Source organism: Pleurodeles waltl, chromosome 10 (assembly GCF_031143425.1).
Source record: "Pleurodeles waltl isolate 20211129_DDA chromosome 10, aPleWal1.hap1.20221129, whole genome shotgun sequence".
Classification (NCBI taxonomy): Eukaryota; Metazoa; Chordata; class Amphibia; order Caudata; family Salamandridae; genus Pleurodeles; species Pleurodeles waltl.
Genome location: NC_090449.1, coordinates 516,349,494 through 516,493,672, shown reverse-complemented (window position 1 = coordinate 516,493,672; position 144,179 = coordinate 516,349,494). Strand labels below are relative to the sequence as shown.

The following is a 144,179-nucleotide window of genomic DNA, read 5'->3' as shown; positions in this document are numbered from 1 at the left end:
AGCTGAAATTGGCACAGTGCTTACAGTGCAGCTGGGTGATCAACGCCCACGGCTGGAGAAAAGATGTCCTGCATTGCTGACGGATGCTGGTATCATCGCAACCCACACAGTGCAGTTTTACTATCACTGTGCAGCAGGATTTTTTATGCAAACCTTGCTGGGTGCGCAACAACTGCCCGGACCCCGTACTGCCCAGATTGATGCATTGCTCCCCTGTGGGGAAGAAAAACGATGCACGCCGGTCCAACTGGGGAAGGAGAAACGACCTACAGTCTCGCTTGCGGGTGAGAAATCGACGCACCGCTTACCTTTTTCGACACACACTCGCCTGTGAGTGTTATTTTAATGCAACCCAGGTACTTTTCAATGCTAACAGTGTTTTATCTGTTTACCAAAGAATTTAAGACTCTTTTTGCTTTTTAATTAATAACTTGACTTGTGTATGGTGGATTTTTGTCATTTTGGTCTTGTTTTGTTTAGATAAATATTCTCTATTTTTGCTAAACCTGTGTTGTGTCATTTTGTAGTGTTTTCAAGTTACTGTGTTTGTTGGTAAAAATACTTTGTACCTAGCACTCTGAAGTTAAGCCTGTCTGCTCATGGCAAGCTACCAAGAGGGTGAGCGTGGGTTAGCTGAGGGTGATTCTCTTTTACCCTGACTAGAGTGAGGGTCCTTCCTCACTTGGATAGGGGGTAACCTGAATGCCAACCAAAGACCCCATTTCTAACACTCAGCATTTCATATTAACCCCTTCTGTGCCTTGGACGAGATGATCTCGTCCAAGGCTACAGTTCCCCTGTGCCTTGGACGAGATCATCTCGTCCTAGGCACAGGGGAACTTGGGGGCGCGCTACCGCGCCCCCCGTGCACCCCCCTCCCCCCCAAGTCGGGGATGGAAGGGGAAGACCTTCCCCTTACACCCCCGACCCCCCCCCCCACCCCCCCCCACCCCCCCCCTGTGACGTCAGCGCGCGCGCGCGCGCTGATGTGTCACAGGGGCCTCCCTAGTCGCGCTGGAAGCTCTGCTTCCAGCGCGATTGAAAAAGAAATGCAAAAGCATTTCTTTTTCAATCACTGGGAGGCCCGGAAGTATTTCCTTCCCTTTGAAGTCCCTCCGAGGGTTTCAAAAGCCGGATTGCTTGCAATCCGGCTTTTGAAACCCCACTAGACACCAGGGATTTTTTTTTTTTTTATTGAAAGTGACAAAAGGGAGCGACCCCTTGGGCAAGGGTCGCTCCCAGGGGGGGCATTTTTTTGAGAAGGCCTTTTCTGCCCCCCCTGGGGGACAGATCGGCCTATTATTAGGCCGAACTGCCCCCAGGGGGGGGCAGAACCCTCTAGGCGCCAGGGCAATTTTTTTTTTTGTTTTTTTTTTTTTGTTGTTTCTTTTTTTAGAGATGGGGAGCGACCCATCAGGCAAGGGTCGCTCCCCTGGGGGGGCAAATTGTATTTAGACCATTTCTGCCCCCCTGGGGGCAGATTGGTCAATTTTAGGTCAATCTGCCCCCAAGGGGGCAGAAACCACTAGGCACCGGGGATTTGTTTTTTGGCGCCAATGTCACGCAGGGGGAGCGACCCCGTAGGCAAGGGTCGCTCCGGGGGGGGGTGGGTGTTGGGGGGACAAATTTATTTTAGGCCATTTCTGCCCCCCCGGGGGGCAGATCGGCCTATTATAAGGCCGATCTGCCCCCGGGGGGGGGGCAGAAACCTCTAGGCGCCAGGGGAATTTTTTTTTTTATTTTTTTTTTTCTTGGTTTTTTTCTTAGAGATGGGGAGCGACCCATCAGGCAAAAGTCGCTCCCCTGGGGGACAAATTGTATTTAGGCCATTTCTGCCCCCCTTGGGGGCAGATTGGCTGAGTTTAGGTCAACCTGCCCCCAAGGGGGCAGAAACCACTAGGCACCGGGGATTTGTTTTTTGGCGCCAATGTCACGCAGGGGGAGCGACCCCGTAGGCAAGGGTCGCTCCCGGGGGAGGGTGGAGGTTGGGGGGAGAGAAATTTATTTTAGGCCATTTCTGCCCCCCCTGGGGCCGGCTGAGCTACAGGCCAAACACCACAGGTAGGCACCTTGCAAAAAACACCTCTGTTTTCTGTGAAAAAATATGTTGTGTCCACGTTGTGTTTTGGGCCATTTCCTTTTGTGGGCGCTAGGCCTACCCACAGAAGTGAGGTACCATTTTTATCGAGAGACTTAGGGGAACGCTGGGTCGAAGGAAATTTGTGGCTCCTCTCAGATTCCACAACTTTCTGTCACCGAAATGAGAGGAAAAAGTGTTTTTTGGGCCAAATTTTGATGTTTGCAAAGGATTCTGGGTAACATAACCTGGTCAGAGCCCCGCAAGTCACCCCATCTTGGATTCCCCTGGGTTTCTAGTTTTCAAAAATGCACTGGTTTGCTAAGTTTCCTCAGGTGTCGGCTGAGCTACAGGCCAAAATCCACAGGTAAGCACTGCTTTTTATAAAAAAATGTGATGTGTCCACGTTGTGTTTTGTGCCCTTTCCTTTCGTGGGCGCTAGTCCTACCCACACAAGTGAGGTATAATTTTTATCGGGAGACTTGGGGGAACGCTGGGTAGAAGGAAATTTGTGGCTCCTCTCAGATTCCAGAACTTTCTGCCACAGAAATGTGAGTAACATGTGTATTTTTAGCCAAATTTTGAGGTTTGCAAAGGATTCTGGGTAACAGAACCTGGTCCGAGCCCCGCAAGTCACCCCTCCTTGGATTCCCCTAGGTCTCTAGTTTTCAGAAATGCACAGGTTTGGTAGGTTTCCCTAGGTGCCGGCTGAGCTAGAGGCCAAAATCTACAGGTAGGCACTTCGCAAAAAACACCTCTGTTTTTTTCCAAAATTTAGGATGTGTCCACGATGCGCTTTGGGGTGTTTCCTGTCGCCGGCGCTAGGCCTACCCACGCAAGTGAGGTATCATTTTTATCGGGAGACTTGGGGGAACGCTGGGTGGAAGGAAATTTGTAGCTCCTCTCAGATTCCAGAACTTTCTGCCACAGAAATGTGAAGACATGTGTTTTTTTAGCCAAATTTTGAGGTTTGCAAAGGATTCTGGGTAACAGAACCTGGTCCGAGCCCCGCAAGTCACCCCCCTTGGATTCCCCCCGTGCACCCCCCTCCCCCCCCAAGTCGGGGATGGAAGGGGAAGACCTTCCCCTTACACCCCCGACCCCCCACACCCCCCCCCACCCCCCCCTGTGACGTCAGCGCGCGCGCGCGCGCTGATGTGTCACAGGGGCCTCCCTAGTCGCGCTGGAAGCTCTGCTTCCAGCGCGATTGAAAAAGAAATGCAAAAGCATTTCTTTTTCAATCACTGGGAGGCCCGGAAGTATTTCCTTCCCTTTGAAGTCCCTCCGAGGGTTTCAAAAGCCGGATTGCTTGCAATCCGGCTTTTGAAACCCCACTAGACACCAGGGATTTTTTTTTTTTTATTGAAAGTGACAAAAGGGAGCGACCCCTTGGGCAAGGGTCGCTCCCAGGGGGGGCATTTTTTTGAGAAGGCCTTTTCTGCCCCCCCTGGGGGACAGATCGGCCTATTATTAGGCCGAACTGCCCCCAGGGGGGGGCAGAACCCTCTAGGCGCCAGGGCAATTTTTTTTTTTGTGTTTTTTTTTTTGTTGTTTCTTTTTTTAGAGATGGGGAGCGACCCATCAGGCAAGGGTCGCTCCCCTGGGGGGGCAAATTGTATTTAGACCATTTCTGCCCCCCTGGGGGCAGATTGGTCAATTTTAGGTCAATCTGCCCCCAAGGGGGCAGAAACCACTAGGCACCGGGGATTTGTTTTTTGGCGCCAATGTCACGCAGGGGGAGCGACCCCGTAGGCAAAGGTCGCTCCGGGGGGGGGTGGGTGTTGGGGGGACAAATTTATTTTAGGCCATTTCTGCCCCCCCGGGGGGCAGATCGGCCTATTATTAGGCCGATCTGCCCCCGGGGGGGGGCAGAAACCTCTAGGCGCCAGGGGAATTTTTTTTTTTCTTTTTTTTTTTCTTGGTTTTTTTCTTAGAGATGGGGAGCGACCCATCAGGCAAAAGTCGCTCCCCTGGGGGACAAATTGTATTTAGGCCATTTCTGCCCCCCTTGGGGGCAGATTGGCTGAGTTTAGGTCAACCTGCCCCCAAGGGGGCAGAAACCACTAGGCACCGGGGATTTGTTTTTTGGCGCCAATGTCACGCAGGGGGAGCGACCCCGTAGGCAAGGGTCGCTCCGGGGGGAGGGTGGAGGTTGGGGGGAGAGAAATTTATTTTAGGCCATTTCTGCCCCCCCTGGGGCCGGCTGAGCTACAGGCCAAACACCACAGGTAGGCACCTTGCAAAAAACACCTCTGTTTTCTGTGAAAAAATATGTTGTGTCCACGTTGTGTTTTGGGCCATTTCCTTTTGTGGGCGCTAGGCCTACCCACAGAAGTGAGGTACCATTTTTATCGAGAGACTTAGGGGAACGCTGGGTCGAAGGAAATTTGTGGCTCCTCTCAGATTCCACAACTTTCTGTCACCGAAATGAGAGGAAAAAGTGTTTTTTGGGCCAAATTTTGATGTTTGCAAAGGATTCTGGGTAACATAACCTGGTCAGAGCCCCGCAAGTCACCCCATCTTGGATTCCCCTGGGTTTCTAGTTTTCAAAAATGCACTGGTTTGCTAAGTTTCCTCAGGTGTCGGCTGAGCTACAGGCCAAAATCCACAGGTAGGCACTGCTTTTTATAAAAAAATGTGATGTGTCCACGTTGTGTTTTGTGCCCTTTCCTTTCGTGGGCGCTAGTCCTACCCACACAAGTGAGGTATAATTTTTATCGGGAGACTTGGGGGAACGCTGGGTAGAAGGAAATTTGTGGCTCCTCTCAGATTCCAGAACTTTCTGCCACAGAAATGTGAGTAACATGTGTATTTTTAGCCAAATTTTGAGGTTTGCAAAGGATTCTGGGTAACAGAACCTGGTCCGAGCCCCGCAAGTCACCCCTCCTTGGATTCCCCTAGGTCTCTAGTTTTCAGAAATGCACAGGTTTGGTAGGTTTCCCTAGGTGCCGGCTGAGCTAGAGGCCAAAATCTACATGTAGGCACTTCGCAAGAAACACCTCTGTTTTTTTCCAAAATTTAGGATGTGTCCACGATGCGCTTTGGGGTGTTTCCTGTCGCCGGCGCTAGGCCTACCCACGCAAGTGAGGTATCATTTTTATCGGGAGACTTGGGGGAACGCTGGGTGGAAGGAAATTTGTAGCTCCTCTCAGATTCCAGAACTTTCTGCCACAGAAATGTGAGGGACATGTGTTTTTTTAGCCAAATTTTGAGGTTTGCAAAGGATTCTGGGTAACAGAACCTGGTCCGAGCCCCGCAAGTCACCCCTCCTTGGATTCCCCTAGGTCTCTAGTTTTCAGAAATGCACAGGTTTGGTAGGTTTCCCTAGGTGCCGGCTGAGCTAGAGGCCAAAATCTACAGGTAGGCACTTCGCAAAAAACACCTCTGTTTTCTCCCAAAATTTTGGATGTGTCCACGTTGCGCTTTGGGGCGTTTCCTGTCGCGGGCGCTAGGCCTACCCACGCAAGTGAGCTATCATTTTTATCGGGAGACTTGGGGGAACATAGATTAGCAAAACAAGTGCTATTGCCCCTTGTCTTTCTCTACATTTTTGCCTTCCAAATATAGGAGAGTGTGTAAAAAAGACATCTATTTGAGAAATTCCCTATAATTCACATGCTTGTATGGTCACCCCGGAATTCAGAGATGTGCAAATAACCACTGCTCCTCAGCACCTTATCTTGTGCCCTTTTTGGAAATGCAAAGGTTTTCTTGATAGCAATTTTTTACTCTTTATATTTCAGCAAATGAATTGCTGTATACCCGGTATAGAATGAAAACGCACTGCAGGGTGCAGCTCATTTATTGGCTCTGGGTTCCTCGGGTTCTTGATGAACCTACAACCCCTATATATCCCCGCAACCAGAGGAGTCCAGCAGACGTAACAGTGTATTGCTTTCCATAATCTGACATTGCAGGGAAAAGTTACAGAGTAAAACGTAGAGAAAAATTTATGTTTTTTTCACCTCAATTTCAATATTTTTCTTTTTCAGCTGTTATTTTCTGTAGGAAACCCTTGTAGGATCTACACAAATGACCCCTTGCTGAATTCAGAATTTTGTCTACTTTTCAGAAATGGTTAGGTTTCTGGGATCCAGCATTGGTTTCATGCCCATTCCTGTCACTGACTGGAAGGAGGCTGAAAGCACAAAAAATTGCAAAAATGGGGTATGCCCAAGTAAAATGCCAAAATTGTGTTGAAAAATTGGGTTTTCTGATTCAAGTCTGCCTGTTCCTGAAAGCTAGGAAGCTGCTGAGTTTAGCACTACAAACCCTTTGTTGATGCCATTTTCAGGGGGAAATCCACAAGCCTTCTTCTGCAGCCACTTTTTCCATTTTTCTTTAAAAAAACGAAATTTTCACTGTATTTTGGCCAATTTCTTGGCCTCCTTCAAGGGAACCCACAAAGTCTGGGTACCTCTAGAATCCCTAGGATGTTGGAAAAAAAGGACACAAATTTGGCTTGGTTAGCTTATGTGGACAAAAAGTTATGAGGGCCTAAGCGCGAACTGCCCCAAATAGGCAAAAAAAGGCCTGGCACAGGAGGGGGAAAAGGCCTGGCAGCGAAGGGGTTAATATGCAATTAGTAAACACATTTTGTGAACATTAGTGGCCACTTCTCATGATCACCCTTTCAACTGCGAGTCACTAACGTATGAAGCATTTTGTAAATAGCTAATTGCCATAAAAATGAGAACGAGCCCTCGCAGAATACCAGGAATTCAAAGCAGGTGGTAATGATGTACAAAATTAATAACTCTAGCATAATGCCTTTAAGCCATCACATTACATTACCACTGTGACTTGTGAGATGCGATAATTTTTGTACATTTCATAGAAAAACAATAAAAAAAGAAGGGGCATTAATAAGGTAACACAGACTTTTCTAGTCTCATTAACCATGCAAACAGACAGGATGGTGACCCTGATTTCCTAACTGCCGAAGGTGCTCTCTCCCCTCGCGGCTCCAGTTTGATGTCTGCGCTCCCACCCCCCCACGAGACACGGACAAAGCAGGAGGCGAGTGATGTCCTAACAGCGGGGATTTTTGCTGCGTTATTCGCGGCCCCACTTCTCCTATGCAGCGTGCCAGCGGTGTCGGCTGCGTGAGTTGTTACGGCTATAACGGCGGCTTCTGGAATTTCTTTTTTTACTGCCGAATTCCACCAAGCCAGCAGGAGTCAATGGCCCCAAAAACTGTGTGTGGCAGCTGGTTGCTGCCCGGGCTGCTGGAGCGCCGACCTTTTTAACATCTGCCTCGGGGGCTGCCCCTAGGAGTGGAAGTGCCGGCAAAGCTAGGAGGCAAGCAGCTATAAAAGCCCAGGGCGCTCTGGAGGACAAACAGCCAGCACCAGGATCATTACCGGTACCGGATTGGAGCTGTAAGTCAGAAATAGATGCTAACTCTGTTGGAGAACAAAGGGGTCGGCTGACTATACCGATAATATTTAAAACCCCTCAAACTATAGCTTTTCCATCAGGTGGTGCACCGACAGAGCCTACTAATTTTAAATGCCCCCGGGACCTGGTGGCCTTGGTGGCTGAGGTGGGTGACTGTAGCTCTGAACCAGTGCCTTCTGCACCCCTTACATGTCATAGAATGCTGTTCCAGGCTGATGCTGATGGTAACAGGCCCTCGGATATGAGCAATCCTGCTTGGGATCTTTCCCTGGCACCCCTACATCTGTTAGCTCCTAGTTCTGGCGGCGAGGGCCAATTAATAATGTCTGAGGGAAGAAGCTGCCAGACTTTACAGGGCTCATCCCCCCGGGCAATGTTATGCTCGCCCGAGACCCTCAGAAAGGGCACCCTTGTGATCGGTCAGTGGTAGCACATTCTATGACAGGCGCAGACCTGCGGGCCCCTGTTTGTGTCCTTGGGGCCACCTGTAACATCCAGAAGGGAAAGGAGGATTGTCTTGGTCTAGGCGAAACTGGAGAAAATTTCTATTCCCTTTCGGACCAATCCAGGGATTCGGATGACACCAGTACTAGCTCCTCAACAGACTTAGGGCCAGATGCAGGAAACGGATAGCGACTCGCAAACGGCAAAAATTGCCGTTTGCGACTCGCTAATCGCGTTTCCCTATGCAGAAATGCATATTGCGGGTCGGTACCGACTCGCAATATGCATTTCAGAATCGCAAATAAGAAGGGGTGTTCCCTTCCTATTTGCGATTCGGAGTGGTATGCAATACCATTTGCGACCGCATATGCGGTCGCAAATGGTGTCGCAGTTACCATCCACTTCAAGTGGATGGTAACCCACTCGCAAATTGGAAGGGGTCCCCATGGGACCCCTTCCACTTTGTGAATGGACCCACAAATATTTTTTCAGGGCAGGTAGTGGTCCAAGGGACCACTACCTGCCCTGAAAAAAAACCGAAACTAAAGGTTTCGGATTTTTTTTTAAGTGCAGCTCGTTTTCCTTTAAGGAAAACGGGCTACACTTAAAAAAAAAAAATGCTTTATTTAAAAGCAGTCACGAACATGGAGGTCTGCTGACTACAGCAGGCCTCCATGTTTGCGAGTGCCTAGACTCGCTATGGGGCCGCAATTTGCGACCCACCTCATGAATATTGATGAGGTGGGTCATTGCGACCCCATAGCGAGTCGCAGACGGTGTCTGAGACACCGTTCTGCATTGGAAATTGCGACTTGCAATTTGCGAGTCGCTCCAACTCGCAAACTGCAAGTCGCAATTCCCAACTTTGCCACATCTGGCCCTTAGAGACTTACAATAGTTCCACTGGCCCCTTGACTCCTACCTCCATGCTGAGGCGTACTGCGATCAAATGTCATGAAGGGCGAGGCAGGCTGGCTAGCTCAGACAAGCTTATGGAGTCCAATGAAAAAAGGAAAAAAAAGAAAACTGCAGGTGGGGCGAGAGCAATGTCGTGGGACTTTACAGGCACTCAGCACTGCAGCATAGCCTGGATGACATCTCTGTGAGTCCGGTGGGCTCTGGGATCGATGTTGCAAGTGCATGGGCTCCTCTTCCTTCTCTGCACCTCATTTCTCAAACCATCATGGCACAGCATAAACAGACTCAAGGCGATAACAAGAAGGCCAGGATAGCCACGAAGCAGCTACAAGTAGCAGTTAGCAAGATTGCAAAGACTTGCTTAGAAATTGGGGAGCAGATCGCTATGATTGAGTCTCAGGCCAATGTGCTAGAAACAGAATTGGGGCAGTGGTATAACAAGCTGCCATGCATGACACTAAACTCTCTGATATTCAGTGGAAAAAAGAGGATTTTGAAAATCGGCAACGCCGTAACAATTTGGGCATTCTGGCGATACAAGAAGGAGAAGAATGGCAGGACCCAAGGGCCTTCATAGTTAGGCTATTTAATGCAGAATTCCCAGATCAGATTGGATGGGATTGGGAGAAAGAGATACAAAGAGCCCATTGGTTCCCATTGTATTTGAAGAAGCAACGATTGGCAGGAGAAACCGGGGCAAATCAACAGCAGCCGAGTCCTTTTATTGTTTACTTTGGTAACTAACTGCTGCGCCAAACAATTTTTGAGAAAGCTCGTCCCGATTCTAAGATTAGCTGTGAGGGTTGCACTTTTTATGCTCACCCAGACTTCTGCAACACTACAGTAGAGAGACGCTGGCCGCTGAGACAATTGATTAGCCCCTTTCAGGAGAAGGGGGCTGAAGCTTATCTACTGACTTCTGCCCACCTTAAAACAATAAATAAAGGTACGATTTGTATTTTTTCTTCCGAGATCAAGGCCAAGGAGTACTTGCAATCCCTGACTTAACTGACTTGAAGGGGTTAAATAAAAAGGAAGGGGGGGAATAAAAAAAATATATATATATGCTCTAGATGATATTGGCCTTGTAGCTTAACAGCCAGGTGTTTCTTTTTTTCGATGATTGTTTTCTATTTTTTTTTATGTTTTTGCTGTTTTCTTTTTTGGGGGGCTATTTTGGGATGTTTTTCTTTTTTTAGGGGGCCCTGGTGTTGTCTAGTTTTACCTTGGTCTTCAGACCAAGGTGTTGCTGCTTGGAGCCCCCGAGGATAGGGGCCTTTTCCATCTTACAGACCTTCAGTCTGTCTGTCTCATCTGGTAGGGTTTGGGGGAGAGTGGGGGAGGGGTAGTTCTGGTTTTGGGGGGCTGGCTGTTGGGGGTGTTGAGGTTGGGTAGGGTGGGGTAGTGTTAAAGTGAGCAAGATGTACAGAAAGATGCACAGTAAGGTATTGATGGTATTCTTTGCATGCACGATTAGGTCTGCTTTTATCTTGGTTGTTAACAATAGAGATTTAAATGGGTCACTGTAACAATCTTCGTATAGCTATGTTAAATAAATGAGGGTTAAACGATATTATGAAAAGGCATCTCGCCACCCATGGTTTAAAAACATTAAGGGCAGATGTAATCTGTCTACAAGAGATGCATGTTATCCCAACTAAAAAATACTTGTTGGACTTTCCTGGCCTCCAATTATTGGCTTATACCACTCAAGGAACCACAACAAAAGGAGTTGCAGTACTCGCACAATGCGATTTGCTTACAGTGATTAAGAAATGGGTTGATAATTTGGGCCGTTGGGTGATTTTGGAGTGTATTATGGGGCAATCCAGTTTTGCTCTCTGTTCAATATATGGCTCTAACCTCGACAAACTGGATTTTAGCAATACCTGAAATTTGGAGCTTGCTGCTTGGCCCTTACCGCTTATTGTGTGTGGAGATCTGAATATACATATTGAGGCTAGTATTCCCTTGCAGAACCAGGATTTGTATTTGGGAAGAATACCAAAGGTGTTTGGAGCCCTACAAACTCTAGTGGCCTTGTGGACGCCTGGCAGCATTGTATGGCCACTGATCCTGGTTATACCTTTTTGTCCCACAGGCATAAGAAGTCTGTCCGGTTAGATTATTTTTTCTTATCAGCCCCGTTGTGTGAAGGGCTTTTTGTCAAAATGTTTCCCAGAGTCATGTCTGACCATAACCATTTGGTAGCACAATTTCCTGTCCTACGCAAACAGCGACATCTTAAATGATGGTCTTTTGATCGGGGATTATTGCTGTACTCGGCCTATGTGTCACGGATGAAAAAATGGATACCTGTGTTTATGAGCTTTAATAGGGGCACGGCTCCCCCCAGGGTGCTCTGGGATGCCTTAAAAGCAGCTGTTCATGGGGAAACCTTAAATTACGCCCTTAATCGGGAAAAGCAACGCACTTCTGCTACACGTGCAGCACAGACTGACTTGGCTCTCTGGAACTGCAGATTGTGGGGCTGACAAGGAATAATCTCCCTATACAGGATACTTTAGATCAAATTGCTGCTATGAAAGCTAGGATCACTCAGATGTTTAAAGATCAAGATATTATTGAAGCTCATACTCATAGACAGGAATGTTACGAGTTTAGCGAGAAGGTGGACAAGCTATTAGCATATAATACTAGACAGAAGGTAACTCAAGATGCCATTGTCTCTATCAAGGATAACCAAGGGCTGATTGTATGGGGGATTTGGCAGTATTAAAGGTTTTTAAGGATTACTACCCTGCACTGTATCAGCAAGAAACCCAACCCCCACGTCATTTTGAAGAAAGTATGTCAGTATTTGATTAAAACTCCAGGTCCAAGGTTGTCGGCAGATGAGAGCCGCCAATTGGGCACAGTGGGGTGTTCGGTGTATTGGCGATTTATACTGGGATAGCCATCTTAAATCATTTGATGAATTAAAAATCGACTTTAAGCTTGACAGCAAAGATTTTTTTAATTTTTTACAAATCAGGGACTTCTTGTTGGAACCCTCCTCTTCCATACGGGGGCCATTGGGGGAAAGAAACCCAGTTTTGGAGGTCTTATATAATTCTACTAGTTGGCAGGTTCGGTCGTTATGCCAATTTTTCCTTGATTTATTGTCAGACAATTTGGGTAATCATGTGGAGAGGTGGAGACGGAGTATTGGGGCTTCTGAAGCTTTATTTCTGGCTTCCCTAGACATGGCCCATTGTTTTCAGCTTGCTGCTGAGCCTCAGGCTCAACATTATAAAACAGTATTTCACCTATATTATACCCCTGCCGGGCTATCTAAATGGGGCAGCTCGAGGGGGGTGACATGTCCCCACTGTAAGAGCATAGCAGCCGATTTAGTACATATTTTTTTTAGCTGCAGCAGACTACACACGTTTTTTACTGATATGGCCAAGTTTCTGTCTAGGATTATTCACCTGGACGTTGTGATTACTCAACTTTTATTGTTAGGAATTGATGGAGCGGGGTATGCACAGCAGTCACAGAGGTTTTTGTTTTTAGCTATGTCAGTGGCCCACTGCTGTATTGCGTCTAATTGGTTGGAACCAATGCCACCGACTTTTAACCAATGGTTGGCTGTTTGTGTTAAATGTACTATTTTGCGATGGGCTCTTATGCACTTAAGGGTCGATCCAGCAGACAGATTGGTAAATTAATTTGGGCCCCCGCTCACACGGTGGTTAGGTAACAGTTAATTGCTATTTGTATGCAATATGTATTTAGTGCAATTATATCACTGCACTCTTACTGCACTTTACTTCTCTTCAAGATGGTTTTAAAGAATCTGTTTAGTGACCATGATTCGCTGTATATAAATGAGATAATTCATATGTATTTATATGTCTCTTATTTATATTGTTTTTTTCTTCTGCTGTGCATCTTTACATAAAAATTAATAAAAAAATAAAATAAGGTAACACATATTGCTTAAAACAACAGCAGAAGTTGTGAAGGCTGAATAGAAAGTGCAGTACATACAGGATGTCTGGAAGGTTTCTGAACTATGCTCTGTGTAATCATGTCCCTTTGGTTTAAATGTGACTACACATCACTGTTGAGAGGCACACAATGGCAAATGTTTTTTTAATAAATCACGAAGGGCACAATACAAAGCAACCTCCACAGACCGTGAACCACCCCGCGTTGTATCTCTAGTTGAGATTTAGGACTGGCATGGTGACGCAATTAGCACACTTCCAATCCATTTATATTTCCAAAAAACCCCGTACTCTCTTTTGTGACTTACACATAGAAGTCTACATTTTAGTAATTACTCTCAGTGGGACACATGGGAGTGGCTTTTTAAAGGGGCAGTCTTACTCCAAAATGGAGCACGATTAGGGAGGGGTAAAAGGGATTTAGAGAGAGTCATGGGGACGCAGCTTTAGGGATGCATGTCACCCACCCTCACAAGAGTGAACCAATTGCTAAACTCCAGGGATGGAGACATCGACTTACACTTTTATAGTAAATTCAAACTCAGAGTTTGTGAACACTGAAAAGTAGTAAACTTACTCCAAAGTGTAAACTACTCAAAATGTGTGAATCAGTCATACAATGTTTGTTTTATTAAAACAGCAGCACGTCTGCAGATATGAGTTGCAGATTTATGTTCACCCTCAAAATGCTTCTCATTGCAATGCCAAATAACTATCACTTGTGTGTATAATACAGTATATATGGACAAATCTTCAAATATAAAACATATTAATGATTGAATGTATATTAATAACAGTTGCCGATTTTTGTTCCTAACTTGAAAGTGCAAATTACTTCTAATGATAAAATCAAAATGCACCTGTTGCATCATTCGACCCTCCAGTGTGCAGGAGCATTCAGCTTGTGCTTGATGTTTGTTTAACTACATTAGAACTTACTTTGGAAAACATGCTTAAGCTTCCTGCAAGAATAACCACACTCTAAATTTGTTGTGTCTGCAGCTTTATGGCTGCCTAGCCACCAGAAATGCACAGCTATCTGTAGCATCCTGCTGTTTCTGTGTTTCAAAAGTTGCATGCTACTGTGTGCTAGGAGAGTCTCTCAACTTGGCCAATTTCCCCTCATGCTCCTGTGCTTTCGGCTGCTACTCTTTCTTTCTTCAACTCTAAAATAGCAACCACTTGTTTGAGGGTTTTCAGCTGTCTTTTACTGTGACACCACAGCTAGTCCACTTAAGGTTTCGTTCCTTACCTTTTCTTTTTCCTTTCTATTATGGCTGTTCATCCCTTGGTCTCTTCTTGACTTTCCCATCCATTTATGTTTCCTGTTATGTTGTGTTTGATATCATTTCCTTTTCCTATTCTTTTACTTTTTAATGGCCTGAGTTTTGGTGGAGTTTGTGTTGCAATAAAGCTGTGTTCCTTCACTTGTTTCTTTACACCCTCCACTTGCTGATACTGACTCATTGCTCCTAAAGAATTCCACTATTGGTTTCTGGATTCCTGTTTTTCTTCAATCCTTTGAAGTCTTTGTCCAGGTGGTGTTTTACACCTTTGGCTTTTTCCTCCTGAGAAGGTGTCAGTCTCTTGAGAGCACTTGTCTACTACATTTACCAGTGTGTGGTGACATCATGGCTTCCAGAAAGATTCACTCGCACACCGGAAGCCCTGGACTGGATTCTGATAAATATCCAGATCTGAGCAATAATCACCTGTGGACATTTCTATTTGTGCTTGTGTGCAATGTAACTTAGCTTAGTATTGCTGTCACATTTGTAAGCTCCCCTCCTGCTTGACTAATGGAGGGATCAATACTACTGGGTCTCATTCTTTAAGGAACTTCAAGGTCCCCTTGAGGATGTGACTGCACTCTCTCAGCTACAATACCTACACTGTTATTATGTCGCCCAAGCATGGCCTTCGTAAATCTTAAGATAGAGGCCACACTGTGGTTCATTGTGTTTAGTGGCATATAACAGTCTCTGTTGAACACACAGCTGTGAATCCAAGTTCCAGCATTCTTGGACAGCATGTGTTGATGTATCGGTCAAGGGATAGGAAATGCAGCTTTAGCATTCACGTAGCCTCCTTGGTCCTTTCCGAACTGTGCATTGACATGTAAGTGTGTCACATTGGTCTCCTCTCTTTCTTTTTCTGCAGGTGTCATTTCATCATTATTCTTATTGACTGTCTCTTCGTCATCTGTAGTGGATGGAAAGTCTATTTCACATGTAAACAAATAAATAGCTTTATATAGTCATGGTAATATACTAAGACGCGTTACAAAATGTGTGCAAGAATACTTTCAAAGAATATTTATGCCACCAATGAAAGGCACGACTTCAATTAGTTTTGGATAGACAAATGACTGCTCCCAAGCTGCAGTATTATCTGGGTATCTTTGGCATATGAATAAAATGGAAGGTCAGTGGAGGAAATTGGGTTGCCCAATGGCATCATGTAAATATTAAACATGTTCAGGCTCATAGAAAAGTACTGAGGAAAACCACAACATAGCTGTCTAAAGCAGACGGAAAAGGACAAAGATGGTCAGTTTGGGTTCTCCTCAACCAGACAGATTCAAACCAGCTCAATGTCGTTCCCTGTAAGCCTATTCTGGTTGGTCTATGGAGAAGGATCTTAAGTGAGGCCATTTTGAAGGTTGTCAAAAAGACAAGGAGAATGAGGGGGTACGTAGATTCCCCATTTACCAAAATTATGCAAATATCATTAAAGGCAGCCATCAACATAGTCTCAGTGATGTAATAAGGGTGAAAGCCAGACTGGAACTTATTGAGCACAGACCATTCTCTATATAGTGTGATAATGTATGATTAACATGGCTTTCAATTAATGTGGCCATTGCAGGCAAGAGGTACATCTGGCAATAGTTGGCCAGGATTTGTGAATCTAAGGATGATGGGCCTGATTACAAGTTTGGAGGAGGTGTTAATCCGTCCCAAATGTGACGGATATACCACCAGCCGTATTACGAGTTCCATAGGATATAGGGGGTCATTACAACCCTGGCGGACGGTGTTAAAGGTGCGGTAATACTGCAAACAGCCCGGCGGACAAAAAAAGGGAATCATGACCCTGGTGGAAACCGCCAACAAAGACAGCCACTTTAACACACCGCCCGCCACGGCGGTACAGACAAGCAGCGCGGCGGTCACCGCCAACAGACAGGCGGAAGACAATGTAACGCCCATAGTATCACAACCCACCAATCCGCCACCTTTTCCGGGGTGGATTCACCGTGGATAAAAACGTGGCGGAAACAGTTTCTGCAATGTGAAAACGCTCACCTGAACACAGTTCACGAGGAAGGAGGACACCATGGAGCCGGAATTACAAATCCTACCGGCCCTTGTATTCCTACTCATCTACAAAGACCAACGCCAGCGCCGGCGAAGACAACAGTGAGTATTGCACCTGCGACATAGGGGAGGGGAGAGGCAAAAGTCAGGGGGACACACACGCAACACCCCCACCCCCACCCTCGCATAGTACAACACACACACTAATGCATTTAGAAACATCACAGTAACAACCCACAACACCCCCGGAAGAATGCAAAGACAAAACGAAATCAGTTCAAACATTGTAATGTATCAATATACATGTCTCAAATATATACAGATATATTATAAAATCATTCAAAAGTATATACATTACGAGAAGTAGTGCAGATAAGCACATATCAATGTCCGTGCACCACTAGTCCAAAAATGCATGGGCGAGGCCCACACAAGATACCTGTCCACAAACGGAGAGAACACTGCCGGGGCATCGGAGAGAAATACAACAGGCACCTCAGGGGGAAGGGAAGGGGGGGCACCTCAGCCGGATGAGTGCAAAGCCAGATCCACGACGGGGCTCCATGCCCATTGATGTATCCTGGGGAGTGCAAAGCCACAGTCTCTCAAGTCTCTACAGTGGATGGGTTGCCCACTGTACCATCCTGGGGAGTGCAAAGCCACAGTCTCTCAAGTCTCTACAGTGGGTGGTTTGCCCACTGTTCCATCCTGGGGAGTGCAAAGCCACAGTCTCTCAAGTCTCTACAGTGGGTGGGTTGCCCACTGTTACATCCTAGGGAGTGCAAAGCCACAGTCTCTCAAGTCTCTACAGTGGATGGGTTGCCCACTGTTACATCCTGGGGAGTGCAAAGCCACAGTCTCTCAAGTCTCTACAGTGAGTGGGTTGCCCACTTGACCATCCTGGGGAGTGCAAAGCCACAGTCTCTCAAGTTTCTACAGTGGGTGGGTTGCCCACTGGACCATCCTGGGGAGTGCAAAGCCACAGTCTCTCAAGTAGATAACAGCCTCCACTGCTTCTGGAGGGGGACTGGTGCCCAGAGTGCTTCATCCTGTGAAGGACAGACAGAGTGGATGGATCTCTCCACTGGTTCTGGAGGGGGACTGGTGCCCAGACTGGATTAGTCTACCCGTGACAGTTCCTGTCCCATCACTGTCCCAGCTGCACATGGGATAACGATGCTTGATGTGGCGGTCTTTTCCTTCTTCAGCAGTGCATGCCCTGTTCAGCGGTGCTTTGCCATGGCGGTTCTGGACTGTTCAGCGGTGCATTGCCATGGCGATCTCTGGACTGTTCAGCGGTGCTTTGCCATGGCGGTTCTGGACTGTTCAGCGGTGCTTTGCCATGGCGGTCTCTAGACTGTTCAACGGTGCTGTGCCATGGCGGTTGTGGACTGTTCAGCGGTGCTTTGCCATGGCGGTTCTGGACTGTTCAGCGGTGCTTTGCCATGGCGGTTCTGGACTGTTCAGAGGTGCTTTGCCATGGCGGTCTCTGGACTGTTCAGCGGTGCTTTGCCATGGCGGTCTCTGGACTGATCAGCGGTGCTTTACCATGGTGGTTCTGGACTGTTCAGCGGTGCTTTGCCATGGCGGTCTCTGGACTGTTCAGTGGTGCTTTGCCATGGCGGTTCTGGACTGTTCAGCGGTGCTTTGCCATGGCGGTCTCTGGACTGTTCAGCGGTGCTTTACCATGGCGGTTCTGGACTGTTCAGCAGTGCTTTGCCATGGCGGTCTCTGGACTGTTCAGCGGTGCTTTGCCATGGCGGTCTCTGGACTGGGCATTGGTGTGTGGCATGACGGTCCCTCATTGCCCACCGGGGCTGTGGCTGCCGGGGCCCTCCTGGGCAATGACTCTGGTGGTGGTCTCCTGACCAGTCATGATACTTGGGCCCTCCTGGGCACTGACTCCGGCGGTGGCGGTGGTCTCCTGACCAGTGACTATACTTGGGCCCTCCTGGGCACTGACTTTGGCGGTGGCGGTGGTCTCCTGACCAGTGATGATACTTGGGCCCTCCTGGGCACTGACTCCGGCGTTGGTCTCCTGACCAGTGACGACGGTGCTGGCAGTGGCGTCCCAGCCGCCGGGAAGGATGCCGCCCTTCTCCGCCGTGATGCTCACACCAGGCTGTGCAGACTTCTTCTGGCCCTTCCCCACCTTTGGAGGAGTCACAGCTGACTCTGCAATCCCCCTGGGACCTCTGTGAGTTGTTTTGCCTCCAGGAGTCTTCACACGGTCCCGTCGGCCACTTTCCAACTTCAGAGCCTTTACAGGGGGTGGACTAGCAGCGCCTTGGCTCCGTGTCACACCGCCTGCCCTGGTGGCCGGTGCACTCCACACACCTTGAACACGCACCAATGGTACTGGAGGCTTTTTGGCTGAGGCGCTATGACGGGACTGATGAAATGGAGGGGTGGGGGTGGGGGCAAAAAGGTCAACTTTGCAGAGGGACAGTTTCTGACGAACACTGGGATGGGTAGCTGGAGGGGGTCTGGGAGTGGAGGAAGAGGAGGTGGTTGTAGGAGGTGTCACTTTAGGTGTTTTGGGTGCAGGTGCAGGTACTGGAGGCTGTCGTGATGTGGATGGATGTTGGGTGTGTGGGTGCCCGGGTTTGTGTACTTTGGGAGGGGGCATCACAGACACACTGGGAGAGGACACAGGGGACGTGTAAATGGGAGTGGAGGTGGTGATTGCAGGTGAGCGGGGTGTGGTGCTGGGTGTTCTGGTGCGAGTCGTGGTGCCTGTAGATGTAGTGCATGCAGGTGAGAGTGTAGAAGACACTGGGAGGGAGGAGGGAGACGATGAGGAGGGGGACACAGTGGAGGCAGTGGATGTTGCTGTGTCTGTATGTGGGTGATGCTTGTGTGAGTGCCTGTGGAATGTGTGGTGTCTATGCTTGCCTGAGCTACTTTTGTGTGTTGAGGTGTGTGCATGCTGGTCTGATGGTGTGCTTGGGATGGGCTGGGGTACAGGGGATAGGGTCTGGGTGGAGGAGGTTGGAGGGGGGAGGCTAGACACAGGGACAAATGCTGCCATCAGTGCTGAGGCCAGAGATTGCAGGGTTCGCTGAAGGACAGCCTGAAGAAATAATGCTGTCCAGGAATGCATTACCGTATTGCAACTCCCTTTCTACACCCTGGATTGCATTCACAATGGTAGACTGCCCAACAGTGAGTGACCTGAGGAGGTCAATGGCCTCCTCACTGAGGGCAGCAGGGGTGCCTCGGGCAGGGCCTGAGGTGCCTGGGGCGAAGGTGATGCCCACCCTCCTGGGTGAGCAGACACGGGCGAACGCTGAGGGGCTGCTTGGAGGGCGGTGCTGGTAGGGGAGGTGGTGTCTGTACCTGTAGAAGTGGGGCGCACAGATGGTGCCGCCACCACAAGGGAGCTCCCATCGGCGGACGAGTCTGTGCCGCTGGTTGGTGATCCGGTGGCTGACGTGAAGCTCCCCTCGCCCTCCGTCCCACTGGTGCATTCTGAGTCCGTGGTGTGGCCCTCCATGGCCATGTGGGATGCAGCTCCCTCGTGCTCTGGTGCCACTGTACCTCCGCCTGATGATGCTGTTGCACAAAAGAACAGGGAGAGCAAAAAAAGGGGGGGAGGAGACAGAAGAAAGACAGGTTGAGTGCATGGCATACCGCTACCGTTGGCGGACAATACAGACACAGCAGCCCCCTGCACTACGCCGTGCTCCTGGCCTCTACAGATGCAATTTCTGGGATCTGGCCTACATGGCTATGGTGGACATCTGCACACATTGATGCCACAGGGGCATGTATACCTGTACTTGGCACTCTACTGCGGTGGGGTAGAGTGCCACATGGCCTGCATTATGGAGGGGCCTAGCCTACGTATTGCTGCCTGCCCTAGGTACACCCACAGCCCTCCTCCCTCAGCCAGCCCCTCCACTGCGTGCCAAGTACCCAGAATGAGGTTGTACTCACCCCCTTGTGTCTGCTGTGATGCCCTCAAGCTCCCATCCAACTCCGGGTAGGCCACTGCCAGGATCCTGAACATCAGGGGGGTTATGGTGCGACGGGCACCCCTCCCACGTTGGGAGGCCATCCCCAGCTGAGCCTCCGCCGTGTTCTTGCTCCAGCGGTGAATGTCCTCCCATCTTTTCCGGCAGTGGGTGCCCCGTCTCTGGTGGACCCCCAGGGTCCGGACGTCCTTGGCGATGGCACGCCAAATGTCCTTCTTCTGGTGGGCGCTGACCTACATGACATGCACAAGGGAAGAAGAGAAGTCATTACCAACTGCACCGTCGATGTGAGTGTCCCCCCTCCCTACCCTAGCCATGTGGCACATTCATTCACATGCATTAATGTTCCCTGAACTCTGCTCCCTTCCCTCTTACAACCAGCATTCTCCACCCAGGCCTAGCCCACACAACGTGTTACCTGTGTACTAACCTGTTGGTCTGGAGGACCGTAGAGTAGCGCGTACTGGGGCAGGACCCCATCTACTAGTTTGTCCAACTCCTGAGCAGTAAAGGCAGGGGCCCTTTCCCCAGACGCAGCAGCCATCGTCGCTTCCAGACCGAGGTCACAGCAGCACTTGCAGTGTAGGTCCTCTCCTGTCGAAGATCAGGTATCTAGTGATTGAACAGATAGAAAATGGCGGTGACGTCCGCGGAAGTGACGTCCGCGGCAGTGCGTATCATCACCGGCGGCGCACTTGTTCATTGGCTCCTGGGACTCATAGGGTCCAATGTTAACCAATGCAGCATTGCGCCGCGGTCTACGACTGCCTACCGCGACGGTGTGCAACGGCAACGCAGTTACCCCACAATCCCATTGTCCCAGTTTAGAGGTCAGGCAGCCGCCATTTCAGCGGCCCACATGGCTTCATTTAATTCTGCATCATGCATAGCTAGGCCTACACTCAACACACATACAGGAAGGGTTTTGTGTTTGGTGTCGTGTTCTGTGCAACTGTGGGTACATACCTGGAAAAAAGTTGACTCTGTGGTCGCTGTTGTCTTTCCTAGGCACCGTCATTTGGGACAATTGAAAAGATGGTGGAATCCTCCGGTGTACCGACCGCTGGTGGACCTGTTGACAATGGAGGAGCGACATTTAATCACCACCTACAGGTTTGACCGTGCCACTATCCAGGAACTATGTAGCCAGTTGGAGCCAGACCTGATGTCACCAATCCGCCATCCCACTGGAATCCCCCCTGACGTGCAGGTGCTGTCAGTGCTCCGTTTCCTTGCAAATTACTCTTTTCAGACAACAGTGGCCATGGCATCAGGGATGTCCCAGCCTATGTTTTCCAACGTGTTGTCTGCCCTGCTGAAACACGTAAGGAGATACATCATTTTCCCTGAGGTGGAAGATTTGGCTACAGTGAAAGGTGACTTCTATGCCCTTGGACATATCCCCAACATCATAGGTGCTATTGATGGGACCCATGTAGCTCTGGTCGCCCCCCACAGGAGTGAACAGGTGTACAGGAACCAGAAGAGTTATCATTCCATGAATGTACAGATGGTATGTTTGGCAGACCAGTACATCTCTCAGGTAAATGCTATGTTTCCTGGCTCAGTGCATGACGCCTACATCCTGTGGAATAGCATCATCCCTGATATGATGGGTCAACTCCAGAGGCACCATGTGTGGCTATAAGGAGACTCTGGTTACCCCAACCTGTCATGGCTATTGACCCCAGTGAGGAATCCCAGGACCAGGGCAGAGGAACGCTACAATGAGGCCCATCGGCGGACTAGGAGGGTGATCGAACGCACCTTCGGCCTCCTGAAGGCCAGGTTCAGTTGCCTCCATATGACAGGTGGTTCCCTATTCTACTCACCGAAGAAGGTGTGCCAGATCATCATCGCCTGCTCTATGCTTCACAATCTTGCATTGCTACGCCAGGTGCCTTTTCTGCAGGAGGATGGTCCAGATGACGGTGTTGTGGCAGCTGTGGAGCCTGTGGAGCCTGTGGACAGTGATGAGGAGGAAGCTGAGGAAGAATACAACGACAACAGGGAGTCAGTCATACAGCAATATTTCCAGTGACACACAGGTGAGAACATTTTCATTTTTACCATTACATTCACTGTCACACGTCATCCTCTATCCTGTGTGTAATTTCATAGGATTATTTGGTAACTGAGTTGTTCCTTTCCATTACGGTTTCACAGGTGTGCTTACCAACGTCTGTCATCTGCATGCATCCTTCAAGGACTTGTGATGTGTGACATAGGTATGTTGCCTTTACAACTAGAAACACATTTTTACACTGTCATTGATAATACATTTTACCAAATCATAGACTGACTCAACATTGTTTTGTGGTTCAAGGGTGTTTATTTAAGTGCTCAAAAATGGAGGGGGGTTGTAAAATGGTGAGGGGTGATGGTGGAGGAATGTCCATGGCAGAGTCCAGTCTATTAGTCTCACAGGTGCACTGCCCATATGGGCATAGGAAGTGGAGCTGGGGCAGTTTAAGTATGGACAGGGTAACAAAGTGGGACAGTGGGAGGACAATCAGGGTGGTCTAATTTCCTGACGGGGGTCTTGCCATCTTGCTCTGTCCTGTTCCTGGATCTCAGGGACCACTTGCGTGGTGGTTGTCCGTCTGCAGGGGGTGGGGTGCTGGTTTGGTGGTCCTGTGGCGGGGCATCCTTTCCACTAGCGCCGGCGGAGGTGGTGGGCAGTTCATCGTCCATGCTAGTGTCAGGGGCCCCTTGGAGTGCCACGGTGTCCCTCAAGGTCTGCTGTATGTCCTTCAGCACCCCTACGATGGGGCCCAAGGCGGAGCTGATGGTCCTGAGCTCCTCCCTGAACCCCAAATACTGGTCTTCCTGCAGGCGCTGGGACTCCTGAAACTTGACCAGGACCGTCGCCATCGTCTCCTGGGAGTGGTGGTATGCTCCCATGATGGAGGAGGGGGCTCGTGGAGAGTGGGTTCCCTTGGCCTGTTGTTCCTGTGCCTCTGTCCCCTGGACCGTGTGCCCACTACCACTGCCCCCAGGTCCCTGTTGTTGTTGGGGTGGTGGGTTATCCTGGGCTCCCTGTAGTGGTGGACACACAGCTGATTGACCTGTCCTGGGTATGGAGGTTTGGGCCCGCTGGGTGGGTGCTGTGCTGGTATTACCAGAGGGTGGCAGTCAGTGTTGGGCTGTGCCTGTGCAAGGGGAATCGACTGTCCCGAGGCCCACGATGGTCCGGGCTGCTCATCAGGATCCAGTAGGGCAGAGCTGCTATTGTCACTGTGGGCCTCTTCTGTGGGTGGAGTGGTGTTGTCTGGACCCTCCGGTGTGGTGACTGTCCTTCGTGATCCTGCAGGGGCATAAGAGCAAGATTATTGCATGTGTGTGTGTCATGGTGTGCAATAAGTGGGTGTTTGTGTACTCCAGTGCAAGCATTCCTGTGTGGGGGCTTGTGTGATGATGGTTGGGGGGGGTGTTCTGGGTATGTGCAGTGAGCATGCTTTAGTGAGGGGTGACCATGCTTTGGTGTTGCATGCAGGGCTTGGTGTTGGGATGTGTGGTTTGTATTATTAGTACATTAGTGAGGAGTTGTAGTGATAGGGGAGGGTGTGACGGTGGGTGTGTGTGATAGCATGCAGGTAGGGTGGGGGATCTGATAGTTAAGATTTGACTTACCAGTGTCCATTCCTCCACCGACTCCTCCAAGGCCCTCTGGATGCATGATGGTCAAGACTTGCTCCTCCCATGTTGTTAGTTGTGGGGGAGGAAGTGGGGGTCAGCCGCCAGTCCGCTGAACCGCGATGTTGTGCCTGGAGACCGCTGAACGCACCTTCCCCCGTAGGTCGTTCCACCTCTTCCTGGCTCCTCCTCAGAAAAGCGGGGGTGTCTTTGGCGTGACATGGGGTGGTGTGTGTGATGTGTGGGGCGTGTCAGTGTTGATGTGTGTGGTGATGTGTAGTGGTGTGTGGTGTTTTGTGCGTGGATGTTGTGTGGGTGATGGTGTTGTGTGCCTCTGTGTGGTGGGATTGTCTATTCTGTGTTGTCTCTCTGGCCTTCGTGACAAATTGTTTGTCGTAGGTGTTTGTGGGTGATGTGGGTGTGTGTTTTATATTGTGTTCGGTGTGTGGGAGTGGTGTTTGTATGTGTATCAGGTGTGTGTATTTGGAATTGTCCAATGTGGCGGTGTTTTGGAGATGTGTGTGTATATTGAGTGCGGCGGTGTGTACCGCCAATGGAATACCGCGGATGAAAGTCCGCCGCGTGGATTCGTGGGTCGTAATAGCATGGGCGTGTTTCTGTTGGCGTGGAGGTGGAGGTTTTGTTTTCGCCAGTTTAACACTGACCTTTGGTGTGGCGGACTTGTGTGGGTTTCTGGATTTCGGTGGATTCCGGGATGTGTGTCATAATAGCTGTGGTGGAATTCCGCGGCCGCGGTGGTGTATTGGCGGTCTTCTGCAGGGCGGTAAGAGGCTTTTACCACCAATGTTGTAATGACCCCCATAATGCACTCGTAATACGGCTGGTGGTATATCTGTCACTTTACCGTCACTTTTGGGACAGATTAACACCTCCTCCAAAGTTGTAATCAGGCCTGATGTCTTTTCTAAAGGAACAGTAGCAGCAATTTTGGTAGCGGACCAAAGGCTTATGACTTTACCAAGATGAAATGAGGTCAGCACATTGCATATTTTCCCATATGGCTCATTTTGCTTCAGTAGATGGGCGTAGGCCTGTAACGCAGTTCTGTCTCTCAATTAATTTGCTGTTTGTCGTCTCCAAGAGATTTGGTTGCCAAAGCCTAACCACTTTTGTGGTGCTGTAACCATTTAATTCTTTCATTTTCCTCCTCAAAGGACAACCTGAAAATGAGATTGCAACCCTAATAAATACTTACTTAAAAATGTTGTGCCCTCATCCCTTTACAAATGTTTCACATTGGCCATTCATATTCATACAAGTATTGCTGAACTTCCTGAATTTATAACTGTAAATGCCTACCTAAAACCCAGCAGAAATGTTTCCTCTTTAACAAATGGGTTTCTATTACCGGAAAAGGCATTGGATCTGTTCACTTAAATTCCTTAATACTGGAATCCTCTTCAGAGAACACTGAATGTATGAACCGTTGATAATTCAGCGGTGGATAAGAATGAGTTGATATGTAAAGAAATATTTTGTATGACATACACTTAGGCGGTCATTACAACATTGGCGGTAAAAGCCGCATACCGCCGTGCAGAAGACCGCCAACACACCGCTGCGGCCGCGGAAATATGCCACAGCTATTATGACCCACAACACAGAATCCGCCAATATTCAGACACCCACACAAGTCCGCCACACCAAAGGTCAGTGATAAACTGGCGAAAACAAAACCTCCACAGTCACGGCAACAGAAATACGCCCACACCATCACGACCCACGAATCCATGTCTATCCAGTCTATCAACCGCAGTATTCCATTTGCGGTACACACCGCCGCGCTCAGAATACACATACACTTGCAAAACACAGCCACATTGCACAAATCGAAATACACACACCTGATACACATACACACACCACTCCCACACACCCAATACAATATAAAACACACACCCACATCACCCACAAACCCCTACGACCACAATTACTGAGAGAAGGCCAGAGAGAGACACCACCATCAACAATACTAGCATCCACAGGCACACAACACCATCACCCACATAACTTATACGCACCTCACACTACACACCACTACATATCATCACACTTATCACCCCACACACCACCCCATACATCACCTACACCATCCCATGGCACGGCAAAGACACCCCAGGTTCTCAGAGGAGGAACTCAGGGTCATGGTGGAGGAAATCGTCCAGGTAGAGCCACAGCTATTCAGAGCACAGGTGCAGCACACCTCCATAGCTAAGAAGATGGAGCTATGGCGAAGAATAGTGGACAGGTTCAACGTAGTGGGACAGCATCCAAGAGATCGGGAGGACATCAGGAAGAGGTGGAATTACCTATAGGGGAAGGTGAGTTCCGTGGTCTCAAGACACCACCTTGCGGTTCAGCGGACTGGCGGCGGACCCCCACCTCCTCCCCCACAACTAACAACATGGGAGGAGCAGATGTCGTCTATAGCCTAGTAGGCCATTTCCTTGGAATTGAACAGTGGAGCCCAAGAGCACGGCGTAGTGCAGGGGGCTTCTCTGTCTGTTGTGTCCGCCAACGGTAGCAGTAATGGATGCACTCAACATGTCTTTCTTCTGTCGTCCCCCCCGTTTTTGTGGTCTCCCTGTTCTTGTGTGCATTAGCATCATCAGGCGGAGGAGCAGTGGCACCGGAGCATGAGGGAGCTACATCACACATGGCCCTGGAGGGCGGAACTACGGACTCGGAGTTCACCAGTAGGACAGAGGGTGAGGGGAGCTCCACGTCGGGGACAGGAGCTGCACCAGCGACACAGACTCGTCCTCTGATGGGAGCTCCCTTGTGGTGGCGGCAACATCTGTGCCCCCTGCATCTACCGGTACAGCTGCCACCCCCCTACCAGCACCACCCTCCCAGCATTCCCTCAGCCTTTGCCCCGTGCCCGCTCACCCAGGAGGGTGGGCATCACCTTCGCCCCAGGCACCTCAGGCCCTGCCCCAGTCACCCCTGCTGCCCTCAGTGAGAAGGCCATTGACCTCCTCAGGTCACTCACTGTTGGGCAGTCTACCATTTTGAATGCCATCCAGGGTGTAGAAAGGCAGTTGCGACAAACAAATGCATTCCTGGAGGGCATTCATTCTGGTCAGGCAGCCCTTCTGTTAGCTTTTCAGACTCTGGCCACAGCACTGATGGCAGCCATTGTCCCTGTCTCTAGCCTCCCCCCTCCAATGTCCTCCACCCAGACCCAATCCCCTGTACCCCAGCCTATCCCAAGCACACCTTCAGACCAGCATGCACACACGTCAACACACAAGGGAAGCTCAGGCAGACATAAGCACCACACATCCCACAGGCACTCATGGAAGCATCACACACATGCAGACACACCAACATCCACTGCCTCCACTGTGTCCCCCTCCGCCTCGTCTCCCTCCCAGTCTCGTCTCCACTTACACCTTCATGCACTACATCAACAGCTACTACTGCCATCACCAGCACACACACCACCACACCCCGCTCAAGTGCAGTCACCACCCCACTACCATACACACGTCCCCTGTGTCCTCTCCCAGTGTGTCTGTGACACCCCCTCCCAAGATACACAAACGCAGACACACACCCACCCAAGAGTCATCCACCTCACAACAGCCTTCAACGCATACACCTTTTCCCAAAGTCAGCAAACGAACACCTCCTACAACCATAACCTCTTCCTCCACTCCCAAACCCCCTCCAGCTACCCGTCCCAGTGTCTCCAAAAAACTTTTCCTGTCCAACCTTGACCTCTTTCCCACACCTCCCCCATCCCGTCCATCTCCTAGGTCCCGAACTAGCACCTCAGCCACAACATCTCCGGGACCAGTGGTGCCTGTAGTCACCGGAATCTGGAGTGCACCGGTCACCAGGGCCGCCGGTGTGGCACGGAGCCACAGCATAGACAGTCCCCCACCTGTGAAGCATCAAAGGTTGGCCAGTGCCGGTGGGAGAGGGAGAAGACTCCAGCCACCAAAGCCGCTCCCAGGGGTCCCGGTGGGAGTGGGGAGTCAGCTGCGACACCTTCCAAGGTGGGGAAGGGACACAAGAACCCAGGAAAGTCTGGGAAGAGCAGCACGGCGGAGGAGACCGCCATCATCCCCGCTGCCCAGGAGTCCACAGCCGTCATCCCCGCTGGCCAGGATGCCACAGCCATCATCCCCGCTGCCCAGGAGGCCACAGCCATCATCCCCGCTGCCCAGGAGGCCACCGCCATCATCCCCGCAGGGCCAGAGAGGATCGCCAGCACAAGCCCAGCCGGGCTAGACAGGACCGCCAGCAGAAGCCCCGCTGGGCTAGAGAGGACCGCCAGCACAAGCCCAGCTGGGCTAGAGAGGACCACCAGCACAAGCCCCACTGGGACAGAGAGGACCGCCAGCAGCTGAGTCACTGCAAAGGAGCCCACCACTCCAAGCACCGCTGAACAGGGCACCGCCGCTCCAAGCACCGCTGAACAGGGCGCTGCCGCCTCAAGCACCGCTGAACAGGGCACCGCCACTCCAAGCACCGCTGAACAGGGCACCGCCGCTCCAAGCACTGCTGAACAGGGCACCGCTGCCTCAAGCACCGTTGAACAGGGTACCGCTGCCTCAAGCACTGCTGAACAGGGCACCGCCGCTCCAAGCACCACTGAACAGGGCACTGCCGCCTATAGCACCACTGAACAGGGCACCGCCGCCTCAAACACCGCTGAACAGAGCACTGCCGCTCCAAGCAGCGCTGAACAGGGCACCGCCGCCTCAACACCGCTGAACAGGGCACCGCTGCCTCAAGCACCGCTGGCCCATGAGCGCCAAGGGCACTGACGCTACTGAGTTCGTCACGGGCAGGATGAAGCACTCTGGGCACAAAGCTCCCTACAGAACCACTGGAGAGATACATCCACTATCTCTGTCCTTAGCAGGATGAAGCACTCTGGGCACAAAGCCCCCTTCAGAACAAGTGGAGAGATACATTCACTACCTCTGTTCTTAGCAGGAGGAAGAACTCTGGGCACAATTCCTCCTCCAGAACCAGTGGAGACTGTTATCCACTTGAGAGACTGTGGCTTTGCACTCCCCAGGATTGAACAGTGGGCAACCCACCCACTGTAGAGACTTGAGCGACTGTGGCTTCGTACTCCCCAGGATGGAACAGTGGGCAACCCACCCACTGTAGAGACTTGAGAGACTGTGTCTTTGCACTCCCCAGGATGGAACAGTGGGCAACCAACCCACTGTAGCGACTTGAGAGACTGTGGCTCTGCACTCCCCAGGATTGAACAGTGGGCAACCCACCCACTGTAGAGACTTGAGAGACTGTGGCTTTGCACTCCGCAGGATGGAACAGTGGGCAACCCACCCACTGTAGAGACTTGAGAGACTGTGGCTTTGCACTCCCCAGGATTGAACAGTGGGCATGTGTCCCTCTCGTGGATTTTGCATTGTGCACTCAACCGGCTGAGGTGCCCCACTTTCCCTCCCCCTGAGGTGCCTGTTTTCTTGCTCTCTATTGCCCCTGCAGTGTTCTCTCCATCATGGTCGGGGATCTTGTGTGGGCCTCGCCCATACCGTGTGGGCCCAGTGTTCCACAGACTTAATTGGAGCACTACCTGGACTACTATGCTTGGTGTATATTTTGTTTATGGTGTATATATAGATTTTTACCTGCTTGATTTTAATATATTACAATGGTTCCACTAATTTCCTTTTGTCTTTGCATTCTTCCGGGGGGTTTGGGGGTTATGACTATCATGTATTAATATGTATCACTGTGTGTGTTGTAGTGGGTGAGGGTGGGGGTGGGGGTGTTGAGTGTGTGTGTCCCTGTTTTTTCCCTCCCCCCTCACCTGTGTCGTAGGTGCAGTACTCACTGTGGTCTTCGCCGCCAGTGTTCGTGCTCCTGGTAGAGGAGCAGGAAGACTATCGCAGGGAGAATTTGGAGTTCTGGCTCCATGGTGTCCTAATTCCTCGTGGGGCTTGTAGAGGTGAGCGTTTTCCCTTTGGAATCCTGTTTCCGCCATGCTTTTATCCACAGTGAATCCACCCCGGAAAAGGTGGCCGATTGGCCTGTTGTGATACTGTGGGCGGTACTTTGTCTTCCACCTGTCTGTTGGTGATGAACGCCAAGCTGTTTGTTTGTACCGCCGTGGCGGTCGGAGTGTTAAAGTGGCTGTCTTTGTTGGCGGTTTCTGCCACGGTCGTAATTGCACATTTTTTACCGCCGGCCTGTTGGCGGTCTTACCGCCGCTTTAACACCGACCGCCAGGGTTGTGATGACCACCTTATTTTCCAATCCATACTCTGGTGGTAAAGGACTTTTCTAGGGTGAGGTATGAAAGGTTTCTGTGGTGGACAGGAGTGAACAGGAGTTCTGTTGTGATGCATTAGAGCTATTCTTGTGCAGCAGTGCAACAGCATAAAAAGGAACAAAAAAGTATATCATGATGATTGAGGCTCTGTCCCTATGTTCTACTATTTATGTGTTTTAACTTACCTTTTGAATGGATTGGACAGTTAGCAACTTTAGTTCAGCTTGGTAACCTTGTGTTACTCGTTTGATATAAAATTACTGAAAATATGCAATTATACTGTCTGCATAATTAGGAGAAAAATCCTACCACAGGAGCACAGGAACTTTGACCATAGCTAGTGTAAGCGGCTGATAGAGGTGGGTGTAACTTGCAAATTCACTGTAGAGTAATTTATCAAAAATACAGCAAAAGTATGTAAAATTACATGAGAAGTATAAATCAACATTGAATTTTATTTTCCTACTACACAGTGTACCCTCATGCTCCAAATTGACCTGAGCATCCATTTTGTGCCAAGAAAATAGTGCTAAATGCAACAGAACATGAACAGAAGCAGCTAGCAGCCACTCACAGTCACTAAGTTTGTTGTTCCTGTGCTCCTGCTGTAGGATTTTTGGGTTTATTTTGTGTTAAATTGTATAGCTATTTTAAATTGTGTTCCCATATAGGAAGGCCTCCCTGCACAATAGAACGCATTAGGAGACAATAGGCCTAGGGGCAACACAAATCATATACTCTGAAAGTGGAATGCGTACCACGAATGGTCCCCAGGCCTAGTGTAGTATGTAGAGGGTCGCTGGGAGTGCAAGAAAACCCTAATGGTGTCACCCCAAGACCCTGAAAAGTAGGAGTAAAGTTACCCTACTACCCCAAAAGGCGTTAAAGTTGAGTTAGTGGATTCTGAAAAGGCAACAACTGACTGCAAAGCACTGAAGATGGATTCCTGGACCTGAGGAACTGCAAAGGAAGGGGACCAAGTCCAAGAGTCACGCAAGTTTCCAGGGGGGGCAGGAGCCAACTAAACCGCGGCTGAAGGGGCAAAAAGGCTGCCTCTGGGTGGAAGAAGCAAAAGATTCTGCAACAACAGAAGGTGCAAGGAACTTCTGCCTGGGTCAGAAGATGTCCCACAGCATGCTGGAGGATGCAGAGTGGTTTCCACGCAGAAAAACCACAAACAAGCCTTGCTAGCTGCAAGAGTCACAATTGAGGATTTTGGGTGCTGCCAAGGCGCAGGAAGGACCAGGAGGCCGTCCCTTGGAAGAAGAGACAAAGGGGGCACTCAGCAACAGAGAGAGCCCACGCAGAAACAGGCAGCACCCACAGAAGCACCTGAACAGGTGTTTAGAAGATCTGAGCATGGTGGTCATCTCAGCACAACAAAAGAGGGTCCCACGAAGTCAGAGTCAAACCCAGCGAGTTGGCCAATGCAGGACAGAGTGCTGGGGACCTGGGCTAGGCTTTTCAAAAAGGAAGACTTGCAAAAGTGCACAGAAGCCCATACAGCTGCAGTTCACGCAGTACACAGGTTTACTGTCTGGCGTGGGGAGGACTTGCCTCCACCAAATTTGGACAGAAGGGCCACTGGACTGTCAGGGACACTTGGACCCAGCTCCTGTGTTCCAGGGACCAGGCTCGTCAAGATGAGAGGGGATGCAGTGGACCGGCGATGCAGAAGTTTGGTGCCTGCGTTGGCAGGGGGAAGATTCCGTCGACCCACTGGAGATTTCTTCTTGGCTTCCAGTGCAAGGTGAAGGCAGACAGCCCTCAGAGCATGCACCACCAGGAAACAGTCATGAAAGCCGGCAGGATGAGGTGCTACAATGTTGCAAGTAGTCTTCTTGCTACTTTGTTGTGGTTTTGCAAGCGTCCTGGAGCAGTCAGCGGTCGATCCTTGGCAGAAGTCGAAGAGAGAAGTGCAGAGGAACTCTGGTGAGCTCTTGCATTCGTTATCTGGTGAGAAACCCACAGGAGAGACTCTAAATAGCTCTCAGAGGAGGATTGGCTACAGAGAGAGGTAAGCACCTATCAGGAGGGGTCTCTGACGTCACCTGCTGGCACTGGCCACTAAGAGGTCTCCATTGTGCCCCAACACCTCTGCATCCAAGATGGCAGAGGCCTGGGACACACTGGAGGAGCTCTGGGCACCTCCCCCTGGGCTTCCCAGGCTCCAGGGGGGTAGAAACCTGTCTGAGGGTTGGCAACAGCGGTAGCTGCAGAGAAAACTCCAGAGAGTTAGGGGGTCATTACGACCCTGGTGGTCGGTGGTAAAGCGGCGGTAAGACCGCAAACCGGCTGGCGAAAAAAAAATGGAATTATGACCGCGACGGTTACTTCTGCGATCATCCACCACTTCCCCATTCCGACCGCTATGACGGTGAAGACTACTGGGCTGGAGATTGCGGTCTTCAGCCTGGCGGTCGTCACTAGACTGCCGACGGTATCAGGACCCTGCATACTGCCATGGATCTCGGGTGATTGGGAACCGCCATGAGATCCATGGCGGTAGGCACTATCAGTGCCAGGGAATTAATTCCCTGGCACTGATAGGGGTCTCCCCCACCCCCGCTACCCCCACAAATCCTCCGCCCACACCCCCTGCCACTCCCCAAATGTGGCACAACCCGCCTCCCCACCCCGACACCGAACATGCACATATACACACCCCTACACGCACAGACCCCCAACATGCACATATACACACCCCTACACGCACACATATACCCCGACAACACACACCCGCATACATATAAACAGACATGCACACCGTCCGACCCGCACACATTTCACATACACACAGCACCCCCCGCACACATACACTCACTCACCCCCTCTACACTCTCACACGTACACCACCATGCACGCACACAACACACAGCACCCCACCACCCCCTTCCCTAACGGAAAATCAACTTACCTTGTGCGTTGATCCTCCGGGAGGGGACGGGATCCATGGGGGCAGCTCCGCCACCAGAACACCGTCACCAGCACACCTCCACACCGAATCATGGGACGTGATTCAGTGGGCGGTGTTCTGTTGATGTGGAGGTGGAGGTTGAGCAACCTCCACTTTCCCCCCGTTCGCACGAAAAAGGACGGCGGCCTGCCTACGGTCATAATACGCGGCGCGGAAGACCACCATGACTGGCGGTCTTCAGCACGGTGGTACCTCAGCAGTCTTGCGAAAAGACCGCTGAGGTCGTAATGACCCCCTTAGTTTGGCAGTACCCGGGCTCTATGCTGGAACCCCGGAGATTCATGGAATTGTCCCCCCAATACCAGAATAGTATTAGGGTGACAATTCCATGATCCTAGACATGTTACGTGGCCATGTTCAGAGTTACCATTGTGACGCTACATATAGGTATTGACCTATATGTAGTGCACACGTGCAATGGTGTCCCCGCACTCACAAATCCTGGGAATTTGCCCTGAACAATGTGGGGTCACCTTGGCTAGTGCCAGGGTGCCCTCACACTAAGTAACTTTGCACCTAACCTTCACTAAGTGAGGGTTAGACATACAGGTGTCTTACAAGTTACTTAAGTGCAGTGTAAAATGGCTGTGAAATAACGTGGACGTTATTTCACTCAGGCTGCAGTGGCAGTCGTGTGTAAGAATTGTCTGAGCTCCCTATGGGTGGCAAAAGAAATGCTGCAGCCCATAGGGATCTCCTGGAACCCCAATACCCTGGGTACCTAAGTATCAAATACCAGGAAATTATAGGGGTGTTCCAGTGTGCCAATCAGAATTGGTAAAATGAGTCACTAGCCCGCAGTGACAATTTAAAAAGTCGAGAGAGCATAAACATTGAGGTTCTGGTTAGCAGAGCCTCACTGATGCAGTTAGGCACCACACAGGGAACACATATAGGCCATAAACGTATGAGCACTGGGGTACTGGCTGGGGTCCTGGCTAGTAGGATCCCAGTGACACATATCAAACATACTGACAACATAGGGTTTTCACTATGAGCACTGGGCCCTGACTAGCAGGATCCCAGTGAGACAGTAAAAACACCCTGACATATTCTCACAAACAGACCAAAAGTGGAGGTAACAAGGCTAGAAAGAGGCTACCTTCCTACAAACAGTGACAATCTCGCCAATTTAACTTCCAACTGTCCTCTTTAGGGATGGTGCTGAGCAAATGAATAATGCCATCGTGTGGATTTCTTAAAAAAGCATTAACAAGGTGAATTATGATTTACTCTGGAGAATGTGATTGTATTTTGTGGATCACATAGAATATTGGCTTTGGTCTCATCTGCCTCCAGATTTAATCAGGATGTCCCACATTTAGTAATTTTTAGAGACTATTGGTATAACCATCTTCATCAACTCTAAAATACTGCACACATATCCTACTTTGAAAAGCATGTGCCTGATTACACATTTTAAGTTTGTTGATGTGAATTTAGTCACAACCATTAAATCTCTTAAAGACAGTAGAACCAGGACCAAATGGAATTTCTAATGCATATATAAGGAGAGCTTCTGAATTTTCAGACTTCTTCTTAACAACTAGCATTCGATTTCATTGTTCAAATGGGAGATATTTTCTGATCAAAACATTATTCCAGAAGGGAGATAGACATCATCTTGAAGCTTGCTGTTTGATCTTTCTAAAAGGTCCAAGAACTGTGCTATTCTTTTTCTTCCAAACTTGCTAGAAAAAGTGGAAGACCTCAATCTTCTCCTCCAGGAACATGAGAGTTTTTGCACAGGCCTTAGAAGAGTTTGTCAAATGTTTGCTATGTGGCACAGTTCATGCAGAATGATATGAGAAACCAGTTTGTTTTGCCTATTTTGTCAATTTCTCCGTTCAACATGGATTACCATGACTGTTCATGGACAAGTTAAGCACAATGTCAGTCCTTTGAGGCTCAGTCCATGAGAAGGATGAAGGGTACCTAAAGGTTGGACAAAAATTCTATTAGTGCTCATTTTCTAACATGTTCTCACCCTCAAAAAATCCTTCCAGTTTTGGCAGTGGGACACTGCCTCAATCACTCTCATGTACAAAAACACATACACACGAAGCATGTGTATTTGGCGCAAAATTGTATTTGCCCCAGGTAGGAAAGTGCCCTTTTTGGTTGGGTCACCCCACACTTTTGCTCTAGATGCTATTTGGGATGAATCGGAAAGTGCAGTGGAGCCTGCTAACCAGGGCCTACTGCCAGTGCTCTCTCCCTAAATTGGTATGTATGAATTGCCATCCCCAATTGGCAGGTACTTTAACCACGTTAAAAGTCCCTATTATATAGTACCAGTGTCACCCAGGGCATGGGTCTTAAAGTGGGTCACTAGGGCCTGAAGAACTCTGAGTGACCCAAGTGTACTACTGACAGCAGGCTTGTCACTGCAGACTGCATGAGCAGTGCAAATTGCTCAAACCCGACTGTGCCCACATCATATGTTGCACAGACCTAGCACTATATTTAATATATGTGAGTCACCACAAAAAAAGGACTCCTGAGCCCAGAAGGGAGGGTGTATTATACTAAACATGTGGACATAAAAGTGCAAGCCTATATGTCCCTATAGTGGCCTTTTCTACTAAAGTCTACTATAAGTGAACAACGATCCGCAGGATAAAATGGGATGGCATCCGAGCAAACCCGAGGTTGCCAGCTCCATTATGGTACAGCTGAAATGGGTCATGTTTAGTATTAAATAATATTCCTTCTTACCCCTGAAATGAATCTTGCATTGAGGGCCATGTGGCAGGGACCCAGAGAGTAGCTTTAGAGGCTGTCCACTGAGGCGACCCAGGTTTCCTATGCTGTGGCTGCCACCTCACAGCTGCTGTTGCCTAGAAAGGATTCTGACCCCAAGCATAAATGTGAACACTCCCAGGAGTCAGGACAATGGCCTGGATGGGAAGGAGGTCATACATCCTCCCTCTCAAGAAGGGTAGTGAAGTGGCACATCAAGGGGATGAGCTTCAAAGGGCACTCCACCTCTGATATGCAAGCCAGCTGTACCCAGTGGGCAACAAAACCATATCCCTGCCCCCAGGCACACCAGAGCAGGTGGGAAAATAGTTAGTTAGTGGGCATACACCCCCAAAAGACTAGCCACACCTCTAGGGTGGGCAGCCTGGTCTGTGCTGCTGAGGAAGACATCCCTCACCTTAAAAAGTGTCAAAATAGAGGGTTCTGAAAAGAAAACGTGCCATGTCCTAGCGGATATGTTCACCTGAGAGGCAGATTAGCCACTGAGTCTAGAAGCCCATTGGCTACTTGAACTCACAACCCTATCACTCCTAAATCTAGGACTTAAAGGGATCCCCTGGTACCAGAACCTCAGATCTGCAGCAACTTGTGAAGAAAGGACAAGAAAGACCCACATTGACGGTGACAGGAACCTGCACAAACCAAAGGTGTGATACCTTTAACCTGTGGCAACCTTCTTGGAGCTGCTAGACTGCGGCTCGTCCTGGACCAAAAACCAATTTTTCGAGTAAGAAGGAAATCGTGAGCCAAAGGCAAGTCAAGACTTCCTTGGACTAGTGATACCAGTCCCCTGTCCTCTGTTGTTAAAAAGCACCTACCGGAAGAGAAGACGCTCTAGCCATCGGGCCCTATGTGGGATCACCCACATGTAAGTGTTCCAGTGCATTGTGGGCGGAATAATCCTGCTGCCCGCCAAGTTACAGCTGGCACTTACTTTTCCCAGGACCTCCTGAAGGGAGCGAGTTTCTTCTCCACCTTACCACTTCCAAGGCTTGATGGTAGCCTGTCCAGTCAATAACACCGTTACTCGACACTGCAACGTAACGGCACACAACAATACCTGTGTCCAACATCACCAGTGGCTTAGTTGCTGAGTTTTTGCATCCTTTTCCTCACCTGCACCATTCCAGTGGTAAAGCCGGCAACTGCAGCTCCTGTTTGTACCACAAAAAGCCAAGCACACCTCTGCACCCAAGACGCCTGAGCTAGGTGGAGTTGTTCTGCAGTTGTTCTGCCTGCTCCCACAAACTCAACCTGCAAGTGACCAAGTGTCATTGGTACCATTTTCGAGCACCATGGGCTGCCAGGTCACCCACATAACCGGGCCCCACAAGCCAGGTAGAATTGGTCTGACTGTCGCAGCTTGGTCCTGGGACTGTTACAACCTTAACTACAAGTAGGTTCATCTGAACTCACACCGCAAGTGACTGAGTGTCATGAGTGGTTTTCCTCTTTGACTGCAATGATAAAGGTTTGACAGCTTGACCTGCATTGAATTATTTTCCCTTTGAAAATCCATTACTCTGGGTATATGTATCTTACTTACTTTGTTTCGGTGTTTAATTTATGATAAAAAGTTGCTTTATTCTTATAAATTGGTGTCTGATTTTCTTTTGAGTTTTGTCAATTACTTTATCATTCATGCGTGTGCTCTGAAATGCTTAACACAAAATCCTCTAGAAAAGCCTGACTGCTCTTTGTCACACTGCCAGGACTGATCTAAGGATTTTATAATTGTGAACCGAAAGGACCATATTTGGGGTTATCTGAGTGTATTACATAATGAAGCCAAACCAGCATCACTGCATACTACTCCACTTTCCTACACTCCACATTTGCATGCACAGTATTTGTATTCGTCCCTCAGATGCTATTTTCTACTCAATATAGTTTGTAAAACCATAAAAATGCTGAAATACTTAGCTATATCACTGCCAATCCGTTACTTTTTTGGAACTATCTAATAAGTCTGTACGTATATCTTCTAAATATATTATATTTTAATCATTTCAAATGTGTTATATCACTTTATTTTTTCATGTCATGGTTTTTATTAACTTCAATATATTTAGTCATCTAAGCAACCCCAAATAGAATTTGATGTTCAGATTACTTTTCCTTTCCCCCTCATATTTTCAACATCTATATCTTTTTATCATTTCCTCATATTTTACTATCTTTAATTTTATTTCTTATACTCTAGTGCTTCTTGATCTCCTATCCAATTTTAGTCAGGAAAGAGAAAAAGAAGCTTGACTTAAATTAAGTTAATAGGAGTTGGTTATGTCACACCCCTTGGAGATTAGTTTCAGAGTATTTTGAATCTGCAAGGAAGTTCAAAGAGTAAATTATCTTATGTTTTCCCGTCTGTGACTCACTTAGCTTGTGGCAAAAAAAGCCTATTAGCTCTTCTGAGTCTAAAAGTATAGATCCGCTACAGTTAAAACATAAAATAATCACATTAAGCATCGCTTGTTTTGCAAAAATGTAGCTAAGACCTCATGCAGCACGAATCTCAAGGAATTTTGTTGGACCACAATTTTGAAGTTTCAATATTGAGATGTTCTGATATTAACTTAGGTCAGTAAATGTGGCGGTATAATAATGCATCTATGCTTCCTAACATATGTGTAGCTTGTTAATATAGTTGTATGTGACACTGTGGAGTTAACATCAGTGAAGGTTAAAATTATGAACTTCAAACATATTATTAAAAATCTAAAGGCTTTGTACAGACTTCACTTGGCACTCATTCTCATTTCTTTATTTCATCTTTAAGCCTATCTTTCGTGGTTTTCACTATTTACAAAATGCTTGTTTTTTAATGTTAGTTTATTTATGTATACTGTCCTCATTGGGGTCTCCTGTTCTATCTTCCCTGTTCACTCATAGTAGGATCTTAGCTGCTGGTATAAGTAAGAGTTTATGCCAGTAATAGTTTTGATAGCCATAGCAATACCTTCTCAAACATGCCACATCTCGGTAAATTCCTGCTGACAACTGTGTATCTGTCCTGAGTTTTCTTAGATACTTGTGTAAAACAAAGACTCCCACAAAGTGGTGCATTCGGTTATCTTATATGTGTCATTTTTTATTTTGTTCTTCAATTCTTTACTTTTGTTTTTTATATTTCTAAAGTCTAACCTTTTTCTAAACAATTAGATTCTTTATACATATATCCTTTGGGGTATTTTTGTCAGTTTAAAGCTAGAAGGGAAAGTCATGTACTTTCTCTATTAAAAAGAGGTTTAGTGAACATAATGAAGCATGCCCAACAGTACCTGATTATGTTGGGGAGTCAAGACGTAACCTCAACTTTAGGTGAATTTTCATGAGCAAGCAAGACTTCCCCATTACTCTGCAGAAACATATGTTTTTAGCCTTATTCATGAGACATAACAAATATGCATATAAATATGTGAAGGTGACCATGACCTGATGGCCTTCATGATTCACCAGTTCAAATGCTTAAAAATGCAGAGCCAGCTGAGGTATCACTGTTGGAAACCCTAACCTGTACTTCACCCCAGCATTAAATGCGATGGGGGGAACAGGTTCTTAGTTGGGCAGTGTAACAATATGGCACGAAGCAGTTCAGTAGTTTTCTTCATGGAGACCGTGCCAATACTATAGAAACAAGAGGAGAGCCCTGAAGTTAGTTTCCCATACCACTCAACTATGCCAAAACCAAGCGCTCTGCAGTGTTCCAGGGTAGGTGTGGCCACTAGTTGCACAGGTCATGACCAGAAAAACTAGACAATGTCCTGTGCAGGAATCTTTTTCTACTGCTGTATTGGTGCCCACATGAAAGAGCCATAGCAGCTGTGATAGGCAGAAGCATCACCAGTTTATGGCAATGCTTCATTACACCAGACTGATGAAGCTGAGATTTGGTTGCTACCTTTGACTTTGCTATGTTGGTTTATATGTGACCATATTGACAATTTTATTGTATGAATTGATAACAAGTTAATTATAAAGTAGTGCACTTAAAAGTCTATATTGAGGTGCATTTACCGTAGACTAGGATTTGAATGTGTGTGGTATAACTATATTGATTGAAATATAATACTTGATTTTGATTTCATATGTTTCCAATTATCACTGTTTTGTACCTCAGTTATTGAGTGTTTCGTTTGTCTAATGCTAATTAGATAGCATTTTTTCTAGAGATTCTGACACCCAATGGTGTTACTTTGCCTCTACAGTTTGTGAATGAGAATTGTATACATTGACTTTGGTATTCATTTGTAATACAAACCTTTTAACTTTATTTCTGATTTCAGTTTTCATTATGTGACCAAATTGGTCATACTGTAAATTAAATGTTGATTGATTTTGATGTTAAATGCTCTTACCCCCTGCTAGGGTGAAAAGATGTGTGACCCTGTTTAGAAATGCTTCATCAAATCTATAACTAAATAATTTATTTGTATCTCTGTTTACCTTAGCCAATTTTTTAGGCATCCATTTTTGGATGCAGTCAAAAAGGAAGTAGAGCTTGTTTTGTAAGTCACCAACTCTCCAGTGAATAAAAACATAAGCTGCTTATTAAAAGCATAATTGTGAAACAAAAGGGCAGATTAGGAGCTCTGTAACACATATGGTAAAATGTAAAGGGGAGACGCATCACCCAATGAGACCTCATAAACTAGAGATTGATTAATTTTCCTATTTTATTTTAACCTGGACATAGAAGTTCAGTACACAGGGTGGAAAGTGTTTTCTAGCTGGCTCAGACACCTCTGCCCCTCCTTGCGCAAGATGCAGTGATCGAGGGTGTAAAGCCTCCTGACAGATATAATAACATCAAAAGTTATAACTCTCATTTATTTTTTCTATTAAGCATTCTGTTCTGTGCAGCTAATAATGATTCCTTGTACCTCTGTTCAGACTAAATCCTGACTGCCACTTTCCCAGTTTATGATTTATTTGCAGGTAGGCCTTCACTAGGACTGCTGGGCACTCCTCCAGCACCTTCAAATGGTAGAGAGTGCTAGAGATGGTCTGAAATTTTTAGGATCTTAAGAGTCAAGACCATATTTTTAATAAGGTATGTGATTTAGGAATCAGATGTACCAATATCTGGTCACAAATCACATTCACAAATTGTGACAAGTATTTTTGTGACAAAGAAAGATTTTAAGAAACAACATGTGGACTAGTAGGTCAGTTTCTCAATATATGAATCATAGTGGGATGGAATCTTACCTACCTTAAGATTAATAATGAGGTAAGTTACACGTTGTTGTTATGATTAGGTGCCATCACAGGGATGGTGACCTGTTGGCATCAGCAAACCACCATGTCTGTAATTGCATTTCAATAAAGTAATTTGAAAGGAAACTTGGCTGCATTTAAAAAGAAAAAAAAAACTTTTTTGACTTTGAGTTCTCAACCATCATGTGGACGACTGCCTACTTCTAAACAAACTTAACATTCATAGGTGGAAAAGAATCCGCAAAGGACCCCTTCCCTTTTGTGAACTGATTACTGGGCCATCATGGGGATCTGCAACTTTTCAATGATTTACAACCACTGTGACCACCTAAACTATTGATACAAGTGGATATGGATAGGAATCGCTATTTGGAAGGTAGCCCTACAGCAAGCTCCTTCCAAATTGCGATTTCTTATCTATTTCAAAACATATTTTAGGAGTAGGTAAAAAGTTACTGACTACTAAAATAGGTTTGTTCCATAACAAAAAAACATTTTTTTGGTCTCAAACTCTGAACCGGAGCCTTCATGTACACCAGCTTTGTGCATCCTTACCCTTCTTCTTTCACAATGCATTGTAAATTCCCCGGGGGGAAAGGGCTCTTGGTGGGTGCATCTGCTCAGGTTTCCTTCAGCCACACCACCTCTTCTATTACATTCATTATTAGATTTTTAAGGCATTGACATAATTCTTTAGATCTGGTTAGAGAAAGCTTTGGCTGTCTTGCTGCGATTATGTATCAACAGGAATCTAAGAACTTTTTCATGGACTGGGGCCCCGATGACAAGACTGCTCAGTCAGTCTTCGTGTTAAACTCCCTTCTACAAAATATCTGCTTTTCTTGCACAGGATTAAAATGACTCTTTTTGTTTCACTAGAGGCAGCTTTAGCTGACTATGATGCCCAGTAGTGTTACTGTTTGCATGGTACACTGCATTGCGGCTATCTGAATGATGCAATGAGTTATTACATTGTGTTTTGATTTGCAGACTATGTTTTGATTTGAAGCCATACTGTTCCTGAGTTTGGAGACTGGCTGCACTTCAGATTCAATTTTCAACTAAGTCCATGTGTCTGACCCTGACAAGTCCAACACACTGGCTGAGAATGAAACACATGGAACAATGCCTGTTGGTGTCAATAAGCAGGACATTTCAGTTATGTATATTTGCCTTTAATATTTACTGTAAAAAAACAAAAGGGCACCTTCACTTTCAATCTGCAGTATAAGACATTCCTCTTCTTTTAATGAAAATTGTAAACACTTTTCTGGCTGAAGGCAAATTTCCTTCTAATTTCAAGCCCAGCCAAGTCTAAACCTCGCTCAAAAACCCAAATCTCAATGTGGATGACTTGCAAAACCTCAAGGCAATTACCACTTACTCTTCCTGGGAAAAAATATTTGTGAAGCAGCTGGTAAACATTCTCTGACTCATATTGTCAACAAGAGCCTATCAAACAAAGTCCAATATGACTTCTCGTTATAACACAGACCTTTGAGAACTTCCATTTGAATTATAGATAACATTTTGAAAATCATGGATGAAGAAAATGCCTACTTTCACGTTCTATTAGATCAATTGTCATTGTTCACCAATACACCCACTCTTCCTAGATTAACATACTTTCCTATAGAATGAATATTGAAATACAAGTTCAAAACATGATTCAGTCTTACATGGAAACAAGATCATATTTTATAAAGGTAGACTCATTCAAATCATCATCTCGCCTTGTGGTCTAAGAAGTATCTCAAGGTTCTATTCTCTCATCCTACCTTTTTACCATCTGCATGGAATGCCTGACAGTGGTGCTCCAAGACAAGGACGTTTAAAAATGCAAATAAAGATACTCAGATATGTTTCAAAGTCTCCAGAACAGCAAATTCAACAATTTTGAAATACTTCATAGAGAAGCTATGTAACTGAAAGGTTACCTTCTCTCTAAAATGAAACTCAAATAAAACAAAATGCTTCTGTGCAACAATGATTCCCCCACAAGAGTTACAAATATCTAGGTTTCACTATCCAGCCATACCCCAACCTCAGCAAATACTTTAGAAAATTGGTGAACACTCAATCTTATTAACTCCACCTGCTTAAGACAATTAGGGACACAATGCCTGCTTCTGACTTCAAGTCAGCAGCCCATGTTCTTATACTTTCGGACCTTACCTGCACGATTACTCTACCAGAAGGCCCTCCCAAGACTCCAGTTGTGCCTCTCATAACAACTCTGGACACTGCACCACATCTGGTTTCTATTGCATAAACATCTGACTACTCCAACTCTAACACATCTCCACTAGTCATCATAGGAGCAGGTGTCAACTTCAAATTAGCTGTTTATAGCAGATATGGATCTGCACTTTTGACTCCCACCTTACCTCAAATCACACTTTCTTCTGGAGATCCCAAACCTAAAAAGCATTAAAACTGCTATGTCGCTTGCTTAACCCTGAAACTCATTAATCCAATACTTGTTAACAGACCTTAAAATCTATATGAGGTTATTTTACTACACTAAAATTGCAAGCCTTCTAGTACTATAGCCCATCTTACTAGCATCCTATCATTCAATTCTGTTGTAGTCAGGTTGCTACTATTTTATTGCTACTTCCCACCAGTGTTAGCTTCTAGGGAGAGAGCTACATTGCCCCCATGGCTAGATCAACACAATAAATATTATGAAGGAAAGAAAGAAAGAAAGAAAGAAAGAAAGAAAGAAAGAAAGAAAGAAAGAAAGAAAGAAAGAAAGAAAGAAAACAAATCAAAGCTGGAATTAAGAAAAAAGGTTTTCAGTATGGCTGTGTTCTTATCACAATAGAAAAATATAAGAGTACATTTGGTGCAGTTAAAGTGAGTTAGTGAGTTAAACGTTCTGCATGTCTCCCTTCTGAGGCCGATAAAATGTGTACTGTTCAGTTTGGCAAAAGTCACGGATGTTATTTAAGGTGCATTGAAATGGCACAAGTGAGATAAACAAGCATTGTTAAGAACAAGTGCCCACAAAACATTGCATGGCATTGACATTTTATTATGTTGCATTCATAGAGTTCCCATATATTTCTTGGCATTCAGAGGTAGACTTCCTGTAATTGCGCATTCCTGGAAGCTGATTACAACACTGAGTTTAAAACAGCAATGCAATTAAATGCTAATGAAGAGCAGGCCAATTAACACTACATACACTGGGAGTGTTTGACAACTCCCTTTCAGTAGCTTACAGTCACCGTCCTGGACGTGAAATCATATTGGTAATTCATTTGTGGGTTAGGCTTCCCACATACAAAAGAAAAAGCACAGGTCTCAGGGCTGCAGTGCCAGCTTACTGGTGGACAGAAGTAAACACAGAATGGGTGTCCTGTTGAAAGGCACTCTAGCTCTTTTTATTACGGTGACAGTGATCAGTGCTGCACCACTTGTAGACCAATTCAGGAGAGACTACAACCGTCTTATGAATGATGACCTTGAAGATAACCAGGTAAGTGTGACATTACACCTTTATTTACATATTTTGGTAAACCGAGTCTGCCCTAAAACAAATTTTCACCAGACGTTTCACTGGGACAGGTTTTTCCAAGGCATATTTTATTTTTAAATATGCTTTATTGAAAAAGAAATCAGAGGGAAATACAGCAAAATCTGTTGATATGCTTAAGAGTGAGACGTGCCATATAAAAAACTGTAGCAAGCGCGGAGGAAAAATAAAATATGCATAAAATAAAATTACAATAGCAATATAAAATCAGACAAATCTCATTAAGAAAACAGGGAAGATAATTTGCATCAACACTCTAATAGCAATAACCCAGAAAAGATTAAAATCAAGGAGGTTTGGAGACTTTAAAATGTTTAACTTTATTTGGGAAACCCATCAACATGGTCTCAGTGATGTAATAAGGGTGAAAGCCAGACTGGAACTTATTGAGACCATTCACTATATATTGTGATAGTGTACGATTAACATGGCTTTCAATTAATTTGGCCATTGCAGGCAAGAGGTACATTTGGCAATAGTTGGCCAGGATTTGTGAATGTAAGGAGGATGTCTTTTCTAAAGGAACAGTTGCAGCAATTTTGGTAGAAGACCAAAGGCTTATGAATTTTCCAAGGTGAAATGAGGTCAGCACATTGCATATTTTCCCATAGGGCTCATTTTGCTTCAGTAGATGGGCGTAGGCCTGTAACGCAGTTCTGTCTCTCAATTAATTTGCTGTTTGTCGTCTCCAAGAGGATTGGTTGCCAAAGCCTAACCACTTTTGAGGTGCTGTAACCATTTCATTCTTTCAATTTCCTCCTCAAAGGACAACTTAAAAATTAGATTGCAACCCTAATAAATACTTACTTAAAAATGTTGTGCCCTCATCCCTTTAAAAATGTTTAACATTGGCCATTCATACAAGTATTGCTGAACTTCCTGAATTTATAACTGTAAACGCCTACCTAAAACCCAGCAGAAATGTTTCCTCTTTAACAAAAGGCCTTCTATTATCGGAAAAGGCATTGGCTCTGTTCACTTAAATTCCTTAATACTGGAATCCTCCTCAACGAAAACTGAATGCATGAACCGTTGATAATTGAGAGGTGGATAAAAATGAGTTGATATGTAAAGAAATATTTTATATGACATACACTTATTTTCCAATCCATACTCTGGAGGTAAAGGACTTTTCTAGGGTGAGGTATGAAAGGTTTCTGTGGTGGACAGGAGTGAACAGGAGTTCTGTTGTGGTGCATTAGAACTATTCTTGTGTGGCAGTGCAACAGCATAAAAAGGAACAAAAAAATGTATCATGATGATTGAGGCTCTTTCCCCTATGTTCTACTATTTATGTGTTTTAACTTACCTTTTGAATGGATTGGACAGTTATCAACTTTTGTTCATCTTGGAAATCTTGTGTTACTCGTTTGATATAAAATTACTGAAAATATGCAATTATACTGTTAGCATAATTAGGAGAAAAATCCTACCACAGGAGCACAGGAACTATGACCATAGCTAGTGTAAGCGGCTGATAGAGGTGGGTGTAACTTGCAAATTCACTGTAGGGTAATTAATCAAAAATACAGCAAAAGTATGTGAAAGTACATGAGAAGTATAAATCAACATTTAATTTTATTTTCCTACCACACAATGTACCCTCATGCTCCAAATCGACCTGAGGATCCATTTTGTGCCAAGAAAATAGAGTTAAATGCAACTGAACACAAAATGAAGCAGCCAGCAGCCACTCACAGTCACTAAGTTTGTTGTTGCTGTGCTCCTGCTGTAGGATTTTTAGGTTTATTTTGTGTCAAATTGTATAGCTATTTTAAATTGTGTTCCCATGTAGAAAGGTCTCCCTGCACAATAGAATGCATTAGGAGACAATAGGTCTAGGGGCAACTCAAACCATATACTCTGAAAGTAGAATGCGCACCACAAATGGACCCCAGGCCTAGTGTAGTGTGTAGAGGGTCGCTGGGAGTGCAAGAAAACTCTAAGGGTGTCACCCCAAGACCCTGGAAAGTAGGAGTAAAGCTACCCTACTACCCCAGAAAGATGTTAAAGTTGAGATAGGGGATTCTGAAAAGGCAACAACTGACTGCAAAGCACTGAAGACGGATTCCTGGACCTGAGGACCTGCAAAGGAAGGGGACCAAGTCCAAGAGTCACGCAAGAGTCCAGAGGGGGCAGGAGCCCACAAAACCCTGGATGAAGGTGCAAAAGGGCTGCCTCTGGGTGGAAGAAGCCAAAGATTCTGCAACAACAGAAGGTGCCAGGAACTTCTGCTTAGGTCAGAAGATGTCCCACGGCATGCTGGAGGATGCAGAGTGGTTTCCACGCAGACAAAACACAAACAAGCCTTGCTAGCTGCAAGAGTCGTGGTTGAGGATTTTGGGTGCTGCCAAGGCCCAGGAAGGACCAGGAGGTTGCCCCTTGGTGGAAGAGACAATTGGGGCACTCAGCAACAGAGAGAGCCCACGCAGAAGCAGGCAGTACCCACAGAAGCACCTGAACAGGTGTTTAGAAGATCTGAGCATGGTGGTCATCTCAGCACAACAAAAGAGGGTCCCCCGAAGTCAGAGTCAAACCCAGCGAGTTGGGCAATGCAGGACAGAGTGCTGGGGACCTGGGCTAGGCTTTTCAAAAAGGAAGACTTGCAAAAGTGCACAGAAGCTCGAACAGCTGCAGTTCACGCAGTACACAGGTTTACTGTCTGGCGTGGGGACTTACCTCCACCAAATTTGGACAGAAGGGCCACTGGACTGTCAGGGACACTTGGACCCAGCTCCTGTGTTCCAGGGACCAGGCTCGTCAAGATGAGAGGGGATGCAGTGGACCGGCGATGCAGAAGTTTGGTCCCTAGTATATAGTACCAGTGGTACCCAGGGCATGGGTCTTAAAGTGGGTCATTAGGGCCTGAAGAACCCTGAGTGACCCAAGTGTACTACTGACAGCAGGCTTGTCACCGTAGACTGCAGGAGCACTGCAAATTGCTCAAACCCGACTGTGCCCACATCATATGTTGCACAGACCTAGCACTATATTTAATATATGTGAGTCACCACAAAAAAAGGACTCCTGAGCCCAGAAGGGAGGGTGTATTATACTAAACATGTGGACATAAAAGTGCAAGCCTATATGTCCCTATAGTGGCCTTTTCTATTGAAGGCTACAATAAGTGAACAACGATCCGCAGGATAAAATGGGATGGCACCCGAGCAAACCCGAGGTTGCCAGCTCCATTATGGTATTGCTGAAATGGGTCATGTTTAGTACCAAATAATATTCCTTCTTACCCCTGAAATGAATCTTGCATTGAGGGGCCATGTGGCAGGGACCCAGAGAGTAGCTTTAGAGGTTGTCCACTGAGGTGGCCCAGGTTTCCTATGCTATGGCTGCCAGCTCACAGCTGCTGTTACCTAGAAAGGATTCTGACCCCAAGCATAAATGTGAACACTCCCAGGAGTCAGTACAATGGCCTGGATGGGAAGGAGGTCCTATATCCTCCCTCCCAAGAAGGGCAGTGAAGTGGTAGATCAAGGGGATGAGCTTCAAAGGGCACTCCACCTCTGATATGCAAGCCAGCTGGACCCAGTGGGGGACAGAACCATATCCCTGCCCCCAGGCACACCAGGGCAGGCGGGAAAATAGTTGGTTAGGAGGCATACACCCCCAAAAAACTAGCCACACCTCTAGGGTGGGCAGCCTGGTCTGTGCTGCTGAGGAAGACATCAATCACCTTAAAACGTGTCAAAATAGAGGGTTCTGAAAAGAAAACGTGCCATATCCCAGTGGATATGTTCACCTGAGAGGCAGATTAGCCACTGAGTCTAGAAGCCCATTGGTTACTTGAACTCACAACTCTATCACTCCTAAATCTAGGACTTAAAAGGATCCCCTGGTACCAGAACCTCAGATCTGCAGCAACTTGTGAAGAAAGGACAAGAAAGACCCACATTGACTGTGACAGGAACCTGCACAAACCAAAGGTGTGATGCCTTGAACCTGTGGCAACCTTCTTGGGACTGCTAGACTGCGGCTCGTCCTGGACCAAAACCAAATTTTTCGAGTAAGAAGGAAATTGTGAGCCAAAGGCAAGTCAAGACTCCCTTGGACTAGTGATACTAGTCCCCTGTCCTCCGTAGGTAAAAAGCACCTACCGGAAGAGAAGAAGCTCTAGCCATCGGGATCACCCACATGTAAGTGTTCCAGTGCATTGTGGGAGGTATAATCCGGCTGCCTGCCAAGTTACAGCTGGCACTTACTTTTCCACAGGACCTCCTGAAGGGAGCAAGGCCATATGTACGAACACATTTTCCCATAGACACAGAATGGGTAAAACCCTTTGCTACATCTGGCCCCAAGTTTCTTCTCCACCTTACCACTTCCAAGGCTTGATGGTAGCCTGTCCAGTCAATAACACCGTTACTCGACACTGCTATGTAACGGCACAACACAATAACTGTGTCCAACATCACCAGTGGCTCAGTTGCTAAGTTTTTACATCCTTTTCCTCACCTGCACCATTCCAGTGGTAAAGCCGGCAACTGCAGCTCCTGTTTGTACCACAAATAGCCAAGCACACCTCTGCATCCAAGACGCCTGAGCTAGGTGGAGTTGTTCTGCAGTTGTTCTGCCTGCTCCCTGTAGGAAAGTCCTTTTTTTTTTTGCCTGATCACCCCCACTGTTTTTGGATAGGTACTGGTGGTTACTGACTCTTGGCTGTGCCCTGGGTACTGCTTACCAGTCCCAGGGCCAGTGCTCTGTGTAAAATGGATATGCAAATTAGGCTAATTATAATTGGCTAAGTTAACCTACCTATAAGTCCCTAGTATATGGTAGGGCATGTAGGTTTAGGGACCACAGCATAGGTGGTGCAGACCTAGGTGCACTGCTGAGGTGCCCAGTGTCATTTTAAAAGCAAGCCTGCCTTGCTGGCTGCTTTTAAATTAAAGTTATATGCAAATTCGACTTTGGAATTAAAGGTACTTCCAAAGTCTTAAACTACCTTATTTTTACATATAAGTCACCCCTAAGGTGTGCCCTATGTGCCCCTAGGGCTGGGTGCCATGTAACTATAAGCAGGGATTTTATAAAAATAGATTTATACGCCCTGGTGAGGTAAAAACAGCCAAATTCGTTTTTCCCTCATTGAAGTAAATGGCCTTCATAGGCTAGAATGGGCAGACTTTATTTTAAATTTTAAAGTCTCCTTAAATGTTACATACCAAGAATTTGGTATCAAATTATTTGTTGTAATAAATCCCACAACTTCCAGTTGTTGGATTTAATATAACTTGTTCAGGTAAAAAGTTTAGACTTTACCTAAAAAGTTGCCAATTTCAGCTCTGCATTGTTTTTGCTGCTGTGCTCTGATTGGCCAGCCTGCAGCAGCTTCTGCCAGGCTACCTTGATGAGGTGTGAAGTGGCCTGACTTCACACAAAGGAATGTGCTTGGGGGAGAGAAATCTCCCCTCAGCAGATGGTGAGGCAGGAAGGGGGAGGGCGGCCAAACTGGTCTTCAAAGGCAGAGAAGGACATTTGGAGCACCCAGCAACACCCCCACATCCTGCAACCCCAGACAATTAGGTGCCCCCTTGATTAGATTAGGAGAGGGCAGGAGAGGGGTGTGTTTATGATTTTTAGCCACACCAGTGGGTGGGCTCAGCCAGATCTATCCTCCAAAAATCAGATTCAGCCATGTTGGATTTTTAGAGACTGTTGCCCTCTGGGATGGATTTTTGCCACACTTCCCAGGAAGTGGTCATCATAGGGGGACGACCCTGTATCTGATTGGAGAACCAGGGCCCCCCTGCTTTTCACCCAGGAGCAAGGATAAAAGTGGGAGACCTGCACCCACACCTCAGATCCCCACCAAATTTCAAGAAGAAGGAACTACAAGGAGAAGAAGGACTGCCCTGCTGGACCCCTGGCCTGCACCTGGACCCTGCACTCAGAAGGACTGCACCAGCTGCACACTTGGTCTTCACCACAAGAAGGACTTTGCCTGGCTTCAACTGGTTCAAGGAGGGACTCCCTGTTTGCTGCAGGTGAAAAATTGCTAAACCAGAGTCCCCTGCACCAACTCCTGAAAAAAGTGACCAGTTGACCACTGCCCAGTGGCCAAAAAGGAGTTTGCGCCAGGTGCATTCTGGGAGTTGAAGTCCGCACCCCCCAAGGACCATCACAGAACTTCTGGACCCTTGGGGTGAGCTGTGGACCCCAAAAGAACCTTAAAAGAACATCTGGGTGAAGCCCCAGAAGTTTGGAAAAGATTTGAGAATTTTTGAAAAAAAGCTCCATAAAGTGACCGACCCGCCGCGGAAATTCTAGCCGGCTTGCCTCAACCGCGACCCGGCCTGACTTCGTGGTTCGTCCCGGTAAAGAAAAACATCCGAAAAAGAGACTAAGTCCGAACGTAAAAAGTTGACCGGAACCTCCCAGCCATCGTATCCGAGAAGGGCTCCACGGACGTCGGATCAAGATCCAGGTTTACCCCGGTCGAAGGATTTTCATCTCGAAAAAACGACTAAGTCCGAAGGTAGAAATCACCACCGAGGAAACCCACATCGCGTATCCGGACAAGGGCTCCAGGAGGTCGGATTCAACTGGCAGGTTCGTCCCGGTGAAGAAAAACTTCAAAATAAAGACTAAGTCAGAAGGTAACTTTTTAACCGAGGCCTCCCGCGACTTGTAGCCGAGCAGGGCTCCATCGCGGTCGGCCTGAAACTTTGACTTTTCCCCGGTCCTGGTGCAACCAGATGACCCGATTGGTGCTTTTTGTTTCTAAGCGCTAGAAAAATAATAATACTTTAAAAATTCATATCTCCGGTTCCCCTGAACCAATTGTATTCGTTTTTGTGTCATTTTAAAGATAAAAATATATACTATTTTTATAAATTGGTTTTGGATTTTTAAACTGTTTCCTGTGTTTTATTTAATTACTGTTTTGTGATATTTGAATGCTTTACACACTGTCTCCTAAATTAAGCCTTGACGCTCGTTGCCAAGCTACCAAGGGTTGAGCTGGGATTAATTTACTGAGACCTAACTGTACCTAATTGGAGGTTAGTGGCTTGTTGCTAGGTGTAGGTACCTACCTGCCCTTACCAATAACCCATTTTCCAACATTTTTGGTGGCAGCGGTGGGATCCTGTACTTCTGTTCAGTATCACGTTACAGTTTAAGTAAAACAAATTTAAAATCCTTTAAATTGTCTTAGTGCAAAAATTATTATTTTTTTAAATTTTTAATTGTTAATTTTTAAAACATTTTATTAATTATTAATTTGGATTAATTTCAATTATTGAATTTTTGTAATTTTTCTAAATTCTTGTTTCCAATTTTTGCAAAAAGTTTTTGTTGACACAAAACTAGGGAACCATGGAGCTTGATCTGGCTAAACTACCCACACTGACAGTAGTCCAGCTTAGGGGGTTGTGTATTGAGAGAGGGTTGCCTGCAACCACTGATCTCAGGAAGCAAATCCTGATTAAATCCCTGACAGCATGGGCTGAGGCCCAAGAGGTAGAGACAGAGGAAGCTCCAGAGGAGGAAGAAAAAGGGGAAGATGCTAACTCTAACCACTCAGGGGAGGGAAGGCATCCGAGCCTAAGGGAGGAAGAGGAAGAACGGTCCTCAGTAGATACAGTCACTAGGGGCAGGCCCAAAGCTAGTGGTAGGAAGGGGGTCCCTTCAGGAGGAGAGAACCAATCCATCAGAGAAAGAGAGCTGGAGGCCCAGCTAGCATACACAGCTTTGGAAGCAGAGAAGCTGGCCCTAGAAAAGAAAAAGTGGGCAAGCAAAGAGAAAAGAGATGGTGGCAGCGAGAAAGAAGCTGAGGTGTCCCTGGGTGGGGGTTTTGCCCCCAGATTACCCAAAGGGGTGGTTCCTGCCTATGTAGAGGGGGATGACATAGATAAATGGCTGGGGGCCTTTGAGAGGGCCCTCCAGATGAGGAAAGTCAAGCCTCAGTACTGGGGTTCACTTCTTTGGGAGTTAGTTCCCAACTCTGGGAAGGATAGGCTCCTAACCATGAGTGGGGAGGATGCAGACTCATACCCCAGTATGAAGAGTTGCTTGACTAAAAAGTTTGGTCTAACCCCAGAACAGTATAGGCTTAAGTTTAGGGACACCCAAAAGACAAGCACCCAGTCCTGGGTGGACTTTGTGGACATTTCAGTAAAGGCACTGGAGGGCTGGATACAGGGCAACAGGGTAAGTACCTTTGAGGGGCTGTACAATTTGATTATGAGGGAGCACCTTCTAACTAATTGTGTCCAAGAGAGGCTCCGCCAGTATCTAGTAGACTCTAGGTTGACCAACCCCAGAGAGCTGGGGGAGGCAGCAGATGACTGGTTAAGAACTAGGGTTAACCAGAAGCCCCCAGGGGGTGATCAGAAAAAGGGAGGACATGGTTCTTCTCAGGGGAAGAACCAGGGAAAAGATGACAAAAAACCCAAAGAGTCCTCACAAGAGTCCCCAAAAACTTCTCAGGGAGGGGGAGCCCCGAGCCAATTCACTTTTAAAGGGAAAGGGTATCAGGGAAAGAATTATGACCCTGCTAAAGCAGGAAGGTTTCAGGAGCTTGCTAAGGCCGGCAAGTGTTTTGACTGTCATCAGCCAGGACATAAAAGAGGAGATGCTATCTGCTCCAAGAAGCCCCCCACTGGTGGGCAATCCCAGGGGATTGCTAGTGTAGGGTTGGGGGTGGAAGTTGGCCCAGGGGTGGAGTCAGGGTACACTGAGGTCACCTTAGTATCCGTGGGTGGGGTGGACATTGCAACTATGGCCACCTTACCTCCCATCATGGAGAGGTATAGGCAGAGGCCTAAAGTCAATGGGACTGAAGTGGAAGCTCTGAGAGATACAGGAGCCAGTGTGACAATGGTCACAGAAAAGCTGGTTTCTCCAGAGCAGGTCTTACCTGGTGTCTTCCACCAGGTGACTTATGCAGATACCAGAACCAAACTCCATCCCATGGCTATGGTGAGTCTGGAATGGGGAGGTGTGACTGGCCCTAAAAAAGTAGCTGTAGCTCCTGCCCTCCCAGTAGAGTGTCTGCTGGGAAATGATCTTGAAGCATCTGAGTGGTCAGAAGTGGAGAGAAGGGTCCATGCACAGATGCTGGACCTCCCTGAATGGGTGTGTGCTGTGACCAGGTCACAGGCAGCACAACAGGGAAATGCTGGACACTTAGACCCTGGAACAATGGGCCAAGCCTCCAAGAAGAAGAGAAAGGGCACTGGGTCTAGCTTGCCAGCCCCAACAAGTACAGAGGGTCAGGAAGAATCCAACCCTGGGGGGGAGGATCTGAACTCTGAGGGAGGGACATTTTCCCTGCAAACTCTGCCTGACTTGGCAGAACTGCAAGGGGCAGTTGGGCCCACCAGAGAAGACTTGTGCCAGGGACAAAGAGAGTGTCCCACTCTTGAGGGCCTGAGGCAGACTGCTGCCAGGCAAGAACAAGGGGATACCAGTGGTACCCACAAGGTTTACTGGGAGGATGGAGTTCTCTACACTGAGGCAAGAGCCCTCAAAGAAGGGGCTACTAGGAGAGTAGTGGTCCCCCAAAAGTATAGAGAATTCCTCCTTACCTTAAGCCATGATATCCCCTTAGCTGGTCATTTGGGACAGACCAAGACCTGGAACAGGCTGGTCAACCATTTCTATTGGCCCCAAATGTCAGAGAAAGTCAGGGAGTTTTGCAGCTCCTGTGTCACCTGTCAAGCCAGTGGCAAGACAGGGGGCAAGCCAAAGGCTCCCTTGATACCACTGCCAGTGGTTGGGACTCCCTTTGAGAGGGTGGGGATTGACATTGTTGGTCCCCTAGACCCACCAACTGCCTCAGGTAACAGGTACATTGTGGTGGTTGTGGACCATGCCACCAGGTACCCTGAGGCAATACCCCTCCGGACAGTCACTGCTCCCACAGTGGCTAGGGCCCTACTTGGTGTGTTCACCAGAGTGGGATTCCCAAAGGAGGTGGTCTCAGATAGGGGCACAAATTTTATGTCAGCCTATCTGAAAGCCATGTGGGAGGAGTGTGGTGTTACTTATAAGTTCAGCACACCCTACCATCCACAGACCAATGGTCTGGTGGAAAGATTCAATAAGACCCTGAAGGGCATGATCATGGGTTTGTCTGACAAACTCAGGAGGAGATGGGATGTCCTCCTCCCATGCCTGCTGTTTGCCTACAGAGAGGTGCCACAGAAGGGGGTTGGATTCAGCCCCTTTGAGTTACTGTTTGGGCACCCTGTAAGAGGCCCATTGTGCTTGGTGAGAGAGTCTTGGGAAAAGCCTCTCAAAGAATCCAAGGAGAATGTGCTAGATTATGTACTGGGCCTGCGGTCACGCATGGCTGAGTATATGAAGAAGGCAAGCAGAAACCTGGAGGCCAGCCAGGAGCTCATGAAGCTCTGGCATGATCAAAAGGCTACCATGCCTGAGTATCACCCAGGACAGCTGGTGTGGGTTTTGGAGCCCATGGCTCCTAGGGCACTACAGGCCAAATGGACTGGGCCCTATCCAATTCTAGAGAAAAAAGGTGAGGTCACCTACTTGGTGGACCTTGGCACCCCCAGGAATCCTCACAGGATCCTGCATGTAAACAGGATGAAACCCCACCAGGACAGGGCAGACATGACCATGCTGATGGTCACTGATGAAGGGAAGGAGGAGGAGGGTGAACCTCTGCCAGACCTCCTGTCCTCAAAGGCAAAAGATGGGTCAGTGGAAGGAGTGGTACTCTCTCCCAAATTAACAGATCAGCAACAAAAAGACTGTAAGCAAGTTTTGGGACAGTTTGCTGGTCTGTTCTCCCTGACCCCTGGACTCACCAATTGGTGTGTCCATGATGTTGACACTGGTGACAGCTTGCCTGTCAAGAACAAGCTGTACAGGCTGTCAGACCAGGTCAAGGCCAACATCAAAGCTGAAGTGGCTAAGATGTTGGACCTCAAGGTAATTGAGCCCTCTGATAGTCCTTGGTCCAGTCCAGTGGTACTGGTGCCCAAAGCTAATCCCCAAGGTGGGAAGAAAGAATTGAGATTCTGTGTGGACTACAGAGGTCTAAATGCAGTCACTAGGACTGATGCTCACCCCATACCTAGAGCTGATGAGCTCATTGACAGGTTGGGGGCTGCTAAATTCCTGAGCACATTTGATTTGACCTCAGGATATTGGCAGATTGCCTTAAGTCCAAGAGCTAAGGAGAGGTCAGCATTTTCCACACCAGAGGGTCACTTTCAGTTCAAGGTGATGCCCTTTGGCATGAAAAATGCTCCTGCCACCTTCCAACGGTTGGTGAATAGAGTCCTATCTGGGTTGGAATCTTTTAGTGCAGCTCATCTGGATGATATAGCTGTATTTAGTTCCACCTGGAGGGACCACCTGGTCCACCTGAAGGAAGTGCTTCAGGCCTTGCTTCAAGCAGGCCTGACTATCAAGGCAAGCAAGTGCCAGATAGGGCAAAGTTCTGTTGTGTACCTGGGCCACCTTGTTGGTGGAGGCCATGTACAACCTCTCCAGCCCAAGATCCAGACTATCCTGGATTGGGAGGCTCCAAAAACCCAGACTCAGGTCAGGGCCTTTCTTGGCCTGACTGGGTATTACAGGAGGTTTGTTCAGAATTTTGGGACCATAGTGGCCCCTCTGACTGAACTTACCTCCAAGAAACAGCCCAAGAAGGTCATTTGGACCCCAGAGTGTCAGAAAGCTTTTGACACCCTAAAACAGGCTATGTGTTCAGCACCAGTGTTACTGGCCCCTGACTATAGCAAGGAGTTTGTAGTGCAAACAGATGCTTCAGAGGAAGGGATTGGGGCAGTGTTAGCACAAGTTAATGAAGAGGGCCATGATCACCCAGTTGCCTTCATCAGCAGGCGACTACTCCCCAGAGAGAAAAAATGGAGTGCCATTGAGAGGGAGGCCTTTGCTGTGGTTTGGTCCCTGAAGAAGTTGAGGCCTTACTTGTTTGGCACTCACTTCCGTGTACAAACTGACCACAGACCTCTCAGATGGTTGATGCAGATGAGGGGGGAGAACCCAAAACTGTTAAGGTGGTCCATTTACCCACAGGGGATGGACTTCACAGTGGAGCACAGACCTGGGACTGCCCATGCCAATGCAGATGGCCTTTCCAGGTTTTTCCACTTAGCTGATGAGGACTACCAGGGTGTAGGTTAGTACCCATCACCTTTCATCTGGGGGGGGGGGGCAGTGTAGGAAAGTCCTTTTTTTTTTGCCTGATCACCCCCACTCTTTTTGGATAGGTACTGGTGGTTACTGACTCTTGGCTGTGCCCTGGGTACTGCTTACCAGTCCCAGGGCCAGTGCTCTGTGTAAAATGGATATGCAAATTAGGCTAATTATAATTGGCTAAGTTAACCTACCTATAAGTCCCTAGTATATGGTAGGGCATGTACCATTTACCATTTATTTAATTGTTATTAGCCTATCCGGCCTTAACAATAATCACACAATAGATATCAATCCATCAAACTCAATAAAAATCACATTAAATAAAACATCTCAGTAAAAAGGAAACTATGCTTGAATTTTTGATTTAACATGTACCAAAATGTGTCCAATTTACCATACATATCGTAAAACCTGATTTGACCATAATTTACATAAAAACTTAACTTATTCTAGAAAAACGTTATAAATCTAATATTTAAAATGTCTTAATTCTGGAACGAATCGTTTGGGACCTTGCAGTGCCTTCCAACCATTTAATAAAAGCCCGAGGCCTAACCCAGTTTTACACTACCCTGCACCGATTTCCCAAGCTAAATAGCTACGGGATAACATAGGCTATTATGCCTGTGCCAACTGTGGGTGCATTGATAGACGTAATTTCCATGCTTCCAAGATATAAGTTGAGACCTTTGTCACAATGTATTTCTCATCTGAACGCATACATAGCGCTTCCGCCTCCTTGCACTTCCTAACTCCGTAAGATCTGAAAAGTGGACGAAGGTACAGTTTACGGAGTTTGAGCGTAAAGTGGCATAATAAAAGGAAGTGGGAAAGTGTTTCCGGACCACCATGAAGGCATGGACAGCATTCTAATCTACCCGGAGGAGCGGATTGCCATCTGTTGACCACCGCTGTCACTGGTAGTGTGCCCATACGGAATTTAAAGTAGAGAGCCCTTTTTTCCTCCGGATAAATACTGTCTATGAATATTGCTGGTTTAAGCTCTTGGTTAAACAAAATATACCGCTTGAATAAAGGGCTAAATGACTCGCACATAATCTCAGTCTTTCTCTCCCAATATGTATTTTTTATATCAGCTAGACTAGTCCTTCCGATTTTTTCTGGATGGAGCCAAAAGTCATCCTGGCCGATAGCAGCCAGGATAGTTGAGATATGTTTGAACCAGGGCAGTTTCCGATGGTTTTGCAACTTCATGATGTCCTTAAGTATGTCTCTGAATAGTTTGAGAACCTCTTTTGTCCAAATACGGATCCAGTATCTTACTGGAGCCAGAGCAATGTAGTCCTCAACCTTTCTCATCTGTAAATCAATTCTTATTGCATTCATTGGTGTAGCATTACCTAGACAAAGTAATCGGCGTAAGAGTTTGTTCTCGGTTACTTGTATTGATGGAATCTTTCTGAATCCCCAGATCTCTGCGTTGTAAAGTGCTGCGGCTCTTGCTTTTGTTTTGTATGCAAGCAGTGCAGAGCTCACGGAGTGATTGCCTGTAGCTTTTGCAAATCTGAGTACTGCTCCGGCTTGTTGGGCCAAGGAAATTCTGCTTTTGTAGATTTGTGGATTCCATGTCTGTTTTTCATCTAATCTGCAGCCCAGGTAATCATAGGTGGCCACTCGGGCCAAAGGCTTATTATTTGCCCTAAAAGTCGATTGCAACGTCTGTTTTTGGTTAAGAATCATAAACTTTGTTTTCCCCTCATTGATTACCATGCTCCTTGAGGTACAAAAGGATTCGAAGCCCCTAAGTAGTCCATGCATTGCTATCTCTGTTCTTGCCAGTAATACGGCGTCATCAGCAAAGAGCAAGATAGGTATACTTTCATTGGCTAGTTTTGGCACATCCAGATTTAATTCCTTCAAAACTTGACTTACTTTATTTATATAACAATTAAATAAGGTTGGGGCCAAAACGCAGCCTTGTTTTACACCTCGCTCAATTGGAATTTCGGCCGTATAATCATTTCTTGTAGTATATCTAACCCTGGCAGTGTTTCCTGTATGCAATAGAATTAGCAGCCTTAAGATTTTTCCCTGTATGCCCATGTCCGACAGTAACTGCCATAATGTTTGGCGATTTACGCTGTCGAAGGCTGTTTGGAGATCCACAAAGACCAGGTATAATGGACAGTTTTTAAGGGTGGCGTATTTAGCACAGATCATGTTTAGCTTAAAAAGTTGATCTGTTGTACTTTGGCCTCTCCTAAAACCAGCTTGGTGTGTTCGTATTAAATCTCCGTCCTCTAGCCATTGGTCTAGACGCGACTGAATCAATTTGGCAAAAATCTTTCCAACACTATCAAGCAGTGAGATAGGTCTATAATTGCTCACCATGTCCCGAGGCCCTTTTTTGTGAATTGGGACAATTATTGATTCTTTCCAAGAAGGAGGGATTACCTCGTAATGCCAAACACTGTTGAATAGACGGGCTAGAGCAGGTAACCATAACGTTAGCTGATTGCGGTAAGCATCTGAAGGGATACCATCTGGGCCTGAAGCCTTATGCGGCTTTTGAAGGAGGATAACTTGTTTAATCTCTTTTTCACTGAATTCCGATATTAACTTCATTGCACGTGGAATGACTTGGGCTACTTGCGTGGAATTTGTACTGGAAAATTCGTTGGCGACTAGTACATTCTGGGTTCCGTTTACCAATCTAACAAGCTGATTTGAAGATACTGCGTGGGTCTTTTGAAGAGGAAATGCTTTACTTAATCTTTGATTTCTGCCTGCCAGCCCTTGAGTGAGGATGTTTGGGTTATTGGTCGTCCCTGGAGCTGTCTTGGCCACTTCCTGATACAAGGCAGTAAAATGCTTTACCCAAAGTTGAGGGTTGATATTCAGTTCTAGGTTTTTCGGGGGACCTTCGCATCCCCACCTGACTATCTCCCAAAACTTTTTGGAGTTCCCTGCCGTTATTGCTTGCAGTAAAGTTTTCCAAAGTTTATGTGGAAATATCTTCCTTTTGTATCTTAACAATTTTTTGTACTGTTGCCTACATCCATGAAAATATTGCTCATTGGAATCATTCAAGTGCCGGTTCTTCAGTGCTTGTGATAAGGTCTTTTTTAGCTTTTAACACTCTTCATCGAACCAGCCCTCCATCATTTTAGGATTGATTTGAGGATGCTTGATCTTTTCCTTTTTTGTTTGCAATAGCAAATTATTAAAGTTATGCAGGAGGGGTATAGCGTCATTAACTGATGGATTTAAGAACGTGCTAAATGATGACAACCAGGTTTGGCTGGGTACACTCATATAAGGTTCATACTCATTTGACCTTAATATGTTTTTCCTGTTTGGTCTCCTAGTTATTGTTAGGCTATTTCCGTTGAATGGAGACTCCGCCTTCCCTGGGCTCGTGTCCGGATGGACTATCTCCATTAGCAGTGGGTCGTGATCACTCTCGATTCTGTCCCTTATTTCCATATCGATGACATAATGCCAGGCTTCGATGTTTATTGCCATATAGTCAATTATGCTTTGCCTTTTTCCAGTTCGAAAGGTAGATTTAAAGGTTTTATCTGACTTTGTTCTCCCATTTAATGTGAGGATTCCTCCTTCTATTAATGCTTCAAAGATTAATTCTCCTTTCTTGGAGTCATTACAACGTTGGACAGGAGGCGTTGGGATATTCCAGGCATAATCTTCCTCTGCTACTTGTTCATCCCAGAGAATAGAATGAGGTTTAGTGTTAAAGTCACCATATATTAATAAAAAGGTTTTACAAAGTTGGGGAGAGCGATTGTTCGTGTGACCTGGTTCTGGGTTCCTCCGATCCTTGGTTCTTTTATTTAGGATATGTTCTTTAAGGAGTCGCACCCCTGGCATAACTTGAGCCCGGCTGATAGGTGGGAAGTACACATTTACTATTTCGAGTAACCATTCCTCATATTTGACTGCGAGCGTCTGGATTCCCTTGCTTTGTACAGTGTGAGTTACTACGGAGTTCCTCAGTAATGAAGTTCTGATCCAAATACTCAGACCTCCCGAGGGTCTTCCTTTTTTTTTGCTTAATAGCAGGTAAGTGGAAGGTGGAGAACCCATCTAGGTCAATAGCGTGAGTAGACCAAGTTTCTTGGAAGCAGCTGATGTCTTGTTTTTTAATAAATTCAACCCAGTCTTTGTCTTCCATTTTGTTTTTTAAACCTGCTATGTTCCAGCTTAGAATTTTTAATATGGGACTGATTTTATTTTTTATGTTCAAGCTATCCATTTTTTGCTACGAGCTTCTAAATAATTGCTCTTTGCAATTCTGTAACTGTGGGGGATTACCCCTACTGTTCCTAGGGGAATTAGCCAACAGGCAGAACCTCATATTACTCAAGTTTATTCGTTCCGGTAGGGCATGTAGGTTTAGGGACCACAGCATAGGTGGTGCACACCTAGGTGCACTGCTGAGGTGCCCAGTGTCATTTTAAAAGCAAGCCTGCCTTGCTGGCTGCTTTTAAATTAAAGTTATATGCAAATTCGACTTTGGAATTAAAGGTACTTCCAAAGTCTTAAACTACCTTATTTTTACATATAAGTCACCCCTAAGGTGTGCCCTATGTGCCCCTAGGACTGGGTGCCATGTAACTATAAGCAGGGACTTTATAAAAATAGATTTATAAGCCCTGGTGAGGTAAAAACAGCCAAATTCGTTTTTCCCTCATTGAAGTAAATGGCCTTCATAGGCTAGAATGGGCAGACTTTATTTTAAATTTTAAAGTCTCCTTAAATGTTACATACCAAGAATTTGGTATCAAATTGATTGTTATAATAAATCCCACAACTTCCAGTTGTTGGATTTAATATAACTTGTCCAGGTAAAAAGTTTAGACTTTACCTAAAAAGTTGCCAATTTCAGCTCTGCATTGTTTTTGCTGTTGTGCTCTGATTGGCCAGCCTGCAGCAGCTTCTGCCAGGCTGCCTTGATGAGGTGTGAAGTGGCCTGACTTCACACAAAGGAATGTGCTTGGGGGAGAGAATCTCCCCTCAGCAGATGGTGAGGCAGGAAGGGGGAGGGCTGCCAAACTGGTCTTCAAAGGCAGAGAAGGACATTTGGAGCACCCAGCAACACCCCCACATCCTGCAACCCCAGACAAATAGGTGCCCCCTTGATTAGATTAGGAGAGGGCAGGAGAGGGGTGTGTTTATGATTTTTAGCCACACCAGTGGGTGGGCTCAGCCAGATGTAACCTCCAAAAATCAGATTCATCCATGTTGGATTTTTAGAGACTGTTGCCTTCTGGGATGGATTTTTGCCACACTTCCCAGGAAGTGGTCATCACAGGGGGATGACCCTGTCCCTGATTGGAGAACCAGGGCCCCCCTGCTTTTCACCCAGGAGCAAGGATAAAACTGGCAGACCTGCACCCACGCCTCAGATCCCCTCCAGAATTCAACAAGAAAGGAACTAAAGAAGAAGAAGGACTGCCCTGCTGGACCCCTGGCCTGCACCTGGACCCTTCACTCAGAAGGACTGCACCAGCTGCACACTTGGGCTTCACCACAAGAAGGACTTTGCCTGGCTTCAACTGGTTCAAGGAGGGACTCCCTGTTTGCTACAGGTGAAAAATTGCTAACCAGAGTCCCCTGCACCAACTCCTGAAGAAAGCGACCAGCTGACCACTGTCCAGTGGCCAAAAAGGAGTTTGCGCCAGGTGCATTCTGGGAGTTGAAGTCCGCACCCCCCAAGGACCATCACAGAACTTATGGACCCTTGGGGTGAGCTGTGGACCCCAAAAGAACCTTAAAAGAACATCTGGGTGAAGCCCCAGAAGTTTGGAAAAGATTTGAGAATTTTTGGAAAAAAGCTCCAGAGAGGGACCGACCCGCCGCGGAAATTCTAGCCGGCTTGCCTCAACCGCGACCCGGCCTGACTTCGTGGTTCGTCCCGTTAAAGAAAAACATCCAAAAAAGAGACTAAGTCCGAACGTAATAAGTTGACCGGGACCTCCCAGCCATCTTATCCGAGAAGGGCTGCATGGACGTCGGATCAAGATCCAGGTTTACCCCGGTCGAAGGATTTTCATCTCGAAAAAACGACTAAGTCCGAAGGTAAAAGTCTCCACCGAGGAAACCCACATCGCGTATCCGGACAAGGGCTCCAGGAGGTCGGATTCAACTGGCAGGTTCGTCCCGGTGAAGAAAAACCTCAAAATAAAGACTAAGTCAGAAGGTAACTTTTTAACCGAGGCCTCCTGCGACCTGTAGCCGAGCAGGGCTCCATCGCGGTCGGCCTGAAAGTTTGACTTTGCCACGGTCGAGGTGCAACCAGATGACCCGATTGGCGCTTTTTGTTTCTAAGCGCTAGAAAAGTAATAATTCTTTAAAAATTCATATCTCCGGTTCCCCTGAACCGATTTTAATCGTTTTTGTGTCATTTTAAAGATAAAAATATAAACTATTTTTATAAATTGGTTTTGGATTTTTAAACTGTTTCCTGTGTTTTATTTAATTACTGTTTTGTGATATTTGAATGCTTTACACTTTGTCTCCTAAGTTAAGCCTTGACGCTCGTTGCCAAGCTACCAAGGGTTGAGCTGGGATTAATTTACTGAGACCCAACTGTATCTATGTGGAGGTTAGTGGCTTGTTGCTAGGTGTAGGTACCTACCTGCCCTACCAATAACCCATTTTCCAACATAATTGGAAGCAGCGACGGGATCCTGTACTTGTGTTCAATATCACGTTACAGTTTTGAGTAAAACAAATTAAAAATCCTTTAAATTGTCCTAGTGCAAAAACATTTTTTAATTTTTAATTTGGATTAATTTCAATTATTGAATTTTTGTAATTTTTCTAAATTCTTGTTTCCAATTTTTGCAAAAAGTTTTTGTTAACACAAAACTAGGGAACCATGGAGCTTGATCTGGCTAGCCTACCCACACTGACAGTAGTCCAGCTTAGGGGGTTGTGTATTGAAAGAGGGTTGCCTGCAACCACTGATCTCAGGAAGCAAATCCTGATCACATCCCTGACAGCATGGGCTGAGGCCCAAGAGGTAGAGTCAGAAGAAGCTTCAGAGGAGGGAGAAAGAAGGGAGGATGCAAGCTCTAACCACTCAGGGGAGGGAAGGCATCTGAGCCCAAGTGAGGATGAGGAAGAACAGTCCTCAGTAAACACAGTCACTAGGGGCAGATCCAAAGCTAGTGGTGGGAAGGGGGTCCTTTCAGGAGGAGAGAACCCATCCATCAGAGAAAGAGAGCTGGAGGCCCAGCTAGCATACATAGCTTTGGAAGCAGAGAAGCTGGCCCTAGAAAAGAAAAAGTGGGCATACAAAGAAAAAAGAGATGGAAGCAGCGATAAAGAAGCTGAGGTGTCCATGGGTGGGGGAGTTTGCCCCAGGTTACCCAAGGGGGTAGTTCCTGCTTATGTAGAGGGGGATGACATAGATAAGTGGCTGGGGGCCTTTGAGAGGGCACTCCAAATGAGAAGGGTTAGACCTCAATACTAGGGTTCCCTTTTGTGGGAGTTGGTCCCCAACTCAGGGAGGGATAGGCTTCTGACCTTTAGGGGGGAGGAGGCAGATTCATACCCTAGTATGAAGAGGTGCTTAGCCAAGAAGTTTGGTCTGACCCCAGAGCAATATAGAATAAAGTTCAGGGACACCCAGAAGGTCAGTACCCAGTCTTGGGTTGACTTTGTGGACATTTCACTAAAGGCACTAGAGGGCTGGATTATTGGTAACAAGGTAGATACTTATGAGGGGTTATACAATCTGATCATGAGAGAGCACATCTTGACCAATTGTATCCAAGAAAGGTTACGCCAGCATCTAGTGGACTCTAAGCAGACCAACCCTGGAGAGCTAGGGGAGGCAGCTGATGAGTGGTTGAGAACCAGGGTGGTTGTCAAGTCCCAGGGGGGAGACTCCAAGAAGGGGGGGACAGGTCCCCAAAAACCTAAGGAGGGAGGTGGTAAGCCCACCACAGAGACTCCCTCTGTACCCCAGAACCCTAAGAAGGAGGAGAGTAAATCCCACTCTGACCAGCAGAGACAGTTAGACCCAGGGTTAAAAAAGCTCTTGGACAGTAGGGCTTGCTTTGACTGTCAGCAGACAGGTCACTTCAGAGGAGATGCAGCCTGTTGAAAGAAGGTGGTTAGCACTGGGCTGTCCACTGTAGCCATAGAGGAGGATTCCTCAGATGATGAAGTCCTCCTAACATTTAGCTGGGAGACAGGATCAGATGGTAAGCTGGTGATCCCTGAGGGTGGGAGTAGGCACTTCCACCACATTCAAGTGAATGGGATCCCTACCACTGGCCTGAGAGACACCTGTGCCAGTCACACTATAGTGAGTGACCGGTTAGTGACCCCAGACATGTATGTCCCAGGAAAGACAAAGAAAGTCAGGATAGCCACAGGGGAGGTCACCTCCAAACCTGTAGCCATAGTGCCCCTAGAGAGGGAGGGTATCCTTGACTGGATTAGGGTGGTAGTCAGTGCTGACCTTCCCCTAGATTGTATCCTGGGCAATGACCTCCCAGAGGTGAGTCTGGTCACAGATGGGGTGGTCGCCCAGGGCGCCCCCCCAACCCAAAGTCCTGGGGAGTCAATCCCTACAGTTAGGAGACAGGGGTCCCCAAGAAAAGGAAAGAAGAAAAGGAAGGGTAGGCCACTCCTAAAGAGAGTTCCAGGGAGCCAAGGGCCTTCTGCCCCAGTAAGGGGGGAGCCCAGAGTTGGCACTGGTGAGGCCTCACCTGACCCCAAGGAAGTCCTGAGTAGTCAGGCAGCTGTCCAGATGCAAGGTGTTGCCCCTGCACTGACAGAAGGGAGAGTGGAAGGAGGGTGTCTGCCACAGGAAGTGGTAGCCCCCCACTCTAGACAGCAAGAGGGGTGCCAGGACCCCAAAGATGCCCCTAAAGCAGCTCAGCCACCTGTCAGTGGAGAGCTTAGGGTGTGGTTCTGGGTACTGACAGCTGTCAGTAGCCTCTGCTGGGTGCTAGCCTTCCTGGCAGCACTGTACTTGGCCTGGGAGGCAGACCCCAAGGCCAATAGCAAAGTAGGCCCCCTGACCCTATTGGTCATGGTGGGGTTGCTCAAGTGTTGGGTGACCTCTTTGGGTAAGCTAGGTGTTGCCCTAGCAAAGTTTGGAGTAGGGGAGGTGGGCACCTCACTACCCAAGTTGACAGAGAGAAAGGAGGAAGACCCCCCTAGAGGAAAGTTTCAGTTTGTGTTGGGTCCTTTTACTGTTGGGATGGCTTCACTACCCATAGGGAGTGACCCTGACAGGAGGATATAAGGCAGAGTAGGCCCTGCAAAGGGACAGCCAGTTTTCTTCACTGTCTTCCTCGCCTAACAAGCCAGTAAGACTCTCCCAGGGTTGGGCTGAGTCTCCTGGGCGTGTGGGCTGGGGGGGGGGTTGTGTGAGAAAACAGGGCTGATTGCAGAGGCCCCATAACTTTTTGCCCCCATTTTCCTCTTTTTGCTGGTGTTTTCCTGACTTTGATGGTGCCCTGGGTACTGCTAACCAGTCCCAGGGCCTGTGCTCTGTGTAAAATGGATATGCAAATTAGGCTAATTATAATTGGCTAAGTTAACCTACCTATAAGTCCCTAGTATATGGTAGGGCATGTAGGTTTAGGGACCACAGCATAGGTGGTGCACACCTAGGTGCACTGCTGAGGTGCCCAGTGTCATTTTAAAAGCAAGCCTGCCTTGCTGGCTGCTTTTAAATTAAAGTTATATGCAAATTCGACTTTGGAATTAAAGGTACTTCCAAAGTCTTAAACTAACTTATTTTTACATATAAGTCACCCCTAAGGTGTGCCCTATGTGCCCCTAGGTCTGGGTGCCATGTAACTATAAGCAGGGACTTTATAAAAATAGATTTATAAGCCCTGGTGAGGTAAAAACAGCCAAATTCATTTTTCCCTCATTGAAGTAAATGGCCTTCATAGGCTAGAATGGGCAGACTTTATTTTAAATTTTAAAGTCTCCTTAAATGTTACATACCAAGAATTTGATATCAAATTGATTGTTATAATAAATCCCACAACTTCCAGTTGTTGGATTTAATATAACTTGTCCAGGTAAAAAGTTTAGACTTTACCTAAAAAGTTGCCAATTTCAGCTGTGCATTGTTTTTGCTGTTGTGCTCTGATTGGCCAGCCTGCAGCAGCTTCTGCCAGGCTGCCTTGATGAGGTGTGAAGTGGCCTGACTTCACACAAAGGAATGTGCTTGGGGGAGAGAATCTCCCCTCAGCAGATGGTGAGGCAGGAAGGGGGAGGGCTGCCAAACTGGTCTTCAAAGGCAGAGAAGGACAGTTGGAGCACCCAGCAACACTCCCACATCCTGCAACCCCAGACAAATAGGTGCCCCCTTGATTAGATTAGGAGAGGGCAGGAGAGGGGTGTGTTTATGATTTTTAGCCACACCAGTGGGTGGGCTCAGCCAGATGTAACCTCCAAAAATCAGATTCATCCATGTTGGATTTTTAGAGACTGTTGCCTTCTGGGATGGATTTTTGCCACACTTCCCAGGAAGTGGTCATCACAGGGGGACGACCCTGTCCCTGATTGGAGAACCAGGGCCCCCCTGCTTTTCACCCAGGAGCAAGGATAAAACTGGCAGACCTGCACCCACGCCTCAGATCCCCTCCAGAATTCAACAAGAAAGGAACTAAAGAAGAAGAAGGACTGCCCTGCTGGACCCCTGGCCTGCACCTGGACCCTGCACTCAGAAGGACTGCACCAGCTGCACACTTGGGCTTCACCACAAGAAGGACTTTGCCTGGCTTCAACTGGTTCAAGGAGGGACTCCCTGTTTGCTACAGCTGAAAAATTGCTAACCAGAGTCCCCTGCACCAACTCCTGAAGAAAGCGACCAGCTGACCACTGCCCAGTGGCCAAAAAGGAGTTTGCGCCAGGTGCATTCTGGGAGTTGAAGTCTGCACCCCCCAAGGACCATCACAGAACTTCTGGACCCTTGGGGTGAGCTGTGGACCCCAAAAGAACTTTAAAAGAACATCTGGGTGAAGCCCCAGAAGTTTGGAAAAGATTTGAGAATTTTTGGAAAAAAGCTCCAGAGAGGGACCGACCCGCCGCGGAAATTCTAGCCGGCTTGCCTCAACCGCGACCCGGCCTGACTTCGTGGTTCGTCCCGTTAAAGAAAAAAATCCAAAAAAGAGAATAAGTCCGAACGTAAAAAGTTGACCGGGACCTCCCAGCCATCGTATCCGAGAAGGGCTCCATGGACGTCGGATCAAGATCCAGGTTTACCCCGGTCGAAGGATTTTCATGTCGAAAAAACGACTAAGTCCGAAGGTAAAAGTCTCCACCGAGGAAACCCACATCGCGTATCCGGACAAGGGCTCCAGGAGGTCGGATTCAACTGGCAGGTTCGTCCCGGTGAAGAAAAACCTCAAAATAAAGACTAAGTCAGAAGGTAACTTTTTAACCGAGGCCTCCCGCGACCTGTAGCCGAGCAGGGCTCCATCGCGGGAGGCCTGAAAGTTTGACTTTGACCCGGTCGAGGTGCAACCAGATGACCCGATTGGCGCTTTTTGTTTCTAAGCGCTAGAAAAGTAATAATTCTTTAAAAATTCATATCTCCGGTTCCCCTGAACCGATTTTAATCGTTTTTGTGTCATTTTAAAGATAAAAATATAAACTATTTTTATACATTGGTTTTGGATTTTTAAACTGTTTCCTGTGTTTTATTTAATTACTGTTTTGTGATATTTTAATGCTTTACACTTTGTCTCCTAAGTTAAGCCTTGACGCTCGTTGCCAAGCTACCAAGGGTTGAGCTGGGATTAATTTACTGAGACCCAACTGTACCTATGTGGAAGTAAGTGGCTTGTTGCTAGATGTAGGTACCTACTTGCCCTACCAATAACCCATTTTCCAACATAATTGGAAGCAGCGACGGGATCCTGTACTTGTGTTCAATATCACGTTACAGTTTTGAGTAAAAAAAATAAAAATCCTTTAAATTGTCCTAGTGCAAAAACATTTTTTAATTTTTAATTTGGATTAATTTCAATTATTGAATTTTTGTAATTTTTCTAAATTCTTGTTTCCAATTTTTGCAAAAAGTTTTTGTTGACACAAAACTAGGGATCCATGGAGCTTGATCTGGCTAGCCTACCCACACTGACAGTAGTCCAGCTTAGGGGGTTGTGTATTGAAAGAGGGTTGCCTGCAACCACTGATCTCAGGAAGCAAATCCTGATCACATCCCTGACAGCATGGGCTGAGGCCCAAGAGGTAGAGTCAGAAGAAGCTCCAGAGGAGGGAGGAAGAAGGGAGGATGCAAGCTCTAACCACTCAGGGGAGGGAAGGCATCTGAGCCCAAGTGAGGATGAGGAAGAACGGTCCTCAGTAAACACAGTCACTAGGGGCAGATCCAAAGCTAGTGGTGGGAAGGGGGTCCTTTCAGGAGGAGAGAACCCATCCATCAGAGAAAGAGAGCTGGAGGCCCAGCTAGCATACATAGCTTTGGAAGCAGAGAAGCTGGCCCTAGAAAAGAAAAAGTGGGCACACAAAGAAAAAAGAGATGGAAGCAGCGATAAAGAAGCTGAGGTGTCCATGGGTGGGGGAGTTTGCCCCAGGTTACCCAAGGGGGTAGTTCCTGCTTATGTAGAGGGGGATGACATAGATAAGTGGCTGGGGGCCTTTGAGAGGGCACTCCAAATGAGAAGGGTTAGGCCTCAATACTAGGGTTCCCTTTTGTGGGAGTTGGTCCCCAACTCAGGGAGGGATAGGCTTCTGACCTTAAGGGGGGAGGAGGCAGATTCATACCCTAGTATGAAGAGGTGCTTAGCCAAGAAGTTTGGTCTGACCCCAGAGCAATATAGAATAAAGTTCAGGGACACCCAGAAGGTCAGTACCCAGTCTTGGGTTGACTTTGTGGACATTTCACTAAAGGCACTAGAGGGCTGGATTATTGGTAACAAGGTAGATACTTATGAGGGGTTATACAATCTGATCATGAGAGAGCACATCTTGACCAATTGTATCCAAGAAAGGTTACGCCAGCATCTAGTGGACTCTAAGCAGACCAACCCTGGAGAGCTAGGGGAGGCAGCTGATGAGTGGTTGAGAACCAGGGTGGTTGTCAAGTCCCAGGGGGGAGACTCCAAGAAGGGGGGGACAGGTCCCCAAAAACCTAAGGAGGGAGGTGGTAAGCCCACCACAGAGACTCCCTCTGTACCCCAGAACCCTAAGAAGGAGGAGAGTAAATCCCACTCTGACCAGCAGAGACAGTTAGACCCAGGGTTAAAAAAGCTCTTGGACAGTAGGGCTTGCTTTGACTGTCAGCAGACAGGTCACTTCAGAGGAGATGCAGCCTGTCCAAAGAAGGTGGTTAGCACTGGGCTGTCCAGTGTAGCTATAGAGGAGGATTCCTCAGATGATGAAGTCCTCCTAGCATTTAGCTGGGAGACAGGACCAGATGGTAAGCTGGTGATCCCTGAGGGTGGGAGTAGGCACTTCCACCACATTCAAGTGAATGGGATCCCTACCACTGGCCTGAGAGACACCTGTGCCAGTCACACTATAGTGAGTGACCGGTTAGTGACCCCAGACATGTATGTCCCAGGAAAGACAAAGAAAGTCAGGATAGCCACAGGGGAGGTCACCTCCAAACCTGTAGCCATAGTGCCCCTAGAGAGGGAGGGTATCCTTGACTGGATTAGGGTGGTAGTCAGTGCTGACCTTCCCCTAGATTGTATCCTGGGCAATGACCTCCCAGAGGTGAGTCTGGTCACAGATGGGGTGGTCGCCCAGGGCGCCCCCCCAACCCAAAGTCCTGGGGAGTCAATCCCTACAGTTAGGAGACAGGGGTCCCCAAGAAAAGGAAAGAAGAAAAGGAAGGGTAGGCCACTCTTAAAGAGAGTTCCAGGGAGCCAAGGGCCTTCTGCCCCAGTAAGGGGGGAGCCCAGAGTTGGCACTGGTGAGGCCTCACCTGACCCCAAGGAAGTCCTGAGTAGTCAGGCAGCTGTCCAGATGCAAGGTGTTGCCCCTGCACTGACAGAAGGGAGAGTGGAAGGAGGGTGTCTGCCACAGGAAGTGGTAGCCCCCCACTCTAGACAGCAAGAGGGGTGCCAGGACCCCAAAGATGCCCCTAAAGCAGCTCAGCCACCTGTCAGTGGAGAGCTTAGGGTGTGGTTCTGGGTACTGACAGCTGTCAGTAGCCTCTGCTGGGTGCTAGCCTTCCTGGCAGCACTGTACTTGGCCTGGGAGGCAGACCCCAGGGCCAATAGCAAAGTAGGCCCCCTGACCCTATTGGTCATGGTGGGGTTGCTCAAGTGTTGGGTGACCTCTTTGGGTAAGCTAGGTGTTGCCCTAGCAAAGTTTGGAGTAGGGGAGGTGGGCACCTCACTACCCAAGTTGGCAGAGAGAAAGGAGGAAGACCCCCCTAGAGGAAAGTTCCAGTTTGTGTTGGGTCCTTTTACTGTTGGGATGGCTTCACTACCCATAGGGAGTGACCCTGACAGGAGGATATAAGGCAGAGTAGGCCCTGCAAAGGGACAGCCAGTTTTCTTCACTGTCTTCCTCGCCTAACAAGCCAGTAAGACTCTCCCAGGGTTGGGCTTAGTCTCCTGGGCGTGTGGGCTGGGGGGGGGTTGTGTGAGAAAACAGGGCTGATTGCAGAGGCCCCATAACTTTTTGCCCCCATTTTCCTCTTTTTGATGGTGTTTTCCTGACTTTGATGGTGCCCTGGGTACTGCTAACCAGTCCCAGGGCCTGTGCTCTGTGTAAAATGGATATGCAAATTAGGCTAATTATAATTGGCTAAGTTAACCTACCTATAAGTCCCTAGTATATGGTAGGGCATGTAGGTTTAGGGACCACAGCATAGGTGGTGCACACCTAGGTGCACTGCTGAGGTGCCCAGTGTCATTTTAAAAGCAAGCCTGCCTTGCTGGCTTCTTTTAAATTAAAGTTATTTGCAAATTCGACTTTGGAATTAAAGGTACTTCCAAAGTCTTAAACTACCTTATTTTTACATATAAGTCACCCCTAAGGTGTGCCTTATGTGCCCCTAGGGCTGGGTGCCATGTAACTATAAGCAGGGACTTTATAAAAATAGATTTATAAGCCCTGGTGAGGTAAAAACAGCCAAATTCGTTTTTCCCTCATTGAAGTAAATGGCCTTCATAGGCTAGAATGGGCAGACTTTATTTTAAATTTTAAAGTCTCCTTAAATGTTACATACCAAGAATTTGGTATCAAATTGATTGTTATAATAAATCCCACAACTTCCAGTTGTTGGATTTAATATAACTTGTCCAGGTAAAAAGTTTAGACTTTACCTAAAAAGTTGCCAATTTCAGCTGTGCATTGTTTTTGCTGTTGTGCTCTGATTGGCCAGCCTGCAGCAGCTTCTGCCAGGCTGCCTTGATGAGGTGTGAAGTGGCCTGACTTCACACAAAGGAATGTGCTTGGGGGAGAGAATCTCCCCTCAGCAGATGGTGAGGCAGGAAGGGGGAGGGCTGCCAAACTGGTCTTCAAAGGCAGAGAAGGACATTTGGAGCACCCAGCAACACCCCCACATCCTGCAACCCCAGACAAATAGGTGCCCCCTTGATTAGATTAGGAGAGGGCAGGAGAGGGGTGTGTTTATGATTTTTAGCCACACCAGTGGGTGGGCTCAGCCAGATGTAACCTCCAAAAATCAGATTCATCCATGTTGGATTTTTTGAGACTGTTGCCTTCTGGGATGGATGTTTGCCACACTTCCCAGGAAGTGGTCATCACAGGGGGACGACCCTGTCCCTGATTGGAGAACCAGGCCCCCCCTGCTTTTCACCCAGGAGCAAGGATAAAACTGGCAGACCTGCACCCACGCCTCAGATCCCCTCCAGAATTCAACAAGAAAGGAACTAAAGAAGAAGAAGGACTGCCCTGCTGGACCCCTGGCCTGCACCTGGACCCTGCACTCAGAAGGACTACACCAGCTGCACACTTGGGCTTCACCACAAGAAGGACTTTGCCTGGCTTCAACTGGTTCAAGGAGGGACTCCCTGTTTGCTACAGGTGAAAAATTGCTAACCAGAGTCCCCTGCACCAACTCCTGAAGAAAGCGACCAGCTGACCACTGTCCAGTGGCCAAAAAGGAGTTTGCGCCAGGTGCATTCTGGGAGTTGAAGTCTGCACCCCCCAAGGACCATCACAGAACTTCTGGACCCTTGGGGTGAGCTGTGGACCCCAAAAGAACCTTAAAAGAACATCTGGGTGAAGCCCCAGAAGTTTGGAAAAGATTTGAGAATTTTTGGAAAAAAGCTCCAGAGAGGGACCGACCCGCCGCTGAAATTCTAGCCGGCTTGCCTCAACCGCGACCCGGCCTGACTTCGTGGTTCGTCCCGGTAAAGAAAAACATCCAAAAAAGAGACTAAGTCCGAACGTAAAAAGTTGACCGGGACCTCCCAGCCATCGTATCCGAGAAGGCCTCCATGGACGTCGGATCAAGATCCAGGTTTACCCCGGTCGAAGGATTTTCATCTCGAAAAAACGACTAAGTCCGAAGGTAAAAGTCTCCACCGAGGAAACCCACATCGCGTATCCGGACAAGGGCTCCAGGAGGTCGGATTCAACTGGCAGGTTCGTCCCGGTGAAGAAAAACCTCAAAATAAAGACTAAGTCAGAAGGTAACTTTTTAACAGAGGCCTCCCGCGACCTGTAGCCGAGCAGGGCTCCATCGCGGTCGGCCTGAAAGTTTGACTTTGCCCCGGTCGAGGTGCAACCAGATGACCCGATTGGCGCTTTTTGTTTCTAAGCGCTAGAAAAGTAATAATTCTTTAAAAATTCATATCTCCGGTTCCCCTGAACCGATTTTAATCGTTTTTGTGTCATTTTAAAGATAAAAATATAAACTATTTTTATAAATTGGTTTTGGATTTTTAAACTGTTTCCTGTGTTTTATTTAATTACTGTTTTGTGATATTTGAATGCTTTACACTTTGTCTCCTAAGTTAAGCCTTGACGCTCGTTGCCAAGCTACCAAGGGTTGAGCTGGGATTAATTTACTGAGACCCAACTGTACCTATGTGGAGGTTAGTGGCTTGTTGCTAGGTGTAGGTACCTACCTGCCCTACCAATAACCCATTTTCCAACAAGCATTCATTTTTGGATGCAGTCAAATAGGAAGTAGAGCTTGTTTTGTAAGTCACCAACTCTCCAGTGAATAAAAACATAGGTGGTCATTCTAACCCTGGCGGTAAAAACCGCCAGGGCGAATGACCGCGGTAGCACCGCCAACAGGCTGGAGGTTCACCGCTGGGCATTCTGACCGCGGCGGTTCAGCCGCGGCCAGAAACGGAAAGTCGGCGGTGTACCGCTGACTTTCCGCTGCCCTTGAGAATCCTTCATGGTGGCGGAGCGCGCTCCGCCGCCATGGGGATTCTGACACCCCCTACCGCCATCCTGTTCCTGGCGGGTCTCCCGCCAGGAACAGGATGGCGGTAGGGGGTGCCGCGGGGCCCCCGTAAGAGGGCCCCAAAAAGAATGTCAGTGTCTGCCTAGCAGACACTGAAATTCGCGACGGGTGCTACTGCACCCGTCGCACTCCAGCAACTCCGCCGGCTCCATTCGGAGCCGGCTTCATCGTTGCTGGGTCTTTCCCGCTGTGCTGGCGGGCGGCCTTTTGGCGGTCGCCCGCCAGCACAGCGGGAAAGCCAGAATGGCCGGTGCGGTCATTTGGCGGTAACCGCATGGTGGGCGGCGACTGCCGCCCGCCGCGGTTAGAATCACCGCCATAATCTGCTTATTAAAAGCATAATTGTGAAACAAAAGGGCAGATTAGGAGCTCTGTTACACATATGTTAAAATGTAAAGGGGAGACGCATCACCCAATGAGACCTCATAAACTGGAGATTGATTAATTTTCCTATCTTATTTTAACCTGGACATAGCAGTTCAGTACACAGGGTGGAAAATGTTTTCTAGCTGGCTCAGACACCTCTGCCCCTCCTTGCGCAAGATGCCGTGATCGAGGGTGTAAAGCCTCCTGACAGATATAATAACATCAGAAGTTATAACTCTCATTTATTTTTTCTATTAAGCATACTGTTCTGTGCAGCTAATAATGATTCCTTGTACCTCTGTTCAGACTAAATCCTGACTGCCACTTTCCCAGTTTATGATTTTTTTGCAGGTAGGCCTTCACTAGGACTGCTGGGCACTCCTCCAGCACCTTCAAATGGTAGAGAGTGCTAGAGATGGTCTGAAATGTTTAGGATCTTAAGAGTTAAGACCATATTTTTAATAAGGGATGTGATTTAAGAATCAGATGTACCAATATCTGGTCACAAATCACATTCACAAATTGTGACAAGCATTTTTGTGACAAAGAAAGAGTTTAAGAAACAACAAATGTACTAGTAGGTCAGTTTCTCAATATCTTAATCATAGTGGGATGGAATCTGACCTACCTTAAGATTAACAATGAGGTAAGTTACACGTTGTTGTTTTGATTAGGTGCCATCACAGGGATGGTGACCTGTTGGCATCAGCAAACCACCATGTCTGTAATTGCATTTCAATAAAGTAATTTGAAAGGAAACTTGGCTGCATTTAAAAAGAAAAAAATACTTTTTTGACTTAGAGTTCTCAACCATCATGTGGACGACTGCCTACTTCTAAACAAACTTAACATTTATAGGTAGAAAAGAATCCACAAAGGACTCCTTCCCTTTTGTAAACTGGTTACCGGGCCATCATGGGGATCTGCAACTTTTCAATGATTTACAACCACTATGTCCACCTAAACTATTGATACAAGTGGATATGGATAGGAATCGCTATTTGGAAGGTAGCCCTACAGCAAGCTCCTTCCAAATTGCGATTTCTTATCTATTTCAAAACATATTTTAGGAGTAGGTAAAAAGTTACTGACTACTAAAATAGGTTTGTTCCATAACAAAAAAACATTTTTTTGGTCTCAAACTCTGAACCTGAGCCTTCATGTACACCAGCTTTGTGCATCCTTACCCTTCTTCTTTCACAATGCATTGTAAATTCCCCGGGGGGAAAGGGCTCTTGGTGGGTGCATCTGCTCAGTTTTCCTTCAGCCACACGACCTCTTCTATTCCATTCATTATTAGGTTTCTAAGGCATTGACATAATTGTTTAGATCTGGTTAGAGGAAGCTTTGGCTGTCTTGCTGCGATTATGTATCAACAGTAATCTAAGAGCTTTTTCATGGACTGTGGCCCCGATGACAAGACTGCTCAGTCACTCTTCATGTTAATCTCCCTTCTACAAAATATCTGCTTTTCTTGCACAGGATTAAAATGACTCTTTTTGTTTCACTAGAGGCAGCTTTAGCTGACTATGATGCCCAGTAGTGTTACTGTTTCGGATGGTACACTGCATTGCGGCTATCTGAATGATGCAATGGGTTATTACATTGTGTTTTTATTTGCAGACTATGTTTTGATTTGAAGCCATGCTGTACCTGAGTTTGGAGACTGGCTACACTTCAGATTGAATTTTCAACTAAGTCCATGTGTCTGACCCTGACAAGTCCAACACACTGGCTGAGAATGAAACACATGGAACAATGCCTGTTGGTGTCTATAAGCAGGAAATTTATGTTATGTACTTTTGCCTTTAATATTTACTGTAAAAAAACAAAAGAGCACCTTCACTTTCAATCTGAAGTAGAAGAAATTCCTCTTCCTTTAATGAAAATTGTAAACACTTTTCTGGCTGAAGGCATATTTCCTTCTAATTTCAAGCCCAGCCAAGTCTAAACCTCGCTCAAAAACCCAAATCTCAATGAGGATGACTTACAAAACCTCAAGGCAATTACCACTTACCCTTCCTGGGAAAAAATATTTGTGAAGCAGCTGGTAAACATTCTCTGACTCATATTGTCAACAAGAGCCTATCAAACAAAGTCCAATATGACTTCTCGTTATAACACAGACCTTTGAGAACTTCCATTTGAATTATAGATAACATTTTGAAAATCATGGATGAAGAAAACGCCTACTTTCACGTCCTATTAGATCAATTGTCATTGTTCACCAATGCACCCACTCTTCCTAGATTAACATACTTTCCTATAGAATGAATATTGAAATGCAAGTTCAAAACATGATTCAGTCTTACATGGAAACAAGATCATATTTCATAAAGGTAGACTCATTCAAAACATCATCTTGCCTTGTGGTCTAAGAAGTATCTCAAGGTTCTATTCTGTCATCCTACCTATTTACCATCTGCATTGAATGCCTGACAGTGGCGGTCCAAGACAAGGACATTTCAAAATGCAAATAATTATACTCAGATATGTTTCAAAGTCTCCATAACAGCAAATTCAACAATTTTTAAATACTTCACAGAGAAGCTATGTAACTGAAAGGCTACCTTCTATCTAAAATGAAACTCAAATAAAACAAAATGCTTCTGTGCAACAATGATTCCCCCACAAGAGTTACAAATATCTAGGTTTCACTATCCAGCCATACCCCAACCTCAGCAAATACTTTAAAAAATTGATGAACACTGGATCTTATTAACTCCACCTGCTTAAGATAATTAGGAACACAATGCCTGCTTCTGACTTCAAGTCAGCAGGCCATGTTCTAATACTTTCAGGCCTTACCTGCAATATTACTCTACCGTCAGGCCCTCACAAGACTCCAGTTGTGCCTCTCATAACAACTCTGGACACTGCACCACATTTGGTTTCTATTGCATAAAAATCTGACTACTCCAACTCTAACACATCTCCACTAGTCATCATAGGAGCAGGTGTCAACTTCAAATTAGCTGTCATAGCAGATATGGATCTGCACTTTTGACTCCCACCTTACCTCAAATCACACTTTCTTCTGGAGATCCCAAACCTAAAAAGCATTAAATCGGCCATGTCTCATGCTTAACCCTCAAACTCATCAATCCGATACTTGTTAACAGACCTTAAAATCTATATGAGGTTATTTTACTAGACCAAAATTGCAAGACTTCTAGTACTATAGCCCATCTTACTAGCATCCTATCAATCAATTATGTTTTAGTGAGGTTGCTACTGTTTTATTGCTACTTCCCACCAGTGTTAGCTTCTAGGGAAAGAGCTACATTGCCCCCGTGGCTAGATCAACACAATAAATATTATGAAGGAAGGAAAGAAAGAAAGAAAGAAAGAAAGAAAGAAAGAAAGAAAGAAAGAAAGAAAGAAAGAAAGAAAGAAAACAAATCAAAGCTGGAGTAAAGAAAAAAGTTTTAAGTATGGCTGTATTCTCATCACAATAGAAAAATGTAAGAGCCCATTTGGTGTAGTTCAAGTGAGTTAGTGAGTTAAACGTTCTGCATGTCTCCCTTCTGAGGCCGATAAAATTTGTAGTGCCCACAAAACATTCCATGGCATTGACATTTTATTATGTTGCATTCATAGAGTTCCCATATATTTCTTGGCATTCAGAGGTAGACTTCCTGTAATTGCGCATGCCTGGAAGCTGATTACAACACTGAGTTTAAAACAGCAATGCAATTAAATGCTAATTACGAGCAGGTCAATTAACACTACATACACTGGGAGTGTTTGACAACTCCCTTTCAGTAGCCTACAGTCACCGTCCTGGACGTGAAATCATATTGGTAATTCATTTGTGGGTTAGGCTCCCCACATACAAAAGACAAAGCACAGGTCTCAGGGCTGCAGTGCCAGCTTACTGGTAGACACAAGTAAATACAGAATGGGTCTCCTGTTGAAAGGCGCTCTAGCTCTTGTTACAGTGACAGTGATTAGCGCTGCACCACTTGTAGACCAATTCAGGAGAGACTACAACCGTCTATTGGATGATGACCTTGAAGATAACTAGGTAAGTGTGACATTACACCTTTATTTACATATTTTGGTAAACCGAGTCTACCCTAAAACAAATTTTCACCAGACAGTTCACTGGGGCAGGTTTTTCCAAGGCATTTTTCATGTTTAAATATGCTCTACTGAAAAATAAATCTGAGGGAAATACAGCAAAATCTGTTGATATGCTTAAGAGTGAGACATCCCGTATAGAAAACTGTAGCAAGAGGGGAGGAGAAATAAAATATGCGTAAAAAATAAAATTACAATAGCAATATAAAATCAGACAAATCACATTAAGAAAACAGGGAAGCTATTTTGCATCAACTCTCTAATAGCAGAAACCCAGAAAATATTAAAATCAAGGACGTTTGGAGACTTTAACATTTTTTACGTTATTAGGGAAAGGGCATGAAAGATAGGAAGTCAAGGGAAGTCACATCAGGTCTCCTTTCATCACTATTTGTAATAAGGAAGAGTGAGAGGTGTCCAATCTATGATTAAGATATGTTAATTCCACCATGTCAAGTAGGAGACTTTGTCAAAATGTTTCCAAATGAAAGTGAAAACCTGGAAGGCTACCACTAAGAGAAGATCCACGAACCTGCCTTTGATCATGTCAACTGATCAAATGTTTGAACATCCACCAAGGAAAATACTCATTATGTGGAAAGGGGATGAGACAGAGACTAGTTAAGAAATTGTACGTCATACTTACTGCCAAAACGTTGAGAGCTTGGGACAAAGGAAGAACATATGAAGAAAGTCATCATTAGAGGCACCAGAAGACCAACAGTCATTATTAAGCAGTAGTTCTAATTTGAACAAAGTGGAATGGGTTAGAAACATCATATTGCAGAACAAAACATGGTCTAGGTCGTGCTGGGTGAACTAGAAGTATAATGTATCTTCTGCCACAACGTATTTTATAAAGCAATTGGAAAAGTAGATTGAAGGTCTTGATCCCAGGGAAGTTTAGTTTTGGCTCTGTTAGGATTTGTGAGTGAAAGCTGTTTATATATGTAAGCAGCGTTAACATCTGTAGAAAAGTCATGAGAAGGTGTAAGATCACCACACGATTGAATTGAGGTGGAAGAATCAAGTGGATATTATGATGAAGAATATCTAGGAAAGGAGAATGTTTGTGAGAAAGAGGAACATGAAAATGGCTATGTAACTTCTCAATGAAAATAAATTCATTACTAGAAATGATTTGGGAAATGGAAAAATACCAGAAGCTAGCCAGAAGGACTATTTGAGAACTTGCTAAGATATGGTGATATTAGGATTGTACCAGATAGGAGAGGAAAGCAAAAGTTGGGAGGGAGAATATATCTGGGAGATAACCTTTTTGGCAAATTAATTAGGGTGGTATAGTAAAGAGGAAGACATATGCCTGGGTTTTAATAGATAAGGACAAATTGTAGAAAATAAACAAAAGAAATAAGAGAAAGTTTGAAAGCTCACCAAAGGGAGGAGACGAAGAACTAGAGACACCTAGGGAGGACCAAATCTGCTTGAGGAAAATGGCTGAATTATAACGTGAGAGGTCAGGAAAGTTAACCCCGCAGTTTGTTTTTGGCTTCTTGAGTTTGGATAAAGAAATTTGAGTCAAACGTTTATTCCATTAGAACCTCGATAGTAAACTATCAATAGAATGAAAGAATATGTGAGAAAGTAGAAGAGGGAGCATTTGTAAATAAAAGTTAATAATGGGAAATAGCATCATTTTAATATTGGTAAGTCTCCCCCACCAAGACTGGTGAAGAGGGGAACATTTAGCAAAAAGGGCAGTAATTTTCTGTCTTAGAGCTTCAATATTGGCTTTGAGTGTTTCTTTGAGGGATGGGGAGTATAGGATACCTAAACATTTAATCCTGGATGAGTTCCATAGAAAGCCAGTATCTTTAAACATATCCTGAAGACAAAACGTATTTAAAGGCATATCTTCAGATTTGTCAATGTTAAGTCGACAACCAGATACAAAAGAGTAGCAAAGCCGAAGTAAAAAGAACTCAGGTATAGAAGTGGAAAGGTCAAAAACCTAAAATAATATGTAATCAGCGTAAATTTAATGTGTAATTGTATATGGATATAGCCAGTAAAAGTTTGGGAACAATGTAAGGATTCTAAGAATGGTTCCAATGCAAGGATGAAAAGCAATGGGGAGAGGGACCAGCCTTGTCCGATGCTTCTGCTAATATGGAGACTGGAGACCGTTACTGAAGACAGAGGTAGAGGGTAAAGAGTATAGTGATTTATTATACTGCAAAAATTGAGCCCCAAAAGCCATGCCACTTGAGAGCGCTAAAAAGAAAGACCCAGTTAACTCAGTTGAAGACTTTTTCTGCATCCAAGGTGACCGCATCAAAGGAATTTTACTTTTATTAGCTCCATGAATAATATTTAGGAAGGTGCAGGAGTTATCAGTGATATTAGGACCTTTGATGAAGCCAGACTGCTCAATTCCGATAAAAGAAGGGATTAAATCATGAGCCTAGAGAGCCAATATTTTGGAGAAAATGTTGCAATGCGTGTTAATAAGAGAAATTGGTCTACATTTCTTGCACTCTGCCAGGTTTTTATCTTTTTTTTAAGAATCAGAAAAATCATGGCTGCCCCACAATAGACAACCTTGGTGTCAATAAATAAAGGGGCAGATTTATGAAAAGTGGTGCTACACCTAGTGCAGCGCCACTTTTCTTGCGCCTCTTAGCGCCCCCCTAATGCCACCATGTCAGCGCTGTATTTAAAATCTGCCACACCATGGCGGTAGTTAGGGTGACTAGGTTAAAAAATGTTGACGCTAGTCCGGTGCTTTGCAGGACTAACGTAAAAAATGTTGCTGCTAATCCTGCAAAGCACCCAGAGGCGCATTGTAACCAATGAGATCCTCTTGTTAACGCCTCCACTTAGCGGCATTAAAAAATGCAGATAAAAATGGCACAAAGGGATCTCATAGATTTTTTTGTACCATTTTTACTGCCCACCCAGCACCAGATAGCCCCCCTTGCATACATTATGCCTTGCACAGGCATAATGTTATGCAAGTGTTTAGAAAGTGGCGCAATTCATGCATTGGGCCAATTTGTAAATACGGTGCAGGGAAAATGACACTTTAGCACAGCCTTAGCGTCAAAAACATGATGCTACGGCTGCGCTAAGGTGGCGCTAGGGTCTCTTAAATATGCCCCAAAATGTGTTGGAAGAAAGAGAATATATGAGGAGCCAAAAGAGATGAACATTTAGAGTACAATTTGACCGTAAAGCCATCCGGGCCCGGTTCTTTGTCCTTCTCTTTACTGGATATATAATTTATAATAATGTAAAATCTCGCTGTGGCTTTAAAAGAGACCCAAATATAAGGAAACTTGACAACTGGACTAATTTGTCTTCAAAAAAGTCAATAATGAATTCCTCAAATTCCATGACAAACTGTTGATCTTGTAATAGCCAGTTGCTGAAGTGCCACCTGTTGAGACGAGTGGAAGATTGTGTGGGTTGTAAATCAATAATTGCTGCGGCATTGTCGGAAACAAGTATGGGGCCTAGTGACAAGGTGTGAATAAGAGGCTGAGAAAGATTCTTATCTTGAAAAATATAATCTATTCTGTAGGATGAGTGGTGGGTAGGAGAACAAAAGAAGTATTCTAAGAGATCAGGGTAACAAAGACACCAGGCATCATCTAAACTTCTGTGAATGATAGTTCTGTAGAAGGCCTTTTGTGAGTTGTTAAGGATATATTTAATGGGAGATTTTCAATCTAAAAAGAGATCCATGAGTTGATTACACACACCCCCAAAAACTAAGTTGTCATGATGCGTTATTGACGTTAATTTGGGTGAGAGTGAATCCTAAAAATGAGCGTGAATCCTAAAAATGAGCGTCTTTCCTACCGGGCCCATAAACTTTGAAAAAAGAGTAAGGACAACCATTAATGTTAGAGGTAAGGAGTAGCCATCTACCATGAACATCAGATTTTCTTTTACAATACAAACATTTGAAGATTTATGAAACAAAATAACTACACCCTTTTTATGCTGAACAGCAGAAGAAAAATAAACAGAACCAACCTAACTTTTTTAACATATGAATATCCTTTTTGAGGAGATGAGTTTCTTGTAACATACCTATGTGACAAGACAATTTAGAAAGGTGAGTAGGAACTCTCTGTTTCCTAATGGGGCTTCTAAGGCCCTTGACGCTCCATGAAACAATTCAGAAACTGTACATAAGGAGTGCAGAAAAACATCATATACATAACTAAAGAGAAAACAAAATATCATAAGTGTATGCCATCCTAGACAAACAGATGGAACACATAAACATGAAATAGGAAAGGAAAGTGGAACAGAGTAAAGGAAAAAATGGAGAGGGGGGGTATGAGTCTGAAAAAGACCCAAAAGACTGACAACACTAGAAGGATGGCAAGCAATCAAAAAGACATCAGGAGAAAATAAAAGAAAGAAAAAAAGTAGTGAGTGAAATGCAACAAGATACCATGAAGGATGGACCAACTGAGGAGAAACTTGGTTCAGAAACAAGAAGGTAAAGAGAAACAGATATTGGAGAATAAGGAACCAGGAAGAAAATAGAAATGTGAATAAGGTACTGCCATGAAATATAAAACTAAACCATTGAGAAAACTAAAATCTTGCCACATTAGAAGGTTACACATGGGATGAACATCTGGTAGGAGAATGACTAGACATGTGGATAACAAACAATAGAAGAATGCTAATGGCAACAACAAAAAAGACCTAGGGATAAAAATAAATCACAGCTGATAAAAACACAAAAATAGTACAATAATATAAACAAACAATTTATAAATGAGAATGTACTTAGAAAGAATTCAAAACATAAATAGAACCTCAGGAAATGCTGGTGTACTATATTCTCTCTTGTGGAGATGAATAAATTCTTTACATTTTGCAGGAGAGTTGAAAGAGGTGGTCTTATCATTGTAGGTGACCTTGAAAATGCATGGATAAAGGAGGCCATATCTTTCATTCATAGCCTTCAATAAGAGTCACCTATATAAAAAGTCCTTGCATCGAGCTGCTGTGACCGAGGATACGTCTTGTGGGACGACAATCATATGACCAGATCAGCTGTTTTTGCAGCCTGGAGGCCCCCTAGATCCTGCATCACGTCAGTATATTGTAGGAAAAGTATAATTATGCCTCTGGATTTAGAGTTAGAGTTAGTAGCAGAGGATCTAGGTTCAAGGCGATGGGCTCTTCGAATATTGAGTGGCGAACCACTAGAGAACCCACTAACTTTGGTAGGGTCGTCTGTAGGAACGGAATCATGTCATCACCTTCTGCCCCCTCAGGAAAGACATAAACTCAAAGACTGTTACACCTGTTGCCAATTTCTAAGTATTCAGTTTGTCTTTTGCGTGAGGCAATTTCCTGGGCCATTTTGTTAACTTTTGAAGTGATGGCTTAACACTCTGAAATTTGTAATTCAATGTCCAAAACCCTTGACTCAGGAGTTGGCCATTTATCTTCAAAACGTTGAAGAGAAGAAGTAGTTTCCGTAATGAAGGGTTTTACCATTTTTAATTTATCCATTAAATCTTCTATAGTAATAGGGAGGGGAGCCTTCCTTGGAAAGGCTGAATCTTTTTGTAATCATTTACTGCCTCCACCATCATTTTCCTTGTGAGGAACAGAAGCTCCGAGAGAGAGAGACATTTTTTGAAAAAACGTTACCAACCTCTGCCATCTTCAAAGTATGAAACATTAAGGAGGAGCACAGTACCACAGCACTAAGGCAGGGTGAAGAAAGGGCCACCAATAGCTGCACTCACTCAGGAAAACAGTAAAAGGTGACACTTCAGAAGTGAAAAATATATTGAAACACATTCAGACCCATCATATATATTAAGGGGGCTTAAGGAAAGAAGAAAAATGATGTGCAGAAACCTCATGGATTGAAATATGACTCATTTAACTACTATTCTAAAATAAGGGCAGGCAGGGGCCAAAGAAGCAATTACAACATGCACGTCAAGACATAGGCGAGCGCTCACACTCCTGTCAGTATGATAAATGGTGGCAAAAGGGCCAACCACACTGTGCAATGATGAAGAAACTGTGGTTCTCTGGAAAGCTGGTGAGTAGTTAATTTTAAAGAACTCACACCCAGGAGCCCCTGCCATTCAGGTGTCCATTCTAGGTGTTCAAAAATGCCAGGTGGATCTTCAGTTTCATTAGGGAAGAATAAGCCAGGCCGGGGAGTGGGAGCTCATCTAGTCGGCGGTCATCTTGCGGGCGTCCCAGTCCCAGAAGCGTCTCTTTCCAAAGCATTCTCATAGCACCTTATGTTAATAGAAGAAATGTGGTAGGCAGGTGTCATGAGATTTTTATGCCTGTATCTTTTAGTAGAGTGTTTTGTGGGTGAATCATACCACTTTGCTGAGGTAAAGCCAGAGGGTTTTTCCTCCAATAAGTGCCCTTCAAAGGACCATGTGGGTATTGCTAATGTGGCACTTATGAAATGCCTAATTTCTGTTGGTGGTTACCGGTGGTTGGCATCAGTACTTGTTTTGATTGACTGGAACTTATTTTCAATCATTTGACTTTGCCCCACATGCAAAGAGAGAAAAGAAGAAACCAAGGAAAGAGGATGAAGAAGAAAGAAATGAGAACAAGTGACAATATGAGGAAACACTGGGGCAAAGAACTTAGAAGTGTGAAATAAAGAAATAGGAAGTGGTGGGTGGGGGGAAAAAGTGGCATGAGATGAAATAAAGACTAGGCAACCTAGCTATTCTGCAATGTGGTATTCAGTAGTGCTGGTGGCAGGCTCCTAAAAAAATGTTAGGTCCTTAGACGTATTGACTTTTTTTAGCAATTTAAACATTGCAGTGATGTGACAGCACTACAGAATACAAAAGAACACAGGCGAAGTGACGCATACCAGGGATAAATTCCATATCAACTGAAAATAGTGGCATCTCTTTCATGCCCAACTTCTTGTCTATTCTAAAAGAGAAGCGAGGTCACCAAACGCAGCAGAAGAACAGCATTTAAAAATGCTGGAAGCAGAAATGATAAAATACATGCCACAAAACACTGAAACATATGTAAATAATTGAAGAATAATGGCAGATAATGGGGTCACAGCAGCAACAAAGCCAAGTAGTTTGTTTATCCAGAAAATGTGGTATGAAGGAGAAATGCTGGTGAAATCAGCTCCTTTCTTTAGAAATATCACATTTTTCTGTGCCCATCTATGAAATTAGGAAATTACTATGGGTTGACACCCCAAAAACACCTTGGAGGACATTGGTCATTAAAAAATAGGTCTGTTTTTGCTGAAAGCAAATTTGCATTTCATTTAGTGGCAAGAAGAAATAAAAAACACCCACAAGAACTAAACAAAATGAAGCACTGGGGATTTCAACTCATGTGCTATCCAGCTCATGCATAATTTTGATGTTCTGGCAAAAATATCATACAGAGTCGAGCTGCGTGTTTTATTCATTGATGATTGGTGAATTTGACGTGATATGGTGTAACAAATGTACATAGAATCGCAGCATGGGAAACCAACTCCCTTCTGAGGTGTTATGGAGCTTCACCCCATGGCAAAATGTTGGAAAATCAGGATGAAATAGCACATTATACATTACAATTTTTCCATACATTTGCTGAAGAGCCTGATGTTCTAAAAGAACTGCTGCAATAGTTTTCTAGTTTGCCAGACAAACCTCTCCCTTGTGATGTTATGGCTCACCCTTCCTAAGAAACCTTTGGTGGTAACACAGTACAATTTTCAGTACATTTTCCCTAACATTTAGCTGGAACTCTAAAAGTATTACATGTAGTTTAACAAATCTGACTACGCAATGTCACATGGTCAATGAGTTTTAGCTCTACTCTACCAGATTGTGTAAGCTGTTCAGTTGCAAACGATCTATTAATGGTTTACTAAGATTTCATAGTGTGTTTAAAGCCCGCACATTGCTTACCATTAGTTTCCTTTATTGCCATCCTTATTTGCTTGCTTTTTATCCAATGGCTTCCATGAGGCATACTGTGTTTTCCCATCCTCTGGTTCAAAGCCTCATTATTTGTGTCCTTCCGCTGCTCACTTTGTCACTTCACAAGAGGTCATCTGTTTGTTAGCTGTCTCCCTCATGTGATTCTCCTCCTCTTGCACTGTTTTGCTCTCTCTTGTCTATCTGCTTTTCTCCCTTCTGCTGCTGTCTTCCATTGGTTTTTGCTTAAGCCCTTCACAAGTACATGTGTTTTCTATCTGTCTCCCTTGTGTGCTCCTCTGCCCCCTTCCACTCTGTTGTTTTCTCTCAGCCATAGGCTCTGCCCCTCTCTCTCAGCATTCTTTGTTTTCCTCTCTTGCTAGAGTCCTCCTGTGGTGATCTCTCCCACTTGTGCTTCTCTCTGTGGCCCTCTGAGTGCTGCTTTTCTCCATTCTTTTCCCAGCTGCTCCACTTTACCACCCCCCCCAACGCCTGCAGATCTTTTTAGGTCAGGCATAGCGGCGCGCACGTGTTAGTATCTATTTGGAGTTTTAATCGCACCCACCTCATGGCCATCACTTTCACTTGTTTGTGGGCTTGCCTTTCAAAAAGCCTTTGATGACATTAGTTAATCCTTACGTTTGTCCCGCCTTAGGGAGGTTTTGTTACCGCCTTGGGGACCGACCCCGTTACATGGATAATTGCACGTTTGCCAATATGTTTGACTGCAAGCGAACCTCTTTTTCATTTTGTGTCTCTCCTTTGGGCTCACGCTCATGGCGGCTGTGGTGCTTTGAATTGACTTGTTTATTTTTTGAAGGGCTGTGCGTCAGTGAGCACATTGATGGGAGATAGCACTGTCATCCTTGGAAATAAGTGAAACCTGGAATGGCAGAGAAATGTCGGTTCCAAGTGTTCTGCTTCTGTATACATATATTGCAATGCCTAAGGGTGTAGAACCAAGACCCAGATTTCAAAACATGACCCCGATCAATCTGGGCCGCAATTTACAATGTTTAAAACCTAACTTTACAATATGAACTTTTTTGTGAAAAGCAACAGTTTTTATTTAGACGTCCTCATTGACAAGTTCAGATGAGGAGAAGTCTGCAGCACAGGACAACACTGCTCAAGGATCCTTATAAAGTGCCCCAAAATCTCTTATTCATTTAGTCTTGATTAATTGAGTCAGCTCAGTGCATCTATTTGCACTCGTGTGCTAAGTAAATGACCAATGTACTCTCCACGTTCATTTAGAAGGTCCTTTTCAACCACCAACCATTGAATGTTCTCTGGTCTGTGGTTAGCTTCCATGAAATGTTTAACCAGTGATGCACCGGGCGTAGCCCACTGAATCCAGCTGCGATGATGTAGGGTTTTCATCTTCACTTTTGTTGTGTATTTCCCACAGAATTTTAGTTACATGCACAGAAGGTCGCATAAACTACATTTGCACTATTACAGTCTGTGTGATGTTTAACCAAATATTTCTTGTTACAATGTTCGCTGAAGAAGGCAGGTCTGGGAGGTCCTGGTCCAGAACAACAGAGCCTAAAAAACGGCCCTTAAACACTCCGTAATGATGACACCAATAGATGCAGTAGTGAGCTGGTGCTTTCACTGTTTGCCTGGAGTAGTAGGCCACCCCCATGCTTGGGGACTAACGGCAACGCCCCCATTCATGGAACGGTGCTGGGAGAGACCCGACCCTGTCTCGGGGAACCATCCAATAAAACCATTCCAGGGTTGGCCACTCAGCGCATGGCTGGACACGTCAAGGACACAAACCATACATGGGGGATACGCAATGGCTGGCGTTGGAAAAGGTACTTGAAAATGAGCGTGGCAGGGATATTGATCACTTACTTACCATACGTGCATGCCAATGGGTTAATGTGATTGACTGTATAAACAAACCATGGATGAATGTGACGAATTGAGAGAGTTAATACGAAACATTGAGCCTTGGTAAATCAAACTAAATATTACTCATGCTGATTTAAATATGTAATGCTTCTGGTACTTTTTTAATCGTTCACTTTTAGGAACTTGTTATATTCCGGTAGTATTTTACATGCTGCACTATTCCCTAACTTGTTCTTTTCTAATACTTTATTTCGACTTCATCCTGTAATTTACCACTTTTACGCGCTGTAACCAAGGACTATCACATTTCCACTTGTTAGTGGGACAGTCCTGATTACACGCACGCACCGGGACACTGCTGGACCATGAACATATAGAATTTCACCATCACCTTGAATGAGTTGTTTCCATGATTTGACATAAATGGTTATTTATAACCACCGTCCCAATTGTTGGCTGTATTCAAATGGAGACCGAATCAGTGTGTTGTGCCTTTCCACAGAGGCTTGTCCCACCCTCTGACACCATCACGTTAATGCTTAATGACATGCAATTATTTATGACAGCTGAACTCTTGTATACTACGTAGCTGTGGACACACTCAGGCCCTTATTTATACTTTTTGGTGCAAAACTGCTTTAGTGCAGTTTAGCACCGGCTTGCACAATTTCTGTGCACCAGCCGGGCACCATATTTATGGAATGGTGCAAGCCGGTGCAAAGGGTAGGCTAGAGTAAAAAAAAATGGCTTTAGTCAGGTGGGGCTGGTGGTATAGAAGAAAGGGATTTAGCACCAAAAAATTACTTTAAGCAGGTTAGAGTAAAAGAAAGTGACTCTAACCAGATTAGCGTCATTTTATGGTGCTAAACCTACCGTACCACATGACTCCTGTCTTAGAAAAAGCAGGAGCCATGGCCACCACTCCAATGGCCAGCACAGGGGACAAGGGTCCCCTGGGCATGGCCATTTCACCCTGTGCCATGGATGGGGGCCCATTACAGTGCCCCCTATGGCACTTTAAAAAATAAAATGCAATACTTACCTGTACTTATCTGTGTTTACCTGGGATGGGGTCCGCCATCCTCCGCAGTTCCTCTGGTGTGGGTGTGGGTGCCCCTGGGGCCTGGGAGGACACCTGCGGGCTTATTCCATGGTGTTCTACCATGGAAATAGGCCCACAGGTCACCTAACGCCTGCCATGACCCAGGAGTTAAAAAACGGGGCAAAGAAAGCTTTGCACCATTTTTTGACCCCTCATCCCTCCCATGCACCATTGTTGCACAGGAGTATAAATATGGCATTAAGGCCATAGAGTCATTTTTTGCACGGGACCGCCTACCTTGCATCTCATTAAAGCAAGGTAGGTTTCCAAATGACTTTAACTCTATAAATTTGGTGCTAGACGGGTCTAGCACCAAAGTATAAATATGGAGTTAGTTTTGCACTGAATTAGAGTAAAAAAAAAAATACGCTAATTCCGTGCAAACAGAGTATAAATATGCCCCTTACAGTCTTAGCTGAGCAACAGTGATCATCTCTTTGTCACTTGCCTATATAGATTGCACAAGTAGATGAAAAGATTGATTTTCACACGAACCTTTTAAGAGGTGTTTATATGAGCTGCTCTTACGAATTGCAGCTTGTTCGAAGAATGGTGAATTATACACTAGTAAATGTCAGTTGTTTGTATGAAATCCGAAAGAGCTTCGGCCGTTCTTACTTGTCACGTGACATAGGTTAAACTGCACTCTTTTAACTAGAATACTGTTGGCTACAGAACATTACTAATACTTTTACTTAAGAATGACAGTTTGTTTTTTCAGTACGGTGATTCATTTCTGATTGTTGGTAGTCTTTGAATGGACACTGATTGACCTTGATTGCCTTTTTTATGTGTTTTGTGAGGGAGTATTATCAAGCCTTCTGTTCACTTTAGTGTTTAATGATGTGCAGGCCCAGATTTATTAAGGACTTGTGTAGTCCCTGCGTGACAGAAGGCAACACAAGTCCTTAACTGGGATTTACAAGGACCGATTTGTGTGGACTTGTGTGACTTTGTAGTGAAATGTAATGAGGCACATCGGCTTGCACTGTGTCCATTCTGAGGGCACATAGAAAGAGGAAACTGCATCTAAAGATTGTTTTTGTGTAGAAAGTTATCATTTCCTGCACAAAAACTATCCAGTCTGCAATACAGGCACTTGCAGCATGGTGCAAGGGTGACTGCATTGGTGCTCCAGCGCTAGGAGGCACTAGACATGTGCTATAGCCTTGTAAATATGGCACTTTTCTGCTGTTTCCCTTTCACGTAACACAGCACAACATGCTGCCTTGCTGCAAATTGTTGTATGAAATCTTAATAAATCTGGGCCACAATTTCAAATGACGTGACTTTCTGATAAATGATGTAGCATTTGAGTGCATTTAAAGCTTTAGCTGAGCAAGATTCAAAATCACCATTGTCAATAGCTTATATAAATTATAAAAGGTGATTTTTTCTTACACTTGCAGAGTGTTGTGGAGGTCCTTCGACCTGGATAGTTACATAGTGGTTACTGGTGAAAAGTACTGGTTCTGGAAATTTAGTTTTTGACTCTTGCTTTTGTGCATGTTACAGGACATCATTTTTTTTCCGTCCTAACACAATAGGGGCTACTTCACAAGATCTTTCCCTTGAGGACGTAACACGCACATGTCCTCCCTCCTTAACAAGAAATTTAGGAATTAAGAGCTTAACATACTATACATTGACTGTGTGTGAGCAGTACCTATAGGCACACCACTCACTACACCTGTCTTGTATTACTTTGTAGGTCAAGCATGCAAGCGCTTTGACCTGTTGTAAGAATTTTGGGTTTTAACCACGCCCACTGCACACCCATCACTTTCACTCTTTGTGGGCTTAACTTTAAAAAATCCTTTGTTATCATTGGTAAATACTTTACGTTTGTCCCTCCTTGGGGCAGTTTTGTTACCGCCTTGCAGGCTGCCCCTGTAACATGGATATTTGCACAATTGCCGATACATTTGACTGCGCGTGAACTTCCTTTTCTTTTTGTGTCTCATTCATGCTCATGCTCATGGCGGCCATGGCACTTGGAATCAACTCACTTATGTCAACTGTTTTACTTTCATTTTCAATATAAGTGGCAAGAAAATTCCAGATAGGAATTTACAAGGCTATTAGCTCAGGAAAGTGTGGGACCCAATGCATTGCAAATGCTGGTTTTCCCAATTGGCACGTTCTCACAAAACAAATCTTTATTTTTGTATTTACAAATACAAGTAATGTCTGCCATCTTGGATTGGTTAATAAACAGTTAAAGCAAATGGTGCCCACATTATTCCGTTGGTGTTAGCATGTGTTTGGTTCATGAGTATCTCATTGGAATAATGTAACCAAAATTCAACCATATTTATTTTGTTTTGACAATGCTACACAGTGTCCTGAAGCTGTACGGCACTGCCGATAGCCATTGGAAAACCAAATAGGTCCAAAAGCCAGGTTCAAGGGGCTTTGACAAATGCTTATTTAAAATAGAGATTGCATCCTTCTTCACTTCACCTTTTTTACTATGCATCTCCAAGTTTCAGTTTAGATTCTCACACATGCATTATGATTGAGTAGCTTTCTGAAAAAGCAGAGTAGAAAAATCTTAATTAATAAAAAATCTCAGAATTACCAGGTTAATACATTTGAGCTAGACAAAACCTGCATGCTCATAAAGCAATGCTATTGCTAGAAAAACGAAAATTGATAATGAACTCACAATTACTTGGCAAAGTACAACTGAGCTAGACAAATTCTACAGGCTCATAAAACAATGCTACTGCTGTGTTAGAAAGAGCTTACAGATTCAAATAGTTTAAACTAATTATACCCGCTCGGCGACAGCAGTAGTGAAAACATCATGGCAAGCTTTATCAGCATGGACGATGAACTGCATCCATGCAATATAATACGGATACCAGTAATAGATATTTGATAACAAGTAGCCACAAATAGGGATAAGCTACTTATAATAAGCAGGACAAATATATTTCGGAAATGAAATCATTTAACATCGTCTTACGAATTTCTCAAAATGCAGACATATATCATGAAATACAGGATTTTCATGTTGCATACCACGGCCTAATTTCCCAAAACGGAAGATTGTACTTTTCATCAGATTAACCAGTATTTTTCCTATGAAAGACCAGTGCTTATGTTTTTTAATAAGTACAGCTTTGGTTCCCAAACAAAAGCCCATCATTTGTAACAGGCCTTGAAATAAATTGGTGTTCAACATGAGCATACTTTCTTTCTAATGCTCATTTGTCACCATCCTCAAACACAAGATATGCATATCACAAGACAGTAGTTTTCACCATCAATATGCCATGGGGAGCCAGAATTATGTCACAAATGCTTACAATAATTCAAGATTTGGCTGCTGTTATGCCAGGATTGGCAGCCAAGTTTGAGCCAACATTTATACTTTGAATACCCAAAAAGTCGACAAGAATGGGCACAATATTTCGAGGACGTGCCACTGTGATGACAGTGATAGCCAGAATTTCAGCAAGAATGGTCCCAGTATATCATAAATTGGCCACTACTGTATTGTGCATGGCATAGCTGGATCGTTGCCCCCCAATCTGTCAGGTAGGGGCAATTACTATGCCTAAACTAGGAAGGATGTTATCAATAATGCCAAAAACATATCAAGGAAGGCTCTATAATATGCCAGTGATAACCAGAACAACGCCAAGAATGGCTCTTGTATGCCAGGGATGGGCCACCATTATGCTTTGGATAGCCAGAACGTTGATAAGAATGCCCATAATATGCCATGTTTGGGCCACTAATATGCCATAGATAGCTATAATGGTGCCAAGCATACCCATTATATCTCAAGGATAACCAAAATTATGCCAGAAATGGGCATATCTTCTACCATTTTGCCTCTAACATGGTAAACCCCATCTCCACCAAGAAAAAAGTAAGGCTTGCCTGGCACACCACAAAAGTATCAAAATAGTTAATTCATAACCTCCGAGTTGTTACTCAATTTATGTTAAAATTGTGCAGTAAAATGTAGATTTTCCTAATCCCATGATGGAAAGTCTTAATTTTATTAAAGACACAGAGGCGAGTATTATGTGTTTCTTTTCTTACTTTAATAAACAGCAGCAGTCAAGAAACGTACTACGATTCCCAGAAGGCAAGAGAACAAGAGCCAATGGGAATAAAAACGTAGTCAGAACAGTATACACCAATCACAATGCATACAAGGATATTATGACATCAATTAACTACGAACAGCCCTCTTTTCTTGTGAGAGAAGTCAGTTAGAATTAAACAATGGAAAAATAGCAAATAAAACAAGAATTACCATGAGGAAAGATAACACATCAGAACAAAAGTTCAAATTCCCAGACAGCCAAGAAGGATCCTGGCAAGTAACTTCAGCAGGAAGGCCAGCTTTGAATGGTGCCATAGAAAATTGAAGCGAGGAAATCCATGACGAAGACGATGTCTTAAGTGGAAGGTTGAGTGATGGCCAATGGTGCTAAAAAAGGGGCGGGGAGAATGAACAAAGTTAAGAAAAGTGGAGGGATAATACTCGCCTCCGTGTCTTTAATAAAATTAAGACTTTCCGACATGGGTTTAGGAAAATCTACATTTTATGGTGAGACCGGAAGCTCCTATTATGCGAGTATAAAGCATATTAATTACATTCAAAGAGACATTATCAACAGGTTTACAATAAAAATCTTTAAATACATTGTCATTAGACCAATCGGCAGATTTAAGAATATCCTCTAAAAGGGAGCCTGCCCAGAAAGCTTTGGAAGCCATAGCCCCTCTGGAAGAGTGAGCTCCAAACATAGAAGTATCTATACCCACCAAAGACGTAAGCCATTTGACCCACCGAGCCAGAGTAGCGGCCGAAACAGGATTGTGGGGTTTCCTAAATGAAATTAGTAGTTGGGAACCGGAAGGAGTTCTTAAATCTGCAGTCCTTAGTTCATACACTTTTAAACATTGTCCAACACATAGTTTTGGATGATCAGGAAAGTATGGATAGAAGACTGATGATAAATTAGTTTTGGTTTGATGAACGACAGTAAACAAAACTCCAGATGGTGTAAATTGATGGTTGGAAATATTCAGTGCTTTAACATCTGAGAGACGATTGATAGAAACAAGGCACAATAACATTGTAAATTTTGCAGATAACATTTTTAGAGAAAGCATGATATTATCAGGCCATGACAATAGAAATTTCAAGACAATGTTAACATCCCATAGCTGACTATACTTAGGCATTGGAGGATTAGAAAACCTGAAGCCTCTGGAGCAGAAACCTCTGCTTCTCTGAGGATAGAATTGCGGCCTATACTCCTGGTAGGACGCGTTGTGGTATCCTTGGGAACCTTGGTTGTGGTATGAACAGCTGGCAAAGTGGTTCCTTCCTCTGCCAGCCCTTGCAAAAACACACTGGGAAAACATATTTGTCAGCGATTGCTGAGCCTTGTCCAATGATGTAAAAGTTGCCACATACTTGCTTAAGTCTTTAATAAAAGACTCCCCAAACAGTACACCATCAGTTTGTGAGTTAGGCTGGACAGTAGCCAAGTTGACCAACTTAGGATCAAGCTTCAAAAGTAAACCCTTTCGTCTCTCATGAGTGAGCGCAGAATTAGCATTTCCCAGAAGACAAAAGGTGCGCTGGACCCATAGGGTGAGTTCTTCTGGGTCGATGAAGGAGCCATCAATTCTGGCCTCCTCAGCAAGGTCAAAAATGTGAGTGAGAGGACCAAGAACGTCAAGCAATCTGTCTTGACAAGAAGACCATGCCTTATCCACTCCTTTGCTTGGATCCTTGACCAGTTTTGTAAAACATGTCAGCAGAGGTTGATCAATAGAGGGGGTAACAGAGATTTTACGGGAGAGAGAGGGGCGAGGACATTCCGACTTTAATTTAGCCCTGGTTTGTTTGTCCAAGGGACATTAATTTTGGCAGAAACATATTGAGCAACATGGTCAGCAGGGACCCACTCAGTAGAGTTGGGATGAAGGATGTGGGAAGGGTCAAACATCGGGAAACATTCAGGGTCTAGAAGGGGAATAGGATTTGAAACATCCAAGGAGGATAACCTGTGTTTCTTTAAGGGAGGGGGAGAAAAATAACTATTGTCTTTATTGTCAGAAATATTGGAATCAGAGTCCAAATCAGGAATATCGTCATCTGTGTCAGGGATGGACGAAATAATGAAAGGGGAAATAATATTTTTTGATTTAGTTTTGTGTTTTAAACTTGGTTTCCCGTTGTCCAAATTTTTATACTCCTTGGTGGGAGCCTTGTGAGGAACCGTGTCCTCTGCCACATGTGAGGAAACCTCACTTTTCTTTTGCGCTAATTTTCTTAATTTTGGGGGATTTTTATTGGGAGGAAGGCGCTGACTACATTCACCCGCAGCCTGGACCAACATAGACCTGCAAATCATGTCATAAAACGATGATTCCAGGTTTTTGGAAAACTTTTGAATGGAAGAGGATACTGCCTGCTGAACAGAGGATTTAATAAAGGCAGTGAGCTCCTGCCTGATATCCTCAGCGGTATCATGTTGCAAAGGAGAATTATCTGTCTGCATAACAAAGGATAAAAAACCTGGTTAGGAAGGGGTTAAAATAATGACAGGGCCAGAACAGCCAAAGCCCCGCCTATGGGCGTAGCCTGAGGAAATAGGAAGCTGTGTGTGGCAGACGGCAGTGAAGCGGAAAGGAGAGAGGAAGAAAAAAGAATACTATGCAGTAGAAATGAAAGTCCTCAGTCGGGAAGCGAGCGGAAGCGGAGGTAGGCAGAAATAATAATATGGCGGGTATTGTGCCATTGGGAAGCGAGCGCGCATAAGCGCTGAAGGAAAAACGAACCCAGCGTTTCCTTAGACGCGGCAAGAGTAACTGCTGTGTGAGGAAACGTTGAGCAGCTTGAAAGGAAGCGCGTGAGGCCCCGCGCCCGGAGTAAACATGCAGCAACTTGCCGACTAGGGCAAAAGAGCTGTGAACGGCGCGTTAAGGAAAAATACAATAAATTGTGAGAATATTAGAGCACATAACCATAAATAAAGAATAAATAACGATATGAAGTGAATATATAAACATATAGGGTACTTAACTTGACTGCGAGCAGCAAGAAAAGAGGGCTGTTCGCAGTCAAGTGATCTCATAATACCCTTGTATGCATTGTGATTGGTGTATACTGTTCTGACTACGTTTTTATTCCCATTGGCTCTTGTTCTCTTGCCTTCTGGAAATCGTAGTACATTTCTTGACTGCTGCTGTTTATTAAAGTAAGAAAAGAAACGCATAATAGGAGCCTCCGGTCTTGACATAAAATTCAGTCTTTGGCCATGTTTTTTAAAAATGTTTTGGGGGATACCCACCCATCCTTAACATCCACGAAGGAGGTCAAACTCCATAGCTTCAATAACTTGCTTGCTGGTTTTAGAGGTAGCTATTCACGTTACGCCCATCACTTTCAAAGTTCACATCCGGTCTCTGAATCCCCTGTATATGGTAGAACCACGGGGCCAACACTGTGCCTTGCAAGTGTGATGCCAATTTCAAATGAGAGTTGTTAGTTTCAATGGGAATATCAGCAGGACACTTTATTGGTAGTCTTTATGTATTGATGAAACATGGGTTTCTACAAATATCTAACAATCCCCCAGACCGCCTGATGTTTAAATATGTGTTTTCCAGTTTTTTTAGTGTATTCTATTTATCGCCTAGAACAACACACTGCTTCCCTGTTTCTGTCAGCTGTTCTTGCTGTTTGCTTAACACGTGATCTTTCTATTCCCAGCCGCTGCTAGCGCTTTCCAGAAGATCAGATAATGGTCAAGCTGTGGTCTATAAAAGAAGAAGAACAACGATACACTCCAATGGACATGCATTATTTTGCATCTGTTGCATTCTGCCCATATGTTAATAATATAAAAGGTCTTCCCATGCATATCACCAATAAAACAGTTTCACTTCTCATTAACTGTGTACACGTTTATTTTATTAGCAAGAAGTACTGTTCTAAACCTCTAAATAAACTCTGATGTGTGGTCTGATAATGCTGTATTTTTAAATAACTCTTGTTTAGACAGTCTTATGCCTAATTCCTGTCAAAAATGTATATCACATCCCTGTAGTAATTCTTACATTTTGAATTGCAGTTTCATTTGAGCGACCAGGGCGCAGTATGTCTGGCATCTGAATATTCCCCTTTTCCCTATTTCTGGGCGGGAGGGGGCGGCCAGAAAGGGGGCAGGTGAGGTATTGTGCGGAATGAGGATACATGAACATACTGTTCCAAGTACTGCTCCCAGGGTTAAGGGAGGTGTTGAGGTGCGGAGTAAAACCTCTTTGTCAGGGATGTGCATCATTCGTGGCAATCAGTGTAAAAATTGCCAACGCTATGATGCTTTTTTCCTTGCCAGTGTGCCGAGTTCTAACTGTAATTTTACCAGTCTCGGTACTAGAAACTTATAATCATGGATGATTTTTTTGGTCATTTTACAACTGATTGTTTGAGACACCTTCCTAACCCAGAGCAATCTGGCATATTCCCCACTGGCCATTTAAAAAATGTACTATTTTCTGTCTTTGGGATAAAGGACTTTTGACGCACTTCCTTTGCTGATGGAGTTGTTTGATATCACCTTTCTGACCCATATCATTTTTGAGAACAGAGAGCCCGCAGACTACTCTCTTCAGCAATACGACACTCTTTTAAATTAAAAGGAGGTATGTAGTTGTACACTGAAGTACCATTGTCATGTCACAGTGATCAAATCGATAGGGAGGGGAAAACGTTACGCCCATCGGTAACATCCACCATTTCTGAGTCAGGCAACTCCATGAAATTGTCCAAAACACATTACATAGCGATCAAGAGTGCAACAATTTGGGACACGCATAAATAAACTACAGAGAACAGAAATGCACTGTAATGCTAACATTCTGTGTAATTGTGCAAAGTTTTTTCACTTTTGACCACGTTTTCTTTTTGGGTAATGGCGGCATATTTGCAATTAATCCACATGTTCACATGTACATCAACATTTGTAAGTGTAAACTTGGTTCTGTTCTGAAATCATATATATATATATCCAGTAAACATATTATATAAAACACGAAACATGGGTATTCTCAGTTGATCAGTTAATGGCTGGGCTGTGCAAGTATTTAAAAATATTTGGAAGTGGTATTTTCACCAGTTCATATAATAAACTTCATTCTTCTATTGATAAATAAAAAATAATGCTAATTTTGAAACAACTGACAAAGTTAAATATATCATGTATTAAATTAATTATTACAACAACGTTTATTTTCTGCAATCATTAAATTTTTTATGGTTTAAAAACGTTATATTTAAACAAAAAATGATAAGTAAACACATTTATTTGCATAAACAAATTATCGTAATACATAACACATTATGATGAGAATGGGTTTTAAAAATTAATTAAAAAAAACTGCAACATTATAAAATTCTCAAACAGCAACATGAACTAACAACAAATGTACATTTTTTTTTTTTTTTCTATAATGACATTTATTTAAAACTTCATTTAAAAAAAAAAAAAAACATTTGGGAAATGGCACTATATTAGCAAAAAGTTTATTTTGAAATTAATCTTATTAAAATATTAGTTTCTTCAAATTATTGCAATGTTTTTGTGTCTAAAATTAAATTAGATGGGAGGCAGAGCTTGGCAGCCACCATAGATTGCTGACATCTGATGAGGCTCCTGTATGCCTTGGTGTTCCATGGCCTATCAAAAGGTCCCTGTCAGTCCCTGTAGTGGAGATCGGAAGGAGCCCGTAGCCAGAAGTATATTTTTAGGTGTCGCTTGCACAACATGTGTGCTGTGCTTGTGCAAGCTATTGTGTTTAATCTAAGGGGCTTACATGGTGCTCATACTTTTCATTTGTTTGTGTGCTTGTCACTTACTTTTCCTCTGTTTCTTTTGGGTGTACCATACTAAGGTGGTCATTACAACCCTGGCGGTTGGTGTTAAATCGGCGGTAAGACCGCCGGTAAACAATTTGCAATTACGACTGTGGCGGAAACCGCCAACAAAGACAGCCACTTTAACACACAGACCGCCACAGCGGTACAAACAAACAGCGCGGCGGTCACCACCAACAGACAGGCGGGAGACAATGTACCGCCCACACTATTATGACAAGCCAATCCGCCACCTTTTCCGGGGCGGATTCACTGCAGATAAAAACACGGCAGAAACAGGAATCCCGAAGGGAAAACGCTCACCTCTACACACCCCACGAGGACGCCATGGATCCGGAACTCCAAATTCTCTCTGCAATAGTCTTCCTGCTCCTCTACCAGGAGCACAAATGCCGGCAGCGAAGACCACGGTGAGTACAGCACCTACGACACAGGGGAGGGAAAAACAGGGACATACACACGCAACACCCCCACCCTCACCCACTACAACACACACACTAATGCAAATCAATACATCACAGTTACACCCCCCAAGCTCCCCGGAAGAATGCAAAGACAATAGAAAATGAGTGTAACCATTGTAATATATTAAAAGCAAGTAGGCAGAAATATATATGTACACCATGTACAAAATATATACCAAGCATAGTAGTCCAGGTAGTGCTCTAAGAAAGTCAGTGGAACACTGGGACCACACGGTATGGGCGAGGCCCACACAAGATCCCCGACCACGATGGAGAGAACACTGCAGGGGCATCAGAGAGCAACTAAACAGGCACCTCAGGGGGAGGGAAAGGGGGGGGCACCTCAGCTGGTTGAGTGCACGACGCCAAATCCACGAGGGGGCCACATGCCCACTGTTCAAGTCCTGGGGAGTGCAAAGCCACAGTCTCTCAAGTCTCTACAGTGGGTGGTTTGCCCACTGCTAAATCCTGGGGAGTGCAAAGCCACAGTCTCTCAAGTCTCTACAGTGGTTGGGTTGCCCACTGTTCAGTCCTGCGGAGTGCAAAGCCACAGTCTCTCAAGTCTCTACAGTGGGTGGGTTGCCCACTGCCATATCCTGGGGAGTGCAAAGCCACAGTCTCTCAAGTGGATAACAGTCTCCACTGGTTCTGGAGGGGGCATGGTGCCCAGAGTGCTTCATTCTGCTAGGGACTGAGGTAGTGGATTCCAGTCTCCACTGGTTCTGGAGGGGGGATGGTGCCCAGAGTGCTTCATCCTGCTAAGGAATGAGGTAGTGGATGACAGTCTCCACTGGTTCTGGTGGGGGCATGGTGCCCAGAAAGCTTCATCCTGCTAAGGACTGAGGTAGTGGATGTGAATCTCCACTGGTTCTGGAAGGGGCATGGTGCCCAGAGTGCTTCATTCTGCTAAGGACTGAGGTAGTGGATGTGAATCTCCACTGGTTCTGGAGGGGGCATGGTGCCCAGAGTGCTTCGTCCTGCTAAGGACAGAGGTAGTGGATGACAGTCTCCACTGGTTCTGGAGGGGGCATGGTGCCCAGAGTGCTTCATCCTGCTAAGGACTGAGGTAGTGAATGTGAATCTCCCCTGGTTCTGGAGGGGTCATGGTGCCCAGAGTGCTTCAGCCTGCTAAGGACAGAGGTAGTGGATGACAGTCTCCACTGGTTCTGGAGGGGGCATGGTGCCCAGAGTGCATCATTCACCCCGTGACGGACTCAGTTGCGTCAGTGCCCTTGCCACTCATGGGCCAGCGGTGCTTGAGACAGCAGTGCCCTGTTCAGCGGTGCTTTAGACAGTGGTGCCCTGTTCAGTGGTGTTTGAGATGGCGGTGCCCTGTTCACCGGTGCTTGAGATTGCGGTGCCCTGTGCAGCGGTGCTTGAGATGGCGGTGCCCTGTTCAGCGGTGCGTGAGATGGTGGTGCCCTGTGCAGCGGTGCTTGAGATGGCTGTGCCCTGTTCAGCGGTGCTTGAGATGGCGGTGCCCTGTGCAGCGGTGCTTGAGATGGCGATGCCCTGTTCAGCGGTGCTTGAGGCGGCGGTCTCCACTGCAGGGACTCAGTTGCTGGTGGTCCTTCATGGCCCGGCGGGGCTTTTGCTGGCGGTCCTTCATGGCCCAGCGGGGCTTTTGCTGGCGGTCCTTCTTGGCCCAGCGGGGCTTGTGCTGGTGGGCCTGTCCTGGGCAGCTGGGCTTGTGCTGGCGGGCCTGTCCTGGGCAGCTGGGCTTGTGCTGGCGGTCCTGTCCTGGGAAGCTGGGCTTGTGCTGGCGGTCCTGTCCTGGGCAGCTGGGCTTGTGCTGGTGGGCCCCTCCTGGGCTGCTGGGCTTGTTCTGGCGGGCCTGTCCTGGCAGCTGGGCTTGTGCTGGCGGTCCTGTCCTGGGCAGCTGGGCTTGTGCTGGCGGTCCTGTCCTGGGCAGCTGGGCTTGGGCTTGAGGTGGCCTCCTGGTCAGCGGATATGACGGCTGTCTTCTCCGCCGTGCTGCTCTTTCCAGACTTGCCGGGTTTCTTGTGGCCCTTCCCCACCTTGAAAAGTGTCACAGCTGACTCCACACTCCCACCGGGACCCCTGGGAGCGGCTTTGGTGGCTTGAGTCTTCCCCCTCTTCCGCTGGGCACTGGCCAACTTCTGATGCTTCACAGGTGGGGGATTGTCTGTGCTGTGGCACACTGGTATCGAGTGATTGAACAGGTAGAAAATGGCAGTCACATTCGCGGCGGTGCGTACCATCTCTGCCGGCGTACATCGTCATTGGCTCCTGGGACCCATAGTGTCAAATGTTAACCAATGCAGCATTGCGCCGCGGTCTTCGACTTCCTACCGCAACGGTGTACAAAGCCAGCGCAGTTACCTCACATCCCATTATCCCACTTTACAGGTCAGGCAGCCGCCATTTCAGGGGCCCACATGGCTTCATTTTCAACTGCGTACCTAGGCCGATACTCAACACACATACAGGCCACCTTTTGTGTATGAATGGTGTTCTGTATAAACTGTGGGTATGTATCTCTGAGTTTTTTTACTCTGTGCTCACTGTTGTCCTTCATAGGCACCGTCCGCTGGGACATGTGAGGAGATGGCAGCATCCTCCAGTGTACCGACTGTTGGTGGACCTGTCCACAATGGAGGAGCTACATGTGATTATCACATACAGGCTTGACCGTGCCACAATCCATGAACTGTGTACCCAGTTGGAGCCAGACCTGATTTCAGAAATCCGCCATCCCACAGGAATCCCCCCTCAAGTGCAGGTGCTGTCAGTGCTCCTTTTCCTTGCAAGTGGGTCTTTTCAAACAACAGTGGCCATAGCATCAGGGATGTCCCAGCCTATGTTTTCCAACGTATTGTCAAGAGTGTTGTCTGCCCTTCTGAAACACATGCGGAGCTACATCGTTTTTCCTCAGGTGGAGGATTTGCCTACAATGAAAGCTGATTTCTATGCCCTGGGACACATCCCCAACATCATAGGTGCCATTGATGGGACGCATGTGGTTTTGGTCCCCCCCCACAGGAGTGAACAGGTGTACAGAAACCGGAAGAGTTATCATTCTATGAATGTACAGATGGTATGTTTGGCAGACCAGTACATCTCCCAGGTGAATGCCATGTTCCCTGGCTCAGTGCATGACACCTACATCCTGCGGAATAGCAGCATCCCTTATGTGATGGGTCAATTCCAGAGGCACTGTGTGTGGCTATTAGGTGAGCACCTGGAAGCTAGTCAGTGGGAATGGTTGTCAGGGTCTGTGGATATCCCTACAGGTTAGTGGGTGTCTAAAAGTTGTCCCTCGCCATTTGCAGGCGACTCTGGTTACCCCAACCTGTCATGGCTACTGACCCCAGTGAGGAATCCCAGGACAAGGGCAGAGGAAATCTACAATGAGGCCCATGGGTGAACTAGGAGGGTGATCGAGCGGAACTTCGGCCTCCTGAAGGCCAGGTTCTGGTGACTCCATATGACAGGTGGATCCCTATTCTACTCACCAAAGAAGGTGTGCCAGATCATCGTGGCCTGCTGTGTGCTTCACAAATTGGCTTTGCAACGACAGGTGCCTTTTCTGCAGGAGGATGGTCCCGATGGTGGTGTTGTGGCAGCTGTGGAGCCTGTGGACAGTGAAGACGAGGAAGCAGAGGAAGAAGACATGAACAACAGGGACTCAGTGATCCAGCAATATTTCCAGTGAGACACAGGCAATAGTACAGACCTGCCTACTACATGTACTTTAACACTACTACCTCTCTACTGTCTGTCGTTTTCACATAGTGTATGGTCACTGAGTTGTCACTTTCCCTTACGATTTCGCAGATGTGGGTTCCACTGTGTGATATCTGCTTAGATTCCTCATGGACTAGAGCTGTGTGACATAGCTATGTTGACATTACAATTGAAAGAGCATTTTGTCACTGTAATTGCTAATACACTATTTTGAAATCACAGACAGACTCCAGATTGTTTTGTGCTTTAAGTGTATTTATTAAAGTGCTCAATATTGGAGGTGGTAGTGAAATGGTGAGGGGTGATGGCGGAGGAATGTCCATGGCAGAGTCCAGTCTATTAGTCTCACAGGTGCATTGCCCATATGGCCATAGGAAGTGGAGCAGGGGCAGTTTAAGTATGGACAGGGTGACAAAGTGGGACATTAGGATGACAATCAGGGTGGTCTCATTTCTTGGCAGGGGTCTTGGCATTGTGCTCTGTCTTGTTCCTGGATCTCAGGGACCGTTTGCAGGGTGGTTCTCCCTCTGCAGGGGGTGGGGTGCTGGTGTGGTGGTCCTGTGGCGGGGTGTCCTGTCCACTAGCGCCGGCGGAGGTGGTGGGCATTTCATCGTCCATGCTAGTGTCAGGGGTCCCTTGTAGTGCCACAGTGTCCCTCCTGGTGTTGACGAGTTCCTTCAGCACCCCTACGATGGTGCCCAGGCTGGAGCTGATGGTTCTGAGTTCCTCCCTGAAGCCCATATACTGTTCCTCCTGCAGGCGCTGGGTCTCCTGAAACTTGGCCAGTACCGTTGCCATTTTCTCCTGGGAGTGGTGTTAGGCTCCCATGATGGAGGAGAGGGCCTCATGGAGAGTGGGTTCCCTGGGCCTGTCCGCCCCCTGTCGCACAGCAGCCCTCCCAGTTCCCCTGTGTTCCTGGGCCTCTGTCCCCTGGACTGTGTACCCACTACCACTGCCCCCAGGTCCCTGTTGTTGTTGGGGTGGTTGGTTAGCCTGGGTTCCCTGTAGTGGTGGACCCACAGCTGATTGACGTGTCCTGGGGACGGAGCTATGGGCCCGCTGGGTGGGTGCTGTGCTGGTGATTCCAGAGTGGGGAAGGTCTGTGGTAAACTCTGACTGGGTGAGTGCAACTGACTGTCCAGAGGTCCCCGATGGACAGGGCTGGTCATCTAGATCCAGTTGGACAGAGGTGCTGTCATCACTGTGGGCCTCTTCTGTTGGTGGTGTGGACATGTGTGGATCCTCCTGTCCAGTGACGTTGGCTAGGGGTCCTGCAGGGGTGTAAAAAGATGGTTATTACATCTGTGTGTGTCATGGTGTGCAATAGGTGGGTGACTGTGTACCCCAGTGCTTGCATACCTGGTTGGGACGTTGTGTGATGATGGTTTAGGGGGTTGTATGGGTACGTGCAGTAGGCATGCTTTAGTGATGGGTGTCCATGCTTTGTTGTTGCATGCAGGGCTTGGTTTTGGGATGGGTGGGTTGTGATAGTGGGACATATGTGAGGAGTTGGAGTGCTGGGGGTGAGAGTGAGGGTGGGGGTATGTGCTGGCATGCAGGTAGGGTGGGGGATGTAATAGTTAAGATTTGTCTTACCAGAGTCCATTCCTCTACCCACTCCTGCAAGTCCCTCAGGATGCAGAATCACCAAGACCTGCTCCTCCCATGTTGTTAGTTGTGGGGGAGGAGGCGGAGTCTGCCACCAGTCCGCTGAACCGCCAGGTGGTGTCTTGAGACCACAGAATGCACCTTCCCCCGTAGGCCGGTCCACCTCTTCCTGATGTCCTCCCGATTTCTTGGGTGCTGTCCCACTGCATTGACCATGTCCACTATTCTTTGCCATAGCTCCATCTTCCTTGCAATTGAGGTGTGCTGCACCTGTGCTCCAAATAGCTGTGGCTCTACCCAGACGATTTCCTCCACCATGACCCTGAGCTCCTCCTCCGAGAACCTGGGGTGTCTTTGCCATGCCATGTGGTGGTGTAGATGATGTGTGAGGTGGAGTGTGTGGTGATAAGTGTGATGATATGTAGTGGTGTGTTGTGTGAGGTGTTTGGAAGTTCTATGGGTGATGGTGTTGTGTGCCTGTGGATGCTGTTGTTCTTGCTGGTGCTGTTTCTCTCTGGCCTTCTTTCGGAATTTTTGGTTGGAGGGGTTTGTGGGTGATGTGGGTGTGTGCTTTATATTGTAATGGATGTTTGGGAGTGGTGTGTGTATGTGTATCAGGTGTTGTGAGAAGGTAGCCTCTTTCTAGCCTTGTTACCCCCACTTTTGGCCTGTTTGTGAGTGTATGTCAGGGTGTTTGTCACTGTTTTCACTGTCTCACTGAGATCCTGATAGCCAGGCCTCAGTGCTCATAGTGAAAACACTATGTTTTCAGTATGTTTGTTATGTGTCACTGGGATCCTGCTGGTCAGGACCCCAGTGCTCATAGGTTTGTGGCCTATATGTATGTGTCACTGGGACCCTGTCACACAGGGCCCCAGTGCTCATAGGTGTGCAAGTATATGTTCCCTGTGTGGTGCCTAACTGTCTCACTGAGGCTCTGCTAACCAGAACCTCAGTGGTTATGCTCTCTCATTACTTTCAAATTGTCACTAACAGGCTAGTGACCAATTTTACCAATTTACATTGGCTTACTGGAACACCCTTATAATTCCCTAGTATATGGTACTGAGGTACCCAGGGTATTGGGGTTCCAGGAGATCCCAATGGGCTGCAGCATTTCTTTTGCCACCCATAGGGAGCTCTGACAATTCTTACACAGGCCTGCCACTGCAGCCTGAGTGAAATAACGTCCACGTTATTTCACAGCCATTTTACACTGCACTTAAGTAACTTATAAGTCACCTATATGTCTAACCTTTACCTGGTAAAGGTTAGGTGCAAAGTTACTTAGTGTGAGGGCACCCTGGCACTAGCCAAGGTGCCCCCACATTGTTCAGAGCCAATTCCCTGAACTTTGTGAGTGCGGGGACACCATTACACGCGTGCACTACATATAGGTCACTACCTATATGTGGCTTCACAATGGTAACTCCGAATATGGCCATGTAACATGTCTATGATCATGGAATTGCCCCCTCTATGCCATCCTGGCATTGTTGGTACAATTCCATGATCCCAGTGGTCTGTAGCACAGACCCTGGTACTGCCAAACTGCCCTTCCTGGGGTTTCACTGCAGCTGCTGCTGCCAACCCCTCAGACAGGCATCTGCCCTCCTGGGGTCCAGCCAGGCCTGGCCCAGGATGGCAGAACAAAGAACTTCCTCTGAGAGAGGGTGTGACACCCTCTCCCTTTGGAAAATGGTGTGAAGGCAGGGGAGGAGTAGCCTCCCCCAGCCTCTGGAAATGCTTTGTTGGGCACAGAGGTGCCCAATTCTGCATAAGCCAGTCTACACCGGTTCAGGGACCCCTTAGCCCCTGCTCTGGCGCGAAACTGGACAAAGGAAAGGGGAGTGACCACTCCCCTGACCTGCACCTCCCCTGGGAGGTGTCCAGAGCTCCTCCAGTGTGCTCCAGACCTCTGCCATCTTGGAAACAGAGGTGCTTCTGGCACACTGGACTGCTCTGAGTGGCCAGTGCCACCAGGTGACGTCAGAGACTCCTGCTGATAGGCTCCTTCAGGTGTTAGTAGCCTATCCTCTCTCCTAGGTAGCCAAACCCTCTTTTCTGGCTATTTAGGGTCTCTGTCTCTGGGGAAACTTTAGATAACGAATGCAAGAGCTCATCCGAGTTCCTCTGCATCTCTCTCTTCACCTTCTGATAAGGAAACGACCGCTGACCGCGCTGGAAGCCTGCAAACCTGCAACATAGTAGCAAAGACGACTACTGCAACTCTGTAACGCTGATCCTGCCGCCTTCTCGACTGTTTTCCTGCTTGTGCATGCTGTGGGGGTAGCCTGCCTCCTCTCTGCACCAGAAGCTCCGAAGAAATCTCCCGTGGGTCGACGGAATCTTCCCCCTGCAACCGCAGGCACCAAAAAGCTGCATTACCGGTCCCTTGGGTCTCCTCTCAGCACGACGAGCGAGGTCCCTCGAATCCAGCAACTCTGTCCAAGTGACCCCCACAGTCCAGTGACTCTTCAGCCCAAGTTTGGTGGAGGTAAGTCCTTGCCTCACCTCGCTGGGCTGCATTGCTAGGAACCGCGACTTTGCAGCTACTCCGGCCCCTGTGCACTTCCGGCAGAAATCCTTCGTGCACAGCCAAGCCTGGGTCCACGGCACTCTAACCTGCATTGCACGACTTTCTAAGTTGGTCTCCGGCGACGTGGGACTCCTTTGTGCAACTTCTGCAAGCACCGTTTCACACATCCTCGTAGTGCCTGTTTCTGGCACTTTTCTGGGTGCTCCCTGCTTCAGTGAGGGCTCTTTGTCTTGCTCGATGTCCCCTCTCTCTTCAGATCCAATTTGCGACCTCCTGGTCCCTCCTGGGCCCCAGCAGTGTCCAAAAACCCCAAACACACGATTTGCGACTAGCAAGGCTTGTTGGCGTCCTTCCGGCAGGAAAACACTTCTGCACGACTTTCCAAGGCGAGCGGGATCTGTCCACTAAAGGGGAAGTCTCTAGCCCTTTTCGTTCCGGCAGAAACCTCAGCTTCTTCTGTCCAGTCGAAGCTTCTTTGCACCCGCAGCTGGCATTTCCTGGGCATCTGCCCATCTCCGACTTGCTTGTGACTTTTGGACTTGGTCCCCTTGTTCCACAGGTACCCTAGATTGGAAATCCACAATTGTTGCATTGCTGGTTTGTGTCTTTCCTGCATTATTCCTCTAACACGACTTCTTTGTCCTTAGGGGAACTTTAGTGCACTTTGCACTCACTTTTCAGGGTCTTGGGGAGGGTTATTTTTCTAACTCTCACTATTTTCTAATAGTCCCAGCGACCCTCTACAAGGTCACATAGGTTTGGGGTCCATTCGTGGTTCGCATTCCACTTTTGGAGTATATGGTTTGTGTTGCCCCTATCCCTATGTTTCCCCATTGCATCCTATTGTAACTATACATTGTTTGCACTGTTTTCTAAGACTATACTGCATATTTTTGCTATTGTGTATATATATCTTGTGTATATTTCCTATCCTCTCACTGAGGGTACACTCTAAGATACTTTGGCATATTGTCATAAAAATAAAGTACCTTTATTTTTAGTATAACTGTGTATTATGTTTTCTTATGATATTGTGCATATGACACTAAGTGGTACTGTAGTAGCTTCACACGTCTCCTAGTTCAGCCTAAGCTGCTCTGCTAAGCTACCATTATCTATCAGCCTAAGCTGCTAGACACCCTATACACTAATAAGGGATAACTGGGCCTGGTGCAAGGTGCAAGTACCCCTTGGTACTCACTACAAGCCAGTCCAGCCTCCTACAGGTGTGTGTACTTGGAATTGTCCAATGTGGCTGTGTTTTGTAAATGTGTGTGTATTTTGAGCGCAGCGGTGTGTACCGCCAATGGAATACTGCGGTTGAAAGACCGCCGCGTAGATTTATAGGTTGTGATAGTGTGGGAGTATTTCTGTTGGCGTGATGGTGGAGGTTTTGTTTTCCCCAGTTTATCACTGACCTTTGGTGTGGCGGACTTGTGTTGGTGTCTGAATTTTGGCGGATTCCATGTTGTGGGACATAATAGCTGTGGCGTAATTCCGCGGCCGTGTGTTGGCGGTCTTCTGCACGGCAGTAAGCGGCTTTTACCGCCAATGTTGTAATGAGAGCCTAAGTATACTATTTCCTTGTATATTTCGCTTATCAGTGTCCCATAACCTAAGTACTTCTTTTCATCCGCTTTTGTGGAAAGTCTTTTATTAGGTTTCACCTGTACAGAGCTTGCGCTGTGCTTGTTTTGTTTGTTCTCCCTCCTTTACCAAATGTTCCCGTTCCAGCACACATTTCAAGCATGCTTGTGAGCTGCATGATTTTTATATCTCCAGCTCCTTTTATCTAATCTCCTTATGGCAGCATGCATTTTAAGCATGTTTATTGACTGCATGTTTTTGGTTTGTCCTCTCAGCTTTAATCCTATGTTGGTCATCAAACTCACAGCTTTCAGCAATTTTTATTTATGTGTGTATATTATTGTGTCAGCACTTACTTGCTCTATGTTGCCTGTTGAACTCAGGGATGTTGCTGATGTTTATTTATTGCTGCATATGCTTTGCCTGAATGTATTTAAGGGTTATGATATGGTTCCTGAATATTCTTGGTTGCATTTAATTTAATTTAATAATTTATCGTCTCCCCTTTACCTTATCTCCCTGTCTTAGCCTTACTGAATGCATGTACTTACTGTATGTTGCACTTCGACAATGGAGGTTTATTTATGGCTGCATATGCTTCTGTTCTTGTCCTCTGTTCTTTACGTAATCTCCCCGTGAGTGCATGCATTTACTGTTTGTTGACTTTTAAAATTCCAGACGTTGTACATTTTTCATTAAAGCTGCATAGGATTGTATATCTGTCTTCTGCACGTAACCTATTCTCCCTCTGGTTCTACCCTTTTATTCTATATTACTTAACACATTCACGGATGGAGTAGATTTTTAATTAGGTCTGCATATGATGTAATTTTTGTCTCCTGCTGTTTATTTCATCACTCGGTAGCTGCCCTTATTCACTGTATGTTGTTTGTTTATCTGACTCAAAACTCTATTTTTAACTCCAAAAAAATAACTCCTCTCCTCCCTCCAAATCTCAATTCCCCCCAAAAATGTGACTTAATAATGATCACTCCGTTACAATACAGTTGATGAATATTGTTGGATAGTATTTATTTTCATTATGTCCTCTGCTCTTCATCTAATCTACCCAGGTAACCTTACTGTATTTTATCCATTTAGTCCCCGCATGTTACAGATTTCTAATGCAAAACTTCGATTGGACACATTACCCCCTGTAAAATGGCCTTCATAACAAAAACTTTTTTTAATCTTTTGATCAAAGGGTTACTATATAGTCGATAAATGTTGTTGGCTGCAAATATTTAGAATTTTGTGTTTTGCTCTTTATCTAATTTCCACTTGGCTGCCACATTTACAGCATTTAGGCAGTGTACCATGTAATTGTCACACTTTAGCCCTGAAAAACTACTGTTACAGCTGCATACGATTTAATCTGCAGACTTTGTCCTTCGCTTAATCTCCCCATGTCAACTTCACATTTATGATATATTGGCCATCTATCTCCCTCATGCCACTAATATCTGCTGCACAACTATTGTTACACAAATTACCTTCCACTCTCTGAATCACCACCACACCAAAACATACTTGTCTCTTTTTTATTTATAGCTCTGCACATAACAAAATTCCTGTCCTCCGCGCTTCAGCTAATCTCCCCATGACTGCACGCATTTCTTGCATGTTTGCCATCTCCCTCTGCAGGTTGCTGTTTATAATTGCTAAACTACCATTGCACACATCCTCTCCACCCTCTAAATGACAATCATATGAAAACATGTTTTTCACAATTTTATTTGGTGAACGTTGTGGGCTGCATTTCATTTCATTTATATCCTCCGCCCTTCATCTTATCACTTCCTATTGGCCTTACTGAATTTATATATTTACTGTATGTTGCACATCAAACTCACAAACTTTGCCGATCTTTATTTATGTCTGAATATATTTCCATTTTTCAACGTGCCCACATCTACTGTATGTAGAACATATACCTGACACAAAATGCTATTTACCTTATCCTTTCCACTCTCCAAATTGCAACTCCACAAAAACACGTTTTGCTTAAATATATTAAATGATTATTATATGGTTGGTGAACATTATCTGCTACATTTTACTTTATTTAACTTTTGTACCCTTCACCTAATCTCCCCATATCAACCTTACTGTATCAACATGTTTATTGTATATTGCCTATCAAAGTCCAAAATGTAATAAATGTTTATTTATCGCTGCATATGATTCTTTTTTTGTCTTCTGCAATTCACCTAATCTCCCAGTGGGTCCATACATTTCCTGGATGTCAGCCGTTTAACTCCCAATCGTTGTAAATGTTACATTTTACATCCTACTACCAATTTACAAGCAAAGTTTGAAACAAGTTGATACTTTTTTACTACAGGTTCCTATAATCCACTAGAACATGTATATTATCATATTATCAAAGCACAAGCTCAATTTATGTTTCTACCAGCAGCAGCAACAACTGCACCAATTTAGTTACTGAAATCTTTTCCCACTTTCATTTTACGCAATATATTAAGCTCAGTACGCTGTTAGATCTTTTTTTACACTAACTGTTCAAATCAGTATTTAAGTGAGTTTTATTGTTCACTTACTATTCAGATCATCTACATTTAAACATTCACTTATATATAGAGTGTAATGATTCCAACTAAATCCAGCACAAGTGTTCACATTCTTATTGCAACTTCTTCCATCACTTTACTTGCAACCTTAACCCCAGGAACAGGTCTTGTGGCTTTTCATAAATTTACTTTTAAAGTGGGTATGCATTACCCTCCAATTTTATTCCTATGGACAGTGCATCATTGGGAAACGTTTGCAACTGTATATAATATTTTTTATGTTCCTACCTCCTCCACCTAATTTCTCCGTAATTTCCCAAAATTGGTTAATCTTCACCATCTATCTCGCACATTTTGCTGCTTTGACCCTCTAAACTACTATTCACATACCCCTCTACCTCCCAAATCACCTCCACACTAGCACCTAATTTTCTTACATTAATTTAAAATACAATTTTATATAGCGCCAAAACTACTTAAGGGTATTTGAGCACTTTACATTATCACCACTTACTTTACAAAACCACACAGTTAATTTACACAGAGTACAGATTTTCCCAAAAAGATATTCACATTTGTTCTGCATTAGCCAATCACATTCACCCATCACTGCCTAGCCCACTGCTTTTCCATCATTGACCCCCAAATACAGCCTTATTGCTTTTATTTTAAATTAAAGCAGCTACTCAATAATTTGCAATGGTTTTCTTCTACACATGATATAGGTGGTCATTACAACCCTGGCGGACGGTGTTAAAGCTGCGGTAATACCGCAAACAGGCCGGCGGACAAAAAAAGTGAATTACGACCCTGGCGGAAACCGCCAACTAAGACAGCCACTTTAATACATTGCCCGCCACAGCGGTACAGACAAACAGCGCGGCGGTCACCGCCAACAGACAGGCGGAAGACAATGTACCACCCACACTATCACAACACACCAATCCGCCACCTTTTCCGGGGCGGATTCACCGTGGATAAAAACACGGCGGAAACAGCTTGTGCTATGGGAAAACGCTCACCTCAACACATCCCACGAGGAACGAGGACACCATGGAGCCGGAACTACAAATCTTACCTGCCCTTGCATTCCTGCTCATCTACGACCAACAGCGATGTAGGCGCACAACATACTGGTAAGTACAGCACCTACGATACGGGGGAGGTGGGAGGCAAAAGTTACGGGGACAACCACCAAACACCCCCACCACCACCCTCGCATATTACAACATACACACCAATGCATTCACAAAAATCACAGTAACAACCCACAATCCCCCCGGAAGAAGGCAAAGACAAAGCGAATAGCGGTCAAACTTTGTATTGTGCCAATATACTACTCATTAAAAAATATACGGATATATATATCACGAAATCTGTCAAAAATAAATGTACAATACAAGAAGTAGTGCAGAGATGTACACAACAATGTCCGTGCACCAACAGTCCAAAAATGCATGGGCGACGCCCACAATAGATACCTGACCAAAATCTGAGAGAACACTGCCGGGGCATCAGATAGAAACAATACAGGCACCTCAGGGGGAAGGGAAAGGGGGGCACCTCAGCCAGATGAATGCGAAGCCAGATCCACGACGGGGCTCCATGCCCATTGATGTATCCTGGGGAGTGCAAAGCCACAGTCTCTCAAGTCTCTACAGTGGGTGGGTTGCCCACTGTGCCATCCTGGGGAGTGCAAAGCCACAGTCTCTCAAGTCTCTACAGTGGGTGGCTTGCCTACTGCCTTATCCTGGGGAGTGCAAAGCCACAGTCTCTCAAGTCTCTCCAGTGGGTTGTTTGACGATACTTGAGCCCTCCTGGGCTGTGACTCTGGCGGTGGTCTCCTGACCAGTGACGATACTTGAGCCCTCCTGGGCTATGACTCTGGCGGTGGTCTCCGGACCAGTTACGATACTTGAGCCCTCCTGGGCTGTGACTCCGGCGGTGGCGGTGGTCTCCTGACCAGTAACGATACTTGGGCCCTCCTGGGCTATGACTCTGGCGGTGGTCTCCAGACCAGTTACAATACTTGAGCCCTCCTGGCCTATGACTCTGGCGGTGGTCTCTGGACCAGTTACGATACTTGAGCCCTCCTGGGCTATGACTCTGGCGGTGGTCTCTGGACTAGTTACGATACTTGAGCCCTCCTGGGCTATGACTCTGGCGGTGGTCTCCTGACCAGTGACGATACTTGAGCCCTCCTGGGCTATGACTCTGGCGGTGGTCTCTTGCCAGTAACAACGGTGCTGGCGGTTGTGTCTGGACTGCCGGAAATGATGGCGCACTTCTCCGCCGTGACGCTCACAACAGGTTGGGGAGACTTCCTCGAGACCTTCCCCACCTTCCTTTGAGTTATAGATGACTCACCAATCGCCTTGGATCCCATTTCACTGTTTGTCCCACCAGGAGTCTTGACACGGTCCCGTCGTCCACTCTCCAATTTCGGAGCCTTTACAGGGGGTGGGATGACAGTGCCTTGGCTCCGGGTCCTACTGCCTGCCCTCGTGGACGGGGCACTCCAAAAACCTGGTACACGCACCACAGGTACTGGAGGCTTTTTGGCTGAGGCGCTACGACGGGACTGATGAATTGGAGGGGGGGGCAAAAAGGTCAATTTGACGTAGGGACAGTTTCTGACGTACACTGGGATGGGTAGCTGGAGGGGCTCTGGGAGTGGAGGAAGAGGAGGTGGTTGTAGGAGGTGTCACTTTAGCAGTTTTGGGTGCAGGTGCAGGTACTGGAGGCTGTCGTGAGGTGGATGGATGTTGGGTGAGTGACTGCCGGCGTTTGTGTACTTTGGGAGGGGGCGTCACAGACACACTGGGAGAGGACACAGGGGACGGGTAAATGGCAGTGGAGGTGGTGAGTGCAGGTGAGCAGCTTGTGGTGCTGGGTGTCCTGGTGCGAGTCCTAGTGCCTGTAGGTGTGGTGCATGCAGGTGTGTGTGTAGATGAGACTGGGAGGGAGGAGGGAGAAAAGGAGGAGGGAGACACAGTGGAGACAGTGGATGTTGTTGTGTCTGTATGGGTCTGGTGCTTGTGTGAGTGCCTGTGGTGTGTGTGGTGCCTATGTTTGCTTGAGCTACTTGTGTGTGTTGACTTGTGTGCATGCTGGTCTGTAGGTGTGCTTGGAATGGGCTGGGGTACAGGGGATTGGGTGTGGGTGGAGGAAGTTGGAGGGGGGAGGATGGACACAGGGACAATGGCTGCCATCAGTGCTGAGGCCAGAGATTGCAGGGTTCGCTGAAGGACAGCCTGACCAGAATGAATGCCTTCCAGGAATGCATTACTGTGTTGAAAATCTCGTTCTACACCCTGGATGGCATTCACAATGGTAGACTGCCCAACAGTGAGTGACCTGAGGAGGTCAATGGCCTCCTCACTGAGGGCAGCTGGTGTGACTGGGGCAGGGCCTGAGGTGCCTGGGGCGACGGTGACGCCCACGGGTGAACGCTGAGAGGCTGCTGGGAGGGCAGGGCTGGTAGGGGAGGTGGCGGCTGTACCTGTAGAAGTGGGGCGCACAGATGGTGCCGCCACCACAGGGGAGCTCCCATTGGCGGATGAGTCTGTGTCGCTGTTTGGTGATCCTGTGGCCGACATGAAGCTCCCCTCGCCCTCCGTCCCACTGGTGAATTCAGAGTCTGTGGTGTGGCCCTCCATGGCCATGTGGGATGCAGCTCCCTCGTGCTCCGGTGCCACTGTACCTCCGCCTGTTGATGCTGATGTACAGAAGGACAGGGAGAGCAGAAAAAGGGAGGGAGAAAGAAGAAAGAGAGTTTTAGTGCATGGCATACCGCTACCGTTGGCGGACAAGACAGACGCAGCAGTCCCTGCATTACGCCGTGCTCCTGCCCTCTGCACATGCAATTTCTGGGATATGGCCTACATGGCAATGGTAGAAATCTGACCACATGGATGGCAAAGGGGCAACTATACATCAATTTGCCATTTTTTGGAGCTGGGGTAGAGTGCCACATGGCCTACATAATGGAGGGGCCTTGCCTACCTAACTCGCCCTGGCCTAGGGACACCCACAGCCCACCACCCCCACCCAGACAGCTCCACTGCATGCAAAGTCCATAGGATGAGGTTGTACTCACCCCCTTGTGTCTGCTGTGATGTCCTCAAGCGCTCATCCACCTCCGGGTAGGCCACCGCCAGGATCCGGAACATCAGGGGGGTCATGGTGCGACGGGCACCCCTCCCACGTTGGGAGGCCATCCCCAGCTGAGCCTCCATCGTCTTCTTGCTGCAGCGGCGAATGTCCTCCCATCTCTTCCAGCAGTGGATGCCCCGTCTCTGGTGGGCCCCCAGGGTCCGGACTTCCTTGGCGATGGCATGCCAAATGTCCCTCTTCTGGTGAGCGCTGACCTACATGACATGCACAAGGAAAGAGGAACAGTCATTACCTACAGCACCGTCGTTGTAATTGGCCCCCTCCCAACTCTATCCCTGTGGCCCATTCATCCCCATGCATGACTGTTCTATGTACTCTGCCCCCTTCCCTCATCCACCCAGCCTTCTCCACCCAGGCCTAGCCCATACAACGTGCTCCCTGTGTACTAACCTGTTGGTCTGGAGGACCGTAGAGTAGCGTATACTGGGGGAGGACCCCATCCACAAGTTTCTCCAACTCCTGTGCAGTGAAGGCAGGGGCCCTTTCCCCAGATGCAGCAGCCATCGTTGCTTCCAGACCGAGGTCACAGCAGCACTAGCAGTGTAGGTCCTCTCCTGTCGAAGGTCAGGTATCTAGTGATTGAACAGATAGAAAATGGTGGTGACGTCCGCGGCGGTGCGCATCATCACCGCCAGCGCACTTGTTCATTGGCTCCTGGGACCCATAGGGTCCAATGTTAACCAATGCAGCATTGCGCCGCGCTCTACGACCGCCTACCGCAACAGTGTCCAACGCCAGCACAGTTACCCCACAATTCCAATGTCCCAGTTTAGAGGTCAGGCAGCCGCCATTTCAGGGGCCCACATGGCTTCAATTACTACTGCGTCACACATACCAAGGCCTACACTCAAAACCTTTCCCGGATGGGTTAATTGTCTGTTGTAGTCTTGTGTGTGACTGTGGGTACATACCTGGAGGAATGCTGACAGTTTATTCGCTGTTGTCCTTCTTAGGCACTTTCAGTTGGGACATATTGGAAGATGGCGGAATCCGCCGGTGTACCGACCGCTGGTGGACCTGTTGACAATGGAAGAGCGACATGTCATCGTGACCTACCGGTTCGACCGTGCCACAATCCAGGTACTATGTACCCAGTTGGAGCCAGACCTGAAGTCACCAATCCGCCATCCGACTGGACTCCCCCCTGACGTCCAGGTGCTGTCAGTGCTCCATTTCCTTGTAAGTGGGTCTTTTCAGACAACAGTGGCCATGGCATCAGGGATGTCCCAGCCTATGTTTTCCAACGTGTTGTCCAGAGTGTTGTCTGCCCTGCTGAAACACGTAAGGAGATACATCATTTTCCCTGAGGTGGCGGATTTGCCTACAGTGAAAGGTGACTTCTATGCCCTTGGACATATCCCCAACGTCATAGGTGCCATTGATGGGACCCATGTAGCTCTGGTCCCCCCCGCAGGAATGAACAGGTGTACAGGAACAGGAAGAGTTATCATTCCATGAATGTCCAGATGGTCTGTTTGGCAGACCAGTACATCTCGCAGGTAAATGCAATGTTCCCTGGCTCAGTGCATGACGCCTACATCCTGCGGAATAGCAGCATCCCTGATATGATGGGTGAACTCTAGAGGCACCGTGTATGGCTATTGGGGGACTCTGGTTACCCCAACCTGTCCTGGCTACTGACCCCAGTGAGGAATCCCAGGACCAGGGCAGAGGAATGGTACAATGAGGCCCATGGGCGGACTAAGAGGGTGATCGAGCGGACCTTCGGCCTCCTGAAGGCCAGGTTCAGGTGCCTCCATATGACAGGTGGGTCCCTATTCTACTCACCGAAGAAGGTGTGCGACATCATCATCGCCTGCTTCATGCTCCATAACTTGGCATTGCGACGCCAGGTGCCTTTTCTGCAGGAGGATGATCCAGATGACGGTGTTGTTGCAGCGCTTGAGCCTGTGGAGCCTGTGGACAGTGATGAGGATGAAGCTGATGAAGATGAAAACGACAACAGGGAGTCAGTCATACAGCAATATTTTCAATGAGACACAGGTGAGTACAATTTCATGTTTCACATTATATTACATTTCACACGTCTACCTCTATCCTGTACCTACATTTCACTCCCTACTTGGTAACTGAGTTGTCCCCTTCCATTTCAGTTTCAGTAATGTGGTAACCTACATGTCAACAGATTGCACCCTTGAAAGGCTTGTGATGTGTGACATTGGCATGTTGACCTTCCAATAGGTAACCTTTTTTAACACTGTAATTGACAATACAAAGTTCACAATCATTGACTGCCTCCAATATTATTGATGTTTAAAGGGTATTTATTGAAGTGCATAAAAATGTAGGGGGGTTGTGAAATGGGGAGAGGTCATGGTGGAAGAATATCCATGGCAGAGTCCAGTCTATTAGTCTCACAGGTACATTGCACATCTGGCCATTGGAAGTGGACAGGGCAACAAAGTGGGACAGTGGGGGGACAATCAGGTTGGTCTTATTTCCTGGTGCGGTTCTTGCCATCTTGCTCTGTCCTGTTCCTGGATCTCAGGGCCCGCTTTCGTGGTGGTTGTCCGTCTGCAGGGGGTGGGGTGCTGGTGTGTTGGTCCTGTGGCGGGGCATCCTGTCCACTAGCGCCGGCGGAGGTGGTGGGCATTTCATCGTCCATGCTAGTGTCAGGGGCCCCTTGGAGTGCCACGGTGAACCTCAAGGTCTTTTGAATGTCCGTCAGCACCCCTACGATGGTGCCCGGGGCAGAGCCGATGGTCCTGAGCTCCTCCCTGAACCCCAAATACTGCTCCTCCTGCAGACGCAGGGTCTCCTGCAACTTGTCCAGGACCGTTGCCATTGTCTCCTGGGAGTGGTGGTATGCTCCCATGATGGAGGATAGGGCCTCGTTGAGAGTAGGTTCCCTTGGCCTGTCCTCCCTCTGTCGCACAGCAGCCCTGCCAGTTCCCCGGTGTTTCTGTGCCTCCGTCCCCCGGACTGTGTGCCCACTACCACTGCCCCCAGCTCCCTGTTGTTGTTGGGGTGGTGGGTTACCCTGGGTGCCCTGTAGTGGTGGACACACCGCTGATTGACCTGTCCTGGGTAGGGAGGTATGGGCCCGCTGGGTGGGTGCTGTGCTGGGATTACCAGAGGGTGTAAGCTCGGTGTTGGGCTGTGGCTGGGCAAGGGGAACCGACTGCCCTGAGGCCCATGATGGTCCGGGCTGGTCATCAAGATCCAGTAGGGCAGAGCTGCTGTTGTCACTGTGGGCCTCTTCTAGGGGTGGAGTGGTGTTGTCTGGACCCTCTGGTGTGGTGACGTTCCTTCGGGTTCCTGCGGGGGTATAAGTACATGATTATTGCATGTGTGTGTTTCATGGTGTGCAATGGTTGGGTGTGCGTGAACCCCAGTGCAGGCATTCCTGTGTGGGGGCTTGTGTGGTGATTTTTGTGGGGTGTTGTGGGTATGTGCTGTGGGCATGCTTTAGTGATGGGTGTCCATGTTTAGTTGTGTCATGCAGGTCTTGGGGTTGGGATGGGTGGTTGGTGTTATGGGTAGATTAGTGAGGAGTTAGGGTGATAGGGGAGGGTGTGAGGGTGGGGGTGTGTGATAGCATGCAGGTAGGGTGGGGGATATGATAGTGAAGGTTTGACTTACCAGTGTCCATTCCTCCAACGACTCCTGCGAGGCCCTCAGGATGCAGGATGGACAAGACTTGCTCCTCCCATGTTGTTAGTTGTGGGGGAGGAGGTGGGGGTCCGCCGCCAGTCCGCAGTACCGCGATGTGGTGCCTGGATACCGTGGAATGCACCTTCCCCCGTAGGTCGTTCCACCTCTTCCTGATGTCCTCCCTATTCCTTGGATGCTGTCCCACAGCGTTGATCCTGTCGACTATTCTTTCCCATAGCTCCATCTTCCTGGCTATGGATGTGTACTGTACCTGTGAGCCAAATAGCTGTGGCTCTACCCTGATTATTTCCTCGACCATGACCCTGAGCTCCTCCTCGGAGAAGCGGGGGTATCTTTGGCGTGCCATGGGGTGGTGTGTGTGATGTGTGGGGTGGTGTATGTGTTGATGAGTGTGGTGAGTGTAGTGGTATGTGGTGTTTTGTGCGTGGATGTTGTGTGGGTGATGGTGTAGTGTGCCTCTGTGTGATGGTGTTATCTATTCTGTGCTGTCTCTCTCTGGCCTTCATCTCTAATTTGTTGTCGTAGGTGTTTGTGGGTGATGTGGGTGTGTGTTTTATATTGTGTTGGGTGTGTGGGAGGTGTGTGTGTATGTGTATCAGGTGTGTGTATTTGGAATTGTCCAATGTGGCGGTGTTTTGGAGGTGTGTGTGTATTTTGAGCGCGGCGGTGTGTACCGCCAATGGAATCCCGTGGTTGAAAGACCGCCGCGTGGATTGGTGGGTCGTAATAGCATGGGCGTGTTTCTGTTGGCGTGGAGGTGGAGGATTTGTTTTTGCATATTTATCGCTGACCTTTGATGTGGCGGAGTTGTGTGGGTGTCTGAATTTCGGCGGAATCCGTGATGTGTGTCATAATAGCTGTGGCGGTCTCCCGCCGCCGCCGCGGTGTATTGGCGGTCTTCTGCACAGCGGTAAGCGGATTTTACCGCCAATGTTGTAATGACCCTCATAGTCAGCAAACACTGTTAATTACATATAATGTTATTTAGGTGCTCCACCATTTCCCTAAACTTCCCATACTCACACACATTTACTATATATATTCACGCTCTAGCTCACACACTTTCCTGTTTTCTACTGCTAAGATAACATTGCGCAAATCCCCAAAACCCACCAAATTACCTCCAGACCAAAACATACTTTACTCATTTTATTTTTGGAACCATATATCTATTTTAAATTTTGTTTTTTGCATATAAATGCAATTGTGTTTACTAGCTTTCACTTTATCTTCTGTAGTTGTCCACTTTTACTGTATTTACTACACAAACAACAGCTAATACAATTACACAGCAAAAATACACATGTATTCTCTTCCCTTCCACATTTGTTAACATTGTTGTGTTAATCACACTTTTACCTTATCTAGATACAACTTTCCCACCAACCAATAACATTACTGCCACTGCCTCCAGACCATTACCATACTATTGTGTTTTTTCCAAACAAACTGTCCATGGTCACACCTAACAGTAAGCACTTGCTCTTTAATGTAAAATTTACTACCAAACCTACAAAACCATTTTATGTTTTTTTATTTAATGCAAGGTCCCATAAGCTACTCAAAAATATACATCTTTATTTATAGCTGCATATAATTACATTTTTATCCTCCACTCCTTACCTAATATCCCCATATCAGCCTTCCAACATGCACACATTTACTGCTTATTACACGTCAAACTCCCATAGATCATAAATATTCATTTATGGCTGCATATAATTATATTACCTCTACCATACCAAATCGTTTAAAAATAATTGCTTGTATATTTATTAACTAGCTTATTTATTATGCACAGCTCCCTGCACTATTTTATTACTCCATTACAATGGAATCTTCATAAACTCAAATTATGCATCTGTTGTATGCAAAAATATGATAAAATGTTACAAACAGTAGTCAAAAAATATATAAATATAAGCACATAAACAAATGGAAAATATTATGATTGCTAATAGCAGCGGTGGTAAGTGTTTACCTTTGATACTAATATTATTTACTATTACACATCTAAAACCTAAACGGAGCTGCTTTCACCCACAAAACTATCATTCAACAAATTACCTACACAACCACTATCAACTCCACCCACCAGTTCCATCTACACACAGCCTTACTTTTCATTTTCAAAAATGTAATTTACATATACATTTATAAAACACCAACACCACATTAAAATTTTAAACACTTTACACCACCAATTACTACACCAATAACTCTGCCTAATAACTTAATATCACACATACTTTCCCACATTTAATATACTTTACCGAATAATATCCCTCCCATTACTGCTTTCCCCCATATATTCCCATTATACAAAACCCATCCTCACGCCACATCCCTTCTACCAGCAACTTCTTTACACATTTAGGGCCTCATTATGAGTTTGGCGGGGGATCACTCCAACACAAAAGTGACGGCTACCCCATCCACTGAATTACAAGTTCCATTATATCCTATGTAACTTGTAATACGGTGGACGGGATATCCGTCACATTTTTGATGGAGTAATCCCTTCCGCCAAACTCGTAATGAGGCCCTTAATATTTAGTGCAATAACAAAACTACCACCCACATCTATTACAGCGCTTTACATTACCAAAACAAATATACTAATTAGTCTTTTTTCAAACCAAAATATTAAACTTTATTTACTACCCAAACATGGTAATACAATTACATAGCAAATTAAAAAAAATACAATAATACTCTTTGCATGTTTTTTAGCATTATTATGTTAATACCACTTTCACCTAACTTAAATATAACTTACCCACCAAATAAAAAACATATTCCTATAACAAGTATATAATCACCAAACGTGGTCAACTGCATATGTTTTCATTCCTGTCCTCCGTACTTCACACAGTCTCCCAATAACAGCCCCATATACAAGCTTCTTTACATCCAAAAAGTACACATTTCACACAATCTGGCCATTTCCTAACACGAAAGGCATTTTTAAACGTACAAAGCTGTATTTATCATTTGATAAGCTAAAACCAAATAGCAAATTGAATGTGATATTTGGTATTACAAACAGGCATATTTAGGACGTCTCTTCCTAATTCCAATTCTCATTTGCCTGTAACAAAGTTTTGCTTCCCCTTACACAATATTTAAAAATATATTTCTTAGTCCCATAAACCACAACCTACTCTTAAAACATAAAAACACAACTTTTTATTTTTTTAAAACACATCACATTTTCCTTTAAATAAAACACAATGCCTGTAAAAAACAATTGCTTTATTAAAAAGCAATCACAAACATAGTGGTCTACAAACCTCAGAAGTCCTCTATCCCTATAATTTTAGCTATTACCATTAGCTTGCAAAACAACACCTACCCCATTAATATTCATAAGGTGCATCTAACATCACATCACTAACAACACACAAAATATAAAACACACCTTCATACAATAATATTTGTGTAAATTAAATTGCAAATCACAAAAAATAGCAAATAATAATGCAGGTATTTATTTGAAGCCTTTTCATAAAGTTGCTAGAGTTCATGTGCATTACTATTGCCAATAATCCATGTAGCAGTACTATACCTAAACAAAAAAAACTAAATGATTAAAATTCATCTGTTGCAATATCATACTGGGCATAACTGTACAGCCATAGAAACATGCATTTCATTTTAGTTACACTCTAAAATATGCACATATGTACATATAAGTATTTCAACAACTGTTGCTCAACTAAAGTTTACCTAACCTTCACAACATTATTATTTGCTTATGTTGTTATCCTGCTGTATGCACTTATGCCATTTCCAAAACCTGTAGACATAGGTATTATATCAAAATTTGGAAACCACAATCTCTGGCCTTTATTTAAAATCATACATAGTGCCCAAAATAGTTTAGTTATTTTCATGCATGGTTTTCAGACTACAAATTCACATAAATTAAACAGTCATTATTTAATACTTTCCTAAAGTGCTAATATAGAATTGATTTATTAACTGATTTATTCTCATTTCAGATTATCACTTTTTTTTTAAATATAGGCCCCAATTCACAAAGGTAAACTTAGATATTTGGTGAAAAACCATACCAAACATCTAAGTTTATGACTCTGGGAATTCAAAAAGGGCATTTATGAGTAGTATCTTTAGATCAGCACTCGGACCTAAAGATTCACCCGAGTGCAGACTTAAACATGGTACTCATAAATGCTCTTTGTGAATTCCCATAGTCATAAACATAGACGTTTGGTCTAAGCTTAGACCAAACGTCCAAGTTTACCTTGACGAATTAGGCCTATATATATTACTAACTATTTTACTGTTACAAACATTTTATAGAGATCACAATGACTTCAAATAACACATTTTACAATGTTCACATATACATTATTTAATTTCCAATGCCATTCTAATAATATGTGTTTTTTAATAATTGCAGCCATATTGCACAGCAACTGTCTCTGTTTCGCAATCTATTAAACCATACACATAGCTAATACATCTTGCATACGCAAAACACATTGGCAATCTATTAGCTAAAAGACTCAGGTTCTCATTCCAAGTCTGGCGGTCTTGAGACCGGCAGACCCGGGTGGTCATCGGACCGCCGCAGTACTGGTGATCCGATCCGCCACATTCCGACCGCGGCCGAAATGCCGGGGGCATACGTCCGATACCACCACGCCAGAGACAGACTTCAGTCTGGCAGTCCTGGTGGTTGTAAGCCACCAGGGCAGCGCTGCCCGCCGGAATACGAGTACCATTCCACCAGCCTTTCCATGGCTGTTCACACCGCCATGGAAAATCTGGCGGAGTGGGGGTGCGGTTGGCACCCAGGGGGCCCCTGAACTGCCCATGTACTTGGAATTACAGGCAGTGACATGCGCGACGGGTGCTGCTGCACCTGCTATATGTCACATTGGCATCAATGTTAAGGCCCTCTTCACCGCAGGGCCGGCTGGTGTCAGAATATGACCAGCGGTGTCCTGACGGCACCAGCAGTCAGGTGGCCGATTGAGTTTGGTGGGTGGTCTCCGCCGCCCGACAAACTTGGAATGAGGGCCTGTGTGTACAAATATATCAGTATGTATCTGTTCCTAAATAAGTCTATAAGTAAATATCTCTACGCATAACGATATCAGAGTATGTTTCAAAGCTTCACTCACCTATCAATCTTCTATACTTCAAACATATTCTTTACAACATAGCAGGTCAACATTAACACTAACTATTTACATTTTATAGTTCCTCTTCTTAATATCATTCCCTCTAGCATACTTTACATCTATATTTACAACCTTTAGCTCATGTTTCAATAATTAACTATTACTTACTAAAACTAACAAATTACATTTTAATACATTTTAAACCCTGAGGGCCTGATTATGAGTTTTGCCACCTTGGGATTGCCGTGGCAGGAGTGACGGATACCCGACGGCAGTGTTGGCAGTCCGAAGACCATATTACAAAGCATGTGGTTACATAGATGAAAGACCACCACAGTCATACCCACACCACTAGCAAATCCAGACAGCGGTGCTGGTGAGATAGGCTAATGTGTCTGCCAGGGGGCAGACACCAGTGTAACCATTGGATCAATTATGAAGTGCTTTCCCACCGATGTGACACTGGTGGTTCAACCACCACATCTGAGCTGGCAGAAAGGGAGGGATGTAAGACTGAAACTCACCTGTACTCAGCTTCACACATCTTGTGCCACCATGAAGCCGATCGTGCATGTACTTGCAGAGCTTGTGCTTCTCAATGACATCCAATACCAATGCTGTAGTGGACGCTACTGACAGTAAGCTAAACACTTACCTGTTTCCATCAACTCCACAGCAAATAGATGCCCTGTCATGAACAAGGCATGCAGTCTCTGCTCCATAGGACAAAAATATGCTGTGGGCCCTTGCTCAGAGTTGTACTCAATGTATGACCCAATCACAGCTCTATGATGCCCTCTGTGGCCAGGTCACTGACACTGCACAGCCACTCTCTACATAAGTTGATATGTGTGCACATAACCTTATCAGGGATAGTGATGTTCAGTGATGTGTCTTTTAAATTGTGTCACATAACAGCAACTCCTCCTTAATTTCACACCTATTAATATAAGTGACACCCTCACATTGCTCACATGCCAAAGCCTGTTGTGGTATAAAATTACATCTGTATGGATGTGTCATTGAACTGAAACACACCTTCTCTGCTAAATCTCTGTAACGAACACCCACATTTCAAGGTAATGTTAGATAAATGGGATGCAAAATAATTAGTGTGAGAAACAATCAAATGTCACAATGAAAAGTATTCCTGCTGAGTAGGTATGCATCTATCAGTGGGGCCCCTGGAAGGCTGGTGCCAAGGGCCAAGTTCCACTTTGCACATGACTGAAATCCACTATTTGCACAGGAAATGTGACTTTATGTATATCAGGGATAAAGAATAGTATAACCAAGTGCCATGCATATGTTGGAAACGTATAAGTGCAAGTCATGAAAGCAAATGCAGCAGTAACAGCATGGGCCACACATTTAGATAAAGTAGTTATAAGGTGCACACATGAAAACGGTCACATGTCCATTAAAATGTATGCAAAGGTGTGATAATTGAACAATCTCATTGTGTGGAGAAACTAATTTCTAGCTTTGCACACATTAAACAAATCTCCAACCTCCATTATAGGGAGAAAAGTAACTACGTAGATTTTGGCATTGGACAAGCCAAGATGAAATACCAATGCGATGTCAGCTCCAATTGGATTACATCCCACATATCCATCCATTGAGCATTTCCCCTTGTCCTGGGTGACTCCAGGTCAGATCATCCCAACCACATCAAATGAATCATCAACCAGAGTTGCAACTAACACATCTGCAGTCATACATCCCAAAGCATCCATGAAAATCAAAATGGTAAAAAAGTAATGGCAGGCCCAATGTGTGTGAAAACTAGAAAAATATTTTTTATTGAAAAAAATAAACAGATGTAGTTAAGGCCAATGGTCCACAAACCTTGCCTCTCAGAAGACTGCCATGGAAACCTCCCCAGAAAGGGGCATCTGGTGGGCAGTCCAGGTACCTCAATGATATCCTTTGGGAGGGATGGGGTCGGTTTTGAGATGGTTGTGTTTGAGTTTTGGAGGGGTGGACCTGCCTTTGGGAGGAACTTTTGTTTTTTTAGGGGTAGGACTAGGTTCAGTGGGGTGGGGGGATGTGGTTTTACAGGGGAGGACTTGGATATGGAAGAGATGGGTTGGGGAGTGGACGAGGTCCCTTTGGCTTTGGGAGAGGGATGTTTTTAACAGGGAAAATGGCAAGGGCAAACAATAATCTCTCTTTTGGAAAATGGATAGGGTTTCCAGGAGGGATTAGGGGTTGGGAGATTGAGGGAGTGAAAGTGTCAGGTGTGGGTATGGGTGGTATTGGTGCTGCTGTCTGAAGTATGACGTTTGTATCTTGTAGGTATCTTTTGTATGGGTGAGTGTGGGCTTTTGTGTTTTTAGTGGTGTGGTATTTGGATGTCATGTGTATGCTGGAAATGGTGGATGGGTTTATTGGGGTGGGTGTGGTGTGTGGGGTATGTTGGGGATGGTGGATTGGTCCATGGATTTGGGTGAAGTGTAGTGTCTGGGGGGACTGTAGGGGTGGTTGATGGGTCTGTGGGTGTGATGTCTGGGGGTAGAGTAGGGAAGGGTGGATGGTTCTGTGAGTGTGGGTGTGATATCTGATGTATGGTAGGAGTGGTGGATGGGTCTGTGGGTGTTTGTGGTGGTGTGGTGTCTTGGGTTATGGTTGGGTTGGTGGATGGGTCTGTGGGTGTGGTATCTGGGGTATGGTGGGGTGGTGCAGGCTTTGAGGGGGTGAGTGCATGCTTGTGTGTTTTGTCATGTTTCTGTTTTCTTGTGTTACTTAGGGCTGTTGAGGTGTGTGTCAGTGCTTATGTGTGAGTATGCTTTGGACAAGTATTTGAATAGGGGAATTGGATAGGGAAGATGAGGGTAGTGGGTGGAAGTTTTGGATGGGTGGAAGGCTGCTGTGAGGGAGGAGGCCAGAGCCTGAAAAGATATCTGTAGGGCAGACATAGAACTGTGGATGCCTTCCAGGTAGGCCACCATCTGTTGCAGAAGACTGCCCTGCACCTGGATGGCATTCAGTAGTTCCATCTGACCTACAGAGATGTTCCTCACACACTCAATGCCCCCCTCACTCAGGGCAATGAAGGGAACAGGGGCAAGAGGTGAGGTGCATGTTACAAGGGAGACAGTTCCCCTCTTGGAGGAGCGGGCCTGGGCAACTGGGTGGGAAGCAACTAGGAGCGTAGATAGGGTAGTGTGGGTGGCGGACAAGGAAGGCATAGGAACTGGCCCTGTATGTCCTACCACCACTATGGCAGTGTCCACTGGAGCTGGACTCGGATGATGACTACATTGAGACTGTGACCTCTGTGGCACTCCTCTCATCCTCTGGGCCACTGGGTCTAGCCTTGTCTGTAGTGTCATGACGAGAGGTACCATGGCCAGCTGCTTCCACACATATGTCAGCTGTGTCTCCTTTGCTTGCCTGGGATGATGCTGAAATGACAGATACAAATATGTTCATGGCATGTGCCAGAACATACTTGATCAACAGCTTTGATTACAGTACATTTCTATGAGGTACAGTAGACCCCACCTACAAGGTCCACCAAAGTGGATCCAACATTAGCAAGGCCACATGCATGCATGCATGCTACATGATCTGTAAACAGGTGACTACAGTAAAGTCAGAATCACAGACAACTCCAATTACATGAGTGAATCTGAACAATCACAATACACATGTATCAAGTAGGAGACCACATCACCTTGAATGGTTTGGCTCTTGTAGCATACCTCAGTAACTTGATGTCATCAAATAGTGTGGCAAGGCCCAACTTCTTCCTACAGATTCCAGTCAAGACCCCACAATCACCAAATATTACTATACCTAATAATACACCATGATGAAATCATGGTCAACTAATTCAGCAATGTTGCAGCAGGATGTAGAGTAGCAGGAATAAGGTGACATGGAAAAAGTCATGTCACACTGTAGAAACTTACCAATGGTAACTTCCTAATATGTCCATTGTCAGAATAGTCTCATGAAAGTTGTACTAATGTTTCTTCTCCTTGTAACATGTGTCACACAGAAAAGTAGACTGCAGACAATCTGGGCAAAATATCTGGGACAATTGTCTACAGATCCACAGCATAATGAATCAACTAGGCACAGGGAAATCACCAGTCTTGTTTGGAACTGGTGAAAACACCATTCTAGCATTGCATGACTAAAAGCTAATAGTCAACTGAATGTTGTTGAGGCTCAGGGAATCTCCATCACCCAAAGAGATGTTTTTCTATTTTTCTCAATGGGAAGTCACATCACTGTACCGTTTTCAATGCAAACACAAATTCTATTGTATTACTGAGTGTACACTATCATATAAGAATCCCACATTTCTGCATGTCACTCCCTCGTGCATGTCAACAGTCAGTTAAGGAACCTTCACCAACAAACATGTGCAGCTCACTTAGGGGAAATAATCCACATCAATTGCTTGGAAATTTGCATTGTAAGAAATTACTGTAGGTCTACCTGTCATGTCCTTCATTGCTTCAGCAGTTGGACATGACCAATGACATTGGGTAATGACTTAGTGTATGTGTGACCCATCAACTAATGTTGGCACACTCCTGTCTGTGGTAACTCATGAACTGTATATCCATCACATATAATGATTTTCCGATACATTATTGCATACACACATATGTGATGGAATTGAGACATCATCCTATGAAGACAGGTTAATCATGTGTGAAACAGTAGTGTAAATGATACTACAAAAGTTAAAGGTACACATGCCAACATGTAGGTACAAATACTGATGGCAACAGTGATGTTTGCTAACTCATGGAACTGTACATTTCCCACTTATTAAGGGGAAGTATTGCTCAATGACTGCACTAAAAGTGTACTTTATGGTATGTCACATGTAGGAGGGCCATCACATGAGACACAGTAGTAAGGTAGCATCACCCTTGACACACTGAAGACAAGTGCCCTGTGGGGTACAATTGGTGATATAATCTCTTGAGCAGACACGTCTGTGTACAGTGATCCATCAGCTCATGTCATGTGATGTGCGTGATACACTGAAGACAAGTGGTCTTTGGGTACAAATGTCACCCACAACCTCAAACAACATGAGCTGATTGATCACTGTACTCAGCCCTTTGTGTACTCCACAGAGTATATTGGTAGTGAACTTGACTCTCCTGTGCTCCTGTTCATTAGGACAATATGCAAGGCACATCAGCATGCACCCACTACCAGACCTATACAAATAATTACTCTTCTTGTGCGTCACACATGGGCCACCTCCAGCTTTGATAAGGAGATGCCTGCCTCTAACATACAAAGTTGACAATGTAATGTAAGAGGCTGGCCTGGCATATAGTGGGTACCTAAGGGTACTTACACCTTGTGCCAGTTCCAGTTATCCCTTATTAGTAGATTAGAAGTGTTTTAGCATCTTAGGCTGTTAGAGGTAGCTATAGCAGAGCAGCTTAGGCGGAACTAGGAGACATGCAAAGCTCCTACTATACCACTTATATCATATAGCACTATATCATAAGAAACACAATACTCAGAGTTACTAAAAATAAAGGTACTTTATTTTAGTGACAATATGCCAAAAGTATCTCAGAGGATATACTCCCTTAGGAGGTAAGTAAAATACACAAAATATAGACACAGACCAAAATCAGGTAAGTACACTTAGAAAAGTAGTGCAAACACTGTAGAACACAATAGAATGCAATAGGAGACAATAGGCCTAGGTGCAACACAAACCATATACTCTGAAAGTGGAATGCGAACCACAAAGAGACTCCAGGCCTAGTGTAGTGTGTAGAGGGTCACTGTGAGTATAGGAAAACACTAAGGGTGTCCAAGATACCCGACCCCAAGACCCTGAAAAGTAGGAGTAAAGTTACCCTAGTACCCCAGAAAGACAGTAAAGTCGAGATAGGGGATTCTGCAAAGGCAACAACTGACTGCAAAGCACTGAAGACAGATTCCTGGACCTATAAAGGAAGGGGACCAAGTCCAACAGTCACAAACGTGTCCGGGGGGGGCAGGAGCCTACTAAACCCCAGATGAAGGTACCAAACGGCTGCCTCCAGGATAAAGAAGCCAAAGATTCTGCAAAGACGGAAGGTGCCAGGAACTTCTCCTCTGGTCAGAAGATGTCCCACGGTATGCTGGAGGATGCAGAGTTATTTCCACGCAGAAATACCACAAACAATCCTTGCTAGCTGCAAGAGTCGCAGTTGAAGATAAAGGGTGCTGCCCAGGCCCAGGAAGGACCAGGAGGTCGCCACTTGGATGAGGAGACAGAGGGGGTGCCCAGCAACATAGGGAGCCCATGCAGAAGCATGCAGCACCCACAGAAGTACTTGAACATGTGTTCAAGAAATCTGAGCATGGTGGTCAACTCAGCAACACAAAAGAGGGTCCCACGAAGCCAGAGGTCAACTCAGCGAGTTGAGCAATGCAGGACAGAGTGCTGGGGACCTGGGCTGTGCTGTGCATGAAGGAATCCTGGCAACAGTGCACAGAAACCCTAGCAGCTGCAGTTCACGCAGTACTCAGGATTACTGTCTGGCGTGGGGAGGCAAGGACTTACTTCTGCCAAATTTGGACAGAAGGACCACTGGACTGTGGAGGTCACTTGAATCCAGCTCCTGTGTTCCAGGGACCAGGCGCATCGAGATGAGAGGGGACCCAGAGGAATGGTGAAGCAGATGTTTGGTGCCTGCGGTAGCAGGGGGAAGACTCCGTCAACCCACGGGAGATTTCTTCAGGATTTCCAGTGCAAGGTGAAGGCAGACAGCTCTCAGAGTATGCACCACCAGGAAGCAGTAGAGAAAACCGGCAGGATTAGGTGCTACAATGTCGCTGGTAGTCTTCTTGCTACTTTGTCGCAGTTTTACAGACGTCCTGGAGCATTCAGCGGTCGACCCTTGGCAGAAGTTGAAGAGAGAGATGCAGAGGAACTCTGGTGAGCTCTTGCATTCGTTATCTGGTAAGAAACCCACAGGAGAGACCCTAAATAGCCCTCAGAGGAGGATTAGTTACAGAGAGAGGTAAGCACCTATCAGGAGGGGTTTCTGATGTCACCTGCTGGCACTGGCCACTCAGAGGTCTCCATTGTGCCCTCACACCTCTGCATTCAAGATGGCAGAGGTCTGGGACACACTGGAGGAGCTCTGGGCACCACCCCTGGGGTGGTGATGGACAGGGGAGTGGTCACTCCCCTCTCCTTTGTCCATTTCACGCCAGAGCAGGGCTGGGGGGGATCCCTGAACCGGTGTGGACTGGCTTATGCAAGGAGGGCACCATCTGTGCCCTTCAAAGTATTTCCAGAGGCCAGGAGAGGCTATTCCTCTCAGGCCCTTAACACCTATTTCCAAATCAAGAGGGTGTAACACCCACTCTCAGAGGAAATCCTTTGTTCTGTCTTCCTGGGACTGGGCTGCCTAGGCCCCAGGGGGCAGAAACCTGTGTGAGGGTTGTCAGCAGCTGTAGCTGCAGAGAAAACCCCAGAGAGCTAGTTTGGCAGTACCCGGGGTCCATGCTGGAGCCCCAGGGATGCATGGGATTGTCCCTCCAATACCAGAATGGTATTGGGGTGACAATTCCATGATCCTAGACATGTTACATGGCCATGTTCAGAGTTACCATTGTGACGCTACACATACGTATTGACCTATATGTAGTGCACGCTTGTAATGGTGTCCCCGCACTCACAATGTCCTGGGAAATTGCCCTGAACGATGTGGGGACATCTTGGCTAGTGCCAGGGTGCCCTCACACTTAGTAACTTTGCACCTAACCTTCACTAAGTGAGGGTTAGACATATAAGTGACTTATAAGTTACATAAGTGCAGTGAAAAATGGCTGTGAAATAACGTGGACATTATTTCACTCAGGCTGCAGTGGCAGTCCTGTGTAAGAATTGTCTGAGCTCCCTATGGGTGGCAAAAGAAATGCTGCAGCCCATAGGGATCTCTGGTACCATGGGTACCTAGGTACCATATACTAGGGAATTATAATGGTGTTCCAGTGTGCCAATCAGAATTGGTAAAATTAGTCACTAGCCTGCAGTGACAATTTTAAAAGCAGAGAGAGCATAAACACTGAGGTTCTGGTTAGCAGAGCCTCAGTGATACAGTTAGGCACCACACAGGGAACCCATATAGGCCACAAACGTATGAGCACTGGGGTCCTGGCTAGCAGGATCCCAGTGACACATATCAAACACACTGACAACATAGGGTTTCCACTATGAGCACTGGGGTCCTGGCTAGCAGGATCCCAGTGAGACAGTAAAAACACCCTGACATATACTCACAAACAGTCCAAAAGTGGGGGTAACAAGGCTAGAAAGAGGCTACCTTCCTACATGTAACATGTATGATTCTGTGCAGGACTCATCCCCTTGTGGCTGCTGCAATTCCCTCAACTGCTCATCAAGCTCAGGTTAGGCCACTGCCTGTATGCGGCCAATTATGGCGTCATGGTCTGGCACGCACCCCGTCCACATTGGAAGGACAGCCCCAGCTGGACCTCTGTGATCTTCTGGGCCCAGCAACTCAGGTCCTCCCACCTTTCTGGCAATGGATGCTTCACCAGCGATAGACCCCCCACCCCAGGGTCCACACCTTCCGGGTGATGGCTCTCCAAATGGCTTGCTTCTGATAGGTGTTGATCTGTATGGATGCCATAGACGAATAAAGAGATCATAATTGCATATTTTAGGATATCTGTTTGGCTAACACACATTTTGAGGACACATAGCACACGCATTTTCTAATTGTTAACACACTACATGTGTAACTCTCACATACTGATAAGTACAGTGACATGAGTCAAGCGAAGAAGGAGGAGAATGCCAACAGGTGCTCGCACATCCTCAAAGGTATAACAGCTGTAGGGTCAGAGAATAGTCATCTAAGTAAACAATGCAGTAGTGGGTGCCAGGCTAGCCAAAACACCTGCCACCACAGGTGTTGGAGGGTCACTCACTAAGAAGTGGGTGGTTGCCTATATAATAACAAAAAAGTGGCCAGGGCACACCAGTGTTGTAGATCCAGAAAATGTTCAAGAATTGATTAGATGTCCGGTCTGGGAAGATGATGTATAGAAATTTATTAGAGATGCAAGTAGGTAGTTGAAGTCTCAATCACAAAAATTGCGTTGTACAAAGTGTCCATGTATCCAGAACAGCCAGATGGTAACAAATGGTCAGAGTTACAATACGGTAATCAAATGTAACAATAAGTCCATGCAGCAAAAACAGCCAACACGTGTTTCGTCTTCAAGACTTTGTCAAGGCTTAAGATGTATAGAACGTATATGTGTATACGGTTGGAGCATAAACGAGCTGCTGTTTGTCATGAATCTTAAGGAGAAGTCAAATAGTACTGACAAAATGAAGAATGGCCATGATAAGCCTCGAGGTTCGTGTAGCCCAGGGCCATCCAACATGTGCTGAGATGTGAGTCACCATGAAACACAACACACCATTGTGACCTTCTGAAGGGTAAACTACTTGTGCATAGCTGTACAAGAGACCTTTATATCCTGGCACATTGACTTGTTGCATAGGGTCCATACAGGCTACTTCCATAGCAGTCCATAGTATAGACTACACCCTAAGACGTGGATGACAATGAAAGGGCTGTCAAGTGTGTCACTGAGACCTTTCTTTCTGGGGATGTGGGGACATGTGGACTCCGTAATGGAATCGCATTCCACATCTGATTGAGTCTGTGTACTTTGGGGGTCATTATGACCCCGGCGGTCGGTGTAATAGTAGAGGTATTACTGCCAACAGGCTGGTGGTACATACCTCTACTATTATGTATTGGCGGTTTGTCCAAAGCCAAACCGCCAAATTAACACACCGACCGCCATGGCGGTCATGACTGCCGGGCTGGAGACTACAGTCTCAAGCCCAGCGACCGTCACTAGGCCGCCCCTGGCATTTTGACCCCATCCACCGCCATGGTTTCCGTGGTTTCTGTACCGCCACAAAAACCATGGCGGTAGGCACTTTTAGTGCCAGTCTGTTCTGCTGGTGAGCCATAGAGCAGACCATACAGGGGAAAGACCTTTTCAACAAGTTTTGCCAGCTCTTCTGGAGAGAAGGCAGGGGCCATCCTACCTGCTTGGACTGGCATTATTCTTCCCAGAGGCAGAGACAGCAGCTAAAGTGGTGGGGGTGTTGATGGCAGCAGTGTCAGGAGACAAGCAAGTTATTTTTCAATGCGGTCATCAGCATAGAAAGCACAACCATTGGCCCGTTACCATCGCAGTCAACAACATTAGCCTGTGGCTGTGTCCACTTGGGATAAAATCGCCCACTGCGTTGTCAACCTCTGACAGCAGCTTCCAAAAGTCCAATATACAATGTTAGGCCTCAGCCAATTTTACCTGTTCAAACTGAAGTATTGGTGACGGATAAATTCATCATCATCACTACAAATGTGGTGTAACATGTTTACAAATGACTTACTCCATTGACCTGTAATTTCTTTAATCTCTTAGCTGCTGGGCCTCCACCCCCCCCCCCCCCCCCAGTGCTGAGCCCTTTTTTGTCTATTTGGGGTAGTTTGCACTTAGGCCTTCATAACTTTTTGTCCACATAAGCTATCCTCGCCAAATTTGCGTCCTCTTTTTCAGACATCCTAGGGATTTTAATGGTACCCAGAGTTTGTGCTTTCCCCTGGAGGAGACCAAGAAATTAGCCAAAATACAGTGAAAATTTCTTATTTTTTTAAAAAAATGGGGAAAAAGTGCTGCCGAAGAAGGCTTGTGGTTTTTTCCCTGAAAATGGCATCAACAAAGGGTTTCTGGTGCTAAAATCACCACCTTCCCACCTTTCAGGAACGGGCAGACTTGAATCAGAAAATCAAATTTTTCAACACAATTTTGGCATTTTACTAGGACATACCCCATTTTTACTATTTTGGTGCTTTCAGCCTCCTTCCAGTTAGTGACAGGAATGGGTGTGAAACCAATGTTGGATCCAGGAAAGCTAAACATTTCTGAAAAGTAGACACAATTCTGAATTCAGTAAGGGGTCATTTGTGTAGATCCTACAAGGTTTTCCTACATAAAATAACAGGTGAAATGAACAAATATTGAAAGTGAGCTAAAAAAAACAGCCATTTTTCTCCAAGTTTTACTCTGTATCTTTTTCCTGAAATGTCAGATTTTTTAAAGCAATATACGGTTACGTGTGCTGGACTCTTCCGGTGGCGAGGATATATAGGGCTTGTAGGTTCATCAAGATCCCTAGGTACCCAGATCCAATAAATGAGCTGCACCTTGCAATGGTTTTCATTCTAGACCGAGTGTACAGCAATTAATTTGCTGAAATATAAAGAGTGAAAAATAGGTATCAAGCAAACCTTTGTATTTCCAAAATGGGCATAAGATAAGGTGTTGAGAAGCACATGGTTTATTTGCACATCTCTGAATTCCGGGGTGCCCATACTAGCATGTGAATTACAGGCCATTTCTCAAATAGACTTCTTTTTTACACACTGTCTTACATTTGGAAGGAAAAAATGTAGAGAAGGACAAGGGGCAATAACACTTGTTTTGCTATTCTGTGTTCCCACAAGTCTCCCGATAAAAATGGTACCTCACTTGTGTGGGTAGGCCTATTGCTCGCGACAGGAAACGCAACATGGACACATCACATTTTTACATTGAAATCTGATGTGTTTTTTGCAAAGTGCCTAGCTGTAGATTTTGGCCTCTAGCTCAGCCGGCACCTAGGGAAACCTACCAAACCTGTGCATTTTTTAAAACTAGAGACCTAGGGGAATCCGAGATGGGGTGACTTGTGGGGCTCTGACCAGGTTCTGCTACCCAGAATCCTTTGCAAACCTCAACATTTGGCCAAAGAAACACTTTTCCTCACATTTCGGCAACAGAAAAGTTCTGGAATCTGAGAGGAGGCACAAATTTCCTTCCACCCAGCGTTCCCCCAAGTCTTCCGATAAAAATGGTACCTCACTTGCGTGGGTAGGCCTAGCGCCCACAAATGGAAATGGCCCAAAACACAACATGGACACATCACATTTTTTACAGAAAACAGAGGTGTTTTTTACAAAGTGCCTACCTGTGGATTTTGGCCTCCAGCTCAGCCGGCACCTGGGGAAACCTAGCAAACCAGCACATTTTTGAAAACTATAGACCTAGGGAATCCAAGATGGGGTGACTTGTGGGGCTCTGACCAGGTTCTGTTACCCAGAATCCTTTGCAAACCTCAAAATTTGGCTAAAAAAACACAGTTTCCTCACATTTTGGTGACAGAAAGTTCTGGAATCTGAGAGGAGGCACAAATTTCCTTCCACCCAGCGTTCCCCCAAGTCTCCCGATAAAAATGGTACCTCACTTGCGTGGGTAGGCCTAGCGCCCACAAATAGAAATGGCCCAAAGCACAACGTGGACACATCACATTTTTTCACAGAAAATAGAGGTGTTTTTTTGCAAAGTGCCTACCTGTAGATTTTGGCCTATAGCTCAGCCGGCACCTAGGGAAACCTACCAAACCTGTGCATTTTTTTAAACTAGAGACCTAGGGGAAACCAAGATGGGGTGACTTGTGGGGCTCTGATCAGGTTCTGTTTCCCAGAATCCTTTGCAAACCTCAAAATGTGGCTAAAAAAACACATTTTCCTCACACTTCGGTGACAGAAAGTTCTGGAATCTGAGAGGAGCCACATATTTCCTTCCACCCAGCGTTCCCCCAAGTCTCCCGATAAAAATGGTACCTCACTTGTGTGGGTAGGCCTGGTGCCCGCAACAGGAATAGATCACACAACGGTCAATGTTGGTCCTTAGATGAGGCAGCTATTGACCATGGGGTGATCCATTCCTGATGCAGGCACTAGGTGTAGGCACTCAAGTGGGGTAGTGTTTTTATCAGGACAGGTGAGGAATCACTGGGTGGTAGGAATTTTGTGGATCCCAGCATATTCCTGTAATTTGTGTGACAGAAATGCGAGAAAAATAGAGTTTTTGTTCAATATTTCAGCTTTGCAGGGTATTCTGGGTAAGAAAACTCTGGGGAATCCACACAAGTCACACCCCGAATGTCTAGTTTCCAGAAATGTTTGGGTTTAGTGTGTTTCTCTATATGGCCGCCGAACCCAGGACCAAAAACACAGGTGCCTGCCTTACAAAACCAGTTTGTTTTGCAATAGATAATTTTGATGTCTCCATAATACGATTTGGGTAGTGGAATTTGGGGCTGAACTAAATTGGGGAGCTCCCAAGAGAGCACTCCGCATTTACCTGCTCTCTGTGTTGGGCTAACCCACTATTACCCTGTTGCATAGACCCTGCTTGCGAAGGAACAGCAGGATTGTCCTCATCACCTCCCTCAAAATTTACTGGAAGAGGAGTTATCGAATGGGACTCCTCCGACTGAAAAATCACTCCCAGAGTCTGCGCCATTGTCCTATCCCTCAGATGCTGTCTCAGTATCTGATATCTCAGTCTCTGATCCTGTGTCAGAGCTGTCCTCTATAGCCCGAGTAACGGCAGCAGTCATCCATCAAGATGCCATCTCTGCTATTGGCTAAACTGTTGCTATAAAACACTAGCCTACGTAGACAGACACAAAATCGAAGGTGTGTGTGAGATACGTGCAACAGTAGAGGCCACCTTACCTGCGCTTCTTCCCTCAATCAGCACGTTCTTTCAAGACACTCAAAAAACACCTTGTCACATACCATTCATCACAGTCTTTAGCACCTCCTGCGCCCAGTCCAACAATCATTATTGGTGCTCCCACTCCCTCCTCCTCGGTTCCCTCATTACCACCCAGCAAAAGTGCCCTTCATCTCTCCATAGCCGCCCTCCACCCCGCACATACATTTCTTTTGTATTATATCGCAGGTAATGGATGACTTTACTAATGTACTCAGCTATTTACAAAAACAACAGATTTGCTCTTTGCAGTAGGCATATAAACCTTCTGCGCTTCTTTATGGCACTAAAACTGCCACTAGACAAGTCTGACCCTTTTGTAGCAGAAACATAATCACAATACTTACTTGACTTTTTTATTGCTGCCTAAAAGCTACAGTTGAAAAGCGTCAGTTGAAGTATGTGCATTGCTTTGAAGACACAAGCTGCAACTGCAAGACAACTGGTGGCAAATATATATATATATATATATATATATATATATATATATCACTTTTATATGTGGGTCTGGTTTTCCTGGGGGCCGATCGCAGCCCCCAGGGAAACCACACACGTACTGACAAAAGTGATATATGCATAGATCTATCTATAGATAGATCTATATATATATACATATATCTATAGATCTATCTATAGATATATCCATGTAGATAGATATATCTATATCTATATCTATATATATCTATATATATATATATATATATATATATATATATATATATATATATATATATATATTTACATATATATATATATATATATATATGGATCTATATTATTTTTCAATGGCCCCCAGGGAAACCCTACAAAAACTAAAAAAAATATTGCCCCCACAGGGGGTCTCCCTGCCCGCGGGCGACCCCCTGTCCATTTCTTTTTTTTTTTTTAAATAAAATTTAGCCCCTTGGGGGGGCGCGAATGCGACCCCCAGGGGGCACCTACCTTTCTTTAAAAAAAAATATGGCCCCGGGGGTGGGGGCCGGCCCGTTTTCCGAGGGGGCCGACCCCCCCAAGTGAAATCCCTAGTGTCTAGTGGTGTTTCCTGGCCCCCGATGGGGGGCCAGGAAACACTTTCAGGAAGGCCTCGTGAGAAAGGGGAGAGTCTCCCCTTTCTTACGAGGCCTTCCTAAAAGTGAAAGTGTTTCCTGGCCCCCGATCGCAGCACAGCTGCCACAAAGTGACGTCAGCGCGCCTCGTGGTGTGCTGACGTCACAAAGGGGCGGGTGGAGACACGGAAGAGCTTCAGTGTTTCCCGGGGAACAAAAAAAATCTTCGGGTGCGATGCACCCGAGGATGTATTAACCCCCTCCCTGGTGTCGGCCACTGGCCGTGACCCGCACCAGGGAGGTAGTGCAGGCGTCGGCCAGTGGCCGACGCCCGCATCCAAGGGGTTAACACAGTCATCAGTGTAGTGTGTTTCTGGTCATAAATGGCATATAACCACGGTGCACTGTATACCGCTGGTGATGGTATATTGGGAGGATTTGTTTTTTTTAAATTCAAGGTGCACATGAGAAAACTGTGCATGTATAATGTGCATATATATACATTGTAGATATGTGTAGGCAACAATGGGGATTATACCTGGATGATTTGGGGTAGTAGACAATTGTAATGTGAAATGTTTGTAATGGTTTTTCAGCCAGTAATGTTTTTTCACATGTCTTTTGGCTTACTCAACATATATGTTGCTCAGGACACTGTGACTAATGCTCCAATTCATTTGATTCCAGATGCAATCCTAGATGTACCATCCATTTCCAGACCTTCAGACCATGGAAGAAAGGGATGTAATAAAGAAGTTTTGTCTGAATAGGCAAAGAAATACCAGATTTATTTTGTCATTTGGAATCTGATCTCATGCCTCAAAACAAAAATCCAACATGTATACTACCTATTGTGAGACTCATGGCAGTATTACACTTGTTGACAACAGGATTGTTTCAATATGCAGTGGCTATATCTGGTGGTATGCCATAGCCTAGGTTCAGTGGTGTATTAAGACATGCTATCAGCAATAATGAAACACAATGAGAGCTACATCAAGTTCCTCAGATGTGAAGTTTTAGCCCGTGTGAAGGCTAACTTCTATTGATTTGGTCAGCTCCCTCGTGTGCTATGAACCACTGATGGCACCCAAATTGCATTAGTACCACTGCATGCCAGTGAACAAGTCTATTGAAACAGGAAACACTTCCATTCTATCAATGTTAAAGTTGTCTGCTTGCCAGATTTGTACATTTTAAATGTCTGTGCGTGGTTCCAAGGTTCAGCCCATGATTCCTTTGTAATGTGGAACAACACCATACCCCAGCTAATGTCACAACTAATACTGGAGAGGGCCTGGCTTGTTGGTAAGGAACATCTGCCCTACCGTTGTATGTACAATGTCAGATGCAATAAACACGAAGTGTGTGACTCATTGTAGCACTTATGTCTCATTACAAAACGGGAAACTCAGCATATGCCAACCATCCTTGAATATTAACACCGCTGCGGAATCCAACTACACCACTGATATTCACTTCAATGAGACCCATGGAAGAACACGGCGTGCAGTGGAGTGGGTTTTTAGGTTCCTAAAGGCCAGATTTAGTTGTCTAGACAAGACCGAGGGAGCCCTCCTCTTCTCACCCAGGAAGGTGTGTCAAACCACCATGGTCTGGTGCATGCTCCATAATATCACCCTGCAATGGAACATCCCTTACATCGCAGAGGAGAGACAGCCTGAGGTGCCACTGGGTGAGAATCCTGAAATGCCAAATGATGATGATAGTGGTGAAGCGGAAGGAGCTGACTTGTAACAAGATGAGTGTAAGTATGTCATGAGATGTCAGGACTTTGAATGTATAATGAACTCTTGTTGTGATGTTGTGAGGATTATGTTTGTTGAAAATGTTAGGAATCTGACGTTCTGGCAAAAATGGGCAGAGGATGTTTGGAGAGAAAGGTTTTGACATATTCTCATTTTGTGAATGTTGCTTTGTTTTTGTCAGATTTTTGTCATAAACTGAATTCTCCAGATATTTGCTTTGTGAATTGTGTCATGTATATGGTTCCATAGCCAAACTCTTTGTTTTTGTGTTTGATTAGGTACCTTCACCATGGCATCTTCATTTGGGCATATTAGAGTTATGACATTAGCAGGTATATGATGCTGTTGGGACATATAAAGTGGACATGGATTGATCTTAGTAATGTATATCATAGATTTTGGGTGTACAAGACCCATCCCAAGACAGCTTGCACAGTGATAGGATGGAAGTTAAGGAGACTTCATTTGACTTTGTTCCTCGTCGTGTGGAGGCCATGATCCATTATATGTGACATGTGCTTAGACAATGTATTTGTAGGCCAGATTCATGTTAGTTTCTCTTCACATTGGCTAAACAATCTTTTTGTATGAACTGTATGTAGCTGTTTATATGTTTCATTATTGTAGGCCAAAGTGCCTGTGGCACATCACTGACATTTGTTTGTGTCATACTACCAGATGCACAAGCACTGGATTGTAATGACGCAGTGATCAGAAACTGTTGTACTGGCATCTGTCTTAGTCTTGCATTTTATGATATTGGACTCCTTTTGTCAGGTAAGTGACATCGGTCCAGCTGATGACATCAAACAATTCCATGTTTGCCTATTCTACTGGACAATGTCTGATATATCCCTTCATTCCATGTTCTGGAGGTCTGTACCTGTATCTTTGGTCACTAACACAGTATGATTAAATCATCTATGCATTGGTATGTTTCTGACATCTTGGCACTATGATTTGAACAATGTAATAAAAATGTTCATAGACAAGACACTTGTATATATGTGTTGGCATGGCATGGTTGTGATCCTGAGCTAAAAATTGTGTACATGCAACATATCTATGCTTACACAAGTATTGTGTTTGTCATTGCATAGTTCACATGGCATTACATATCTACATTGCTAAATGTGAAATTTACTTCAGCGAGCAATGAGTTTGTGACTTCTGAATTCATTTAAGTGGTGAAGGTGATGACATAGTTGGTATAAATACAAACATGGGAGAAAAGTGTAGTCAGTCATGGTGAATTAGAACCATAGCTGTAGATGCCAAATCATCTGAAAACCAAGGTCCACATTGGTCCTCCCATCAGCAATGGAATAGGTTACAGAATGAGTTCACAGAGTATGGCCCTAATTATGGTCCTGGTGGTCACCAGGGTCCAGCTGCAACATTATGACCGTGGCGAAAGCGCCATGGTCAGACTGTTGGCACCGCCAGGCAAAAGCACAGCGGTGTCAGCTGTTGTTATCTGCCAGGGCAGCGCTGCTTGTAGCACTGCACTGGGGATTATGAATCCTCTTTCCACCAACCTTTGCATGGCGGTAGTCCTGCCATGCAAAGGCTGGTGGAAAAGCAGTGCTGAGGGCCCCTTGCATGGGCTGTGCAGTGGCCCCATGGACAGCCCCGTCACGCTTTCCACTGCCCGAATTTTCGGGCAGTGGAATGTGCGACGGGTGCTGCTGCACCAGCTGCACCTCCACATTGACACAGGCTCGATTACGAGCCGGTGTCAAAGTTAAGGCCCTGTTCACTGCAAGGCTGATGGCGGAACACAGTGTATCCACCCGTCGGCCCTTCAGTGGACTCTTAGTAGGGTGGGCCTGATGGCGGGACGAGTTTAGCGGGTGGCCTTCGCCGCCGCCAAACTCATAATGGGGGCCTAAATGTGTTACACAGACAGGAGGAAATTAAGTTTGAGGTTTCTTGCTGGCAGTGGTTGGTGCATTGCCATCCACAACTCCTGGATATTTACATATTTGTCCCTTGTTGGAAAGTGGATTATTGGTAAAGGCAGATAGGCACCTACACTTAGCAATAGGCAACACACACCCACTAGTCCAGTCAGGTCTCAATTAATTAATCCCAACATAACCCTTGTTAGCTTGTCACAAGTGGTTAGGCTCAGGAGACAGGTGTGTAAAGAATTTAAAAATCATAAAACAGTAAATAAATAAAACACAAAACAATAAAAATCCAACAACAATTTATAAAACTAGATTATATTGTTATCTTGGAAATGACACTAAAATGACAAAAATCTAATAAAGGGAACCTGAGATATGATTTTTTAAAGAATAAATGTTTTTTAGTGCATCGGATCTAAAAGCACCAATATGGACATCTGATCGCACTCAACCGGGGCAAAGTCAAAATTTGAGGCCAACCACGATGGGGCCCTGCTCCGCTACAGTGAGCCGGAGGCCTCTGTCAAAGTTGTACCTTCAGACTGAGGCCCTAATTAGGAGTTCGGCGGGCAGAAAAGGCTGCCGGCCAAACTCCCATGGTTGGGTTACTGCCTATGCTGCAGCCCTCCTGCAGTCCCTATTATGAGTTTCCACTGGTCCAGTGGGGAACGCACAACAACATTAACGCCGGCTCATAATAGAACCGGTGGCAATGCTCTTGTGCGTCGGGTGCACCAGCACCAGTCACACAAATCACTGTCTACAGAACAGACAGTGATTTGTGCAATGGGGCTGGCCAAGGGGCCCCCGACTGCCCATGCCAAGTGTATGGCAACCGCTATATAAATGCCGGCGGAGACAGGGGTTGTAATCCCCAGGACAGCACTACCCTGGAGAACTGAGACCACCGGCACTGCCAGGCTGTTGGTCGATGGAAACATGGCTGTGCTGGAGGTCCGACCGTGACACGCTGACTGCGACTGCGAGGCTGGCAGTCCTAAGACCGTCAGTCTCCTAATGAGGGCCTTAGTCTTTTTCTTAAGATTTTCTTCACCAAGACAAAGTTCCCTCATTACAACCCTGG

The 144,179-nt window shown here is 45.9% G+C and overlaps 1 long non-coding RNA gene across 1 annotated transcript; it reads left to right on the top strand.

The window, feature by feature from the left end:
- Window positions 1-44,249: 44,249 nt before the first annotated feature.
- On the top strand, window positions 44,250-97,328 carry LOC138260788 (uncharacterized). Its single transcript, XR_011198989.1, has 2 exons — window positions 44,250-44,455; window positions 97,150-97,328. It is a non-coding gene; the product is annotated as an uncharacterized lncRNA (long non-coding RNA).
- The last annotated feature ends 46,851 nt before the right edge of the window (window positions 97,329-144,179 follow it).